This window comes from Cupressus sempervirens, chromosome 4, assembly GCF_028749045.1.
Source record: "Cupressus sempervirens isolate cs-2001-9-10 chromosome 4, ASM2874904v1, whole genome shotgun sequence".
NCBI classification, from domain to species: Eukaryota; Viridiplantae; Streptophyta; class Pinopsida; order Cupressales; family Cupressaceae; genus Cupressus; species Cupressus sempervirens.
This window is the reverse complement of record NC_143121.1, coordinates 110,082,188-110,226,366: the sequence shown is the minus strand read 5'-3', so window position 1 is coordinate 110,226,366 and position 144,179 is coordinate 110,082,188. Positions and strand designations below refer to the sequence as shown.

The window sequence follows — 144,179 nt, the reverse complement described above, 5'->3', positions numbered from 1 at the left end:
ATTTCTTCATCTTCAGCTTGTTGTAAGTACCCACTAGAAACCATTCCTTTTGTAAGTGTAGCATAACCAAATCCCCTACTTGGAACTCCTTATGACTCCTCCTTTGATGTACCCTATCTTTATAATATTGATTCATCTTGGTAATGTGTGCATGGACCTCCTCATGTAGGCTCTTGACATGTTCACCAAATTCTTCTACCTTAGCACTTGTCCTCTCCCCTTGCTCCATCTTCCTTAATTCTAGTGTAGTCCTTGGGCTACTTCCATACAAAATTTGGAATGGTTATGTACCAATACTCTTATTTATAAAATTATTGTAAGAAAATTCTACATATGGTAGAATCAAATCCCATCCCTTGGGCTTATCTCCCACTAAACACCTTATCAAATTGCCCAGACTTCTATTTACCACTTCTGTCTGTTCATCAATCTGTAGATGATGTGTAGAAATGTAGAAATGAACTTCAATTCTATCCTCAAATTCTTCCATAAAGTCCTCTAGAAATACCCCACAAATTTAGTATCTCTGTCAGAAACAATACTCTTTGGGAGGCCATGTAGTCTCACCAGCTCTCTGAAAAACAAATCTGCAATATGTATACCATCATGAGTCTTGTGGCATGGTATGAAATGTGCCATCTTGGAGAACCTATCAACTACCACAAACAATTAGTCATTACCCCTTTGTGTCCTCGATAATCCAAGAACAAAATCCATATGTATGTCCTCCCATGGCTTCGATGGAATAGGCAATGGCTGATAGAGTCTAGTATTGTGAATAAATCCTTTTGCTACTTGACATTCTTGACAACTTTGTACAAACTTCTTCACATCTTACGACATTTGAGGCCAAAAATAATATTTTCTAAGAATTGCAATGGTCTTATCTCAACCAAAGTGCCCTACCATCCCCCCATTATGTTTCTCCTTGATCAAAATTTCCCTCATGGAACTCCTTGGAATGCACAATTGACTACCATTGAACAACATACCATCCTAATTAAAATAATCTAGCCACCTGGTTCTTTCTATAGTAATTTACAAGACTTCCATGCTTTAGCAAAATTAGGATCCTCAGGATATAGATTCTCGAGTTCATCAAACCCAACTAGTTCAACTTGCATTACTACCAACAACAATTGTCTCCTACTCAATTCATTTGCAACCCTATTAGACCTTCCACTTCTATGTTTCAACACAAATGTATAGCTTTGCATGAACTATACCCACTTGAAATGTCTCTAGTTCAATTTACCTTGGCTATTTAGGTACTACAATTTCTGTTGATCAGTATACAATACAAATTCTTTTGGCAATAAATAATGCCTCCATTTCTGTAAGGTTTGAGTGATTGCATAGAACACCTGATCATAAACAGAATACTTCTTCTTTGCATCATTCAATTTTTCACTGAAGTATGCAATGGGGTTACCTTCTTGGCTCAATATAACCCTAATAGCACTACCACTAGCATCACAATCTACATAAAAATCTTTACTAAAATTAGGAAGTGCCAACACAGGTTGTTCTGTCACCTTCTTCTTCAACAGTTCAAAACTCCTTGTAGTTGATGTAGTCCACTTGAACTCTTTCCTATTCCCCCTTATTATTTCAGTCAGGGGTGCATATATGTCATTGAAATTCTAAATGAACTTGCTATAAAAACTAACCAGACCATGAAATGATCTCACCTTAGTAGTAGACCTTGGATTAGGCCATTCCAAGATGGCCTTTACCTTCTCTAGACCCATTTTGAGACCTTTAGATGATACAAAAAACCCCAAGTAGACTAACTCTTTTTTTACTAAGCTACATTTCTTCAAATTAATCAACATTTTCTCTTCCCTCAACCTTTTAGGGACACTATGAATGTGCAATAAATGTTCATCCAAAGTCTTTCTAAAAATTAAAATATCATCCAAATAGACAATAATTTTTTTTTCCCAAGAATTTCTTTAGTTTCTCATTCATAAGCTACATGAAGGTTCTTGGCATATTGGTTAGTCCAAAGAGCATGATTAACCACTTATATAGACCATCCTTGGTCTTGAATGTAGTCTTCCACTCATCTCCCTCTCATATCTATATATGGTGATAGCCACTATTGAGATCTATGTTTGTGAATTACTGAGCTCCACTCAAGCAGTCTATAAGATTATCCACTCTTGGCACAGGAAATTGATACTTGATGGTTATTTTGTTTATAGCTTGAGAGTTTATGTACATTCTCCACTCTCCATCCTTCATTGGTGCTAGTACTATAGGTACTACACATGAACTCAGGCTCTCTTGAATTAAACCCTTCCTCAATAGCTCCTAAACTTGTATGTTTAGCTCCTCAATTTCAGTAGGAGTCATCCTATGAGCAGCCTTGTTAGGAAAACTAGCTCTAGGGATTAAATCTATCTGATGACTAATTTGCCTTACTGGTGGCAACCCTTCTGGAACATTATCATAGATGACATCTCCGTACTCACTTAATAGGCCTAAAACTTTAGGTGGAACTTCACTACTACCTTCCTTATCTCTTCTAGGAATAAAATCATAACACATACGCTGATGTTTCGTACCATCCAAAAAATTTATTCAATCAACAAGACATATCCTAGCACTACTGCATACCTTTTCACCTTCCTTTGCCAAGGGCTTCAGTTTGTGGTAAACTCCATGCTTTGTCAAAGAGTATGTATCTGCATGACCATCATGTACAACATGCGTATCAAATTTTCACAATCTTCCCAACAATAAATTGTAGACAACCATTGGAATAATGTCAAAGAGAACTTCATCATGGAAACTTCCAATCTTGAACTTCACCAAATAGTATTCACTAAGTAGGACTTTATGATCATCCCTCACCCAAGAAATCCAATAGGGTTGGGGGTGCTTCTCCCTCTTGAGCTTTAGCTTAGAGACCATCTCCTTAGACACCAAGTTGTCAATGCTGCCATCATCAACAATCACATTACACTTATCCTCGCACTTGCACTTGGTATGAAACAAACTCCTCCTTTGTCCAAGTTCAGTCTCACCACTTAGTAAGACCCTTTCATTTATGAGAACTTCTCCTCTTTTTGCATCCTTTGAATGTGATGACTATGCATCCTCATCCACATGAACAACCCTTGCTTGACCATCATCTCTCCTATTTGTCCTTCCTTATCATTAAGGGAATTCAAATGCATGATGACCTTCTTCATTGAAATGAAAATAGGTATCATGGAATCCTACTCTTCTTGATCCTTTTCCATGTCCTCTGCCTCTTCCTCTCTGATCTCAAAACTTTTGATCATAGGAGTGGTTGAAACCCTTGTTCCTTTGGTTCTTGCTAGTACCCACATCTTCATTCTTGTTCTGGGTCTCATTTTGGCCTCCAAATGACCTACAACCACCCCTTCCTCCTTGACTGTTCCCTCTTTGTCTTCTATCAAACCTTTTGTTTAGCTTCTCTTCAACTCACAGGGAATACTAGTATGCCTCTTCAATGGTAGTCATTCTAACCAGACTTAACTCTTCCTGAATGTTAGGCCATAACTCACTGAGGTAATGGGCAACCTTCTCCTTATTAGCTTCTACATGGCCTGCCCTAATAAGAAGTCAATAAAATTCCTCTATATATTCTTGGATAGATTTTCTAGCCTGCTTTAACCCTTGCATTTTCTTGAACAAAACAAGCTCATAATCAACATGAATGAACTACTTCTTTAGTTTGTCCACCTTGTGATTTTCTCCTTTCCTCTTCTATTCCTTTCTAGATGTATCTCTTGCCACCAGATTTTGGCATGGTTTTCATTTTGGCCTTCACAAACTTAACCGTCTTTGGGTCCTTGATATCCTCATACTCAAAATACTCCTCTAGTTCATTGGTCCAATTGATCAACTCATCTGGGTTTAGAGTTTCTGAAAACATACCCACATCAATTTTAGGTCTTTTTCCAAGCTTAGAAATGGCCCTAAAAAGCCTCTCCTCCACCTAATTTAGGACTTCCTCTTCACCTTCCCCTTCTTGTCCAATATTTTCTTCTTCTTCATTTTCTCCTTCACTTTTGTTACCTGCAACAACATTCAATCCTCTACGGATCTCCTCTTGCAATGCTTGAAATTGTCTCTAGAGGACTCTAACCTCAAGGGTAAAAATTCTAGCCCCTCTACCATGTTCCCTTCATGGAGGCATCTTCTTTCCTCAAATCCACAACCACACAGTCCTAGTGCAAACTGCCTTACAGTAGGCACTTTGTCTACACACTCAAGGAAACCTGCTCTAATACCACTTGATGGAGACACAATCCAAAGACTAGAATTAACACATAAGAAAAGGGAAATATTATTATCAATGAAAAATGCGCTATGGGCTTCCAATAGTATGATTCTAGAGAAAGAAATCCTCCACACAGTACCTTCTCTCTAACTCCACGGAGAACTGCCTTTACAATGCCAAAAAGTGTTCTTAAATAAGACCCAAATGGTTTAGGGTTAGGAATACATTCTAGAATATGCTAGTTGGTATCAATTGGAAAAATAGAAGATTCTAGAACTCATGTTAGAAGTTGGTGTAAAATTAGATGAATCTAGAAATGGTAGCCCAACTTTTGGGAGACATAACTTTTGAACTAAGACTCTGATTAACGAATCGTTTACATTTCTAGAAATCTCTCAAAGTGCTCTATAGCCCTATGGACCAGCTTCACTTGTCCCCCATTTTTCAGCCCTATACGAGGTTGTTTAGTGCCCCAAATCTGACTTTGAAGTGCTCTTAGGAGGTTTCCAAGAAAATTAAAACTGTAATAACTTTCTAACTGCAAAGCCTTGTGACCTAATTCTTTTTTTGGAGCACTTGTCATTAGAATTATAATCATCCCTCCAACTTACACCCTCTAACTCATCATAATTTTGGCTTAATTACAAAATAACTCTTTTTATGTATTTACACGTATCCCAAGGAGCTTAAAAACTCTAATCCAAAAAATTAATAGTGGAATTATGAGAGTTAGAATCTTTATTTGATCCAAATGGGTATCTAGAAATAAAAACACATTAAGTAGAAACTATCTCTAAGCATATTTTTGGGTGATATAGAATTGCCCTTACACCACTAGATGCTCCTACATCGCATGGTGACATGGTGCTGATGATGTGACAAAGCAGGTAGCCAATAAGATGATGTCATGTGGTGTCTAGATGGCAAGGGTGAGATCACAAAGCAATAGTCAACCAATTAGGACATGACACGTTTCAACATGGTCAAACTAGGTTTGACTTGGATGAAAAAATAGAGAGAAATTCAAAAAATTGCATAAAATTTATTTTTTCAATTCTTCTCTGAAAATCACATGTAGGGTCAAGATTTAAATAAAATTTGAATTTATAATATAGTTCAAACTTTAGAAATTGTCAATTTTTTGCAAATATGTTGTATGAAGCCCAGTAGGAGTTGATTTTTCAAATCAATATTCTGGAAGTTACCAATAAGCAAATATAGGCATATTATACATCGCTAGAACCAGGAGAAGATAATCTTTCCAATTATGGAGTTCATTTTTGTATAGGAGGTCACTAGTTTGAATTATAGGAAGAAATGTGGAATTTGGTCCTTCTCGGTGAAATTGGCCAAAATTGAAAATATAGTCACAGGCCTAGCAAAAACACATGGTAAAATATCTATTGGGTTAATTTTGAAAATATTATGCCATTCTAGGATAATTTGGCTCCAATTTTTAGTTATGATGGATATTTTTTTTCCTAGTTGGGCTGAATTTTGGGATTAAAGTTTGAGTCATGATTGAAGCATTAGATAAGTTGTGAAATGAAAGGGAAAATAAAAATATCTCTAGGTTAGGATTGAATCCATTCATCCTATATATGTAATTTCTCTCTTTCATTTTGGGGGTCGGTTGGAAAATATTGGAAAGGTTCCTTGGAATTGAAAACTAAAGTAGAATTCGCTTTGCAATTGATGAAATCTAAATGAAAAGATCTGGGATATACTAGTTCCAGACCATGAAGCTTTGATTTGCTTGTGATACTACCTTCCCATCCCATTAGTTTCTCATTTCAACCATTTTCTCTCTTGTATGATAGCATATGTTTATTGTATAGTCTGGTTTATTAGGTACTTTGTGAGTAAGTTTCATTTTAGATCTTGTCTCCTTTATAAGTGATTTGCAATGTTTTATGATCTTTTAACAAAGAGTCTAGGTCATAGTTGTAGTCCCTTAAGGCTATATGTTGTTTCATTGTTGCTTATAATTCAATGAGTTATGTAAATGCTTCATGGAAACCAACAGGGTTATAGGTTTATTGAGGAGGATATCAAATAAGAATGAGCTTTAAATTGAACATTAATATATAATTTACAAGGTAAATGGATAGATCAAGAATCTTGGCATTGGATGTGTTATAGATGTCCAAAAATGCATGAGAGAGATTTTTGAATTGCCCAATGGATGAGGCACTAATCAGCTATAGGATCATTAGCTTGTTTTTTATACTTGGTTTTCATCCACTTTCCCCACCCACATAAAATCAAATAAAATTCAAATCATCTTTACATTTTATGTTGAAGAGGTAGAACATAATTCCCTCATTCAGCTTATGAAATTCATTATCTTGCACTTAGCTATTACAAATCTATATTATTGCATGAGTCATTAGGAGACATAAGGGTTTTATCTATTGATGATAGGTTCATATTATATGTTTAATTGCACTGGTACCATATAAGTGAATGTGTGGTTCACCCACCTAAGTTTTGCAGAGCCTAAAGTAGAAGAAGGGTCTAGCCTTATAGTTTGCCCAATCTTTGAAAGGATGTGTTAAGGATGGGAGTTAGCTGCCCCTAGATATGTCTTGTTCTTATGAGGTAATTTGAAACCCATATTGTTTCAAAACACCAACAAAATGGCTACTCTGCTAGGAAGTTACATACAAAAGGATCCAAAATCTCTAGCATGAAATAGATTGGATATAACATATTTATAGCAAGATTCATTTCTTACTTCCTTTATGAAGTTTCATGTTCTTCGGTATCCTTATTCGTTGACAGCAGTAGTTTGACTGAATCCAATAAATTGTAGTATCAAAGTCAATCAATATTTTGATAAGTTGCTATCAAAATTTAGAGTCAATGTCAAGTTCTTTCACTTTTTTAAGATTATGAAATTCCCAAGTGTTTTATGAAGTTCTCAAATACCTATTCTAAATTCTAGACTAGCTTGTTATGTTTTGCAAGTTTGGTAAATCTTTTCTCACTAAGTGAATGGTGACTCGAAGTCATATCTCTATACTAGTGAATTGTGAATGTGAAGATATATTGTATGGAAACAATAGTTGGAATACAAATTTGAGGAATGTATCTCAAGTTCTTCACAATGGGCGAAAGAGTTAGGAGAGATGCAGTGCAAAAGTTACTAAATCCAAACAAGATCTAAATCTGCTGTTATTTGCAGCATTCAAGTAGTTTTAGGCATTAGCATTGAAAAGTATTTTCCACTTTCATGTGACTTCATTTCAATGAAAGTAATCTTTACAAAAGTTTCTCCATCAAGTGGTAATTTCAACACTAAATAGGAGGTTAGTTTCAATTATCTCAGCATACTTTATGGAAAGTAGATTTAGCAAAAAGTGTTCTTTACATTTTGAAGTATGTTATAAGTTTTGAATTGGTAGAAAGAATTCTAGGTCCACTACAATTAATGAATTCTAAAATTATTTATGGTGAATGAGTTTTAAGTTTGAAGAATATCAAGTTTCTTTTCATCAAGTATGCAACCGATTAGTGAGAATTATAGATCTATTTCTACCAAGAGATATATGCCATTAGTTTTTGATGGCATTCATGGTTTTCCAAACCCTATGCCATATAATCTCAGAAAGTATTTGCCTAAGTTTGTTATGGAGTCACAACGTAATAATAGAATGGACACAACAAAAAAGGGAAAACTTTATTAACTATGAAAATATGTGAATACACTTAGTACAAAGAAAATAGATTCCCAAACATGCCCTATGGGCTTACAATAGTATAAATTTGGAGTTAATTTCTTCTTCCAATACCCTCTCTCAAACTCCACTCCAAACTACCTTTTACAATGCCAAAAATGTTCTTAAATAGACCCCAAAGGGTTAAGGATTAGGAATAAATTATAGAAAGTGCTAGTTGGCATCACCGCCAAAATGGAAGGCTCCAGAAGTTGCTTTAGAAGACAGTGCAAAATTAGAAGAATCCAGAAACGGTAGCCGAACTTCTAGGAGGCATAACTTTTGAACCGTAGCTTTGATTGATGAATTATTTACATTTCTAGAAAGCTCTTGGAGTGCTCTATAGCCCTATGGACCAACTTCACTCATCCCCCATTTCTCAGGCCTATATGAGGTCATGTAGTGCCTTGAACTTGACCTTGAAGCATTCTTAGGAGGTCTCCAAAAACCAAAAAACTGTGATAACTTTCAAACAATGTAGCATTTTGTCCTGATTCTTTTTCTAGAATGTTCTAAATTACAATTTCAATTATCCCTCCAATTTACACCTTTTAACTTACCATAATTATGGCTCAATTACAAGGTCCTATTTTTTTGGCATTTACATGCATCCCAAGGTGCTTAAAAACTCTAACCCAAAACACTAATAGTGGAACTGTGAGAGTTGGAACCTTTATTTGTCCCAAATGTGTATCTAGAAATGAAAACACATGAAATAGAAACTATGTCTAGGTTTTTTTTTTTGGGTGACATAGGATTTCCCTTATACCTCTGGATGCTCCTACATCAATTCGGTGGGAACCACGAAAATTCAGCTAGTCATCATGTTCAAGTTATCAGTGGCATAATGGGTGACTATGAAATTGCTCATGAAGAAGTGCATATGAAGTTGTTTGTTCAAACTTTGGAAGGTGATGCTAGGGATTGGTTTTCCTTTCTACTAGCATGTGAAATTGCATCTTGGGATGAATTACTTTCAGCCTTCATCAAGTAGTTCAGGGAAAGAGTAAGCATCTTTGATTATTTTGATAAGTTCTTGAAGATTCAAATCAGGAATGATGAATTAGTTCCTAATTTTAATATCAGATTTGCAAAAAGTTTTAAATGAGATTCCTAAAAGTTATAAACTAGATGATCAAGTGTGTTTTTAGTGGTTTACCTTGATGCATTTGACAAGAATATGAGTTATCTATTGAGAGATAAAGAGTCCTAAACTTTTCATCAGGCATTCAGAATAGCAATAGAGAATGAAAATAACTTAAAGTATGGATTGACTAGGAGTCATTTCTCTATGAATATTTGGCAAAAAGTTGAGGTTCAAAGGAAGAATCAATGTCATAAATAGTGTTTGATTTTGGATCTTGAAGTAGGTACTATTGTTATGGTAAATAATCTTATTGAAATTTCAGAATTAAAAACATGTGTAGATGAAGACTCTTCCTTGCAATTTATAATATTATAGCAGCAGAAGACAAAGTTAGTTCACTTGATGAGTTATATGTACAAGATATAAATTCAATCATTCCTTCTCCTATTGGTGATTTGTATCATGTTGAAAACATAACCAGTCATGAAGATGAAAGGTACTCATCTAAATATGAGGATGAAGTTAGAAGTGATCTTTAAAGTGATGAAAATAAAGTTGCTGATCTGATGTATTATGAAGAAGCATCGTGTGAAGACAATGACAAGAGTTGTTGCTCGATTCAAGAAGAAAATGATAGTACATATTTTTCTTCATGTGAATATGGTGTAAATTGGGAAGAAGAAAGTAATGAAAGAAGTGAATACTCTTATGCTCGTGAAGGTATGAGTTCTTTTTCTAAATCTGAAAGTGAAATTTCATTTCAGAATTGTGCAAATCAGCTAGAGGTTGAAAGTTCTGAAGAAAACTTGTCTACACAATATGAAGACAAAGAGATTATCTTTAAGGATGGCTTACCTAATTGTGTAGATGAATGTTTTGAAGATATATGTAGCTATAACTAGCAATATACAAATGATTCTAAGGCTAATGCATCAGCACCTAAAGATAATTGGTTTGCAAGACATTTGAATCACATTCATGAAGATAATGTAACTAATATTGATCTATTTTCTACATGCTTCATTGATGGAGTAGAGAGTGAGTCTTCATATAGTTCTAATTTTTCTCCACATGCTGAAAGTTTCCATGAAGATGAAATGGGTAGTGATTTTAAAGTGTATACTAATGCTTTATATGATGAAAATATTGAAGATGATCAGCCTATATTTTGCCAAGATGTTCAAAAAGGATCATGACATGGAGTTATAAATCCATTATTTGAAGAAGACATGGAATGTTTAGATTTAGTTGAGGATGATTTAGTGATGATACATTATCCTACTATTGTAAGAGGTCAGCTTGTTTTTCTTTTGAGCATGATAGTGAAAATAATAATGGTGTTGCATCTCATGAGATCGAGAATAAGGTGTTTGATAAAGTTGTTATTGAAGATCAACATGCACCTTGCAATGAGCTCCATGATAAATACTCTAACTTGATGACTAACTCATTTGCTGATTTCAAAAAACCATTTGAAGATTCTAGATTAGTTTTAGATTCTAATATTGACAACATTTGTGAATATAAGTATGATTGCAAATCTGAATATCATCCGGTTATACATAAGGATATATAATTTGAATGTATGTGTGACCTTTTTTTACCAAAGTTGAGTATGAAGTTTTCATATTCAAGATTGATAGCATGCATGATTCATTTGATGAAGAGAGTTTTTATTTTGATTCTGATATGTTTGAGCATGTTGATTAGAACTTTCATAATGAGAAAGTTGTAGAAAGTGAAGCTAGTTTTTATATTCATTATGAAAGTAATGGTGATGATTTTGTTTTGCCAAGTGAGTTGATTCATAATGCTAATATAATTGGTGAGAATGAATTGAATAATATTTCTAGATTAGCTCATGCAAATTAATATGAGAATCAAATTTATGATAGAGGTACAAGTTTTTGTTGAAGTTTGATGGTCCAAGGCCATCGTTTGTACATACTAAGAGTAGTTGTTTCTCACTTTCAATAAAGCTATTCAAGAGAAGTTCTGGGAATGGTTTACTTCTTCCAGAGATTTGAATCCTTTCCATGCCCACAAGGGACATGCATCACCAAATAGAGCCACTGTTGGGACTCAAAATTGAAGCCTCGATTTTGAGTACCATTGAAAAAATAAGGCCTTATAAGCACTTTTTGATGCACATGTACCCAACATTACTTGTGAGGCCTAAGAGGTGTTTAATGTTTCTAAAACCTTGCATTTATTGTGTCTATGTGTTCCATGATGATAAATTTCCATTCCAACCATTTCGTGAAGCCCCATTTTGAGCACTGCCCAAATTTGCATTTCTGCCTAAGTGTCAAACAACAATAGGAGCCTGTGTTTGCAATTGAATAACTCGCACCCAGTAATGTTTCATGACTCACCACTTTGGAAATGTTTAGTGTATATACTATAAAACCTATTTTAAGATTTTAAGTTATTTTGAATTCATTTCACAAGGTTTTGAATCCCTCAAAATTGATCATTTATTGATGTCATGCTAATGTGAATTATTTTGAATTCTGGGAAGCCCTATTTGAATTGTTATAACTTTGACCCAGGTGACCAAAATGCTAAAATTCCTTTTGCATTGAATTTTAGGAGTTTGAGACTTTCTATTTTTCAAGTTTGAGCTTAGGATGAATCTGTTTGATCAATTTTCAAACATGATTCCAAATACAATTTATAAAGTTTTACTAGTGCCAGTAAATGTAGATTTGTTGGAACCCTTGTTCGTGATGTTGTACAGATTGAATGGATTGTACCACTGTGTTCTCCTCTAAAAATACTTTAAGTTTTCAAATTTTCAAGTTTTGACAAACTCATCTACGCACTTTCCTAGGTCCATTCCATTTGCAAAAACTCATTTCTGTCAAGTATTTCCATTTTGCAAATTTGAGTAGCCCACTTTGACCACTTGCCAAATGCACCCACTTATTCCTCGTGAGACCTAATCCTAGATTTATGTTTTCCCTCTTGAAAATGAACTAATAACCCAATTTTCATACCTCCAAGTGTTAGTTTACCCAGTTTTCAAAGTCAAATCTGAATATAACTTGTTGTTTTCTGACATGTTTTCTTGCAGGTAGTTCTTAAAGGTCAACTTTGACAATCAATATCTTTTGGAAAATAATTTCTCATGAGATGATATTCAAAATGGTAAAATTGTGTGAGACAAAGAATCAGTGTGTTTATTTTAGAGCCTAGTCAAATGTTTGGATCAATTTTCAAAGATAGTCAAAGAACCTCCTCGCATTAAATTGACATTTTGCAGATCAATTTTAAAATGATTTTTAATTGATTGATCAGTGGTTGAACTTGGGTCTAATCAGTATGAGGGGTTCAATGTATTAGTTTGGAGTATGAGTTGTTTGAAAATGAATTTTTTTTAGTCAAGCCCACTTTGGGCTCTGACTAATTACACTAGATTGATAAGATGTGAAATTGAAAATATTGTGAGATTGAATGATATTCCAAGACATGCATTATGATCATGAAATGCAATAATTGGCATCAATCAATGGTAAGTGATACTAACCATTAATGAAATTCATGACTTACTCTATTGTGGTGATTATTGACCTATCATATGATGCTTGTAGCAAAATATAAAGGATGACACACCTGGTCATAAAATTGTTGCATCCACCAATATTGCTAAAGCATCTATGATTATTGATGGAATTGTTTATGTGATTGAGCTTGGATTCTCAAATCAAAATTCTATAATCCTTGGGTATGAGTAGAATCATTGCTTGTTTCTCCTATAACAAAAGCAAAGACTTTACATAGAAATAAGTTTTCAGGATCACCTGACACTGCTAAATGTCTATCATGCACTAAAGAAAAACAATGAAGATTCCACTTTGGACACTATCTTACAGTGAAAGATAATTAGGTTGTACATTTACATCCATCAACCTATCTTGATCACAAACCATAATGGGTCATATATAATGAGTATGTTTTGACAAGTAGAAATTTCATTCACATTGTCAATTTTGTCAAGGGAGAGTTGTTAATAAATGTTGTTCCTCACTATTATGAACTTAGCATTTTTCCCAATTAAGAGGTAGAGTGTGTGCTGGAGAGGTTTTATGATAGACATAAAAGGGAGAAAATCTCCACTACATCACCTACATGGAAGAGGAGGGAATTATGTAGCTAGGTATAAAGAAGAAGCCGTGGAATTGGGACTAGGAATTTGGTTTCTCATTTAATTATTAATGGCTGACTTTAAGTTTCTAGATAGAGTACACATGAGTCTGATTCTTTCTAGATAACTATTGATGTGAGGCAACTTTACTTTTGATACTAGATTCCTAGTGCTCAAAAATGGGTCTCTAATTAGATGTATTCAATTTCTCGTACGGACTCACAAATGTTTTTTTTTCCCTCATCTATGCTTCGGATGTTGAGTGAGTGTACCCCAAAAAAAAGTTTTGGAAGCTACCATAAAAAGCACCCACGACAAGGATGAAAGAGGCATCTTAGTAAAAAACACCAATTAGTAAACTGAAGGGGAAGGTCCATGTTGAGTGGGAGCCACTGAAAGAGTTGAAATGGAGAGGCCACATGAGGAAGAGTGGAAGGAAGTAGGGCATGTAAAGAGGAAAGTTGCTCATGTTGGAGAGGTAAAAACCATCAAACAAGAAGAGTAGAGCACATCAAAGTAGAGACATTTTTTAAGAAGGCCATGAGCAAAGTGGGTAGTCAAGAGAGCAAAAGGTGCTTTCATATGCATTTCACCTAGCAATTAGTGGTAGATATCTACTAATTCAAAGCCATAGGGAAGTAGAAAAGGAACTCCCATGCTTTACGAGTATAGTATGAACCAAATTATGCTAGTGATAGGAATGAAAAGAGAAAAGGCCTAGGCTATAATGTGCAAGAAGAATCCATGCCTAAAGGAGAGGCAGTCAAAAGAAAGCCACTCATAGCATGAACGATCCATTAAAGATGTTTGGAAGGAAACTACTTAAAAGTGTATGGAACTGCTGCTACAAGTTCATAATGAATCTATGATGGCAAAGAAAAACATCATCCATGCCCAATCTCTCCATACTATTGAAGAAACATTTGCACACCATCGCATAAGGAGAGTGACCAGTATTAAATTACTTTTGAATTCACATCTATTTTAATTAATAGACTGCCTCTCTAAATGCAGATGTAAAATAAAACTTCATTGAGAGTGGGGTAGTCTTGATTCTGTTGGTAAAGTCGTTAATGGCATATTCCCCTTCTTTTGAATGGTGATTTTTTCTTTCTTTGGTATTTGATATGGAGGTATAACTATAAGACATTTCTTAGGTTGAATGCATCTAAGGGGAATGATATTAAGCTCATGCTTTGAAGTACCAGTGAGGGAGCTACAATCTATGGTAAAGGAAGGGGAGTGATTTTCCTTTTTTTTGTTTAATATGCAAGTCCAACAAAGGTTGATGAGGGAGAACTCCACAAAAGGAGCTGACATGGAGAGTGGAGGTCCAACATATCCATTTGAAAGAAATAAAGCATAGAGTAGGGAGAGAGCTATGAAAATAATTTAATCCCACATTACTTTTGTGGGGAAGTTCTTATGTTTTTAAATACTCCCCACACGACATGCTTAGTGTCTACATGAAAAAGGCTTTTGAAGCCTCAACCCTGCATGGTGGGTCCCAACCGGAGGAAGAAAGAGAAATTTTTGACCAAGTACACTTCCAAAGAGATGCTAACATCATTACCAGATTCTGGTTGTTGCTATGTCACTACTGGAAAATTGAGAGGTTTTTTGGCATGTGACATGGTGACCTACTAGAAAACCTTGAAATCTAGCAAGGAAATTATGGGTCCTTTGTGGTGATGTGATAGAGTCGACGAACTATAATTTGACAAGAGGCATCGTGTGGTGAAGAAAAATCTGATGTGGCGGTCTAGATTTTAGGACGTACATGATGGTGACAGATGGTAGATCCAACAAAAATTGCTATGTCACCAAAGTGAAGTTGCTCGACAATTAACATAGTGACATGGTGACTAAATCAGAAACTAAAAAGTGGCAATGAGCTGGTGGTGAGAAAGACAAATCTAAAAGTGACATGTGGTAGAGGCTTATGACATGGAACACTTCTTGAGGTGTAAACATGGCAAAAAATAACACATGTCACAAGGGCATTATGTCACTGATGTCATGGTAGAATGTTGACTAGGATAGCAACATAATGATTGATGATGTGGCATGGTGACATGGCACCGATGACATGGCAAAGCAGGTAGCTAATGAGATGATGTGACATGGCATCCAAATGGCAAGGGTTAGATGATGAAGCAATAGTCAGCCAATTAGGGCATGACACATGTCAAAATGGTCAAACCAAGTTTGATATAGATGAAGAAATAGAGGGAAATTCAAAAAATTGCATAAAATTTATATTTTTAATTCTTCTATGAAAATCACGTATAGGGTCAAGATTTAAATAAAGTTTGAATTTATAATATAGTTCAAACTTTGTATGAAGCCTAGCAAGAGGTGATTTTTCAAATCAAGATTCTGGAAGTTGCCCATAAGCGAATATAGGAATATTATTTATCATCAGAACTGGGAGAAAACAAACTTTCTAATTATGGAGTTTCTTTTTGCATAGGAAGTCACTAGTTTGAGTTATAGGCAAAAATGTAAAATTTGGGCCTTCTCAGTGAAATTGGATAAAATTGAAAATGTAGTTACAGGCCTGGTAAAAAAATGTGGTAAAAGATCTATTGGCTTAATTTTGAAAATATTATGCCATTCTACTATAATTTAGGTCCAATTTTCAGTTATTATGGATATTTGTTTTTCCAGTTGGGCTGAATTTTGAGTTTGAAGTTGGAGTCATGATTGAAGAATTAGATATTTTATGAAATGAAAGGGAAAATGAAAATATCTCTAGGTTAGGATTGAATTCTTTCATCCTATCTATGTAATTGCTCTCTTTCATTTTGGGGGTTGGTTGGAAAATATTAGAAAGGTTCCTTAAAATTAAAAACTAAAGTGGAATTGGCTTTGGAATTGATGAAATCTAAATGGAAAGATCTAGGATGTACTAGTTTCAGACCATGAAGCTTTGCTTTGGCTATGATACCCCCTTCCCATCCCATTAGTTTCTCATTTCAACCATTTTCTCTCTTGTATGACAAGATATGTTTATTGCACAGTCTGGTTTATTAGGTACTTTGTGAGTAAGTTTCATTTTAGATCTTGTCTCCTTTATAAGTGATTTGCAATGTCTTATGATATTTGAACAAAGAGTCTAGGTCATAGTTGTAGTCCCTTAAGGCTATTGTTGTTTCATCATTGCTTATAATTCAATTAATTATGTAAATTCTTCATGGAAACCAATAGGGTTGTAGTTTTATTGAGGAGGATATCAAATAAGAAAGAGATTTAAATTGAACATTGATATCCAATTTAGAAGGGAAATGGATAGATCAGGAATCATGGCATAGGATATGTGTTATAGATATCCAAAAATACATGAGAGAGATTTGTTAATTTTCCTGATGGATGAGGCACAGATCAGCTATAGGATCATTAGCTTGTTGTTTGTACTTGGTTTTCATCCACTTTTTCCACACACACAAAATCAAATCAAATTCAAATCATCTTTACATTTTATGTTGAAGAGCTAGAACAAAATACCCTCATTGAACTTATGAATTTCATTATCTTTAGCTATTGCACATCTATGTTATTGCATGAGTCATTAGGAGAAATAAGGGTTTCATCTACTAATGATAGGTTCATATTATATATTTAATTTCATTGGTCCCATATAAGTGAATTTTAGGTCCACCCACCTAGGTTTTGTAGAGCTTGAAGTAGAAGAAGGGTCTAGCCTTATAGTTGGCCTGGTGTCTGAAAGGATGTGTTAAGGATGGGAGTTAGCTACCCCTAGATATGTCTTGTTCTCATCAAGGTAATTTGAAACTTATAGTGTTTCAAAACACCAACAATACTATTTGAAAGTTATAGTTGTTTCTCAAGTAGTGTGTCAATCAACACTTTATACATAACTCCATTAGAAAATAAGTAATAATTGCTTACTAAACTTGTGATTTGATAAACCTTGCATTTATGGAAATCTATAAAAAAATCTTAAGAAAACCTTTTCATTTCATCAAATTTTCGTGAAAAAAAATTGTTAGCTACATGTTTGAAGTAAAAAACACACAAGAACAAGCCAAAGCACTTTTTTGGGACGTTTTTAAAGTTGACCATATAGGGTTGATATCAAAAGATATAGTAAGGCTTATAACGGTATTAATTATTTTCATCTAGTATCAGGATGGATGGGAAAAAATTTGGAATAGATTTTAAAATGCTTTGAGGCATTTATGAAATATATATTTTTCAAATTGCCACTTTTTGACACACCATGATCTTGCGCATATATATATATATATATATATATATATATATATATATATATATATATATATATATATATATATATATATATGTTGGGTGATGTGACGCGCTCCCCTGCCCATAGGTGGTTAATTATGTGGTGTTCCATGTTCACTAATAGTCATAGCTTTTGGTGCAATGGCAAATGGGCCTTGCAATTGGTATCAGAGCCTAGTTTTGGCCTGGTCATGGGTTCAAATCTACCCGGTGCCTTCTCGACCCACGTAAGCACATGGTATGCGCGTCAAGGGGGAGATTTTTGGGTGATGCGATGTGCTCCCCTACCCATAGGTGGTTAATTATGTGGTGTTCCATGTTCACTAATAGTCATGGCTTTTGGTGCAACGGCAAATGGGCCCAACAATATATATATATATATATATAAGTGTTAGTAGTTCTTTGAGTTGCCATTTTATTTCAAAGGTCTTTCCTTCATTTTTTCCCATCCATTTATTGAAGTCTTTCCCTTGTCGCTCTGCGTATTCACCATCTCTTGAAGTGATTATTTGAAGTCCCTTTTGCCCCTGATTGATATCTCTTCCCTTGATCCACTTTGAACGACTTCGAACTGAGGTTCAAAGTAATTCAAAGTAGTTCAACCAAAGGTTTTGTACTAATGGTTTTTTTGGTAGGTGATATGCATCAACTTGGAAGAGTTTTCTTTTGAAGTAGTTCAAATTTGTTCAATAGTGGAGGTGTTTTTGCAATATTAAATCCTAGTGTACGATGTGTCATCATCCCATAAGGAAATTGATGGTCATGTCAAAGAATAATGAATAAAAGGACATTTATATTCCCAATGTAGAAAGTCATCATTATGGGGAAAGTTGGAAATCTTCGGCCAGAAAAGAGATTGGATGTCATATTAAAACTAATTATTACCAATACATCTAAAAAGGAAATCATTAAATGGAAATTTTATGTAATAGGGCTTTTGAACGTGTGAACATTAACAAGGACTAATGTGTCATTAATGCCTTATAACGAACTTGTATTTTTACACATAAGTATTTTTCCCTTAAAACTTGCTTGGCTTCCTTTTTCTATTTTTCATGCGAAGAGCTGAAAGTGTGGAGAAGAAGCTATTGATGGAGATAGAGAAAATCATTGATTTTTTAGCAAAATACAAGTGAGAACTTAGAAATTCTTATTTTGTTCTACAAATCTCTATATTTTCTACCATTATCTATTCAAAGCCTTATTGTTTGATTAAGAATGAGGTTTGTATTGCATTTCTTTGATGATGTCTCAAATTTAGAATGTAGAAAGCCAGTCATTTGTGATATGAATTTATAGGAAAATTTTCTTGAATATGCTAATGAGGTGAATGGGTGTATGGAAGTCCTAACCAGTGGGTTAATTGAGACTACTACTTTTCCTTCAACCTTTGTGAGTCTTTAACTTCTTCAAGTTTGTATTGATCACTATGATGCTAGAAGCAAGAGCATTGTAAGTAAAAATGGCAACATGATACTCTTAATTTCAAGAGACACTATTTTCTCTATACTGCATTTTCTAGAGATTACCTTTCTTACACTTTCCCCTGTTCAAGCCTAGGCTAAATATTATGAGACCCCAAACCAATTTCACAATACCCTCGCTAGGAAATGGACTGAAACCATGTATGGAAAAGGTTCTAGGCTACCCAAGGTCATCACAAAAGATCACCTTAAACCTAATATCCATGACCTTGTGGTGTTATTGCATAGAGTCAAAGGTTCAAATGATGTGTTTCTTTTTGAAGAATGGATGTATAGGTACATAGAAATCATCTTGAAGGGTGAATAATGGATAGATTGGGTAGAGATTATTGCTAGTTCACTGAGGGCTCAACTCAAACGTGCTAAGGAATCCTAGGAAGATTTTTATATGGCTTCCTATTTAACTTACTGCATTGCCTATACTTGCGACCTTACCCCTCTTGCTCATGGAGTATGGAGTGACAAAATAATAGTTTTTTAGTATTGCCCTATGCTACAAAAAGATAGAGTCTTGGAAGATTTTAGGAAATTTCATGATGTGTTAATGGAGAATGTTTTTGTTTCTCTAAATAATATGTCGATGCCTAGGTTTTCTCCTAAAGCCCAAAGGTTAGTTTAGCAATATGGAAGCCACTTCATATAGTTTCCTAGGTTCACATACTTGAGGATAGGTGGATTCAAAGAAGAACCTAGAAAGTTTCCACAGTATGCTTTGGTCTATTTTTTTTTTGGTTGAGATATGCAAGAAACTTTTCTCTATTATAAAGGATAATTTACAATAAGAGGATTGGGAAACAACTTTTCCTATCAAGTTGGGTTCATTGGTTTTTTGAAGTATGACCAATGCTTCCATCATTGGGAGTAATTTTCTTGGGTTCAATTTTGACTTTTACAATAGTAGAAGGAGTTTTGACAGTAAAGGGTATGTAGTCCAGATTCTTGGTCTTGAAGTTCACCTACCCATAACTCCACAGTTGCAAGATCTATGGCAAGATTTTAAGGATGAAGGAGAAATTTTGAGAAAAGATCATTCAAGGCTGACTTTGTAGAAGGTTGAAGTTCAAAAAAAAGGGAGTGGTTGAGGATAGCTTGGACATAATTGAGCCTGGTTTGGAAGAATCTAGTGAATTGAAGTCTCTGGCAGTTGATTGGAATAAGGATGAAGAAGATGATATCAATCTAAGGGCTAGATTTATACTTACCTTCATAGATGACTGGTTAAAGATAAAGAGAAAAGGAATTATCAATGAACCCTCTTTAGGGGTGGTTTCTTTTTTTGAACCATCTCAATCTAACATCCCACTTTCTCATGTTGTAGGTAGTATATTGGCTTAGGATAAACAAAAGAAGATACCCCTCCATTTGCAAACTACAGCTCCAAGGACTAGATCTCAATCTAAGTCTAAAGCCCTAAAGCAACATAGATTTTAGAAGGAGAGAATGTCAACTTAGGGGTGGGATTCAAATGATGGCCTCAATTTCTCAGATGGTGTAGATGGCAATGTTCAGTTCATCGAGGCCCCTAAGGTAGATCATACTAGATTCCTAACTCCCACTAGAGATTCCTAGGTGATGTCCGTGAGCCCTATTATTCCTTCCTGGCTATCTAATACAATAGAAAAGAAAAGGAATTTGCAACCAATTTCCACACTAGTGAAAGACATCGTCACTAAATATGTGGCTAAGGGTTTGAAGGTAAAGAAGTTGAAGATAGATGCTCACCTTACCAAAGACACAATAACAGAAAAAATCACTACTGAAATAGATACCTACAAGTAGAAGGAGTTCAAGGATATTGATGATGAAGGCTTCAAAGTTACCTTTGTTGAGCTAGGGACCATTAATAGGAGCACCAGTAATCACTTCTTTAAATTCTCTGTTGATCATATGTTGACACAATCTGAGAAGGATAGCAAAGAGAAAAATGAACTAAAAGGCATGTTAATGAAAATGGATGCATATATCAATTCATTAATGAACCTTGATTCATTGCCAATTGTTCAAGTTCAATAGCCCTTTGATCCTAATTTGGCAAGAAGTCAACAATTGATGAAGAAAATGCAAAAAGGGAAGATGTTAGCTGATGTCATGAAGGATTGGGTGGACATCATCATAAAAGAAGGTAATAAATTTATTTCAAAATTTGTGAATGTTTATGCTGAGGGGGAATCATTGCTGGGAGAGATCCAAAATTTAGTTCTAGTTTGGGAAATAGAGCTAGGTCGATGTCAAGCAATTTTTTTTCAAGTGGCTAAAGTTGAGAGGTTTAGGGTCCTCAAGTTCATGAATGAAAACCCAAAGAAAAATGTGGATCCCTACATGTTGTTCATTATGGAGAAAAACATGGGTTGGAAGGAGTTGGTTTACAAGGAGACAATTGAAGAAGTGTAGGGCATAGAAAATAAAATTACTGAAATGCACAAAGAACTCCTTAAGGATATGAAGGTAGTTAATCCTATAGGGATCCTATAGTTTGAAGATGAGAACATGGATTTCAAGACACTAATAAAGAGCTTGAATGAAGCCATGGAAAAAATTAGGGATGGTGAATCGCCAAGTACCAATGATTTCAATGCGTTGGCAAGTGTTGAATTAATTTTGTGTCTCAACAAGAACTTGATGCCAAATCAGAGCTTAAAGATAAAGGAATTCAAATGATAGAAGGACGCATGTAGAACCTAGTTGTTGAGCCTAAAGAATCCACACTCTCACACTATGTAGGAGTTTATGAATACTTTTAGGAGCTGGAAGTTGGTACATTAGACCATGGGAGACAAAGGAAAAACTAGCAATGATGCTTGAACTGAACCATTGCTTTCAGTTACTTTTTGGCACTCATTTTAAAACTATTTTCGTGTTTTGTAACTATGTTTTGTTTTAACCAAAATGGTTGGGTTTTGATGGAGGCTTTTTGGATTTGTATGGAAAACTATAAATGTTGGGGCATTGAACTAGTTTAAGGCTAGCAATAGATAGTTAGAAATAGATAACTAGAAACTCTTATAAGTAGACACTTTTATACAATAATCAAAGGATAGTATATGGATATTTTTCTTTTGAATGACTATGTGCATGCAAAAGGTTTAACACACACACACAAATATATATATATATATATATATATATATATATATATATATATATATATATATATATATATATATATATATATATATATATATATATATATAATCTTGAATTTGGCTTGGAAAGTTGGTATTCAAAGTGTTTGAACCACTATTACTTTGTGAACTTTGGTTTATTGGTTTGAGATGTTTGATTGTTGTTCTTACTATAAGTTCATTTCAATTAAGGTGTTATTCATTTTTTGAAGTAGATGTTTTGTGAAAGTATTTTTTGAAGTAGATTTTTTGAAGTAGATGTTTGATAGATGTTTATTTTTGTTGTTTGTATTGATTCTCACCTCATTACCGAAGATTAATTGAGAGATCCTTATGCACTTTCTGGTAAAAGTGCAAAGATAATTTCAAATTCATTGTAAATTTCATAAGGGATTTGTACCTTTAAAATTCAAAGAGAAGATCAAATAACATGAGATTTTCTCAATTGTTGTGGATATTTTGTAATTTTTGAACCTTGGGCATAGAGTGAATTTATTAAATAGTTGAAAGGACAATCTATTCACCAACAAAAAGTTAAATCTAAAATTATCTAAATTATATAGATATAGATATACACATATATACATACAGATATGTATACACACAATACATATGTATAGACACATACATACATATATATAGTACACACACACACACACACACACACACACACACACACACACACACACACACACACACACATATATATATATATATATTTATTTATATATATATAATTATGTATATGTATATGTATATGTATATATATATGTATGTGTATGTCTATATGTGTGTGTGTGTGTGTCTATACACACACACACACACACACACACACACACACACACATTACAAATACATGTAATAGGATAGAGAGTGAAAATCAAATTGTAGATTGGTTCAGAGCTCATTTCACCAATTGAGAATAAGCCTTATTTTAGGGAAGTGAAAAGCAATTTATATATATAATAATTTTCAAAGTCAAGTTTAATTATTTATTTTGAAACATGACATGTATTTTCATATTTGTAATAGATATAGATCAATCTAAACCATTATTATTGTTAAATTATTTTTTCTATTAGAGGTTTACATCAAGTAGTGACTACATGACACCACAAATCTCTAATGATTAAAGTAAGAGAGAAATCTTGTTTTTTTAATGACTATATTACAAAAAATCCAATGAGTAAATGTGAAAATGTTAAAAATGGATATGTTTGGATTTGGGATTTGAAGGAGATAGCTAGGTTGCCTATTTCGAAATTGGTTTCCACAAAGAAAAAGGTAATGGAAACAACTCTCTTTTTTGTATATATTGTATATTCCTATTATTTGGTTCAGATATCATCTTAGTGTTTGAATGGTGAGCTTCCAGTAGAAGTCTTTCTAGTATTATTATTTAAGGAAAACTAAGAGTTTCTATCCCATGTAATTAATGAACCTTACTTTCCTCCCTATTGAATATTCAGCACAAAGCTTAGATTATTTAATGGTGAAGACTCAACTAGATAATTCTATTTTGGTAAAAACTAAGACAATAATAGGTCTGATTACACTTAGTCTATAGTCACTAGGATGATAGTCTTCAACAATAATCTTAGTCTCTTACATGTCTTAAACTGCATAAATTTCTCAAGAATATGATGCCCCTTGTTGAAGATTATTCCCCTTGTTAATCAATCTTCAAGAAGTAATGTCCATCTGCCTGAAGCACACATAGATCACATATAATCATCCTTCCTTTTATATCTTAGTGAAAAACATATATTCCTTGAGAAAAATTTTCTATATAACAATATGTTTCTATCTTTTGTTCATATTCAATAGTTGGTACATTGGTCACATTAGTTATTGCTTTTGTTCATCAGAAATGCTAAAGCCACTCTACTGACAGAGACTTCATAACTTTCACCTTATAGATATACCAGTCTTCTTTCGAGTCTTTATAAGGCTAAAAGTTCATCGTCAACTACAACCAATGGAAATGATATTCTTAGTATTAATTACATCCATAACAACATTTTCTTCAAGTCTCCAACATCATAAATGGAGGCCTTAATTTTTGTCAAAAAATAGGGCACCATCAGGTGGTCTTTTTCCAACTTAATCAAAGCAGTGAGAGTACTAATGGCTTACTCAACTAGTGGATAACTTGTACTAGATACTAATTGAAAAATATGTAACACAACACTGCAAGACACAATTCATTTGTCCTATTTTTTATCATTCAACATCATACCATGTGCATAACCCTTTCCTATTGAACTATAGTGTGATCTGCATTCAAGTTTTCTACAAAAAAATTCCTAAAAATACACTATAAAGTTGTGTTTCACATTCCTTTAATTAAAAAGAATAGGAAGTTGATAAAACTAGTATACAACCAAGGAGTGAACTTTCCATTTTCAAGGAAACTATCAAGCTAAAAGAGTACCCTTTGAGTCTCCTTCTGTTAGTTCCAAAAGCTTCAGGGCAGAAAGAAATCTCATGGGTTGTTAATCAATAGCTAAATATTGAGTTCAAAATATCAATATGAATCTTAGTTCTACCCATTCCTATTTTTATGATGGATTAAACTCAAGATGGGATTCTTGAGTATGGAATGTTGAAAACAAAATTTGCTAATTTTGTTATTTCCACATTTTGACCGAGCTAAGCTTAGTAAACTTGAATATGTAGGTGTAGCATCTAAGTAGAATTTTTCTCAATATTTTACTTATTTTAATGCATGGTACATGGACTTGGTTCCAAGGATCAACAATGGATTCCATCCCTTCTAATCACAATTTTTTGTAGGTTTTCTTGCCTCAGCCTAACATATGTTTTAACCATCTTGCCTTAGCTTCCAGGATGTAGAATAGTAAAAAGTGTAACAATATAGTTATGGAGTGAATGTATTCATATGTATACATATTTATTTGAGATTTCCAACTAATTTATTCCATTTTAGTAGCTGGCCAAACAATGATAGGCAACTTGACCAGGGATAAGCTTGGATATAGATGGAATAACCCCTGAGCTACACTCTCAATTAAGAGAATCTAAAATTAGAGAACCACATATTATATTCTCATTGTAAAGTTGAAATTAGAAGAAAAAAACCATTATGTATTGCCTAGTGCAAAAAATGCATATCAAATCACATATAAAGGTGGCCTTGAGAAATTTAATTAAAAAATACGAAAAAGGAATGGACAAATGAATAGGAATTACTTTTTAAAACATTTGTAATAACGAAATTGCCAAAAGAAGCTTAGCCTAAAATATTCTAAGCAAACATTACATATTCAAAAGAAAAACAAATGAGTAAACTCCAAATTCGCCACAAAAATAGAAGAGTTTGTAGACAACCATATGTCAACATATTTTGATTGGCTTTAGCATCTCAAAGTACCCCAACCATTATGGCAACAAATCTTAGTATCATTGATGGAAACTCAAAATAAGTTTAGAGGCAGTTGGACAGGGAGGTTAGGCCTCTAGGTGGTCAAAGACTCGCTTAAGTCTCTCTATTTCTCCTTGCTATTGGCATTGCATAGGAACTACTCATTATAAATATTCATGCTCTTCCAAGACATAGTCTCAATCAATTGTTTGAGTATATAGTAACTTTTTGTATTAATGGGTGTGGGCTCCAAGTTCATATGTGACAATATACCTCCTAGGGTATGGATCAAAATTTGAGCTTTTGCAGCATAACAGTCATGTTCTGAGCATAAAACTCTAACATGTTACACCCCTCATATTCAAATATTGTGAGAAAATAATTATACCTTAGTGCATAGCTTACCTTTTTGATAATTTACACTTTATCATAGATAAAGGAAGACATGGCCAACTGCCTTTTCTTCTCTCTGGTCCAAACATTGGATGACTGCATAGGATTTCACATTTTTGAGGAAAAACCTCAAAAAAAAAAGATTTCTTGAGAACTCTTTTTCAGAAAGAACATCTAAAAAGAGAGTGATAGAAGTCTTAAATTCCCCCAATAGAAGATAACATTGAGTGGATTCCATGGCCATTATGGTTGTGCATATCAATATCACATTTGGGTGATCTTTACATAACTCTTCTGGATTCCTAAAGAAAGGGAATCAAAGAGGCTAACAAACATCAGAATAGTCTGAGTGTGAAGTTCCAATAAGTGATTGCCCTGCCTGTTAATTCTCTTGGCCAAAAATTGCCCGAATTTCCCAAATCCCACAACATCGATCTTTTGACTAGACAAGTTTGTTTCATCTTAAAATTAGATATGTTTTTTTTACATGTTTTTTTTACCCCTTTTTGTGGTGTAATTAGCATTAGATGTCATTGTAGAGAACCTTCCAAAATTAGAGTAATAGACAAGATTCAATCAAAGATGGATTTTTCATGTGTGTAAGAAAGATATAAAAATTTAGTGCTTTTTAAATTGAGCTCGAGACAAACTCCACCACGAAAGTTTTAAATCCCTCCATAAATTTGGCAATTCGATAAGTGAGAATTATAATTTCTAGATTTGATTGTGTAAAGTGTTTTTTATCATCAACATTTCAAATCATATTACATGATCCATCATTGGGATGCAAGAGAAAAATAAGAACAAAACAAAAATCATTAGGATGCAAGAGAAGACGAAGAGCAAAACAAAATTGTGTTCTTCTTGTTCTCTTACATCTGGATGATGGATCATGTAGTATGATCCAAAACATTGAAGATAAAAAAGCTTTACACAATCAAATCCATAAATTATAATTCTCATTTATATGAATTGTGGAAATCTAATAGATCTAATTAGATAACTTTAGTCTCACCAAAAACTATGGCTAACAAGCACCTTATCAAATGTCCAAGGCCAAGAAGAACTATGTTTTAGGGTTTTTAATTAGATAAAAGCTTGGGCATTTTTCTAGGATTGTTAAAAATAGAGCAAAATCATATCGGTTATAATTCATTTTGAGGAAGAAGTAACTCATTGAAATAAAAAGAAATTAGAAAATCTAGCAGGCAGAAACAAATCTTACCTTCACGTTATGAAAATGTTCGAGTTGATTCTATAGGGTTTGTTGGACACATTCTCCACTGTTAAAAAATACCCGTTTAGAACTTCAAAAATGATCATATTCCTGGAGAAGCAAGGAGGGTGAGAATGGGAATGTTTGTTACCTGTGCATTGTAGAGTAAGTTTATGGAGGAGATTAAGATTGAATTGTACATGCTTCCAATTTCTACTATTTTCAATTGATAGTATTTGAGTATTTCACAAACATATACATTTGTCTTATATTTGTAAATTTTGTATATTTTAAATATCTAAAACTTGTCCATTATGTGTTTGTCTATTAGTTCTTGAGGAAAATAATAAAGAAAAATATAAAATTATACATATATATATATATATATATGAGATAAATTTATATGTTTGAAAAATATTTAAAATAGTATTGGCTGAATTAATTGAAACTATATTTCAAAGAGCCATAATAGCTAAAAATGACGAATAAATAAATAGAAAAGACATATAATTTACTTAGAATTCTATTTATATAGCTTGGATATTATAAACTCCCATTACTCATTTAAGCAGTATTCAAATCCCTCTTTAGATGAGGATTTTATTATCCTTTATTCTTACAAGAAAGCTTGTAAATCTCCTTTATTTATTTCACAATCTCCCTCATCTATTTGCACTCAAATGTAATGCCCATACTTTCTCTCAAGAAACCTTAAATGAATTGATTTTCTTGTGAAATTTAGACTATAATAGTAGGATTTTTTTTTTCTTAACAACTATGTAAGCATCTCAAGGTGGGATTTTATCTACTTCTAAACCTGATTAATGACTAATGGGTTCACAATTATAGATATAAAATTTGTGATAAGCGCACACGCGCGTGCGCGCGCGCACACACACACACACACACACACACATACACATAGTGATTTTCTTTATATTAAAAGCTATTTATTTAAATTATATAAATTTTATATATTGACACTTGTACATTACAATGCTTAAGGAATTTAAATGTCAAAAAAGGAAAAACTAAATTCCTTTATAAATATAAATTTTAGTAGCATTTAATAAAATAACTAGAGGTTGTTCACAAAATATATCTAATGAAATAAAATAAAATTGAATGTCTTTAGCCATTGTCAAGAGACTCAAGCAAGAAGAACCAAAGCATAAAAAAATATTTTAGTGATAGAACATTTATAATTTATTTGAAAAGATCTAGGAAAACTCAACTTAAATTAGAAAAATTCAAGAACTTGAAATATGTATAAAATTGAAAATGAATTGGTGGCATGCCACAACTATTTTTTGTGGATCATAGATGGAAAACTTTAAGATCATGTGTTCTGTGGAATCAGTCATCACATGAAAAGGATAATAATAATAAACATAGTTAATTACATGTCATTAATGTTCAATTAACAAAAAGTATATATTGAGATAATAAAATAATTATGAGTTAATAAATCCTTTTTATATGCAAAGATGAATTTTTAATTTGATTGTATTTAGAGTTTTTATTTTCTTTAAGAGTTCATAGATAAATTTTGAGGAGCTAAGTGCAGACTAGGGCTTTTAAGTTCATTTCTAGTTCAATATCAAAGAGGACATCTGAGGAAGTTCACTAATCATGTTGTATTGATAGGAAAAAAACTTCATCAATGAGGAATAAAAGTTATAAAAAAAATTAAAGAATTTATTAATATGATAAGAATTCATCCATCAATCATTTAGTAATATGTTTTGGTGACTAATAATTTGTGACCACTTGTTTAGTCATTAACTTGATCACTTATTTAGTCGTCTATTTGTGTCTAACCTTGTAATTTTAACTAATGATCAACTTAGTCATTTATTTAGTCAACCATACTTATGAATTACAAACTATTACTAGAAGTTAATCACTTTTAGTCACACAACTAAAATTTTTAGTCTTGTGACTAAAATCTTTAGTCACATAGTCATTTATTTGCCAAAATTCTACTAGTGACCAAAATGGATGATTGAAATTGATAAAATGATTATTAGTAATTGTTGGCAATATGGGTAGTTAAATGTCTAAAGTATTTTCATTTATGGAAACATTTATTTAGTATTTCATTTATGCAATCAGAGTTAGAAAATTGTCTAAGTGTTAGACAGATTGCAGAATTACAGAGATAGATACGACAAGTATAGATGGCTAAGTTTGAGTTAACACATGTAGTTAAGGATTGATAGATGACCACATGATGATGGTGTATCTTAGGGTGCAAACCTCTATGGATGGTATGACACAAATTACAATCAAGGTAGTAGTTTATGTATCTGACATAATAGGATAGAGCATATCAGAGAATTTGATGGTACGAGTAAAGGAATTATTTTGGTGACAAAATCATTACTAAGTCATGATGGGCCAACATCCTAGATGTTTCCCCAAGGTATTTTTTATATTTGGTCAATCATGTAAAAGCATTAAGCTAAAGTAACCAAAGATTTATTAGTTTGCAAGATATAAGTAAAGATCATATCTTTTGTAGATAATGTGTGATCTAGTTGTGATGCAAATGATTGAGAAGAGGCTTAAATGATATGTGAGCCTTATGTAATGTGAAATTGGATACATAATCAGAGAAAGTATAAGATACAACACTAAGATAGTATTGTATGTATACATATTCCTGTGAATAACTTAATTATATATTGCATTTTAGGGAAGTGGGCTCTTCTTGCATACATTTTATTTGATCCACCAACTCTATTGGTGTTTTAAAATGAACTAAAACTACTAGGAAAAAAAATGCTTAATACCAAGATGACAATACACACACAATCTAAAGACTAGCCAATTCTCATTAACAATTGCATGTGCAAGGTATTTGGACCCAACTTCAACAAAACCATAGATGGTTTTCTACTCTTCTGGCTTTGCAAAACCAAGGTGGGTATACCTAGGGATGATTCAAGATTGGGAAAACTGTATGAGGAATAATTTTAGTTTCATTCTGATTCTCATCTCAAATCCTCAAATACATACATAATTCTTGATAATTTGAAAAGCACATCCCATTTAGCAAATATGGCCAAAAATTCTTCTATAGATCTGCAGATGTTCTCAACAATAGTGGCTAACTAAAGCTAAAACATTCCATGCAGACAAGTACAAGCCAACTTTTAAGATCTACAAGAAAGATAAGTAAAATTGATTTAATTTTGTATTTTTGACAACCATTTATGATATATTCCTCTTTCAGTTGGATCAAATTTGATCAGTGCCTAATCCATTAGGGTTCAGAGTCTACAACAAATACTTAGATCTAATTTGTTGCCTTACAAAAATTTTTATCAGCAGTTCTTGTAAGACTTCATCATTCAAAATCGTTTCCACTACTATAGCAACCTTATCACATTCACCAAAGATTTTACTTAATCCATTGAATTAACAGTAGTGATAAACAGATATACAACCTAACTGGATTGCATTCAATTGAACAAGCCTTTACTCATACAACATCAAGATAACCAAGTAGTTAAAAGGAGACAAAGTTTAGAAAGAACTGATATGGGGACAATTTGCAATTCATATTCATTTTCCTTGAAAATTGTATACAATTTACAGTAAACTCAGAATGACCTTCATAAACAAACACATATCATTCTATATTCATGTATTCTCAGAGAAATGACAAAGAAAATACATCACAAACTTGATTTCAAAATATTGGACCAAAGATAGACTAAGCATATCACTTAGAAAAATAGAATTCGGACCCTTTCTCTAGCCCTAGAATCTCACTTATATAGTGTGAGATGCAACAAGCTTCAGGCTAAGAGAACAATGACAGGTGTCCTTTTACAAAATTGGGTATATTACCCCTTTACCAAAGAGATTGGACACCTTAACTCAAAAAGGAACAATCAAAACAATAGAAGATGACAGCTGGAGCATAAAATCTTTAATTTAGTTCTTTTCCCTAACTGTTCCCTATTGGTAATGCTTTGATCTCTATGATTGCTTCCCAAAAAAAAATTTATCTTTTGGTGGTCCATTCACATTCCTTAACTGTGGTTAATTCATCAATAGTTTTCTACCACATGGCATCAATAATTACCCTTCCTTCTATGGTAAACCTATTCATTTCAGTTTCAACCTTGAAAAGGGTATCAACTAGTTCATTGAAAAGACATTCATCAATACCATATTAGAAAATAGATATCACTTGTGGCAAGTCTATAATGCGATCAAAAGAAATATACCATTCATTAAAATCTTTTAGCTTGTCATTAGAATTAGTAATAGAAAGAATTAAAGAATAGAAACCATTTGTTAGCACTTTCAATTTGCTTTGAATTAATGCTAGCTTCCCTGTGAAGGTTTGCAATAAGTCTTTTACTTTATCCATACCCTCCTTCACAGTTTTAACTTTATCAAGGAGATCCAGCTTCTTGGCTAACAAGGGTATAAACCTATCAAAGAATTGCATATATGGCCCCCATTGTTGAAAAATACCCTGAAGCCATCGAACGGCATCCTTACATACCTATTTTGCAGACTATAGACTAATAAATGTATTGTAAGAATCTTGAGATATTCTTTTTAGAATGCTTATTCTATGATTTAATACATTCACCAAGGAATCTTTCTTGGTGTTACTATCATATTGGGAAACTTCTATTTCCACACTAATCACAGGCATTGGCATTGTTACTCCTATAGGTATTTCTTCTGCTTGGGCCTCTGCTTCTACCTTGTGTCTTCTGTCTTCCTCTTACCTCGGTGCATGTTCTATCTCCGCTACTACCTTGAGTTGTTCTTTGAGGGATCTTATCTTTGTTTCTAGAATTTTAATCTTTTCCTCCAACTCTTCTATTCTTTGCTTCTGCATATGGCTCATTTTGAGCTCTTCTTCATAAATTCTTCTAATATCAAGGCATTCATTGCACATTGTAGCTAGCTTATCCTCAATTTCATCAACCTTTTCCTCATTCATGAAAGAAAAATGTTTAACTAGACTTGAAATTTCTTTCCCAGTAGTGCTCTCTAATGTCCACACAATCATATTTCCCTTGTGCAGTCTCTTGTATATCCATCATTTTGGGCTTCTTAGTGTCAGGGGCTATACTCCATACTGCTAGGGTTTTTGTACCTACATTAAAACCTAACCATCTTTTAAAGCCTTCACTACTAGTGGCTTCATAATTGATGGCTTTGTCGTATTTTCTCATTTAATCCAGTACAAAGGCCTTCTCAATATCCCAATGTGGTATTAGAATCATACCACTCCTATGTACGAATTTGCTAGCTTCTACGACAGTCATTGTTTCACTATCAGGATCATAAGCCAATAATTTTTCAACTAATTCCTTATTGTTCTCTGGATCTTCTCCTAGCATGAGACTCAATGTGAGCTCATTTTGTTTGATTTTGTATAGAAAACTTTTAAACTCTGATGATTTAATTAAATCATCATCTTCCATGAACTTTTCAGATTGAATGAGCCTGTCATCCAATCTTGATGCTACAACTTGTAAATCAGTAGAGGCCTTCCCTGCTTCTGTAGCCCATTGGTGAACATAATTTTTCCTAATATCAGAAAAATACTCACTATTCCTAGAAATTACTTGGATGGCTCTGCTTACCACCTTTTCAAGGACATGCATTGTCTTTTGTCTCTTATTTCCTTCTGGCACACAGGCTGAAGTTGGTGGTTTCTCTTCTTCTAACTCAATTTCCAGTTGTGTATCTGGCTTAGGGGATTCATTATTTACAATGGCTTTCTCTCCCTCTGGCTCATGAGGCATTTGTGACATAATGTGGTCAAAATTGTCCACCATCTTTCTCAAATTATTAGGGTATGGAATCTCTGTATAGAAACCCTTAAAATCAGGGTTGGTCCTCTTCAAAGCATTCTCCACTCTCCTTATTTCCTCATATTTCCTTAATAACTCATCTGCCTCCCCTATCGCTACTATGTTGGCAATTAGGTCCTCTACAGGGATTGGCTTGCTTGGAGGCAAAATGAAACCCCTAATGGCCTTGACCTCATTTGCAACGTAACTGTCAGGGTCATACATCCTATAGGGTCCAGTAGCAAATTTGTACTGTCCTAAATACTCACTTAATTCCTCAAATGCATTTTTTCCTATCTCAAAATCTCCTACTTTAAAGGTCCTACAAACAAAGGTAGGCTTATGCAAAGGTGGAGGGATCATTTCTTTATTCATCAATAGGAATTGCCAAAATAATTCAATAATAGCCAATCTAGGGGTTAGATATTTAGGCATTAGATGAGGAGGCTGTGGGCATGCAAATACTCTGATTAAAGTACATTCCTTAAATAAAAAGATACTCCCCTAGTTATGATCCAATTTTCTTTTTTCATCTAAGAAAGAGGGCCTAAGCAGAGTTTTCAAAACATTGGGTGCCCTAAAGAAAGTATGATCTAATTGCCTCATGATAACAGAACTGAACAAATTAAAGAACACAAGGGCATTTGAATAAAAGAAATCCTTATGCCAAATACGAGTCCAAAGTTGCACAGGTAACTCACCAAATTCAGCAGAAGTTTGATCAATGAAATCCCCACTAATGTATCCAATGTTGCTATATAGGATAAGGTGCATCAACAACGAATAATGGTGGAATTTAAATCTTTCATCTCTCCCTTCTTAGCATCACAAATCTACATGTGCATACTATCAATGATGAAGGCCACATAATCATACTCCTTATGATGGAAAGGGTCCTATATATCACATTCCATCAGAAAAAGAGAACCATACACACAATCTTCTGCACCATCACTTCCCAATACTTTGTACAACCCATAAACTATATTTTTGAAATAATTCTTGAACCTACCCAAAGGTAGAAAGTCTCCAACCCTTTTTGGAATTAATCCTGCCTTTTTTACCATGTAAGGAATATGTGGTAGCATAACATTGTTCACGAAATAGATTTTATTTCTCTCAAACTTTCCTTGCAAATCTACAATGTCAATAGGTACATCCATTTGCCACAGTAATTCAAAAGCCTCAACAAAAGAAGTTCTGTCCAATGCACATAATATACTCCCATTATGCCTATTGAAATTCCTAGTTACTGGATTGTAGGAGTTTATCAGGGCCTTTAACAAATCGACATCAATGAATACTTCTAGAAATAGCAATTTTTCCATATTTCTGTTCCAGGGGTTACACACTGCACTAGTAAATTTAGGCTTAAATTTCAATGCAAAAAGGTCAAAATTTTGACAAGAGTAGGTCGATAAGGTGACCAAGCTTGTCGTCAGTCTTTTTTGGTCAATTTTTTGCCACATACATTTTGCGTCAAAATTTTGACTACATAAAGGTTGACTTACCGACATGAATTTCATCGCTTTCCCTAGTCCAAGCTGAAGTGATATTACCTCATTTTCCAGTGGTGCTCATCGAAATTTTGACGTAAACCTTCATAATTGTGCTTTGAAATTGTGACGAATCCAATTTACATTTCTCCTCTGGTGGCATATCACATGATGCCAAAGTGGACCTGTTTTGCATCAAAATTTCAACCAAAATATTATTTTCGTCGAAATTGCGACGAAAGCGCTTTACATTTTTCTATCGGTGCCATACTAGCGACGCCAAAGTGAACCATTTTTGCGTCAAAATTTTGACCAAAATATTGCATTTGTGTCAAAATTGAGACCAAGATATGTAGAAATTTTGACAACTTATCCCATTTATTGTAAAAGCTTTGCTCTCATAGGAGCCTTCTAAACTGCACAAAACTTGATTCTAAAGCATAATTGCTCGGTGCATGAGAGTCAGGGTATCATGCACATTTCTACCTTCAAACCATTGTTTCATTTGTCACATGATTTATTTCATACAAAAAAATGGGAAGGAGGAAGAAATGTGCACGATATCCTGAGTCTCCAATGAGCAACTATGCTTTACAACTCAAATTTTGTGCAGTTTAAAAGGCTCCTATGAGAGCAAAGCCTTTGCAATAATTAGCACAACACGTCTAAATTTGTATTCTTGCAGGGAAGAATAAAATTAGGAAAGAATTATTTATCAGGAATGAAAGCCAATAATTTCATCTATTTTTCAAACAAATAAACAAGACAAAAAAAACTTGCAATCTCAATCACATCATCATAAGAGCGCATAGATAACTATAACTATGTCTAAAAGCAACATAATTTACAAATATCCACAATTCAAATATTATCCTTTGATGTTTTCTTTAATGCAAAGTTTTAAGTCAACTATGTTATCACCTTGGATGTAATAGCAAACTATCATTAGGCTAAAGACTGCAGCAAGATTTACGATTTACAAATGCAAGGAGAGCTACCCAACCAAAGTAGAAAATGACATGAAAAGTTAACAATCTATCACTTAACAATCTAGATAAAATATTTCTAGCAATTGAACTGCACATTATAGAAACAAAAAATTGCCTTAAAATTGACACCTCACCAATTGTTCATTTGCATCCATAATGGCTTCACAAAAGTTGAAAGCTTACGATTTTTCAAGAACACAAAAGGCACTCGTAGTTCAGCTGCATCAATAAAACTAAATTAATTCAATTGCACGGTGAGGGCAAGAGACTGTCAATATTGATTGTGGAGTTGCAGATAGGTAATCGATAAACATAAAAAGGTAGTACAAGATTTTAATAGCAATTGTGACCATCACAATTTTTCTTAGTAGTTTTGGGTCATTAAATTGGATAGAAAATTGATAGTAAAATGTGAAAGAGAACACACATAATGTCACATCAAAATAAGTTTGCATCCTACATATGAATATGCATCAAAACTAAATTTTTACCTCCTCAATCTATCTGTATCAATAAAGAAATAAGATGTTTTTTTAATACAAAATTCTTGAACCCTATTCGACTGTAATCTTTCAAACTTGCAAAATAAAACAAAAGCCATAAGAACTAAAATAAAAGGATTTATTTCTAAAAAACTATCACAGATGCTTTGTATATACCCTAGGACATGATACAAGCTGTTTCACAAGCAACACTAGACATTCCAATTTTTTTCTCGTTTACTAGAGTGATGATAAACTATATGCAAAGTAGAAATAGTGCAGCATAATAGATGATTAGTATCTACAATTTTTAATACTGAAAATTATAAAGAATGTAATACTCACAAGTGTCACTGCCTAAGAGAATGCAACCCAAGTTTATCATGATCTCTGCAGCATTCATTGCATTGGGAATATCCTACTTATTTGCAAACATCAGTAACACTGCAGATCTCATAGTTCATCTTGCAAGAACAAGAAACTTAAATGATAAAAAAAAATTCTACGGATAACTTGAAAATAATTGTTAAAAGAATGAGGCCAATTTTACACATAATAACCAAAGTTTCCACCCTTGAGGAAGACATGAAATCTTCTTGATCCATTTTCCAATTGTGTTTAAACAATCCTAAAAATTCACTTTGATAGTTCTGACTAATTATTGTTGGAAGGATTTTATTTGCTTCATCAAATGAGTGTATATTGTAGTCTTGGCTTCTTATATTTTTCAAGATAGTATCATTACTCTAGTATTGTTTAACATGAAAGGATGATATTGATATGTTGTTTTTCTATAATAGCCAAAACAAGGGGTTGTTAACCTTTACACAAACAAGGGATGAAAGCATAAACATAAGACATCAACAACACAACAAAATAAACCTTTTCCTATGCACTTGGACAAAAGTCTAAGAAACACTATTGTTAGGATTGCAACAAAGTAAACCCCACTACAACCTATTAACAAGGCCCAAGAGAGATTATTTAAGAGTTAGCATTATCAGTAGAATTTTGTTCAAAATAGAAGTGGGAGCAATAACTTCAACAACATAGGCCACAAGGCTAGCAGGCATTGCACCTGAAATACGGTCTAACATCCAAAATTGTGACAAGAATGGAAGCGATAGAAGTCTAGCTCAGACCAATAGCATGAGAAGCATCAATATAATCAAAAAAAGTTTCATCTTCATTAGAAAACAAGTCCTCAAAAAGAAAATCTAAAACAGAATCAGAAGCTCTAATTGCAAATGCTCATTTTCCACGGCCCTCCATCAAGTGATAGCACCTATCCAACACAAAATGGAAATCATTAGGCATGTATCCTATAGAGATGCAATCTCTACAACAAAATAGAAAACCCTCATATTCAATGCTTCACCCATGGCCTCTCATCAACCATGATTGAAGTGGAGAGATCTCTATTTCAACTAGAATACAAACATAGAATAGCCCAAAATTGTACTAGATCCATCCAATTTTAGGAACTAGCAAAGGGAATTTCCAATGGCCTCAGGCAAAAAATCTCACAAAAGTGAAATGAAGATGAGGAAGGAAAACCCAAACATAAATCACATAGGTATAGCTCAATGTCACCAAACATTAGGGACTTCAAAGAATTAGTCACCCAACGGTGTAAATCTTAGAGGCACTAGAGACTCTAAGAATTTATCGACCATACTTCTGCACTGATAAAAGTTCATGTTATCACCACAAAATAGGACAAACTTTGCATAAGACTTGACAACCCAAGCATAGCTCCTTCAACCAAAATTTGACAGACAATTATCTAGAGCATTCAACGGGTCTAGAACCACCAACAAGAGAAAATATCCTAGCACCTAGAAGCCTAGCTTAGCACTACACCAGGAGAGGCAAACACCAACAAAAACCATCCAATGGATCTCTTCTGATGGGGTGTGTTACAAGTATATTAAGTTCCCCTCTTTCTCCAGAGTGCAAAACATCATGAATTTTGAGTTTAGATGTACGTTATGTAATACTACTTTACTCATGTTTAGAGACCCTTATAGTATATTCAGAGATAATTATTATATCTACTCTATAATAAATGGCAGTGTAATAGCATACTAGCATCGGAGTTCTTAACCCACATCAAAAGTGGTTAGTTACACAAGAAGAAGCATCGAACATGGGACATGAGAAACAAATTCAGGTTGATTTGTCCTCTATTATCAGAGGATCATAGGAAGGCACAACAAAAATTCTCAAATATAAATAATAGTCAACTGTCATTTTACTTAGATCCCTATGAAAATGTAGCACTGAAATACAATATGCATTGGAGTTAGGAATTTGGTTGACAACAAAAATCAATTGAATTGAAATAAGAAACTTCACCAAAGAATCAACTAAATATATAATTTTAAGCATATTTTGCTACTAAAAATGTTATGACTTCTTCATTCTTGACCTTAAACTCGTGACATTTTCTAGTTTTATAGGGGGAAACATGATCTCTCCAACTGTTAGTTCTAAATGGCTTCCATCTTGGGTGCATAGAGTCTTTGAACTAGATAGATAAAATACACAACCATGCTGAAGACCATGGAAATAGAGGATAACATGGAAAATACCAAACAACAAGTTTGATGATGATGAAGACTACAGTGAAGGTAGAAGATCCCAGACATCATCAATTAATACCAAATTACCAAATGGAGTATACAAACTTGAAAAGATAAGACACACCTTACAACTAAATGAAACTCTAGAAGCTACCATCAAATGGCATGACATTGAATCATTACCAATAAATGAATACAACATAGAGAAGCTACTAGATATGGTATTTCTATTCATTTTTCAAATGAAAGAGTGCAGTAGGTATGCAACCACGACTAAGGAAAGTGCAATTTCACACCATTTTCCATGTTGATGTTGAGATATAGAACTATGCAATCCAATCTCCCAAGGAATAGACAGCACCACGTATTGCCATCTTTTCCAAAACAAGATTTGTCATAAAGCAATGTTAGAATAGTTACTAAAATGGTCATAAATTATGTTGTTATAGTAAAAGAATACTTTAGAAAAAAAAAACTATACAATACTAAAACATGATATTGTGCTTTAAAAACTAAAAAGGTACCTATAACAAAGAACTTCATTTCGACTTGCTAAAGTTACCTTTCGCAAACCTGTCTCTCCTTTGTCCAACTTCCTCAATTCAAAAGCATTTTTGGGACTACTTCCATATATTCTCTAGAATGGTGATTTATTAGTGCTCCTATTGATAGAATTATTGTATGCAAATTCCACTTGTGGAAAAATCAAATTCCATCCCTTTACTCCCTTTGGTTTATCTCCAATCAAGCATCACAACAAATTCTCCACTCCTATTCACCACTTATGTTTGTCCACTAGTATGTGAATGATGTGCTAATTTGAACTTCGGATTTGTCTTGAACCTCTTCCACAATGTTCTCCAAAAGTATAACGAACTCAGAATCTTGATTTGAAACTATGCTCTTAGGTAGACCATGTAGTCTTGCCACTTCTCTGAAAAACAATTTTGCCACATGAAGAACATCATTAGTCTTCTTGCAAGGAATGAAATGTGTCATCTTTGGAAACCTGTCTACCACCACAAAAATTGAGTCATGCCCTCTTTGAGTCCTTGGTAAGCCAAGAATAGAGTCCATACTAATATCCTCCCATGGCTTCTCTAGTACGAGTAATGGTTGATATAACCCTCTATTTTGCTTGGCTCCCTTTGCCATCTAATATACTGTACAACTCTGTACAAATTTCTTAACATCTTGTTATACTTGTGGCCAATAATATTTCTCACTAACCAAAATGTCTAGCCATCATTTCACTATGCTTCTCCTTGATAAGATTCTCCCTCATAGAACTCCTTGGAATGTACAACTACCTACCTCTGAACGACATATCATCCTGGATTATGAAGTCCAACCATCTGGTTTTGTCTAAAGTAACAAGTTTTGTACAATATTTCCAAGCTTCACCAAAATCAGGATCCATAGGATACAAACTCTTGAGCTCCTTGAACCCTACAATATTTCCAAGCTTCACCAAAATCATGATCCATAGGATACAAACTCTTGGGCTCCTTGAACCCAACTACAATATTTCCAAGCTTCACCAAAATTAGGATCCAAAGGATACAAACTCTTGAGCTCCTTGAACCCAACAACCTCAATTTGCATCTTTGTCAGCAAAATTTGTCTCCTACTAAGAGCATCTGAAACCTTGTTATGGTTCTCACTCCTATATTTTAAAACAAATGTGTAACCATGCAAAAACTCAAACCATTTCAAATGTCTTTGATTCAACTTTCCTTGACTATTCAAATATTGCAAAGCTTGATGATTAATAGGCAATTTTCCACCACCCATAAATATTCTAGAAATTTTAACCCTAAACTTTGAGGCCGACCAACCCTAAGATATTATTATTAATATTTTATTACATAGGAGTTGGCCTCAAACAATTTCAGGAACTCAAAAAGAAATTTTGAACAAAATTCATTTTTGTCAATTTCAAGTCCAGAGACCTTAACTCATTGCTAGTTGCTCTAATTGGTTATTAAGACCCCATATTGCAAATGTCATGAACTACTCTATAGTGTTTCTCTCACACAAGCTCTAGGCACTCGAGGTTTGACCCCTTTTCGGAGCCTCTAAAGCCTTCAAAACTAAGTTCAATATTTCTGTACCTTACTGCCAACACCGAAAATTTTCAATATCTTAAAAAATAGACTTGATCTTGCATTGAGACTTTATGTTAGGATGATATATCCAAAGTGAACATCCATGGAAGAGATTATAACATTCTAAGATCCAATAGCCAACTTACCAAAAATATTAAGCTTCCGGAAATGGCAACTCTACACTGAGATAGCCCTTATCAAAAAGATAGTAAAAATATTTTTGGGTGATGCAAAATTGTCCTTACATCCACAATGTTGTTGCATCAAATACACAAGCTATGGTTGATTATTAGAAAAGAATTTGGAGAACACGATGCAACATCTTATCCAATGACGGAATAGGACCCTCTTCAACTTTGCCTCTAATGAAATTAAAAACGTTGAGACTTCATCAATTTATTGGAAGGGGTGATCCAAAAGTCGGAGTAAATATTGTTGTCCAAATTATCATGGATAACACAACTACATATGGTAGGTAGATTGCTTATGGATAGACATTCCACAATTGTACGAAGTCCTTGTATTGTACATTACTTGAACTAGTTAGAGGACATTGGGAAGATCAAATAGATGAAAAGGGTGGCCAAAAATGCTAAATTGTCACCAAATTCATCTACAACCATACTTGGATCCTCTCTTTGATCAAAATACAAAAATGGAAAGTACCTCTAGGAGTGACACAATTTGCCAGTCATTTCCTCACATCGTAGAGCACTCTTGGCAACATTCCTCATCCTAAGAAAATGTTTGGGTCTAATGCTTGGTTGGAAACCTTTATCTTCAAAAGAGTTGTGGCAGAGAAGATGGCACTATTTTTTATGATGAGTTGAGGAAAAGAAGGTAAGAGTTTATCAAGGTAAGTAACAAGCACAAATATAAACTTGTCCAAGATAATCTATTTGTTGTTTTTTTAGGGATTAATTTTGTCATAATTTTAAATTTTCATTTTTTTAGGTATTGACCTTTGGTAAGGGTTTGTTCTTTGTATAGTGAATGGAGAGGTTGTGCCAATGGGTTTTACTGATGAGGCCGCAAATGGGGCCAAAGACACAATTTCACATTACTACAGTGAAAATTCAAGAAAATACTAAATCCTTTGGCGCATTATTGATCATAGGTGGAGAATATAGATCATAGGTGCACAAACCAATATCACCAACTGATACATGGCTTGGCCTACTACTTGAACCCAAAATTCTACTTCTCTAATTCAATTAGGATTGATGAGGAGGTCATGGCAAAAGTGTTGTTACATGCATTGATAAGATGGCACCTAATCGTGACTTAAAAGACAAGGTTCTTGATGAGCTGGAGCTGAGGTTTGAATTTGCTATATCTTATTATGAATTTAAAAATGTTCATTGCATTTGACCATCTTATTTAAGAATTTAGAATGTTCATTATTCAAGATCTACAAGGATGCAAAAGGGAGACTCTTCTCTTCAAGACAAGCAATTCATAAAGAGATAAACAACCATGTAAAAAATATTGATCAATGCTAGAGGAAAAAATTAGAACCTTAATCATGATTGTTACATTTTTTGACTCAATTCTAAATTTTTGATATATCTAAAAAAAAATTGTAGATTTATAATCAGAGAATTATAGTATTGGCACACCTAATCTTCAAAAGGTAGCCATTTGTGTTTTATCCTAGACATGCAATGTTTTTGGGTGTGAACAGAATTGAAGTTTATTTGATAACATTCACACAAAGAGGAGAAATAGGTTGACCTTGTCTTTGTTCAGTACAAACTTCACCTTTGCAATAGAAAGGTGGAAAGTGTTTCACATGAGGCCATTGACTTGGACACAACTGATCCATATGGTGATTGGACCATCAATGAACAAAATGGTGGCGATGATTTCATCCTTACTAAATAAGATCTTGTAGAATTAGAGAGAGAAGCAGTAGAAGAAATAGAAGCAACAGAGTCGGATGATTCCGATGAAATGGAGGAGGACAAAGACAAGGACTTTGAAATTGAAGAATCAACTATCATTTAGTTACCTCAGCACCTACTAGTTCAAGGCCTGAAAATTTGAAGTCTATTAGGAGAGGAAAGAGGAAGAGTAGTCTTTAGTTTGCTGTTTTTCACATTTGGACTTATAAGTTATCAATATATATAGTTTTATAAACATTTATAAATTTCTGCTGCTTTTATACATTTTTAAGTTCAAAACTATGAGTATGAATGATGAAATTACAAATATTGAGAGTTTGGAGATCAGATGATGTGTAATGTTTCAATTATGGCTCTTACATTCTCTAAATGTGTTAATTTTTTTTTGCTTTTTCAAAACTAGGTTTTTTTTGTTGTTTTTTGCTGAGTCCTTTCCTCAGTTTTTAGTGAGACCAAGTCTGAGTCTAATTTTTCGGGCTGCCAAGTCCGAGGACAGTCCAAGTTTTCCAATTTTGATATGGATTGTGATGATATTTTTGAATACTCATATAAATCATGTTATTTGAATTTGAGTAATTGCCATTGTAATATTTTTTATTGGTGTGGCTATTTTGTTTTTTATACATTATGTGATGCTCTGAGTGGTATTCTACATTTAATTAGTGCTGCAAATACACATATATTTATGATTTTTATATTAATTTTTTTAGACAAAACCAAAGAGCAAACACAACCACCAAAAAATTTAGCAACCACCCACAAACTGAACCTCAAACCCAAACCCAACCACAGTACCTATACCAATACCAAGACCGGTAAATTAGTTTTTTTCATAAATAAAGTGGAAGAATTTCCTTACATTCTAAAAAACCAAGATGAAACTAAAAATCAAAACAATGTTAAAAAATCTTCAAATCTTGCAGTTTCTCTCCTACAACTCTGAAATCTTCAAATCATCTCTCAAAAATGCTCTAACTCCTCCAAATATCCCATGCGAATGTTAAAAGTAAAACAATTGTTCCACGTCCCAGAAATCTCCAAATCCAGCTATAAACTTTACAAATTCGTCTTGGCCACACTCAAAAATTTATATTTTAGAAGATGGAGTCTCTGAGAACCGTTGGCTGCCGGCTGGGCTAGGGTTTTTCCCCTAGCCTGTTCTTGGTGTTTGATCTTTACTATTTTTCTGTTCTGTTTGGATTGTTAGCTGCTCGACATAATTTGCATCGGTGTTTTTGGAGATTTTCTACAGTCAATTTTGGATTGGGGGTTTTATTGTTTACATGGCAGAGCCTGGGATTTCTTCTCCGTTGGTGAGAACAGATGGTTCTTTTCCAACTATGCATGCAATGCAATCTAAATCGTTTTATTCAGGGGAGAGCTCCAAGCTGAAAAAAGTTAATGGTTGTCTTCCGCGTAGCCATGATTGCCCTGTTCTGGTTATTCCTCCAACGGCTGTAATAGAGGACATTGATTATTGGACCAAGCATGCTTTGATATGCAAATTTCTTGGAATTCGGATTTCCCTATCCGCTCTTAAGGCATGGATCTGCCGCTCTTGGCAGGTGGAAGGCGATATGGAGATTATGTTGGCAGGGAATAGTTTTTTTTTTTGTTGTATTCTCTTGCATGTCTGATCGTGATCGTGTTTTTGAAGGAGGCCCTTATTTCTACAACAATGTGGGGTTATTTGTCAAACCTTGGCATTCAGGTTTTAATTCTGCTGAGGATCTCCCTTCACCAGTGCCAGTTTGGGTTCGCTTGCCTCGTCTTCCCTTGGAATTTTGGCGTGAAGACATCCTTCGACAAATTGCTACTTTGTTGGGGAAGCCAGCTGCGATTGCACATCAAACCCTCAATAAAAAGGTTATTTGTTTTGCTAGAATTTGTGTTGAAATTAATTTGAATAACCCATTACCAGATTCTTTGGAAATTTGTCTGGGGGATTCTTCTTGGGTGCAGCAGTTAGATTATGAATCCCTCCCTTTCCGTTGCCGGATTTGTCATGAGTATGGTAATTTACTGCGGTAGTTCCCCCATAACTCGAGTTTCAAAGGACTGAATCAGTCTACAGCTGGAAATGCTGGTGGTTTGGCAGATACTACAGGGAAAGGACAATCTCAAATGGTTAATACTACCAAGGGGATGAATCCACAAGATGCTACAAGTAAGGGTAAGGCTCCAATGCAGGATAAGGATGGATTTACCCCTGTTTGTCCTCGAGCTAAGGGATGTGGTCAAAAGAGGCCTTTAAAAGAAAGATTATCTGATTCAGGTTTTAACCGTTTTGAGGTGCTGGATAGTATGGTTCTAGAGGAGGGTATTCCTCCTCCTATCTCTTCTGATCTAGCTTGCCCAGATGAGAGATCTGTTCCTAATGATTGTTGTGGAGCATCTCAAGTTGTAGTATATCAGAATTGTGAGGTTCTTGTAGCTCCTGTGACAGCGGCTCTGGTGACTCCTGCAGTGTTGGAAGATGACGATGTTGTTTTGGCTGACTTGGTTAAGGATGTGCTACCATCAGGTAAGGGAAAGGGATCTCCTCTCCCCTTGGGGTTGTTGCCTCGACCCTTTAAGCGGGCTTCTTCTTCTCCTCCTCTAAGGAGTGGGCGCAAAACAGACCAAGAGAATATTAAACTCACAGGAGATATATTGATTGAGTCTGGTTCAGTGAAACCTTTGGATTCTCATTTTCCCAAATCTACCCAATGATGATTATTCTCTCATGGAATGTAAGGGGGTTGAATAGCATCCCTAGACAAAAGGCTATTCATAACTTGGTGGTTGATCATAGTCCTGATGTTTTTTGTATCCAAGAGACTAAGCTCTCTGTGGAGTCTATGGTTCAACATGCCTCTAGTATTTGGTCTCGTGGCCAATGCCAGTGTGTTGGGGCAATAGGCAGTGCTGGTGGTTTAGCTATATTTTGGGATCCTCAAAAAATTTCTCCTCTTGGTTGGATGTCTTCTCGCTCAGCTCTCTCTATGGTAGCTTCTGCTCTAGACTCAGGAGAGGTAATCATGGTTACTAATGTGTATGCACCTATTGATCTTGTGGGAAAGGAGGAACTTTGGGAAGATATTCAATATGTTAGAAATTGTCATCCTTATCATCCTTGGGTGTTAGCAGGGGACTTCAATTCAGTTTTAAGTCTGGAAGAGAAGCATGGTGGTTTGGCTAGATTGGGGCCTTCTTTTGCTCTTCTTCGGCAACACATATCTCTTTTGCATGTCTCTGATGTTAAGCCTTCTAATGGCCTCTATACTTGAAATAATCGCAGGACTGGTGTTGCTGCTATCTCAGAATGCCTGGATAGATTTCTTGTTTCTTGCTTCTGGCTTAGTGGCACCCTTACTATCTCTTCAAAAATCCTTGATTGGAGGGGTTCAGATCATTGGCCAATCAAATTTTCCGCTATAGGGGCTTATGTTCCGAAGCATCCTCCTTTTAAGTTCCAGTTGATGTGGCTTCATGACTCCTCTCTTCATGATTTTGTTTTTTGTTGGTGGAAAGATGGTGCCCCTGCATATGGTACTGTAATGTTCTCATTTTCTAAAAGGCTTTAATATGTTAAAAGGAAGCTCAAGATATGGAATAGGGAATGCTTTGGGAATCTTCACTTTATGAAGAGGCTTGCTCAAGAAAATCTTGATGTCATCACAAGGGAGATTAGAGATCGAGGTTTCTCGGAGGATCTTGGCCAGGTTGAATCCCTTGCTTCTAGAGCTCTAGAAGAATGGGAACTTCGAGAGGAAATTTTTTGGAAGCAAAAGGCTCAAGTTGATTGGCTCCAGGAAGGTGATCGAAACACTGCCTTTTTCCATAAAACAATGCAATCTCGCCAAAATCAGAGCACTATCTCTTCTTTGGTTAATTCTCAAGGTATCCAACTGAATTCCTTGCCAGTTTTGTTCCAGGAGGCTATTTCGTACTTCTCTACCCTCTTCTCTGAGGACTCTCCTGCTGATAATGAAGAAAATATTATTTTGTCCTGTATTCCTTCCCTTATCACTCAGGAAATGAATGATTATCTCATGCGTCCTATCTCTTTGGAAGAGCTGGAGGCGGTGGTCTTTGGCATGCCTAAGGGGAAGGCTCCTAGTCCTAATGGTTTTCCAGTTGAATTCTTTCAAGAATTTTGGGACATCATTAATCATGATTTGTTGGAGGTGGTTAAAGAATCCTATGCTAGCAAGCAGATGCTTCGAGCTTTGAACTCTACATTCTTGACTCTTATTCCTAGGAGAGAGGGTGCTAATCAATTGGAGTTTTTTAGACCAATTGCCTTATGTAATGTGGTCTACAAAGTTATTACTGAGCTGATTGCTGAGAGACTGAAAAGGTGGCTTCCCATTATTATCTCAGAAGAACAAGGTGGTTTTGTTGCTGGAAGACAAATTTTGGATGGGGTGGTTATTGCTACTGAGGCTATTCACTCTATGGCTACTTCAAGGGAGAGAGCCATGTTTGTTAAGCTGGATATGGCTAAGGCCTACGATAGAGTTAAATGGAGCTTCCTAAGGAGTATTCTTCTTTCTTTTGGATTTAGCTCTGATTGGGTGAGTTGGATTATGAGTTACGTTACTTCTGCCCCTTTTTCTATTCTTATTAATGGTCAACCTTCACAACTATTTGGTGCTTCTAGAGGCCTCCGCCAGGGTGACCCTCTCTCCCCATATCTATTCATCATCATGGCTGAAGGCTTGGGCAGATTCATTAAGCATCAGGTGTCCCAGAATTCTATTCAAGGCTGGCGGTGGGGTAATGGCTTACCTTCTCTTTCCCATCTTCAATTTTTTGATGATTCTGCTCTTGCCGGTCTTGCTAGGATCAAGGAAGCTGAAGCCTTTCGACATGCTTTGGACGTTTATTTGGCAGCTTTAGGCCAGAAAGTTAATGAGCACAAATCTTTCATTTACTTTTTTAACACTCCTGATTCTATTCAGCACAGGATTGTTGGTATCCTACGGTTTCAGATAGGTTCACTTCCTTTGACTTATCTTGGCATTCCTATTGCTGTTTCCAGGCAGCCACGTCTCTTCTGGCAAAATTTGATTACCAAGCTTCAGGATAAGGTAAATCATTGGACTCATAGATGGCTTTCTACTGCTGCCCGGGTTACTCTTCTTCAAGCTGTTATCCAAGCTCTTCCTACTTATAGAAGCATGGTTCATGCTGCACCTATTTACTTTCTCAAGGAGTTTGATGCTCTTTCTCGACAATTCCTTTGCAGTGGTAATTTGCGTAGTACTAAATGGAACTTGGTTAATTGGGCAACTTTTTGTAGGCCTAAAAAGGAGGGTGGTCTTGGTCTTCGTTCTGCTCTATTGAGTAGACAAGCTTTGGCTGCTAAACTTTATTGGCGATGGTGCTCTGGACAGCATCAACTTTGGGCTCGTATTATCACTCATAAATATTTTCATGGTGCTGATCCTTGCTCTGTTTCTGCACTTCCTCTTGAAGGTCGTGGCTCAATGGTTTGGCATACTTTGAAGACAGGTGCGATGTTGGTGAAGAGGGGTCTGTTCTGGATATGTAAAGGAGGTTCTCAGGCTTTGTTTTGGTCTAATGCTTGGGATGGATCCCCTTCCATTTTATCCATATAGCCTTATCTTCAGCCTCTTTGTGACTCTTTTCTTGCCGCTGGATGGGATAAAGTGGCTCATTACAAGACTCCTTATCAATTGGGACCTGTTGTTGGTTATAGATGGAAGCATTCCTCTGATTGGCCTCCTGGAGGTACATACATGGATCGTCAAGAGCTTTCTCAAATTCTGGCCTCTAGAGAGTGTTCCTCTTTGCTTGGTCCAGATGTATTGGCTTGGGGCGGTACCTTGTCTGGTAAATATCATGTCTCTGCTGGGTATCAGGAGATAACTAGACAATTATTTGGGGATGCTGAGGTCCCTTGGTGGAAGCAAGTCTAGAATAAAGTTTCTTGGTCCAAGTGCAATTTTTTCATGTGGCTAGTGGCTCACAATCGTTGTCTTACCTGGGATAATCTTTGTAAACGTGGATTTCAGGGCCCCTCTTATTGTGTTTTGTGTGGTAATGGAGAGGAGTCTGTCTCCCATCTGTTCTTCCATTGCTCCTATTCTACTCAGATATGGCACCTTTGGTGGAGCGCTTGGGGTTGCTCTTGTCAGCATGCTTCCTCTTTGCCTGAGTTCTGGGCTCGCTTGGGTAGTGCTCCCTCCAAGTCTTCTTCTCTCCATGCTGCTTGGATTGCTGGCCCATCTTTCATGCTTTGGCATATCTGGTTGGAGAGGAATCATCGCATATTCCAAGATGTTCGGCTTGGTGTTTTGCATCTTTGGTGGAAAATATCACATTCTCTCCAGGAAACTATTCTTGTGAAGTGTTAGCTTGATGGGGGTATGGATCCGGTTGATCTTGCTATCTGTAATCGCCTCAATTTTCATCTGCAGGATGGGGTTGCGGCTCATAGGTTTCCTTCTATGTCCAGACAGCTTCACCATCAGAGGAAGGGTCGGGTTAACCGGGATGGGCACTGGACTCCTCCTCCCTGTGGAGTTCTGAAAATTAACACTGATGGTTCTTCTCATGGGAATCCTAGTCCGGCTGGTATTGGCGGAGTGGCTTGTTGTAGTTCTGGGAATGTTAAATTTTTCTTCTCAATTCATAAGGGTGATTATACTAACAATCTCATGGAAGCTCAGGCTATTTTATATGCTGTGGAACAGTGCTGCTTGTGGGGATGGAGTAAGATTATTTGTGAATCTAATTCCCAGGTGGTGGTGAACATGCTTTCTTCGCAAGAGCTTGAGGATGTTAGTTGGCAGCTGGCCACTGTTGTTAAGCAGATTCTTTTCTTCTCTTCCTCTTTTCAGTTCATTAGGTTCAAGTATATTCTACGAGAATGGAATAGACCTGCTGATTGTTTAGCCAAATGGGCTTCTAGTCATGATCCGGGTTGGAATATTAGGGATAGGGGGCAACTGTCCTTTGAGATGGTGCAAGAATTTGATGATCTTGTTGCTCAGGATCGAGCTCCTTGTTGAGCTCTCCTTGTTGTATTCCTTTCTGTCTTAATAAATTTTTACCCCTCTTTTTGCATACAAATTCATCTAAAAACCCCATGCAGACAAAAAAAAGAAACAAAACAAAACAAAAAATTTATGTCTGAAAAATTAACAACTCATAAAAGAATTGGTCAAATGAGGAATCAATTAGTTAGACTCGTGCTATTTGACTATTCTGACAAGTTTATTTATAGTTTTGATGATTTTTCTCAAAAAAAACCATGTCATTATTTGATCATGGTATTTGAAGTTTAAAAGTTGGCAGAACTAGAATTTCAAAATTACTCGTGATTTATTTTGCAGTTTTTGCTTCTACGACTTGTTGTTTAATATTAAACTAACAAAATCAGCTACCACTATCATACTATCATGACAAAGATCATCATCATCATCATTGGCTTTAGATAATGACAGTTTTATTTTATCCAATCCACAAGAATAAAGTTTAAACCAAAGGATCAAAGCAGCCTCATTAAGGAAATGAAAACTCGTGCTGGGAACATGAATCACTTGATGGCAGGTAGCATAATAGCACACCTCAAATATGGATACACCTTGGCCCTGAGACCAAGCAACTCAGCCTCATAGTCCAATTTATTAAGACACGTGAACCATGGCCAAGAAAAGGAATTGTACTGCTTTAAAATACAACACGAACATTTAAATCCAAGTAGGCGTAGTCAATTCTACTACAACATGCAGCTGTGGCATAATACTGACAAGCTTGTTCATGCTATCATCTTTGATAAGATATAGAGCAGCTGAATACAAAAATTGTTTCAAACTCAGCACAATAGTTCTCTTAAACTTGGCAGCCAAGATAGGCATTCTCAGCCAGTAACGAAGAAAATGAAATGAGCCTATAAAAAAACCCATCTTATAATCCCAGGCTTGTTCCAGTCAAATCCAGGCCTGTTTAACAGGACTCCAAACAGGCCCAAAGGTGGATCAGCTTCCAACTGGACCCAAACCCAGGCATGTTTTCTGACAAATCAGCAACATAACTGTCTAAAAATTTGGCTCTCTGCATTGACTTCCTCTATCAAGTATGGTTTCAGAATCACAACTTTGGGATTATGATTTGTTATACCATGCTTCACTAAGGATTATGACAAATTATACCCCATAATCCATTAAAACAATTAAACGAGTCACAGATTAGTAATACAGTATAAAAACACTAAAAAATTCTCTAAGATCAAATCTTGCATTATATAAAACCATAAAACAAAGGTGAAGAGGAATCAACCAAAATGTAGACAGCAAGACATACAAACAATGTCCACACCTCATATGTCACTGCTCCTCCAGAAGCAGCAGGCTGGCGTAGAACCACATTAGATATAGCCCCATGTGCTGAAAGAATGCAGGTTGCACGAGGCCCTTGTTGTGAAAATGACATAATTTTTGTGGCAATGTCCTGCATGTCATCAAGATCTCCTTAAGATTCAAGTCCGGTTCTAAGCTCTCTATCAGATGACGAAAGTATCAAATTTCTCTCTTAAATAGCTTTCATAAGGAATATTTATCAGAGGAACTAAATAATAAGGTTTTAAAAGGACCATGTTTAAAACTAGGCATATGGTTTTCCTATCACCTATACTACAAACACAACAATAGTTCCAAGAAATTACAGATTTACAATAACCTGAAATCTTCAGAATTGATAAAACATCTTTCAGAGAGTTAATCAAATCAACCACATTGAACCCTCTGCAGTCAAAATACTTTTTTGTAACAAATCTAAAATAAGCATCAGTAGTTGCAGCAATAAAAGTGCAAAAACAAATACCTAATCAAAGAATCAAATACATATTTATGAAATTCAATTATACAACTCTATTATAATGGGTATTTATATTCATTTCCACTACATAATTTATAAAATTTATTGCAGACAGAGTCTGTCTTACGTAGATTCTCTCATGGTAAAACAGAGCAAGATACTATAAGCAAAACATGAATTGGATAAAGTATCACAGTCAGAGACAGAAGCACCTATAATTTGGTAGCAATCTCTAAGAAGCGAGAAGGTTCCACTGACTAAATGGGGAAACAAATAATTCAGCTTATGTCAACAGTCTCATACATGTCTTCCTCCTCTAAACATGAGCCTCTATATATTAATCATTTACATCATGAATCATTTCTACGCAAACATCTAATTTACTATTTTTTTTGTGCATATTCCTTTAAATGATAACATGATACATCAGAACAATGGTATTTGCAGGAACTCTATGTTGGATAGGTTTGTCATTGATGTTGCATTAGATAGATGCAAAATTACAATAAACTTGCAGACTATTCCTATTCACTGGTTATCTGGTTATCACAGAGTTACAGGTGTCCATTGGGATTATATATATGTAATTGTTAATGACAGCATACAAGTAGAAATAATTTATTTTCATATACCTTGGTATTGGGAACACCTTGGTGATAAATATTGATTAGTATTTATCAGCCAGCACTTGCAAGTTTCCACTTTCATTGTTGTTTATCATGAGACAGAATATATTTATGTCAATTTGCTGAAGAAAGATGGTTCTGGTTTTTCTACTGTGTCTGTCATCAATGAAAGAAACAATGATAGAAGACTGGTCTGAATCTTGCAAAAACCTTTCTGCTATCCAAAACAAGCGATGGTGATTAATTACTTATTCACAGGAGTCATACATCTTAAGGTTCGTGAAGCGCTACCAAGCTCCCTCCAACTAGAGTAGGACGGGCACTGATTAATAAAGTGGGTGGCCCCTAAACAGCATCTCCTCCCAGCTTAACCCTCCCTCTAGAAGACTATGAGATCACAGCAGTTGTTCTGAAAGAAAACATAATGTGGATGACTGAGAAACAAGGTATTGTTTAATGGATCGTGTGAGGAAATGCTATTTCTTTCATTCAATGGTGACGTGCTGTCCATTTGTAGATGACATCAGGTTAAGCAAATGAATTGGTTGCATAGTTAATGGAATCACAACTAATCTGTAACCATTAAACCAATTTTTATCTTTCCTTCTGTATCGGCATGAATAAATGTTATCAAATATGATATCAATGCAAGGAACATTAAGTTATGAGAGAGTTGTAACTTCTAAATGCTTCAACTGTGGTCAGTTACGAGCGAATGAAACTATATCCTACCATTTTGAACAATAGAAATTAGTATTTGAACAGAGCAAAGGATTATGAAATGGTGTGCAAGAATCACTGGATGGAGACTTCTTGTATAGTATGTAAACTCAATGAGAGAATTGTAAATATGCATTGAGTAACGAATGTTTTGACTGAGATTGTGAAAGCAATATGTGTGCGCCATTGAGAAAGATGAAAATATATTTATAAGGAGTATTAAGTGTTACGATTATATGGATAAATTGAAATGAAAGATTAAAGATTATATACTAAGATTACAAGGCGTACATATTGATTATAAAAGGAATGTTGTTTGGAAACATCTTCTGAGAAAGACATCTATTCTGAGATCTGAAATTCGATACAGTAATAAGGAAGTAATTGATTTCATTTGAAGATGGGATACCGTTTGATCAAGTTCAGGCACAACAGTAACAATGCACCAATTTTGTTCTCTCTTCCAAGTCAGTTCGAAAATTGTGAAGACAAGTTTTCCAGAGATTGCTGATAGAATTGAGAAGTATTTGCACTCAGTTTACAGAGAGGTTTATGCATATCATCTTTATACAAGATATCTATCTGAAGTCAGTTCATGTTCAAAGTGTAATTTCTTGTGTTTCAAATGTTGTAAGAGAATGGGCACTCTAAGAATTTCTGAATTGGCACTTAAATCATTGACATGTGGTTTTGGAAGAGTTGGTGCTCTTATAAGGAATTTTGTGATTCCTTGTGGTTGGTGTCCTAAAAGATTGTAAGCATTAGGACAGTAGACCCTAGCAGCATTTCTCACCGTGGTTTTTCCCATCCTTAGTTTCCACATATCTCTTGTGCGTTGTCTTCATTGAGTGGTTGCATCTCTTTCTGATTTCTGTTTCAATTCCTTCCACTTTTCAAATTAAATTTTGACAGGTCCATTACAAGCTTAAATTGACTATCAGTAGTAGAATTGTGTTATGCACTCTCAAATTAAACCCTGACAATGTCGACATTGAAGTTTAGTTTTAACTTTTGACTGCTGTCTACCTGTCTATGAATCATTCAAAATGTCGTTCTTTCAAATCAAGTTAAAGAGTTTTCCCATTCTTGTCACCTACTATCCTCGAACAAAATATTTCTAGACAACTGATGTCACAACTCTACACCAACTGGCTCAATCATCGTCTATTAGGAGGCCACTTAAATTTTCTTGAAAATCATCTAATGTTTTCAATTCATCAAATGAGATATCAATCGCCATTTTTTTCATAGCAAAAACAAGATTCTAGCTAGTTGTCAAGTTTCTAGTTAAGCTTTTTTACACTCAAAGGAATCCTATGTTACTTATCACATTCTTATACTCCGGAAGGAACCTCCAGCATCTACATTTTTGTGTCGAGGCACCTTTACAGGCATGACCATTGCCCTCCAGTTCCACCTCTATAAATTTACAAGTTATCTCTCTTTCGTCCATAACTAATTATTTCTTCTTATATAGCTCCATATCAAGTAAACAAAATACCTCAAAAATCTTACCATAAAAGTTCATCCATTGTCTCTACACTATTGTTACTCACCTTCACCACTAAATAGCCATTTCAGATAAGTTCTAAGCCTTCATGCAAATTCGCTTGCATAGTTCTATATAAAAGCCCCTTTTTGACTTTATAAACATTTTCAATAGTTTGGTAACTTTAGTTTGTGCCATAGCTAATCAGAATCCATGATACAGGCAATTAATTTTCCTCAGATGTCACCAAATTCAACAAATCTACTTTGTGAGCTCTCTTCATCTTCCAGACTTCAAAGAAAACTTCATTAGATACAATTATACAGAATTACATTCTTGTGTAGATTCTTCCCAAAGGATTTGTTTTGCAGGCTCTTCCTATCGAACATCCAACATATTTTCATCACCTATCTTTCAATAAAAACACCAAAATGAGAAAACCTTCATTAGATACAATTATATCGGAATTACATTCTTGTGTAGATTCTTCCCAAAGGATTTCTTTTCCAGGCTCTTCCTATTGAACATCCAACATATTTTCATCATCTATCTTTCAATAAAAACACCAAAACGAAAAAACACTTGAATACTCCTCCTATAGTATATTTAAATAATTTTGTTCATACAATTTTCCAATATCTTAAATGTTTCTTTTTCTATGAGTTCTAGCATTTGAAAATATTCATTGACAAACAACTTCTCTTGTAAGTTTCCTATTTAGTCTTTGAACAACTTTTTAAAATGAAATATCAAAACATTTCAATATTTTAAAAAGATTCAACCTATTTTTTACTGTTCCCTCCACAAAGTTGGCATTGGCAGAACCATCAATCACCTGTTACAATATCTATTCATCATCCCAATTGTGAATGACGAATTGCTACCGACAAGTATTTGTCAGCCTCCCATAGAGTGAGCAATAATTTTATCAAGGCCAATCTGACTCACCAGATTCATCAACATCAGAACATTGAATGTTCAAGTCCAATTAAACAGCAATATGATTATTTAAAAGACATGCAATCAAACATACACTCAATATATCAATCCGCGTACTACACAAAGCTTTCATTACAGAATTACCATTGCAACAACATCATATGACAAAATAAAATGCCTGAAATGGGTATTTTCATCATTAAGGTAATAATAAATGATGTACTTTTGGAGCCTTTGTTCATTCCTTTAGGTTATTCATGTTTGGAGTTTTGGCTGTAGCTTTTTTGGAGGCTTTCTTCTGGGTTAGTGAGAATGAACCCCCTCCCTGATCACATCTTCTACACTATTGGAAGATAAAGACTCAGAGATATTAAGTGTTTATTATAAACACAACAGTTCAGCACAATAATTAAACAATTCAATATCCAAGGCTGTTGCAGATCTATCAAAGCTGATTGGACAGATTTTGGGTTTGATCAGACCAAATTGGAGGTTAGGGGCTACGGACATTCTTCCAACATTGGAGGTGTGTTACCCAGATCTGGGAGTTTGCAGGTCTGATTTTATTACAGCAATGACTCCCAGTCAATAACTTTTTCTGGGTATGTTTGGCTTTGATATGCAAGGGTTTTTGATGAGCTGGGTTACTACTGTGATATCGAAAAATCCATTATTTTGATCAGCATCTAAATCTGGAAAAATTCTGCTTCTATATTGCATGTTATTTGTATTGTTCCAGAATTTGTATTTGCTGTTATTTGTTATTATTGCCAGCTGAATCGTCATCAAAGCAAACAAACCCCTTCAACACCTTCTGTCTAGTCTGTTTATTATTTCTTCCTTTGGCTCTCCATCATGCATCCTGATGATGGATCACGAAGTGTAATCCAAACATTGATGCTAAAAATATTACACAATTAAATCCAGAAGCAGCTTGTAATAATCTAATGGATTGTAGAAATCTACTGGCTCTTAACATAACTTATAATTAAAAAGAACAACAGGGCAGGCATATTAGATAGCCTTACTAATAAACTCACTGTTTGTCATTATATTAGTTCCACCTCAAATTGTAACCTTTGACATTTGACTAGTTCTCCATTGTGTGCCTCATGAATGAAAATGACAGATCAACATGTGCTTCACTCATTCATCTAAAATCATGTTCTCTAACATCTTCAAAAGACTCCATTTGTTGCAGAATGTCAGCAAATAATCTGACAATGCGTTTGTATCTCTCTAGATGACTTGAGGTCAAATCATTTTCCATGTAACTTCTTGCACTCTATTGTACTTTGCCTTCTTGGAAGAAATAACAAGTATCATCTGCTTCTTACTCAACCATGAAACTGTAACAGAGCTCGCATGAAACATAAACCTAGCTGTAACTATGCTCATCAAGAAGACTTTCCAATCTCAATCTGGATCACTTGTTGATCAAAACTTCTTGTTTTCTATGCATTCCAGTTAAAAGGTTCAGGGTGACACAAACATATCTGAACAACCTGCCAGTTGCCTCCCAATTAAACATTCAGTGAACAAGTTTGTTCTATGTGAGATAATTAAGACTCCCTAGAACCTACCTCTAGAGAGTTTCATAACATCCTACTTAACAAATCTAAAAATATTTATCTCTGGCCCAAGGGGCATCAAAACATGTTAGCAACCAACTACCTGATTTTCATCAGCAGTTACTATGCATATTCTATTTGTGATATAAAACATGACTCGTAATTAGTCATTCCTACAAGCCAGTTTTAATGTGAACTAAGGAAAAAGATGAGCATGGAAGCATGCTCCTCTTGGAGAGAGCACAATAATTAATAATATACAAATTTAGAAACACCCAGTTCAGCAACGTCACTAAATAAAGTTCAAGAACCTCATTAATTATACATAACACCCTTACCTATTAAATACAAGTGTATTGTATCATTATTCTAATATATTTGAAAACCCTACCTTCAAATACCCTTCCTTATTGACTAACCCAAAAACAGCATCATACTTGTCCTCAAGCATGAGAAAGTAAACAAGACGAAGAGGTATATATTACAATAATAGATAAGACGTCTATTATTAGTTAATGGTTATCTTGTAAATATCTTAAGCTTTAGTTTGCTTTCGTTTTTTGCTTTCTCTGGAATAGAATGTTTCTATTCTTTACGATCGTTTCGTAAGGAAACATCGTCTCATTCTTTTGTATAAATTGACCTTTCGGTCTCTGTTATTAACAAGCAAGTATTTACCAATTACCTCGTAATATGGTATCAGAGCCTAGTTCTTGAACTTTTTGAAAAATTTATAATTTCATTCGAAATTATTTGCTCAAATTTTTCGAAATCCAGCTAGGTCTCTTTTCAGAAAATCGTGGGAAGATTTTTTTGTTTTTGCAAAATCTGCAAATTGAGGAAAATCGTGGACGATTTCATCTGCAACTCGCAATTTTCTTTTTCCTACTCGTGTTTTTTGAACTCACGTTTGTGGCAAAGGAACTCACTTTTTTTTTGTGCTAAAAAAAAAAATGACGGGTTTTCTGATTTCGGCTCAGTGAGAGATGGCTTGCGTGTTCAAGTCCACGGTTTGTCAAGGGCAAAAGCAAAACCGAGACCTCTGCCAGTGAAAGACAGGAGCAATAATTTTTTTTTTTTAAAAACGTATAGTTTTTTTTGTAGACGGTTTTTTGCATTCGGCTCTGCAAACTCACACCGTTTTTTGGTGTTTGTTCAGCACACTCTAGCCCCATTCGTCCATGCACATCGATCCTTGAAGAAAAATCTGCCATTTTTTATCAAGAAATCTGAAGTTCTTTCAAGCTTTTTTTAGCTAGGGCCATTTTTTTCGAAACCCTAATTTTTGGGGTCAAAAAAATATTTTGTTTGCAGATTCTTGGTGGGCTTTTCGAGAGCTCAACTGGGTTGTCGTCCGTTTTTTCTAGGTGCCTCAATTTTTGTGCCTCAATTTTCGAGCCAGCGGATCCAAAAAACGACAGCAGATTCTTTCTGGGTTTTTCGAGCTCTCTTCAAGGTCATTCTCTGATTCTTTTGGGTCTTTCGTATTTTTGCCTCGAAGAACGTGCCTTCACAGATTTTCACAATTTTTCATTGAAAAACGTGCCATGGCATCTCTGACAAATATTCTACTCGAACATAATTCCAAATTCAATGGTCACAATTATGGAACTTGGAAGCAGCGCATCATCGCAATCTTCGAATATCGAAACACCGATCAACTTGTTCTGGGTGTTATGCAGCGTCCGACTTCTCCGAGTCCTAATCAAGATACATGGGATCTGAACAATCAAGAGGCAGTAATGCTTCTCAAACTATTCGTAGCTAATGACCAGCTTTCTCATATTCCATCCGGCAAGACAGCTGCCGAAATATGGACACATCTAAAAGGTCTTCATGAGACTTCCGACAAGAGCTGAGCCTTCTTTCTGAAAAACACTCTGTTTTCTATTGTCATGGATGAGCGCACCTTGCTCCAGGCACACCTGAATCGGATTCAGGAAATCCGTGATCAGTTACTTGCCATTGGTCGCAAGATGGAGGAAGAGGATATTGTGGTAATCACTCTTCGGAGTTTATCAAAATCCTATGAGCATTTTATCGAGACTCTCAACATCACATCTACTGGTGTTGATCTAAATTTCACTGATCTCTGCACCCTGCTACTTCAGCAAGATCAGTGGAAACAATAGTTTGGTAGCAGCTTTAGTTCCACCTCCACTGAGCAAGCCTTTGCTGCAAAATCCTTTCAGAAGGATAAGGGCAAATTTCAGCAACCATCTCAGCAGAGGTCTTTTGCTCCAGCATCCAATGGTACCAGAAAGAAGAACATTCAATGCAACTACTGCCACAAGTATGGTCACATGAAGGTTGAATGTTGGAAATGCTTAGCTGCCCAATCTAAGCAATCAGGTTCGCAACCCAAAGCAAACAGTGCAGAGCACACTAAGCAAGCGAAATCTGCCTTTTACGCCTTCATGGCTAAAAGACCCATAGATCATGCGAAGTCATCTGCCTGGTACATTGATTCAGGTGCCTCTCGATATTTCACTCATGCAGAGACTGGTTTACTGACTACCAGCCTTATTCAGATTCTGTTATTTTTGGTGGTGGAGAAGAGTACACAGTTATCGGTAAAGGCAACATTCAGATTCAGTTTGTCGGGAGGAATCTCATATTCCTTGATGTGTACTACGTTCCAAGGATGGAACTAAATCTACTCTTAGTCAGTCAGTTGCTGTGACATTCTCCACACTTGGCAGTCACTTTCAGTTCACATCAGTGCACCATCACTGATCGGGCGACTAAGTCTACTGTTGCAGTTAGTCTTGAGGATCATGGTCTTTTCAGACTTACTGATTCTGGTGATTCTCAGGACTTAGTTATGGCTGCTCGGCGATCTTCCATCAGCACACTTTGGCATCAGCAATATGGGCACTTAAATGTGCATTATCTCTCACAACTTGCTCGGGATGAGCTTGTTCTTGGTTTTCCAGAGATTCAAACTCAACACCTTGGAGTTTGTGACGCATGTCAGGCTGGGAAGCAACATCACACACCTTTCCCCAGTGACGATTCTTGGAGAGCTTCTCAGGTACTTCAGCTTGTTCATGCTAATATCTGTGGCCCTATGGCCACTCCTTCTGTTCTTGGGTACAGGTATTTTTTGTTGTTTGTAGATGATTTCAGTAAAAAAATGTGGGTGTATTTCCTTAAAAAGAAATCCGATGCATTTATTGTATTTCAGAAGTTTAAACCCTTAGTTGAAAAAGAGTCTGGGAAATCTATTATTACTCTTAGATCAGACAATGGGGGGGAATTTTGTTCTAATGTTTTCTCCAGCTTCTTGGATACACATGGCATCCAACGCCAGTTCACCACACCCCACACGCCACAACAGAACAGTGTAGTTGAATGTCGAAACACGACAATCACCGAGATGGCTCATTCCATGCTCGAACACAGACATGTTCCGAAGCGTTTTTGGGCAGAAGCAGTTAACACTGCAGTTTATCTATTGAACCGGTCACCCACAGTGGCAGTCAAAGGTAAAACTCTGAAAGAGGCCTGGTTAGGTCGCAAGCCCAGAATCAGTCACCTGAAGGTTTTTGGCTCTCTTGCTTTTGTTTGGATCCCTGATGCTTCGCGCACCAAGTTGGATGCCAAAAGTCAAAAATTGATGCTTGTTGGATATAGCAGTCTTCACAAAGCCTACCACCTTATTGATGTTCAGACATCTCGTCTCATATACAACCGCGATGTAGTCTTTGATGAGCAGCAAGGACCATTCATGCCTGTTTCTCTTGTTCCTGATCCAACAGACCAGCCTATGCAGGTTCATGATTTGGGAGTTCGGCTTCCATTATGTCCACCTGAAGGGAGGGCTCCAGTAGCTCCTACAGCTCCAGTCATGCCAGTGATACCTATACAGACACCTCCGACTTCTCCTACAGGATCACCTCGTTTTGAAGATGCTTCACTTGAGTTTGATCCAGATTCTTTTGATGAGGATCCTGCTGATCAAGCATCTCCTAGTACTACTGTTGGTCATTCTCCTCTCCGGCCTAAGTGGTGGGCTAAGACACTTGTTGATCTTCATGATGATGAGCTCATTGATGGGAGAACTGGTCGAAAAAAGAGCAAAACTACAGATTCTGTTAACTTTGCTCTTATGGCCAACATTCACAGTGTGTTTGAACCTCAAACATATTTCAAGGCTAAAGGAATTCCAAAGTGGGAACAAGCCATGCAATCTGAACACCAGAGCCTGCTGAAGAACAACACTTGGGTTCTTTCTGATCTTCCCCCAGGGAAGAAACCCATTAGCTGCAAATGGGTCTACAAAATCAAATACAAATCAGATGGTACTTTGGATAAGTACAAAGCTCGTTTAGTGGCAAAGGGCTTTTCTCAGCGTCAGGGCATTGATTATGAGGAGACCTTTGCTCCTACTGCAAAGATGAACACCATCAGATTAGTCCTAGCCATAGCAGCATAGTTTGGCTGGAAGGTCCATCAGATGGACGTAAAGAGTGCTTTCCTGAATGGTGGTCTCCATGAAGAGGTCTACATGACGCAGCCTCCTAGTTTCAAGGTTGTTGGTAAAGACCATTAGGTTCTCAAATTGGTAAAAGCTCTCTATGGTTTGAAGCAGGCCCCTCGGGCATGGTACATCAAGATTGATACGTACCTCAGTGATCAAGGCTTCAAGAGGAGTTCTTCAGACTCAAATCTCTACATCAAGACTACTGACAGTGACATTATCCTTCGCAGCAAAGCGTGTGCTTCGTTATGTAAAGGGCACTTCTAATTATGGACTTCTGTATTCTCCGAGTTCTAATCCTAAACTCAGTGGATTCACAGATTCAGATTGGGCAGGCTCTGTTGATGATAAAAAGTCAACATCTGGATATGTGTTCAGTTTGGGATCCGGTGCAGTCACATGGACCAGCAAGAAGCAGCAGCGAGTTTCTCTCTCTTCTACAGAGGCTGAATACAGAGGGACTATTAAGGCAGGATGTGAAGCTGTTTGGCTTCGTCGGATGCTTGGAGATATGCAGATGTCACCAGCAGGACCGACTACTCTGTTTGTTGATAACAAAGGCGTTATCAAGTTAGCACGAAATCCAGTCTTCCATGAACGAACCAAGCATGTGGATGTTCATTGTCATTACATACGACAGCTGGTTGAAGATGGGACTATAGATCTGTAGTATGTTCCTACCACAGATCAGATTGCAGACATTCTCACCAAGCTTCTTGGTCCTGATAAGTTTGTCAAATTCAGAGGACAGCTTGGTGTGTTAGATAGATTAACCATTAAGGGAGGGTATTACAATAATAGATAAGACGTCTATTATTAGTTAATGGTTATCATGTAAATATCTTAAGCTTTAGTTTGCTTTCATTTTTTGCTTTCTCTGGAATAGAATGTTTCTATTCTTTACGATCGTTTCCTAAGGAAGCATCGTCTCATTCTTTTGTATAAATTGACCTTTCGGTCTCTATTATTAACAAGCAAGTATTTACCAATTACCTCGTAATAGTATAGACATTAAACCAGCACACTGCTCCTGAGAAATACAAAAGCAGAAAGAAATGTCTTCACAATCCACCAAATGATGAATATGAGGTTGAATCTTAATGTGTTTGATTAGGCTGTAATTAGGCTGTACTTCAACACTCTTTATTAATACACAAAAACAAAGTAAGGTTATGGTAAAGAAGTTGAATATCTGTCAAAATTCTAGATAATTGAACCACTTCACATCTGGGACCCCCAACTGTTTTGCATTCAACTTCAATTGAAGATAGAGCTATGATTTGCATAAGCTTACTTTGCTATAGAATTGCTCTTGAACACAAAGAGAAGAAAGACATAGCCAATAGTAGACCATTAAATATCAGCTAATCTTTCCCAATCAGAGTTTATATATCCAATCAAACCAAAAATTGTTGCACTCATAAAGCATGCCAAACTCAAGATTGCTTTTGGCATGCCACAATATTCAATTTGTGACTATCCAATGAAAAAAAAATAGTTTTGACAAAAAAGAGAAAAAAGTGTGGCTAACAGAAAAGCAAAATTCCAATCTAGTGGTTGTAACATATATCAGGTTGCCCATTTATATAGTTACTCATTACTCAGAGATGAATTATCAAAATCTAAAAATTCTTCAGATGTCCATAGTTGAAGGCAATGAATTACAACATGTCATCCCAAAACATTCACAAATGGAATCATGGCATGTTTGATCTCAACCATGAAGATTGGAGGATCAAAATTGCCAAAACTTAACACCTTGGTAATAACATAAAAGGGTTAGATCAAACATTCCAAAAGCCACACACAAATCTGATTGTGTTCATTAAATTGTAGTGTCTATGCTATTTAGAACAAAAGATCATCAGCATATACAATAAAAATCACAATATCACTACCATCACTTTAGGCCTAAAAGGGTTAAAAAACTCCTAAACCAAAATATTTAAACATTTATCAATTTCAATATTCTATGCTTAAGGAGCCTACGCAAACCCATACAAGGACTTAATCAACCAACAAAAAAGATGTTCACAACCATAACCTTAAAATCCTCTAGCTACGCTATACAGACCTCCTCATCTAAGCCCCCATTCGAGAAGACATTTTTGACATCCATAGAAATACACCTTCAACCAAACTAAGCAACTATGGAGAGAAATAACCAAAATTGGAGCATGTTAGTAGATACAAAGTTCTGATCAATTGAGCTATATTCCTTCCTTGCTCTATTTCAATTTTTGTTAAGTAATTGAATGTGGTACCCACTTTGTTCTCCACTTTGGCATTGGAAGTCTCCAAACATTAAGACAATAAAGCTTAGCCTTCGAGAAGTCACATCTCTGGGGAGTCATCACAAACAAACAAGTGTAACTGTTGGCTAACACTAAAAGAAGCCAAAATGGACCCCACTAAGACCATTAGTGAAAGAAACTCCTCAACTTTGTTCAACTTTCTACTTTCACAATTTTATTTCTGTTGCCGACCAATTAATATTTGGAAAAGGATTCTCAATCTATCTAAATATTCGTGGTGTTGAGGAACCCCGTTTTGCTTATTCAACACCAAAGGCAAACAATATTTAAAATGACCAAATCATTGCTACTACAACATGGATCAACCACTGAGCCAAAATGTCCATGTAACTTAAACTTCTTATCGGACTGGTATAATATTAGCAATTTGCAGATTGTAGAGTACTAATTTCTTATTTGAATTTGCAGATTATTATCAGACTGGTTCTTGAATGAATCTGAATTATAATGGCAATGAAATATATATTCAAATCTGAATATTTAATTTTATCTTCAAGTCTGAAATTACCGATCTGTACTTAAGAAAGCATTTATCAAATTCGATGATTTTCTATTGGATATCGGTGGGTATATATAAGTGTGTTATGGGACATGTCATGAGAGGACATGTCCACTCATGACATGTCCTTTCATAAAGAGACACAAGGATTCCTAACAACTCCTCGAAGAGTCCCGATGTTAATTGAGTTTGATTTGCAATAAACAAATGCTATTAGAAAGTGGCCAAGCTGCATAAACTTGAATGGATCATTTTGCTTGATCCAATTATAATTCAATATGAATATGTTTGATCATTACTTGATTGATTCTATGCATGAGATCATCACTCGATCTACACCAAGAGATGAAGAATAATATTATAATCTGTTAATACAGATTTCAGTATACTTAATTTGATATATAGAGTTCCAATTGAATGCAAGGATAATTGCTTTTTTCCAAGGTATATGAAATGATAATTCTAATTAAGCACAAGAACTCTGTATGTGTGCATGTATGTCAGTTCACGCTGAAATACATACATATATGCACATATGTATATAATCAATATAATCAATAATCCTTGTATCTGACCGAAGCTATTATGTATCAACACAAAAATACCAACACATTGACACGAACATACCACATCCTTTCGACCCTTCTACCATGATCCTGTAGTGTTTGATCTTGTATTTCGTTAGGTAAACTTTCTAACTATTTTTGACATCAAATTCCATTTTCAAATTAATATAGAGCATTTAAATAATTGAATGTGTGTACATGTTTATTGGCACCAAAAAAGAATGTTATTCATTTTGCATTCTTATTATTGAATTCCAAAGAAACAAAATTGCTATCTTTGATAATCTTGAAATAGACTTATCTCATGGTAACATATCTTCTCACTTTGCTCACTTGTATTCTTTCCTTAATGTCTTTTCAATTTAACATTTCTTACATGGTATCAGAGCTAAGGTACTAATCCTTGTTTGAGTTTCATGTGTAGAAAGTTGTCAATCATTGGAGCTCACCTTATTTGAAGACTTTTTTTGAACAAAGAGTTTTTTGTAGTTTCTAGCTCATTCCAACATTTTTTGTGTGCAGGATTTATTTATTTTTTTCTTTCCAATAACCCCCTTTGGAAGGCTTACCACCAAAGGGTTATTTTCTTGGAAAATCCTCTTTTCCTCTCTTGTTTTGGAAGGCTTGCCGCCGCAACAAGAGGATCTTAGCACTATTTGTTGCAGGCTTTATTAATCTAATATTCTTATTGCAAGTCTTGCATTTATTTGTAACTTTCATTAAAAACTCTCATTCATAAATATTGATATATTGTTATTTTATTTAACTTTTCTCTTAGAGAAATTTATTTTATCTTATTCCAACTCATCTGAAATAAAATTTATCTCTGTACTATCATTCTTCTAACTTTTTTTTTTAAATTTAGCTCATGCTCGTATCATATCTCTGATTATAAAACTCTGCTCACAGCCAGCTGTTGCTTTTTCTTTAAATCTTGTTTTGCTGCCCTTTGGTCTGTACGACCTTCCATAGGTGGCCAAGATCTTCATCATTGTCGTTCTTGGTACCTCTGTTGTTTTTCATCCTCTTATGCTTTTCATTTTCAGTTTATATCTGCACTTTCTCTGTTTAAACTTTATCTCACCAAACCATTATATCTGTTTGTGATAGCTTTCATCGTCCCTTCACAAATAGAGTCTCCTTTATTGCCAAGCTGTGGTATTTTGTTTTTCCCTCTACTTCACAGCCATGACGCGCAAATTTCTACAAATTGTGTATCAGAAATTTTTCCAAATCAATTATGATTTCATATAATTTCTTGGAGAGACTGTCACATTCAATATTTTTATTCTTTGTTATGTCATTAGCAAGCCATCATTATAGTTTAACTGTGTAATACCTTCCCCCGAGAATCTTTTGTAAATTGTAACGTTTCTGCCAAAAATTTGTAATCAGGACTCCTTCCAGTCGCTTCTTCCATCTTAATTGTTTTTTTAACCATTCATGTTAGTCGCTTTGCAAAGTCACTCATTCTTCTAACCGACCAGACAACCTATTCCATTTTTACTTCAAAAATGTTGGACGCCACAAGCTTTTCTCTTTTCGCTCCCATTCAAAATTGGGTTTGTCTGAATCTATGATAAATAGATATCCTTAATGGTACTGAGATTGCCGCTTTCATTGTGCTATTGTTAGACATTTAACGTTTATCCTCGTAGACCATTCAAAATCGCATTATTTACCTTCTCCCACAATTCGCAGTTCCAAAGCTTGCTGAGAACGCAGTCAATCATTGAATCTCCAATACTGCTGGTTTTCAATTTGTTCTATCGATCATGCTGCCAGGATAGGCATATTCAAATTTTAAAATTTCTTAGTAACTTAACAGGTGTAGTGGATCTGGCTGTCATTGCCCTTGTTGCATCTTGTATTGCTTCCTTATAATTTGCTCAATAATTGTTTAGCCTTATTGAGGAACCTGCTACCAAAAAAAATTCAATAAACAGAACAAAAATGTTAAAAAAATTAATATATCACTCTCACATAGAACCATTCTTCATTATTATTTCTGCAGCTTTTTTAACGTCTCTGCCAGCCGTGTCTATTGCTCCACTATAAATCTGTCGTGTGCTGAAAGTCTGTTAGAGCAGCTGCAACGTCCCTTTCCAAATGAGGCTTATCTTTCTTGGTCAAGAATTCAAAACTCTGGTCCAGAATTCTATCAGTGAAACCATTTTTTTTTCAAAAACATTTCATACTTGAGTTTTATCGCATCCTTTATGCTTGACCCTCTCAAGATATCTCTGATTCTACTTTTTCTTGCCCATATTGATTTTGTCTTCATTGATTATCTGAAAATAGTTAGGATGATGTCTCATTTGATCCTTATTTTGTTGACTAAACTTCAGTTTTAACAGTGCCAGTACTTGCATAACAATTAACGTTGTACTCTATTTGTCTAATATATTTTATTTGAGACTGTAACTAGATACCTTTTTATAATGAAATATAACTATCATGATAATGACACTCTTTTGAGAGTACGTATATAATTATTTGCACCTTGTTGCAGCCTAATATGATAACGTTATGGCTAAATCTCCCTTCTCCATTACTCGTTCGAATATTTTTTTTTATCCTAAAAATATTTCAAGGCTTATTTACTTTTCCTTAAAGTTCTCATTCAAAGTTATTCACTAGCAACACGTGGTCCTCTTGAACTTAAAGTCTTATGAGAAAAAGGCTCTAAATATACGTTCTTTTGACTTAAGAAATAAGCCACGTTAGTTTCTTTAGTTTAAAACAATAAGTTTTTTAAAAATAAAATATAGTTTTTAAATAAAACCTTCAAAATATTAACATTTATAAACACTTGTAAAATCTTTAAAACTATTTTTGATTTTATGTTTTTGAAAAATATTACAGTTTCTTTTCATTAACTTAACATTTAATTTTTATAAAGTTTTTTTTGCAAGGAAGCTTTTCCTGGAATCTAATTGTTTAAAAAAATGTCTACATTAAAATTTCTACCTTATTAAATTCTTCTTTTGTTTCCATTTACTTATTGAATCAAATTATATTTGAGAGGAAATAGCCTTGGTCCCAAATCTATCATGCTTCAATTAGTATTTTGAATTGTTCATGACATTGACTTCTAATATTGAATTTTACTACATTGAGTCGGTTCTATAGTTTTTTTTTAAAGGAGTAAAACACTTGGTGAAGCTTAAAAATTGTGTTAAAAGTATTTGTTCAGATTTTTTAAATAAATAAATAAACTCTTTAAAGATTTGATTAATTTTAACTATAGACTTTTAATTAAGCCTTTCAAAACAATATTTTTTTATATAATTTTATTTTCCTCGTTAAGAAGTATATTTAATCGTATTAAAGTTTTTTTTTCCAAATTTTATTATTACAGGGGGATTTATTTATTTCCTCGAAGTTATTCAATATTATCACTTACACTTTTTGTGTGACTTCATACCATGACATTTTAGGTATATTGATTCGAGTATATATCGGTGCACACATATATGCTCAAATAAATATACACTATGACTATGATGATTAATATAACTATGTAAAAGTACCCATGTTCACCTTCGATCAAGTTTCTAACCTATATACATACATTTATATATTTCTCATTGCTCTTCCAATTTATCTTTACATATTCCCCAAATTATTTGGGATTATGATTATCATACACAATTGACTTCAATTTTTACTATGTTCTATTGATTTGCACATAGTTGCAATTTTATGCTTTTATAGCATCTATTTTTACCCATGTTGGCATTTTATGGCTTACACCACTGATTTATATGTTTATTAGATCTTTTTTGTAAGTTGCATAGGGAGCCAAGTTTTCAAGGTTAACTATAAAGAGACAAGTAATTACATATTATATGTATAGTCCCATTGCCTTCATTAAATACTAGCATGCTCCCAGATCGTGGGCTTTTTCACGCCCATCTCAATAAAGAAATTGCTCTCCTAGTCAATTGTATTGCGTGACTAAAAAAGTATATGCAGTATCACTTGGCCACTATCTCCTTCACTATCAATGACATTTCTTTGATGTTGTTTGTTCAAGGATATTTGTCTTTATTGACTGCCTATAGATATTTTATGAGTCTATTGTAATTATAAAACAGTTATATTCTTAATCACCTTTGGCCTTCCTCAAATCATCGTTTAATAAATTTATTACTATCTTCTTTTATTTCAAGGCCTTTCTTTTCTGCAAATAAAGGTCAGCCTACTTTCTATTCGTCTTATTAATGTTATGCTTTCTCCTTTTGGCATAAGCCAACCAAAACATTTACATGGTATGTCAATCTGAAATGGTCAAAGAAATAGTCAAAGCTTTCAAAGATAGTGAAAGCACCCAAACATTGTCAACATCAGCTTATTTTCAAAAATAAGCACAACCAATTCTCAAGAGGTAATTTATCAAGGTTTCTTGATAGAGAGACAATTCAAATCCCTCTATTACTTCCTTAAAACATACATGTGTTGAATGTTGAATTAAGTAAACTACCATCTCCAATTTTTTGGTGTGCCATACCCCAACAAACAAGACTATATGTTGTTTAGGGGAAAAAGGGAGACACTTTAATAGGACTGTAGATTTCCGCTTTTTTGGTTCACTAAGTCATTCAAACATATACGTGAGGGTAAGAGGGAAATCTCCAAATAGGATTCCTCTTTATAACCAAAACTAGATTAGCTAGGACCCAAAGAAGAAAGGGCGCCAATTCCAATTTTGAATTATAAAGGAAAAAGCAATACCAAGAAATACTGTTTGGCACTTATAGGATAATGTGTATGCAAAATTGAACCAATTGCTTAAATAATGTATACCTAGGTGCTAAGTGTATACAATCAGCCCAATTAAGATATAAATCTAGGGTAAAGATATGAAAGGAAATAAAAAAATGAAAGACTCACCTTGAAATATGTAGTTCATGTATTTTAGCTCTGAAAGTCGCAGATCCAAGCCTATTTCAGAATATCCGACTATGGATTCCCAAATGAAATGACGAAAGTGTTACATCCCAATTTTTGCCTAATTAAAATTGCTCATATAGTCGTTGAGTTTTCATGTGAAGTCAATTGACTGTTAAAATTAGTTATAATCATGTGAAATGGTAAGGTGGTTAACCGTTATGATTTCATGTAACAATGACATGTTAGATAATCATTATGATGTTATTATATTTTTATCTTGAAATATTGGAAAGTTGATTATTCATTCATGGGAAGTGAAATGGTAGTTAGTCATTATAATGTTTTATGATTAATAACTTGTTAAAGTAATTGCGATTGCTTGAGGAATATGATATTATCGTGGAGAATTTCTGCTTGTAGGAGCACGTCAAAGGGCGGGAAGCATTGCCAAGAAAGGAATTGAGCAAGGGACACCACTTCACCTATGCGTCTACAGGTATGAATTCTATCCACCAAGGCTAAGGGGTAAATAGCTAGGCAAGCAAGAGTATACTAGGGACTACCATGAACTACCCGGTCTATAAATATGAATTATTAAAATATCACTAAAAATTCAATTAAAATATGTCACCTTATGAATTTGACACTCTCAAAGCTTCGTGCAATATAGTCATGCCTTAATACTATAGTATCATATTATCTATGTATGCTTGCATATATATATATGCAAGCATGTATGTATGCGTGAATTTGAATAAGACATATGCATACATCCACTTAATATAAGATGTATATGTTAAATATATTGTTATAATATCACACACATATATGTGTGTGTACATACATACAAGCATGGGTTAATATTATTCCTTGGCAATAGTTTACCATTCATCTTGAGCAGCTATATTTCTATCCATCAACCTCATTATTTTGTTTTGGTGGCCACATTAATACTTTTGCCACATTGAATCGATGGTCTTGTATCTAGTAACTCCTTTCCACCTTTGCAATCTTGCTCGTAACTGAGCGTGCAGCCGAGAAAGCTGAGCCCATATACATCAATGTTACCAAAGTGATATCTCCATACCCACATTCAAATATGGGTATGTGCAGAGCTAAACATCGCATACAAAACCATACTCTGCATTTATCCATCCTGGAGTGTAATTACTTACCATTTAAAACTAAAAAGAACTATATACACTTACACATTTCAAATTTTTGAATGCAATATAAGCAAAAATTACAAAGCATATATAATCTTACACCCGATGATGGGTTTACACTAAATTTAGCTATGAAAACCCCAAATCCTGCATACACCCAAAGCTGGGTAACGAATTTCAAACACTGCATCTATTAATTAATCGATATTCAACATTACTCACTGAATATAATATAGATAAGAGAGTAGAGTTAGAGAAAAAGCCCCTTGCCTATTTATATGTAATAAGAAACACAAGAAAATCTGTTTGGAGAGTCCTCTTCTCAAACTCGCAACCCCACACTTCCAAATCCACAAAACTAAACACAGAATTACTAGGGAAACCTTCTTAATAATGGCAACTGAGAAAACCCACAAAACGACAATAGAACCATCAATAAAATGAAAACATGAACCTCTAAAAAGCTGATAAGAAATGACATTCTCCATCATGGTCATCAAAATTCCCATGAAAAATGCAGAGAAACCCACTCAACAGAGCGTCCAAATTTCCTAACTGAAAATTCACAATGGTAGTCTGAGCTCAAGCATCGTGAAGAAGAAAAAAAATCAATGCTCATAACAGTGAGCATAACCATAAAAATCTCATTCCTTAGCTTCTGTGACACTTGGAAACCATATTACCAAATATGACTTGCAACACATTAACTGCATTTGCATTGCCGCCTTTCACCAAAACCCAAAACCTTTGCAAAGTCCTTTGAAGTTAGGCATCGATAGCTTAAGCTTTGCATAAGTGTAGGTTAAGACATAGTTAAGTATCATTCGATAGGTTAGTCTAGGTACTAACCCTTACTAACATAGTATTAGGTACTAACATTAACATTAATATTAATATTAATATTAATGTTGATATTAATATTAATATTAACATTAAGATTAATCCTAATTTAATATTAACATCATTGCTGACCAATAAGTATACTTACATGTATACATATATTTATAACTTGTATCAATATAAATACAAGTACACTAATATACAACAGTTACATATACATATATATATATAAATATATACTCAATATATATATATATATATATAAAATTATTTAATACTAATGCACTTATATTTATATACACATGTATATATTACAACGATGTTATAAATATACATATATATCTAAATATACTTAAAACTAGCAATGAAAAATACATGGTACTGATAATATTTTAAAACCACCTTATACAGAAATCTAAAAATATGAATCAGACAGAAGTAAAACTGAAACCATACTAACATAGATTTTATAAAATTTGATTCCTAAATCCAGATTATTTCAGATAATAAGATTCTTAATATAAAACTGAAAGCATAAAAACATCTGTTTCTGAGAATTAGTTTTTGAATAACCTCTAAATTCTTGAAGAGTTTACATAATAATACTAGAATTACAGTAACTTAACAAGTACCAAACCATCCAAAAAAGTAAACTAATCATAGATTCCAAAGTGTCAGATATAGAACTATCAGGGTCATGACACCCTCCCCCACCAGTTTAGGCTTACTCCTAGAAGCCTGAAAACAAATGAGGATGAGAAGCTTTCATTGCCCCGGTATCTTCCCAGGTTGCAAAGGTATCATCATTATGATCCCATATTACCTTTACCTATTGCACCTTGTGACCACTGAGATTTAGCTCTCTTTGCTGAATGATCTACACTGGTTCCAGCATCAATTGGCCATCCACTACTTGTAATGCATTCCAATTTAGAACATGAGTGATATCAAGAATGTATTTCCTCAAAATAGACACATGAAAGACATCATGGATTCGAGATGGATTGGGAGGCAAAGCAAGTCTTTAGGCAACCGGACCAACATGTTCTAGAATTTCAAATGGTCCCACAAAATGTGGAGATAATTTGGAACCTTTCCCATATCTAATAGGACTTTTTCTAGGTCTGACCCGTAGAAATACTTTGTCCCCAACCACAAACTGACGCTCAATCCTATGCAAATCTGCATACTTTTTCTATCTATCTTGTGTTGTAACAAGGTGTTCCCTGATTCATTTCACTTGCTGTTCCATATTGTGGAGCATTTCAGGACATAGGAGAATTCTATCTTCTAAATTATCCCAACTCAAAGGTGTTCTACAGGGTCATCCATACAAAGCTTGAAAAGGAGACATACCTATAGAGCTGTGATAACCGTTATTATATGCAAATTCAAATAAATGCAAGAATTCTTCCCATTTGTTTTGCCTATCCATGACATAAATCCTGAGCATGTCTTCCAGAATCTGATTTACACACTTAGTTTGCCCATAAGTCTGAGGATGATATGCAGAACTAAAATCTAGTTGCATACCAAGTTCACATTACATAGATTTCCAAAGTGAAGATGTGAAAACTGGGTCCCTATCTAATATGATCTTCTTCAGAATCCCATGCATTCTTACTATCTGTTCCATATAAATACGTGCTACAAATGCTGCATTATATGAAGATCTCACTAGAATAAAATGAGCAACTTTGGTAAGCCTGTCAACTACAACCATGATTGAATCATGTCGCCTAGCTGATAATGGTAATCCCACTATGAAATCAATGGAGATGATATCCCATTTCCATCCAAGCACACTATGAGATTGAAGTAAACCAACAGGATGCTGATGTTCAGCTTTCACCCTTTGACATTCAAGACATCTAGCCACAAAATTGGCAACATCCCTCTTCATACCTGGCCAATAATAATGCTTTCTAAGATCAACATACAATTTCCTAACACCAAGATGTGCTAAGTAGGGCGCTTTATGAGCTTCAGACATAACCAAATTTCACAACACTCCAACTTTAGGAACATAAATATTACCTTTGCAGATCAAGAATCCCTCTGTGTTGATGGAGTAACCCTCAAATCTACCTTCTAACATGCAGCCACTATCTATAACAGTCTTGACATCTAAAAACCAAAGATCAACAATTAGGTTTCGCAATATTTTCTCCTTCAAGTCCACTGTGAGAGTTAAAGAAGAGAGCTCGTGACGTCTTCTACTAAGAGCATCAGCCACCTTATTCTCTTTACCTTGCACATATTTAACTTCAAAATTATATTCACACAAAAATTCCATCCATCTGCATTGCCATGCATTTAGATTTGGTTGCGTGAAAATATATTGAAGACTTCTGTGATTAGTATGCAACTCAAAATACTATCCAAGGAGAAAATGTTGCCATTTGGTCAACATATGCATTATTGTAGCAAGTTCCAAATCATGAGTAGGATAGTTTATCTCATGATCCTTGAGTTTCCTGGATTCATATGCAATCACCCTACCCTCTTGCATTAAAACTGCTCCTAATCCATCTAAAGAAGCATCAGTGCAATCGACAAATTCTTTACAAGGATCAGGTACAACCAATACAGGTGCGCTAGTCAAGCATCCTTTAAGATGTTGAAAATCTTCTTCACACTTATTTGACTAGATAAATTTATTACCTTTGTTTTGAAGAGAAGTGATAGGATGTGCTATTTTTGAGAAATTAGCCACAAACCTTCGGTAATAACTAGCTAAACCCATAAAAATTCTCACTTCAAACACATTTGTAGGTGCTAGCCACTCTACAATAGCTCTAATCTTAGATGGATCCATAGCTATACCATCTCCCATAATAATGTATCCAAGGTAACTAATTTTTAATTTAAAAAAGTCACATTTTTCAGGATTAGCATACAACTTATTCCTTTGGAGACACTCAAAAACTTGTTTCAAATGTTGTTCATGCTCCTCCAAGAAGTTAGAATAAATCAGAATGTCATCCAGAAAGACAACTACAAACTTATTGAGGAAGGTTCTAAACATTCCCTACATCAAACTCATAAATACTGATGGCGCATTTGTTAAACCAAAAGGTACAACAGTGAATTCATAATGCCCATACCTAGTTCGAAATGCTATTTTATGGATATCAACCTCTTGAATTCTAAGCTGATTGTACCCAAATTTAAGATCAATTTTAGAAAATATTTAAGCACCCTTCACTTGATCAAATAAGTCATCAATCCTAGGAAATGGATACCTATTCTTGATAGTAACTTTATTCAATTGTCTGTAATCGATACACAGTCTAAGAGATCCATCTTTCTTCTTAATGAAGATTACAGGTGCACCCCAAGGAGAGACACTTGGTCTAATTAGCCCCTTCTCAAGAAGTTCCTCAAGTTGAACCTTGAGTTCTACCAATTCTTGTGCTATCATGTGGTAAGGAGTTTTAGAAATAGGTTCAGTACCAGGCACAAGATCAATACTAAAATCAATTTCTCTCTTGGGTGGAATACCTAAAATTTCTATTACAAGCATATCTAAAAATTCCTTTAGCAAAGAATGATCTGAATTGGTTTGATTTTCCAAAGGTTCAGAAAAATCATTAACAAAAATAGCAAATAGCTTGCAGCCTTTCCATAAACACCTTTGAAGTTGTTTAGCAGATATAGTTCTAATAGAAAAAGGCCTCTTAATACCAGATATGAATTTACTTGCCCCAAAATCATCATTGCATTCAATAGTCTTTTCGCTGCAATCGATTACAGCATGGTGTTGATCCAACCAGTCCATTCCTAGAATTATATCATAGTTACCTAGAGGAATGACTTTGAGGTTTACTAAAGTGGTAAATGCCTTAAGGTGAATTACACAATCTACTACAACCAGCCCAGATTCTACCTTAGATCCTGAAGCTAACTCAACTTGCCATGCCATCTCAGCCTTTCTCACAGGAATATTACAATGTTTAACCAAATTGGCAGAAATGAAAGAATTAGTGGCACCTAAGTCAAATAAAATGGAAATTTTTGTACCTTGAAAAGTACCTTTAGCCTCGATCATCATGTTCTGATGTTCTGCTTGATTATGATCCACAGTAGCAAAAATACGGTGGTTCCTTCCAGAATCACCAACAGTAGCTTCAGAATCGATGCTCTTGGTTTACCCTGATTATTGCCTTTAAGAGGACAATTCCACTGTAAGTGACCCAACTACCCACAATGCCAACATTCTGCTCCTCTTTTGGTACTCTTATCCTATGAGGAGTTTGCTTGTGGCAGTGCAAAACTCTGTTTCACACTTTGAGAAAGCTTAATGGATTTAGGTAGTTTAGGAACCTTAAACCCCTTATCTGATTTGGTAAACTTATTGAAATTCCTCTTTTGGGATTTACTACCATAGCCACTAGGTGCTGCCTTAGAATCATCCTTAAAGAATTTTTGACTTTTACTGCTGCTAGGAATAGGTGGGTTAATAGCACTCTTGGTTGAAAAAACAGATTTCATTTCAGCAAGCTTAGCCTGATCAACAACTTTCTTAACAGTTTTTGGTTTGAAAATTCTCACTTCCTCACCAATCCTAGGATTTAAACCCTAGATAAAGTGTTGCACTAAAGGTTTATCACCTTCATTCCAACCAGAATACTTCTTAAGCTGAAAGAATTTTCTTTCATACATTTCCACAGTTGAATTCCCTTGAGAAATGTTAAAGAATTCCTCAGATCTGGTTTTCTACCAATATTCAGACATGAACCTTTCTTGAAACCTTTCTATGAACAATTCCCAAGTGACTTGAGAAATATGAAGTCCAAGGTGTTCTAGTTCCATCTCCCACCAAATAGATGCAAAAGACCTTAACTGCATTGTAGTCCAGTGTACTTTCATATTAGTGTGATAATCATGAAAAATAAAACATCTTTTGATGTTTAGAAGCCAAGCTTCAACTTCATTACCAACTTCAATTCCATTAAATATGGACCTTTGAGCTTGGATATGTCCTTCAGCTGAGTCTTGATAACAAAATCTATAACAATGGCCTGATTGGCATTGGGAATCTGCAAATTTTGAACATTTTCTCCCCCACTAGGAATGTTATTCCTAGCTTCAATCCCATCCAACCGTCCAAGAATCTGCTGAAGAATTTCAGCTTGAAATCCCCCTTGCTCTTCATAATGAGGAATTTCATCATCAAGCATAACTTGATGAACTTTACCCCTACCTAGGCCACGACCTCTACCTAGGCCTCTACTATGACCTCTACGTCCACCTCTGCCTCTGATTGCTTTGACATCAGCATTAGGCATACCTCGTCCCTGTGCTCCTTGTGTAATAGGAGGCATACTGGAATTCCTATAAAAGAGATTTAATTATAATCTCATAGGAAGCATAGAAAAAACCCTTAATTAAACCAATCAAGTCCTGAGTGTTTAAACCAGGCTCTGATACCAAATGTAATACCCTAACCATCTCAAACTAAAGAATAACTAAATAACAATAATCCAAACATACAAATTACATTAGAACCCGAACAATTTTTTTTAAAACAATATCCATTACAATTTAATCCTACACAACAAGTTCAGTAATGTACTAATAATCAGCAATGATCATTTCCAAATTATTACATCAGAGTATATAGCATATCTATACTCTTATTAGAAATACAACTTTTAAAATACAATCAACTTAATCCTTGATTCAAAGTATTTAACAATCATTTCTTCTAAGTCCATAACCAACCCTATCTCGAACCTGTAATCAAAAAAAGCAAATCCATAATACACCAAACAGGGCTTAAAACACGAATAAAATCATTAAAACCTCCAGTAATCCTGCACGTTAGATTTTATGACAAAACTATAATCATAATAATCCTTTTAACAAAAATACTAAAAATATTATTTTCTTTCCACATTAAATTATAAAGAAAATACATAATTTCTTCATGCAGATATGTAGAAATAAACTCGTACAGAATATGACAAGGTAATGATCCAGTAGTCCATGGGTGTCAACATAAGAATCTACGTTTAGCCACTCGTAGAACTCAATATGCCAGGTGAAACCATAATATTCGTATCTTATTATATGATTTCCCAACCCATAAAATTTTAAATATTACCAATTGATTAAATAACTATCATAAACTTTCCCATAAGGATCCGGACTAGTGTCAGAGGGCATCCGACAACATAATTTTATCACCACAAGTTACTCGCTTTATGACAACCACCCAATCTAAAGGATCACACTTGCATAATCTAACATACACAAAATTCTAGATATACTAACTGGAAGAAAATCTTAGATTAATTTTCCAATTCCAACTACTACACTTATTTCATTTGCTTCAATATAACAATTGCACCAGCAAATAGAAATATCACTTGAAACCATTTTCAATCTTTCAAAGTACTAAATGAAACCATAATTGTTTCCACACTTTAATTTTACACTACATAACAGCTATATTCAAATTAAATAATAAGAAATCGACTTTACTAAGATTCACCATATTTACATTTCATTTATTAAAAAAAACGTAATAATAAAATGATCCACACATATAATTTCATCAAATTATAAAATTAATCAATTTCTAGCTTGTATATCTATGGTAAAACTAATAGTACAATTCATAAGGATATACTTACACATTGATACTTGTAAATAAATACTTGTACATATATATATGCACAACATTTATACATATACATACACACACTCACTTACATATACCAAAATATATGTAGAACCTTATTAATTTAAAGTCAATTTTGAAATAGATAATAACCTTTTTCCATTGTACATCTAATAACTAGTTGCTACCAGATAATACAATTCTCTCTACTTTAATTAGTAATTGTTTGACAATGTATCAGTATCAAAGTGTTTGTTTTGTTTCAGAATTCTTGTTCCAAAATCAATGAAACATAATTTCCAAATTTCCTAAATCTGACACAGCCTATAAAATAATCTTGTTTGCCTATCGATGATTCAGACTAAACATAAGTTAACAATTGCAATGAATATCTCTATGCTATAATTTAATCTTCACAATAGTAACTCTCATAAAATCATAGTATAACTCAATTGTTTGCTTATAATGAAAACCCTGAATTCGTAAAAATTAATAATGCAATAAACAGGAACCAAAACCCTTTTCGAAATGTTAACCTAGAAATTATATGTATGTATATATATATATATATATATATATATATATATATATATATATATATATATCACACAAAATTTTGAAACCCACAATCACATACAATGTAACAATTATGAGCCTATATCTTTAAGCCTTAAGTACACATTATTATTGACCTAAAAAAAAAACAACCTCTGTTTGAAGTTTATGCCCTCGGTTCACAGTCGTGACTCGTAAAACATTGCAAATTCACAACCGAGATCTAATGTCACCACACTCTCATATTCATGGCCGAGTCACAATAGTAAACAAAATATTAAACATGAAACAAGGTATCCACAGAGCTCGGCTCATATAACAGCCGATACCTTATGCTATCTCACAATCACACACATAAACTACAACCACAACATACACATAAAATCACAATACCTATTTACATCAATGTTACCAAAGCGATATCTTCATACCTACATTTGAATATAGGTATGTGCAGAGCTAAACATCGCATACAAAACCATACTCTACATTTATCCATGCTGGAGTGTAATTACTTACCATTTAAAACTAAAAAGAACTATATACACTTACACATTTCAAATTTTTGAATGCAATATAAGCAGAAATTACAAAGCATATATAATCTTACACCCAATGATGGGTTTACACTAAATTTAGCTATGAAAACCACAAATCCTACATACACCCAGAGTTGGGTAATGAATTTCAAACACTACATCTATTAATTAATTGATATTCAACATTACTCACTGAATATAATATAGATAAGAGAGTAGAGTTAGAGAAAAAGCCCCCTACTTGTTTATACGTGATAAGAAACACAAGAAAATCTGTCTGGAGAGTCCTCTTGTCAAACCCACAACCCCACACTTCCAAATCCACAAAACTAAACACAAAATTACCAGGGAAACCTTCTTAATAATGACAACTGAGAAAACCCATGAAATGATGACAGAACCATCAATAAAATGAAAACATGAACCTCTAAAAAGTTGATAAGAAATGACATTCTCCATCATGGTCATCAAAATCCCCATGAAAAATGCAAAGAAACCCACTCAAAAGAGCGTCCAAATTTCCTAACTGAAAACCCACAATGGTAGTCTGAGCTCAAGCATCATGAAGAAGAAAGAAATTAATGCTCATAACAGTGAGCATAACCATAGAAATCTCATTCCTTAGCTTCTACGACACTTGGCAACCATAGTATCAAATACAACTTGCAACACATTAACTGCATTTGCATTGCTTCCTTTCACCAAAACCCAAAACCTTTGCAAAGTCCTTTGAAGTTAGACATCGATAGCTTAAGCTTTGCATAAGTATAGGTTAAGACATAGTTAAGTATCATTCGATAGGTTGGTCTAGGTACCGACCCTTACTAATATAGTATTAGGTACTAACATTAATATTAATATTAATATTAATATTAATGTTGATATTAATATTAATATTAATATTAAAATTAATCCTAATTTAATATTAACATCGTTGCTGACCAATAAAAAGACTTACATGTATAAATATATTTATAACTTGTATCAATATAAATACAAGTACACTAATATACAATAGTCACATATACATATATATATACTTAATATATATATAATTATTTAGTACTAATGCACTTATATTTATATACACATGTATATATTACAACAATGTTATAAATATACATATATATCTAAATATACTTAAAACTAGCAATGACAAATACATGGTACTGATAATATTTTAAAACCACCTTATACAGAAATGTGAAAATACGAATCAGACGGACGTAAAACTGAAACCATACTAACATAGATTTTATAAAATTTGATTCCTGAATCGAGATTGTTTTAGATAATAAGATTCTAAATATAAAACTAAAAGCATAAAAACATCTATTTCTAAGAATCAAATTTTGAATAACCTCTGAATTCTCGAAGAGTTTACATAATAATACCAAAATTGTAGTAACTTAACAAGTACCAAACCATCCAGAAAAGTAAACTAATCATAGATTCCAAAGTGTCAAATATAGAACTATCAGGGCCATGACAACGAGCTTCATATCTGCTCACACAAATAGAAAATCCTTCAAAATATATAATATGAAACTAATTAGGAGCACTAATATAGAGATTTAAAGTCATCACTCTAACTTGTGAGAAATAAAACATAATTTTTCACTTGACAAATATGAACCAAAATTTCAATTGTAGTAAAAATGAAAATCATCAAACCACTCTTGGAGATTTACAAACTTAAAAAAGAGAACAAACACTTTTGTTCATTCTTGACTCTAAACTTTTACAACAACACTTTAAAACAAAACCTGACTAAATTTGAAGATGAAATCTCTTATTAACAATATAATTTACACTCAACCTTCAAATATACTATTGCAAATGAATAAGACATTACTAGGATGCATGATTTTGAGTAAGAAACTAGAAAGAGCATTAGAAAACTTATTGTTGCAACTTGTCTCATGCACTTCTTCTATTCTATTGAATCTCCTTTCTTCAAATTATCAAGGTTTGTCTATCATACAGATTCAATACATCCCTAGTAGAGTCATCATTTTGTAGGAATTTCAAAATTACATGTTTTAAAAACCCAATGATGATAACATAATACATATAAGGGTAGATAATTATCATCTACAACATATCCATTTAGACACAAGGGCCAACTATAAGGTTATAATCCTTCTTCTTCTCTAAGATCTACAAGACCTAGGTGGTAAACCTTAGATTCTTCATATGGTACTAGAATCTTGAATATAACTAAATCTATAAAGAAGTTAATGGCCATAATCTTCCATGCTTATGCAAACAACATAGAGATGAAATAGCTGAAGACATTATCTATGAACTTGATAAGTTAAGTGAGGGTAACTCTTTTCAACTATTCAACAAAAAGGGAAAAGGATTTTGATTATAATATTTATTTCAACATCACCAAGACATGAACAACAAAACACATCAATCCTATAGCTGATTAGTGCCTTATCTATAGAGAAACTATATAAATCATTGACACATTTCATGTATTAGGGCTTCTAGATCTACCCATTCACCTTGTGAATTAGACATCTACATCATTTCTGACTCTCATACTCAACCTATCCCTTCATGAAATCTGCAACCCTATGATGATAAACTAAGCATTTACATGACTCCTTGAATCACAAGAACAAATATATCAATACATACACCCCAAAAATAGGATGCAACAAGATTCAGACTGAAGACAAAACTTGTTGCTACACTATTATTCATTTCCCTGATGGAAATACATAAAGGATGTATGAAATTGAATCATATAACTATTGAATAGTCTAGAAATATCTATATTCTCATTAACTTTTATTTCTTACATAAGAAGAATGATTAAGAGTGGTAAAAACCCAATTGGGAACTGTTGGAAATAGAGATGGAGTAACTGAGAGGGGAAGGGTGAATCAGTTACCACAAAAATATTTCTATAGATCCTTAGATGTCTTAAAACAATATTGCTGCAGGCACTCGGTAACCATACAAATAAATGCTAAAACTTGATAGATATTTTGTTAACTTATTAAGCATTTAAGGTGATGCATGCATAAAGGAATAATCATGAACACAAGAGACACCAGATTTAACATGGAAACCTAATTTGGGAAAAACCACCATGTAAGTAATTACCAATTTTCACTCTTATGAAGTGAGCCCTATTAGGAGCCAACCCTGTTAAAGGTTACAAAACACACTGTTAGGTGTGACCCTGTTAGAGGATTTAATCACCTTGTTAGAAGTGGCCTTGTCAGAGGTCTTTAAAATAATTCAAATGAACTGTCACCTTGTTAGAGGATTTACAAAATGGCTGTCAAACCAACTCTGTTAAGAGATTTTGAATCACTGTTACAATGATTAGAAAGCAAAAATGAAGTGATCTGAAATATATGCAACTTATCTTTACTGAATACAGATCTCTATTCTACTTTACTGGATCCTCACTGATCAAATACAACTTTGCAGCTTCATGGGGATATCTAATCCTTCCTCAAAATTTTCTTATTTATTCATTCGCATTCTTATGCATTCTTACTCTTACACTTTGAATTCATAACTTGACCGTTCATATATACCTTACAGTTTGTCAAGTCGGCTCAAATTACAAGTTACAACAACTGAAAAACATAAAATCAGTTGGCTGCATAAAACAATTAAACTTAATTTTGTGGAACAATAAAGTCCTTCGTTGTTTGACCCAGCTCGATGACCACTACTCTAGAATGGTTTCCTCAGTGTTAGCCAAGTGAAGCTCGGTAAACACTGCAAACTTTGCAATTTCCTTCAGAGACCGAGTTAACTCAGTGAATACTGACCTTTCTTCATTTATCGAGTGAGCTCAGTAAAAACTAACTTTCCTTTGCTTACCAAGTGAGCTCGGTAAAAGCTAACTTTTTTTCACTTACTGAGTGACCTGGGTAAAAGCTAACTTTTCTTCATTTACCAAGTGATCTCAATAAAAGCTAACTTTTCTTCATTTATCGAGTGAGCTCGGTAAAAGCTAACTTTACTTGTAATGTTTAAGAATTCTCGGTAGTCACTATAAAATGCTTTCCTAACTGTCTGAGCTCGGTAGACTCTGTCTGATGGCTGATATGACATTTGTGTAACATCAAAGACAATACACAATTTAACAATTATATCCAAAAATCTCCCTCTTTGGCATTGATGGCAACACAACATGTCATAGCAAAAATGAAATTTGAAAACAAGTCTTTCACTTATATGGCAACACAACATGTTAGTATAACAATTCTCCTTCTAAGATAGAAAACTCTCCCTCTTACAATAATCTCCCTCTATGAAGAAATTGCATAGAAAACTCTTTATATTTTGAGCAAATTTCAGAGAGATGACAGTAAAACTCTCCCTCTTTGACAACACATGCCAAAGACGACTCAACTCAAATGAATTTCAATATACCTTTAGTACTGATTCATATGCAATGTTTCCTGGTTATGCTGCATCAACTGATAGATCTTCAATTTGGTATGAGTTGATGTATCACTAAAACTTTATTTTTAGTGAACTTCAGATAGGGGAGTGACCCCAAGCTTACCTCTTAGATACAGGAATGCATCCTTAGGAAATGGTTTTTTGAATATGTCAGCAATTTGGTCCTTTGTAGGGACATATTCCAATCTAATCTCCTTATCTTGCACCAATTCTCCGACAAAATGATATTTTATTACAATGTGCTTGGTTTTGGAATGCATTACTGGATTTTTAGATATGTTGATTGCACTTGTATTGTCACAAAACATAACAACTAGTTCTTTGATTTCCATCTTCATGCCTTCCAACAATTGTTTAAACCAAACAATGTTAGAACAGTTTACTACTGCAACAACATACTCTGCCTCCACTGTTGATTGAGATGTGCAATTTTTCTTTTTGCTTGTCTAAGAAACCAACCTTTTTCCAAGAAAGAATGCACCTCCACTTGTACTTTTTCTATCATCAAGGTTTCTTGCCCAATCAGCATCAGTAAACACTTTCAAATCCAAACTTCCTCCAAATTTATACCATAACCCATACTCTTCAGTTCCTTTCAAATATCTCATTATTCTTTTGATTGCCATCATGTGATTTTCTCTTGGTTTTACTGAAAATCTTACTACAATACCAACTAGAAGGGCAATATCTGGTCTTATATGAACTACATATTGCAATTTTCCAATCATAGATCTATACAATGTTTGATATACTTCTTTTGATTCATCATCCTTGGTAAGTTTTAATCCAGTACACATAGGAGTCCCAACTGGTTTACAATCTTCCATTCCAAACTTTTTCAATATCTCCTTGATGTACTTTGATTGAGTGATGTAGATACCATTTTTATTCTGTTGAATTTGAAGACCAACAAAGAATTTGATCTCACCAAACATAGACATTTCAAATTCCTGGTTCATTTATTCTGAGAATTCTTTGCACAGATCATCATTCCCTATGAAAATAGTATCATCTACAAATATTTCTGCCAAGACAATCTTATTATCTGATCCTTCTTTAATATACAAGCTACTATTATCATTAGTTCTTTGAAAACCAATCTGAATAAGATAGTTATGCAATCTTTCATACCATGCTCTAGGGTCTTGTTTCAGACCATACAATGCCTTTTGTAATTTGTAGACCATGTTCCTTTTATCTGGATTAACAAAACCTTCAGGTTGTTCAATGTAAACCTCTTCATCCAGTATACCATTAAAGAATGCTGACTTGACATCCATCTGATAAACTTTGAATCCTTTGTGAGCAGCATATGCTAGTAGGGTTCTAACTCCTTCCAATCTTGCAATAGGAGAAAAAGTTTCTCCATAGTCTATTCCTTCTTCTTGAGCATATCCTTTGCATACTAGTCTAGCTTTGTTTCTTGATACCTTACCATCTTCATCCAACTTGTTTCTGAATACCCACTTAGTTCCAATCACATTTTTGTCTTTAGGTTTGGGTATAAGAGTCCATGTCTTGTTTTTCTCTATTTGATCTATTTCTTCATTCATAGCTTCAATCCAACTATCATTTTCCAATGCATCTTTGATATTTTTAGGTTCAAAATCAGCAAGTAAACAAGTACCTTTCAGGTTATTTCTTGTCATGGTTCCTTCAAATTTATCTCCAATGATTTGATCTGCTAAATGATGTCTCCTGACATACTTAGCTAATATAGGTTCCTTGCTTTTTGAATGGATTTCATTATTATCTTTTTGCATTTCAACTTCAGGCTCTGTCTATTCTGGCTCGGTAGATATTTTCTCGATAGATGTTTGCTCGGTAGATACTTACTCGGTAGACACTTGCTCGGTAGATGTTTGCTCGATAGATACTTGCTCGGTAGAAACTTGCTCGATAGACACTAAATTAAACTTGGTTTGCTGTGGCTTGGTTTGAACTTCTTGGAACTCGGTTACAGATGATTCGGGAGTAGAAGTTTCCTAATTGTCTGATGTAACTGGTACTGTATCAGGTTCACTGAAGACAAATATTTTATAATCTTTTGGTTCCCTCTTGCTTTCTTCTTCAGTCCTTTCTATAAACTCATCAACTTTCACATGTGCACTTTCTATGACTTTGTGAGTAGACAAGTTCAAACATCTATATGCCTTACTTTTGCATAAGTATCCAAAGAATATACCTTTATCACCTTTTACATCAAATTTTCCTTTTCTAGATTCTTTCAAAATGTAACATTTACTTCCAAATACTTTAAGGTAACTTACATTAGGTTTATAGCCATACCATAACTCATAGGGGGTTTTGAATGAGTCTTTCTTTAGCTAAACTTGGTTCAAGGTATAGGCTGCAGTGCTGATAGCTTCCTTCCAGTATTTGATAGCAATATTCTTTTCAATCATCAAATTTCTTGCACAATCCATGATGGATCTATTTCTTCTTTCAGCTATTCCATTTTGTTGGGGTGTTCCAGGGGCTGATACATATCTTTTGATTCCTCTCTCTATGCAAAAGTTGTTGAATTCATGTGAGATGAATTCTCCACCTCTATCTAACCTCAAGCATTTTAATCTTTTCCTTGTTTCCTTTTCTACTTTGACCAAATACCATTTGAACTTTTCAAATGCTTCTGATTTATTTCTTAGATACATGACTGTCATCATTCTTGAATAATCATCAACAAAATGAATGAAGAAGTTTTCTCCAGTATAGCTTTCAATTCCAATGGGTCCACATAAATCAGTATGCACAATTTCTAATATATCTTTAGATTGATAGTTTTTACTTTTAAAACTAGTCTTTCCCATCTTTCCAATTTGACAATTTTTGCATAAACTGACCTTAGGTTTCTTTATGTTGGGAATGCCTCTTACTTTCCTAAATTTTCTTATCTTTACCAGATTATCAAAGTTTACATGACACAACCTTTTATGCCATAACCAACTTTCTTCAATTTGAGCAATGAAACATGAACATATAAGTTCCTTGGTTAGAGAGATTCTTCCTCTTCCTTTTATACAACAAGGTTCATTGTTACCAAATCTTACACTACCACCATCATACTCTTCAAAGTATTAAAACTTAGTTTTGTCGCCAGTCATGTGATGAGAACAACCACTATCTATAATCCATGTATCATTTTTGCTCATATGAGAAATGAGTGCCATTTCCTCATCATTATCAGATTCATCTTTCACAACAATGTAAACAATCTCATCTTCTTCTTCATCATTAGAGTCATTAGAATGTTTAGCCATAAAACATGTTTTCTTACCTTTGTCTTTGAATGATTTGAAATCTTTCTTGCCATTCCATTTGTGATCTTTCTTCTCACCTTTATTCTACTTGTTTGGACACCTAGCAGCAATATGACCAACTTCTTCACATGAAAAATAGATTAGAGGTACTTTACCTTTGTATTTTCCTTTGCCTCTAGAATACTTCCTTGCTAAAAGGGCTTCAATTACTTCAAGATCACTATCTGAACTTTCGTCTAATTCATCTTCAATTTCTGACTAAGATTTCTTTTTGCCTTTCTCCTTGAGTGAAATTTTGGCTTCAAATGCTGATTCAATGTTCTTGGAAGCTGGAACATAGTTATCAAAGTTGTCTAGTTCAAATGTAGTCAATCTTCCAACTATAGCCTCTAGATTTATCTTATGATTTTCTTCACATCTTCTTTCCTGAATTGCAGAAACTTTGATTGCATAAATGGGAAGTAGAGTTCTGAGAACTTTACTTATAACTGTCTCTTCACTAATATCTCCTCCAGAAGCTTTGATTGCACTGACACATGCTTTAACTCTTTCAACATATTTTGCAATGTTTTCATCCTCTCTCATCCTCATTTGATCAAATTGTCCTCTTAGACTTTCTGCTTTGGCTCTTCTAACATTATCATCTCCTCCATAGATTTATTTTAGCTTTTCCCACATTTCAAAAGTAGATTTTTAGTCCTTGATATCATCAAATTCTTCATAACTCAGAGAAGATGCTATATCTATCATCATAATGTTGTGAGTCTTCTTTTTAGCAATATCATTGATAGATAGTGTACCAGTTGGTTCTGCATATTTTTTATCAAGGTACTTCAGTTCTGTATCACCAATGGATGCAAGGTGAAGTCTCACTGGTCCTTGCCATGCTGAGAAGTTATTTCTGTTAAGTATTGGGATTTCCCTTTTGTAATACATCTTGATCTTTGGCTTAGATCCTTGAAATCTTATCCTTTAAGCACCAAAAGCTCTGATACCAATTGTTGGAAATAGAGATGGAGTAACTGAGAGGGGAGGGGTGAATCAGTTACCACAAAAATATTTCTATAGATTCTTAGTGGTCTTAAAACAATATTGCTACAAGCACTCAGTAACCATACAAATAAATGCTAAAACTTGATAGATATTTTGTTAACTTATTAAGCATTTAAGGTGATGCATGCATAAAGGAATAATCATGAACACAAGAGACACCAGATTTAATGTGGAAACCCAATTTGGGAAAAACCACCATGTAACTAGTTACCAATTTTTACTCTTCTGAAGTGAGCCCTGTTAGGAGCCAACCCTATCAAAGGTTACAAAACACACTGTTAGGTGTGACCCTATTAGAGGATTTAATCACCTTGTTAGAAGTGGCCTTGTCAGAGGTCTTTAAAACAATTCAAATGAACTGTCACCTTGTTAGAGGATTTACAAAATGGCTGTCAAACCAACTCTGTTAAGAGATTTTGAATCAATGCTACAATGATTAGAAAGCAACAATGAAGTGATCTGAAATATATGCAACTTATCTTTGCTAAATACAGATCTCTATTCTACTTTACTAGATCCTCACTAATCAAATACAACTTTGCAGCTTCATGGGGATATCTAATCCTTCCTCAACATTTTCTTATTTATTCATTCGCACTCTTATGCATTCTTACTCTTACACTTTGAATTCATAACTTGACCTTTCATATATACCTTACAGTTTGTCAAGTCGGCTCAATTACAAGTTACAACAACTAAAAAACATAAAATCAGTCGGCTGCATAAAACAGTTAAACTTAATTCTGTGGAACAATAAAATCCTTCGCTGCCCGACCCAGATCAGTGACCACTGCTCTAGAATGGTTTCTCTAGTGTTAGCCAAGTGAAGCTTAGTAAACACTGCAAACTTTGCAATTTCCTTTGGAGACCAAGTTAACTCAATGAATATTGACCTTTCTTCGTTTACCAAGTGAGCTCAGTAAAAACTAACTTTCCTTTGCTTATCGAGTGAGCTTAGTAAAAACTAACTTTTCTTTGCTTACTGAGTGAGCTTGATAAAAGATAACTTTTCTTCATTTATCGAGTGATCTTGGTAAAGGCTAACTTTTCTTCGTTTATCGAGTGAGCTCGATAAAAGCTAACTTTACTTGTAATGTTCAAGAATTCTCGGTAGTCACTATAAAATGCTTTGCTAACCATCTGAGCTCGATAGACTCTCTCTGATGGCTGATATGACATTTGTGTAACATCAAAGACAATACACAATTTAACAATTGTATCCAATAGAAACTTGCTCAGAGAACTTGGGAATTAACCCTAAAGAAAGAGAAGAGAAGAGAATATAAAGATAGGAAGAATTCTTGGATCAGATCAGATCAGATGCTACCATTTGTCCACTTAAAATTCTTTCACTTGTTGATGCAAAACCTCTCTGTGTAACAAAAAATTAGATGTTTTCCTTGTTGCTAAAGAAAACTTTGAAAATATCTCCAAACTAATAGAAACATTTTACTGATTAAGATGCCAGATCTAATATTAGAACAACTGTAAAAAGCATCCACTAAAATACTTCTAGAGGCAAAATGAAATCCTCAAAAAAACTTCCATCCAAATCTAGAGACAAAAAAACTTCATGTCTTCTCTTCTAATTGAATTTGATGCTTCATCATGAAAATTTCTTATTCTATAGAGAATGCCCTAAAAAACACAAAATTGCTTATATCTCTTACCACTAAGTACCTATGCATTTTCTGACTGTGTATCTAGAAAGCACATCTACTGGTTCCAATAATTTATTTCCCTCTACATTTTCAATAAAAATGCCCCTTAGGCATGCATTTGAAATTCTAGGACCAAAACATGAACAAAGCATTCAATATTGAAAAGATTAAAAGAGTATATAGTTTAGACTATATAATATCATTCAATTATTTAAATTTTTCAAATTTTGAGATTGCACATTCAAATTTTGAAACAAAAAGAAAATTATCATTTCATCTTTTTACCCCTTTGTTGAATCTAGGTCAAAATCTAGTTGACCATCATGTAGGTGGTAAAAGTACAAAGTTGTGTCACCTTTTAGGCTAACTTATAAGAATTACTGAATATGAGTATTTCTATCTAAAAACTTATTTATTTTAAACATATGACCTAGATAAATTCATTCTAACTAAGTTATGTATGGTCTCACACTTTTCCAACTATCTATTAAATGCATGTTTTATACAAGGTTGTATCCAATTACTAAAGAAATAAAATTATTTTAGAAAAGTGGCATTTCAGTAACTCTAACTACTTTTAATGATATTTTTTAATAATATATAAACACCACTTTATAGTGCTTTGAGTCAATAATACTCTCACATAGAGTTTATAGTGTTTTAACTAGAGATAGTATATTGTAATAAAAATATTCTACAACTGCATATTTTAACACTTGAAAATTTGTTAGTTTTGAGAAAGAAAAAATACAAGATCATATCAAAAAAATCTAAAACTAATGCAGGAGCATCTTGGATTTATTTGGTGACTAATTTGGAGTTCATAAGACGAGGCTCATTAGTTTCTTTGGAGAGTGTTTGGACTGGTACTCGATCAAAGAAGATCGTGGAGCTTGGCATGGTCTTTGGTTGCTCGGCATGGTCTAATAATTTGGTGTCTATTTCAGGTTATATAACTAATTTCTCACAATGAGTTAAAGGATGAAACTTTTAGAAATTGAAGAGGGTCTATACTTCTACCTATGGTTCAAAACTCAAGTTTTAATTCATTCTGAGATAAGAGATATTGCAATTTTTCTAAGACATCAATATTGGGAATTAATTATTGTAGGAGGCCGACTTTGGCATTTAATTTATTTATTTGCATTTAATTTTTGTTATGGGCTGAATTGTGGCTTAGATTGGTATAATTAGGGGTTTTCGGGAAGTCTTTAGTCATTATTCATTCACTCAAAAGAGGAGTGGGTGTGGGAAGTAGCTGAAGGGTGAGTTTTCTTGAGTCTATGAATAGAGCGCCGAATGTGAGGCAGTTTATAGTAGGATTGTGATGAAGTTGTGAATGTGTGGATAGAGTGCCAAATGTGAGGCAATTTACACTTGGATGAAGTTGGAGTAGAGCTAGTAGTTGCAACTTGGAAAATAAGGAGATTTCTTAGTGGGCTTGCGAGCACAAGTTGAGATCTTCCTTGGGGGTTTCTACCAGTGTGGATCTGGAATAGCTAGGGATTGATTTGGATCTTGAGGGATCTTGTAGAACTATTACTTGCTTTGTATTTAGCCATAATCGAGAAGTCCTTACAGCCTAGCACATTTCATGTAATCAATTATATATTTATGAATCAAGAATTGTAATTTGGTATTAGATCTTGCATTATTTCTCCTTGTTCTTCTATTTTTTCTATGTGGTTGTATTGCACTATGTCAGGTGGTATTAGAGCGAAGGTTATTTTTGAGTGTGTAGACAAATTCTCAAAGCTAAGGCAATTTACACTAGGACCTTGGGAGGACATGCAAATTGATTTGTGGATGCAAAAATGGAAGTTTGATCTTGTTGAGGCATGATCGTAGAGAGTTTTTGGATTATGAGATCCATGCTCCTAGACTTGTGATGTGATTCCTGATTGTTCATGCAAGGTGGTAGGTTGTGATCTAACTTGCAAAAAATTTAAGGTTGTCACAAGGACCATGGGAAGGATTTTTTGCAAAGGGTTTTTGAAGATCCTGGGAGATGGCTCTAAGATGATTGGACCGTGAGATGCTTACAAATCTCTATGATGTGGTGGAGAGGAGGTTTAATGTGCTGGAGAGGAGGTTTTCTGAGATGACTACTCAATTTGAAGCTAGCTTGGCTGATCATGTTAAGGAAGGTGTAAGGAAGGAATTCTATAGCTATTTTTGGAGTTAGAGTCTACCGATTCAAAAGAGATTCGTTTGACCAATTAAGATACTTTTTTGTGAGAGAATATGGCATAACAAGGTCTAGGTGGAAGAGTTTGGTTTTGTTGATCAGTTTATGGAGTCTAATATAGAACCTGCAGAATAGCTAGAAGTTATTACTAAACATATTCCTAACCTTGTTGATGCTAGGATAGAGGTTGGTTTTCATGATTAGTTGGTTGAGTCTGAAATGGAAATTGTAGAGTGCTCAGTCATGGATGATCTGGTTGTTGTTGGTGGTGAGTTGTATATTGCAGAGCATCTTGTTGTGAGCAATGAAATTTCTAGTGTTGAGAGTTTGGCATGTGTTGATGGAGATCGTCATGTTTCTACTAATGTGGATTTTGTGGCTGATATGGAGATTTTTGCTGCTGGTGTAGATTCACTAGTTGTTGTTGTGGATGAGTATTTGATATTGAAGCTTTATGTTCAGTTTGTTCTTGGGAGTGAGCATGCTGATTGGATGGTTGAGATTCTAGTGTTTGATAGAATGATGTAGATGTGGATGATGTGCAAATTTATTTTCTTCTCTCTATTGAAGTGGAAGCCTTTGGTGAAGATGAAGATGGTTGTTTCTCTTTCTTTGGGCATCAAAGTGTGGGACACACTTTTCTATTTACCTAGGGAGTCTGATGTAGTAACATCTTGGATTTACTTGGTGACTACTTTGGAGTTCATGGGAGGAGGCTCAGTAGTTTCTTTGGAGGTTGTTTGGATTGGTACTCAGTCAAAGAATGCCTTGGAGGTTGGCATGGTCTAGAAGCTCGGCATGGTCTTGGGAGCTCGACATGGTCTTGGGAGCTCGACATGGTCTATGGAGCTTGGAATGGTCTTGGGAGCTTGACATGGTCTATGGAACTTGGCATGGTCTAGGGAGCTCGACATGGTCTATGTAGCTCAGCATGTTCTTGGGAGCTCGACATGGTCTAGGTTGCTCGTCATGGTCTATGGAGCTTGGCATGGTCTTTGGTTGCTCGGTATGGTCTAAGAATTTGGTGTTTGTTTCAGGCTATATAACTGATTTTAAAAAATGATTTAAAGGATGAAACTTTTAGATATTGAAGAGGATCTAGACTTCTACCTACGGTTCAAAGCAAAAGTTCTAATTTATTCAAAGCTAGGAGATATCATAATTTTTCTAAGACATCAATTTTGGGAATTAATTGTTGTAGGAGGTTGACTTTGGTATTTAATTTATGTATTTGCATTTAATTTATGTTATGGGCTGACTTGTTGCTTATATTGGTATAAGTAGGGGTTTTTGGGAAGTCTTTATTTATTATTTATTCACTCAGAAGAGGATTGTGTGTGGGAAGTAGTTGAAGGGAAAGTTTTCCTGAGTCTATGAACAGAGCACCGAATGTGAGGTAGTTTATAGTAGGATTGTGATGAAGTTGTGAATGTGTGGATAGAGTGCCAAATGTGAGGCAATTTACACTTGGATGAAGTTGAAGCAAAGCTAGTAGCTATGGCTTGGAATAAAATGAGATTGCTTGTTGGGCTTGCGAGCACAAGTTGAGATCTTCCTTGGAGGTTTCTACCAGAGTGTGGATCTAGACTAGCTAGCGATTGATTTGGAACTTTAGGGATCTTTTAGAACTATTACTTTCTTTGTATTTGGCCATAATTAGGAAGGCCTTATAGCCTGACATTGCATGTAATCAGTTATATATTTATGAATCAAGAATTGTAATTGGTATCAAATCTTGCATTATTTCTCTGTGTTCTTGTGTTTTTGCTACATGGTCTTATCGCACTAGATCAAAAACTTATATGAAGATCTAGAGGAGGGAGTCCTTTTCTAGAATGTATAATTTTTCTCCTAATTAGAATAGATTTGTTTTGAACAATGTGGCGGGAGATGAAAACTATCAATTTTGAGTGAGTTGAGATTTCAATCCTTATAAAAGAGAAAATATAGGTCTAAATCTAATTTTTATTTTTGATTGTTCTAGATATATATGTTATATATAACATAGTCAATGATAAAAGTGAAATAAGTTTATTTCCATATAGTTTTCTAGTGGGAAGTAGATCCCTAATTTTCAGCATTTTTCAGCAACTAAAAAATTATCTATAAAGATTAGGAAAATATATTGATTGTTATTCCAAATAATTATTGAAAATTAAAATCCTAAGCTTCACCCATTTATACACATTTCATTAGTTTACTTCATTTCCAAATTTTATGTCATTGATGGTGAACAATTATACTTTTGTTAGCCTTTTCCTTTACAAAAGGGTGACACAGGTTTGTGTTTTTACCTAGGTTCCATTCATCAGACTTTGATTGGCTAGATTTGCCACCTCACCACTACCTTGTTAGCAAGATCTGTCACATGTAATGATTTGGCAAGTTTAGGAGCTTAATCCTTGACTCCAACTTAACCTCAGTGACTAGGAAACTAACCATGCTTTGTACTATCACACCTTCATCTCCTTAACTATGGTTAACCTATGTGACCAAGTAAAAGAAGCATTTTTGCATTTTTGGACTATCTTTTTGGTCCTAACATTTAGTGCAATGATGTTACGACTGGTGGTTAACTTACCATTCCCCTTTGTCACACAATTAGCTACTAACCACATAGTTAACCTTGAAAAGCCAAACCTAATTTCCACATATCACATGGTGATGTGACTCTTCCTCTTGTCTGATTTGAGTCTTGGTTCAAAATTTTCATATGGTTACAATGTCAGCTATTTGATAGAGGGCCCCATGGATGGGAACCTTGCACTTCAAAATTACTTGTGTCTTTATGAGACTTATTAAGAGTGTGGTGATGTATTTAAAGACTTGAAAACATGTCTATAAAATTAATGTAGGAAAATTTATTTTAATGTTCTTTTCTTTTGTCATAGTTTCTTCCACCATGCACTCCATTTTTAATTTACATGTACTTCTCCAAGTAGAAATAAAGGATTTGTGTGCTTGCTCCTCCTCATGCTATTGTCCTTTCTCCTCTTTCGTTCACCATGTTATGGTTTCCATGCATACTCCCTCTCACCTCTATAACTCAAATCCCATTTATGTATTCCCAGTCCACATAAGGAGATTAATCCACACTCATCTTCTAGCTTAATCATAGGTGGATAAGGGAGAAAACAAAATGTCTCTTAGCTACTAATTTTTTGCACAGTTAGGAAACTTTGATTCACTATTTTCCACATGTCTCTTGATGTTCAGGATATGATTGGAGATCCAAGCTACAAAATTGGAGCATGTGAGAGAATGGAAGGTGCGAAAGTGTTAAATAATCCACAACTTGTGCAAGATTTCCATGATCCACAATGGAAAAAGTAATCAACTAAAATGAAACCATAACTAAGAATATCCACTTTGGTCTATTAGAAAATAGGTTTCTCTAAATCAAAGTGCATGGAATGTCTTTAAAAAAGGATTATTTTGGATTTGCACTTCAAAACATGTGCTCCTAATTTCAATAGCATGCCAAGTAATGGTACCTTTTGGTAAGTCTCCTCTAGATTATGGAGATCAATTTGCTCATACTTTGTGCTCTTATGAGAGAAATGTGATCATTAGCTCATTTGTTCTCTTGAAGGTTGTCCCAATAATGAGCCTTGAAATGAACAAAATTAATTTTATGAGAAAACTCTTCTATGGGTCATCCTCATCTCCAATATAAATCCCTTCTTCTACAGATTTATTCCTATTGCCTTCTTGCTACTAGTAAAAAGATCTTTCCATAAGGTTTGAGTTATGAATCTTTTAATTTTTGGTGTTGCTCATAGATAACTACTATCTTTCCTTTACACTATAATCAAGATTGAAGGAGTTCTAGAAAAAGCTATAAATACTATCCAATGGTTGATCTCTAATTGTTCCAAAAACACATTCCTTGCAATGGCAATATAACATTGCACATGTTGTCATCAATATCCTAAGGATAAATCCTTTAAGCAATATTTAAAAAAAAATCAAACTCATTCAACCTTATCAAAACACCATCATTCCCCATACACCAATTTGAGGGAAAAATTGATCATCATTATAACCTATCCTTAAAACTTTTGAAATGTCACAATGTTTATCAAGCTACTAAATTTAGTTGAATCCCAAAGTGGATTTGGCTAAGAACAATTTCAAACTAAAATACCTAATGTGTCAAAATTTCCTAGTGAACCTATCATACTAATTAAACTAAAAATCAGCTGTTGAAACATCATTTTTAAACTTGATTTTCAGCCTTTTACAAATTGCCAATTTTGTACAATGGGGTCCTTTGACTAGACTAAAAATTGACTGAAATAGATAAATGAGCTTTGAAAGCTAACATGCTAATTCTTTGTACTACATTTTTTTACCATGTCAAATATCATGTCATGATGACACTTGGGTCAAAAGATATTGACCATCAGAGTTTCTCTCATGAAATTGCTTGCAAGCAAATATTTCAAAAAATAATAAAATGTCTCTAGTTTAGGCTTCAAAAATAGGTCAAACTAACACTTGGGAGAACACAAATGGGGAAATTAGTTTACTATCATGAGAAGAGTATGAATCTATAATTTGTTCTCAGGAAAAATAATATGGTACAACTAGAAAATACTGAAATTGGATTATTCAAAATTTTAGAAATAGGAACACTATCATACATTGATTTTAGCAAATAGGACTTGGACAAATGTGCATATAGATTTGTTAAGATTTGAAAACTAGCACATGTAAAAAAATTTTAGAGAATAACACAATGATCTGGTCCATTTGATTAACACAATCATACATTTCGATTTATGACATCCCAAATAGGTCTACGAATTAATTTTCACTTTAAGACACTAGTAAGACTTCACAAATTGCATTTTGAATTGTGTTTGCAAATTGATCAAATCCATTCATCATAAGCTCAAATCTTAAACATATCATTTATATGTCCCATAAAATACAATGAAAAATACATTTTCTAACTGTAGTCAACTAGGTCAAAGTTATAACTAGTCATAAACGGCCTCCTAGAATTCTAAGCAATTTGTATCAACATGACAATAATAAACAACTAACTTTGAGCAATTCAATTTAACCTAGTCAAAAAAAATCAAAATAACTTTAAATATGGAAAATAGGTTATCTAATATGCATAACAAACACTCCCAAAGTGGCAAGCTATTAAACTTAATTTGGTTCTAGATATTCAATTTCAAACTAGATTTCCCGTCATTGTTTGACAATTAAGCAAAACTACAGATTTGAACAATGCTCAAAATGAAACTTCACAAAATGACTCTAAATGGGAATTTTTCATTACAAGAAATATCAATATGTTGAATTCAAGGTGTTAGAAGCATTAAACACTTGATATGCCTCACAAGGATAGTCAACTACACATGAATTAAATGTTCTTATAGGGGTTCAAATTGAATCAAATGTTTTGAATGGTACTCAAATCAGGGATGCAATTTTGAGTCCCATCACCATCCTCGCTAGGATTTTTCCTCAAATAAATGGTTTCCCTAGTTAAAAATTATGGTGTTATTATGTATGATTATCTTCTAATTATTATTTCTCTTGTTCATTACATGTTTCATATTTAATAATGTTAATAAATATTGTTTTGGTTGGATATCCAATTCACCTCCCCCAGTCTTAGAACTATCTTGGTAGAATTTAATTTCTAACATACGAATGGTGAAAAAATGTGGACTCGTCTATAAATAGAAATAATTTACTTAGGATTTCAAATTATATGATAGATTATTTTTAAAATTAAGGGTGTTGAGACTAGGTTCACATGTGGGAGGATGCACATGTTGAAGAAAAAAACAAATTATTATAGAAGAGGTATACAAGGAAATAGGTGAGATATTTATCAAATTTTTTTAAAAAGGAAAATAGGTTTTAAGGGACCTAAAACCTTTTCAAATATGGGGAGTCAATAATAAACTTGCATAAATGACCGATACAAATGCCTATGTTAATGCTAATGTATCCTATATTGGATGAAAATTAGCACATTTTGTGATATTTACCAAGAGAAGGCTTGAATCTAAATCATTTGATATTACCAATTATGTTAATGGGTCATGAATTTCTATGTAGGATCATTAAAGCCTTGATACTTCATTTTTAAGGTTATTGAATTCCTTTTGAATATATGATAATTTCAACTAGGTTTACTAGATCCCTCAAATGATATATGTGACATAAAAACCCATTTGATAGGTATAGACCTCTATGTTCTATTTTTTATTTAATTTTAAAATTATATTCTAGAGAATCAATAGTATATTCTACATAAATGAAATTTGTGTGATTATTGGTTAGTCCTTTTAAGATAGAATGATATACATGGATGGATGTGAAAACATATATTTTGTATGTTTTCAATTAAGAATAAAAATGGGTTTGTATAGGGGACTCAAAAAACTAAAAATTAATACATCACATAAATCAGTTAATCCCAAAAATCAAATAGGGCATAATAGAATTCGCATACCTAGAACAAAAATCAACAAAAAAAAGAGCACAAACATGGGTCTTTTATGTTTTGTCAAGGAAAAAAAGTATAATAGTTGCGAGTGGCTATCTTAGAAGTTTTTTAGTGTCTACATGGTAATTTGGCAAGCTAATATATATATAATACTTCAAAATATGGATATAATTATAATCTAGTTGTATTTAATTGCTAAGTTTTATTCCTTTAATTTTCTACTTTTTTCTTGTTATTTAATGTTATGATAGAAAATTGTCATTGGATAATATATTGTAGAAATTGGCCTTCTAGGATGAAAATTGATTGCTATATTATTCGGCAAAGAATAATAAAATTTAAAATAAAATAAAATAAAATGAATGTATAAATTTGGCCTTCCAATATGAAGAGCTTTCTAAATAAGAAACTAGGGATTTGAAAGGATATAGAATGTTTTAAAAATTATTAACAATATCAAAATAAAATCTAGATAAATAGATAAAGAAAGAGACAACCTAACAAAAAGATAAATGCATTATGATACATTCTCGTAAGAATCTAAAATATGAAACTACAAACCCAATAGCATGGCTTGAGGACATAAAACCTTATTAAATTAAAACAATTTGTTCATACATTAAAAAAATCAAGTAAGATTCTTCTTCTATAAAATAAAACCTTATCAAAAGAAATGCATTAATCATATCACAATAAAGAACAAGGTGAAGCTTCCATGACTAAAGAATTGAGGAAATAGTGGATTTAGTATTATGAACAAAAATATTGATTATGGAGAGGTGTTTCAAGAATAATAAAATGAACTTCCAACACATAAGTGAAATAGATTTTTAAACTCTAACTATTACACAAAAGTGATGAGGTTTTTAACCTAGAAAATTATTAATAAAATTATTAGGTGACATTGTGGAATCATCAATAATGATATAATTAAACTATTTTTAGGAGAAGGACTTACAAAAGTTTAATTAAAAAAGTGGAGGCCAAGTTCCCAAAATATCTATAATGAAAAGGGATGCCCTCACATTTAATCAACTAAGAGATAAATGTGAGATAAGATAATAAATCATTTATAAAAATGATTTCCCGATTTAAATCATTTAAAAAATCACTATCTCCTAAAATAAAATCATATAAACTATGAGAAAAAATAGAAGAAGTCATTTCCAATTTCTGCATAAGCATATCCACTCTACAATTTTATGATACTTGTTGCATCATGTAATGCCCTACACAGAGATCTTTGGAACAAGGATAAATAAAAGATTATATATATATATATATATATATGTGTGTGTGTGTGTGTGTGTGTGTGTGTGTGTGTGTGTGTGTGTACATATATATATGTATATCTATATATATATATATATACATATATGTATATATATATGTATATATATATACATATATATATATATATGTACATATATATGTACATATATATATATATGTACATATATATGTACATATATATATATATATATGTACATATATATATATGTACATATATATATATATATATGTATGTATATATATATGTATGTATATATATGTATGTATATATATATGTATGTATATACATATACATATATATATGTATATGTATATGTATATATATATACATACATATACATGTATATATATATATATACATACATATATATATATACATACATATATATATATACATATATACATGTATATACATATATATACATGTATATACATATATATACATGTATATATTTATATGTATATATATATATACATGTATATATATGTATATACATGTATATATATGTATATACATGTATATATATGTATATATATATATACATGTATATATAAGCATGGAATTAAAAAAAATCAACATAGCCAACCAATCCAGACAACCAACAAATCTTCAAGTGACACAAAAACCAAAAAATAACAATGGTACCAATGTCATAATCACATTCAAATCGAAATGACCTCAAATTTGAAAAGTCAAAAACTAGAGTTCAAGAAATTCATAGAGGGTATCCTAGTCACCTATCAAAATATTTTGGTCTAGGCCAAAAGTGCTCATGAGCTGCCCAAGAAAGTTTTCTCACAAACCCATGTGACACTTTTTACTATAGCCATGTGATATTACTCACTATAGGCAGGCAATAATATAACCATGTGACACTTGTCCAATTTTGTATGATATTTATCATAACTACGAGGTGACACTTTGAAGGACCACATGATAGAGTTTTCTATAATCATGTAATGCTCTTCTAGTAAAATACAATAGAGCTTGCAATCATCATGCAATACTTTCTAGTTTTCTATGAAATATCTCCCTAAGATGTAGGATACTTTATAAATATCATCCAAAGTTGAAACAAGGCCACCTAGGAATGCAACATTCTAAAAAAAAATCAAAGGAAAAGAAAAGAGTTAGATCCTCCAAACTATGGAGTATCAAATCCAAAAAATGGATGTTTGGACACTTGAACACAAGAATAACATGACACTAAACAACATGAAGAAGAAACCAACTAACTATCTAATTTGTAACAACATATGAAGGGACATGCAATAAAAAACATCACAATGTACATACATGGTTCATAACCCAACATCTTATGAAGAAAACATAAACAACTAAACTCATGCTAGGTTCCTCCCAACAATAATAGCATCATGATACCTTAAGGGCCCTAGCCAACCCCCAAGTGTAACATCCCAAAGTACCAATTAGATGGTCAAAGCTACCTTATAAGGGTGTAGTAACATGCTAATCTAACAAGCATACATACTTCAACTAATAGTGAGTCACATCATCTAACCATATGCTTAAATAACATAATAGAGGAATAAATCAATGAAACAACATCATCGAAACATGATATTCAAGAATAAAAATTAAAATAGAAATTACAAGAAAATATACTTCAAAAACTTGAATATACCAAGTGAAACATCAAGCATCGATCTTAGCTAGACAACTGTCCATGTCCAATAATTGTGCTAGATAGTAAAGAGGACTGCAACCAAGAACATGGAACACTACAAGTATAAAAGGTCCTAGTCAACTATGTAGGGACTCAATGGGGGATAAGTCACTTGGCATCATGTAGCCCAATATTAATATAATGTGGAATTAAACTCCCATAGGAAGTGAATCACACTACATCATCTAGTCAACTTTGGGTGTACCATATGCTTAAACAACATAATAAAGGAATATTGGAAATTTAAGAGGAGTAATTGAGAGGGGAGGGGTGAATTAGTTACTAATAAAATAAATCTTAGATCCTTTAGATGTTAGTACAAAAAAATAATATGAAAACTTAATACTGTCGATGCTTGGTGAACACACATAAAGTGTTGTAACTCAAAAGTTACTAATTATGCAAATCATAGATGTTATCTATGATTACCACTACTTTAACTTAGTTTCAAGTATACAAAATAAGATAGCATGAAAACATTTAACACTAGGATTTAATATGGAAACTTAATTTGGGAAAAACCACCAATTGCAACTAGTTATTATCTTGACTCTTTTGAAGTGAGCCTTGTTAGGAGCCAACCTTTTTAAAGGTTACAAAATACACTATTAGGTGTGACCATATTAAAGGATTTAATCACTATGTTAGGAGTGGCCTTGTTAGAGGTCTTGAGATAATTCAATAGATCTACCACCTTGTTAAAGGATTTGAAAATAGATATTAAGCTAACTTTGTTAGGAGATTTAGATCATTGCTACAATGGTTAGAGAGTAGCAATGAGATGATGTAATTTGAATGCAACTAAATTGCTGATTACAGGTCTCTATTATGGCTTATACTTGATCCTTCTTGATTGAATATAACTTTTTTGCTCCACAAGGATATTTTTCTTATCCTTCAAATTTCCTTCCTTTCTTCATTATTAAATCTTCAAATATATTCATCACATCTTCATACTTGCACACTTTGAAATTGTCAACTTGACCTTATACATATATCTTTCATATTGTCAAGTTAGCTCAAATGCAACTGAGAATAATTAATATTCATCACCTCAATCTGCTAGAACAAATCAACAAATAAATTATGGTTAATATGTCAAAATAAGAAAATCCTTCATTGGCTGATCTAGCTCGGTAGAGACTAACTCAGAAGTGATTTCCTGTGTTAACCAATAGAAGCTTGGTTAACACTACAAACTTACAAAGATCCTTTGGAAAATAATTGGGCTTGGTTAACACTAGTTCCATCCAACTTTTCTTTATTAACCAATTGAGCTCAGTTAACACTCATCTTTTGCATACTTTCCTTTGATGCTTGAGTGAACTTGGTAGACACTGCCTTCTAAACTGGACAACCATAGGAGTGCTTGATGAACATGGAAAATTATACTCACTAGCTCAGCAAGCTCAACATATACTGACTGATAATTATATGACATTTATATAACATCAAATACAATACAAAATTATTCAATTGTTCCCAAAAATCTCCCTCTTTGGTATTAATGGAAACACAACATGTGATAAAATAATTAAATTTTAGATTTGTTCTTGAGAACTCCCTCTATCAGTATGAACTCTTCCTTTCACTAGATTTTTCCTCTATCTGCAACAACTTTTGACAAGTTAATTTCAAGAACTTTCTCCATCTTTTAGAAAAAAATCTACTTCTTTGCAATCACAAAAATTTCTATGAGATATGATGGTAAACTTATCCCTCTTTCACAACACATGCCAAAAACAATGACTCTATTAATATCAATGTACCTTAAGGAATGATTCATTTGCAATATTCCCTTTTTAATTTTGCACCAATTGATTGATCTTCAACTTAACCCTTGTTGATGCATCACTAAACTTTATTTAGTGAGATATAGATAGGGGAATGACCCCTAGCTTACCTCTTGTAATACCCCAAAATTGGCTCATTGCCATGACAACCAATTTTGGTCTGTTTGATCAACCGTAAAGTCTTATTTGACAAAGCAATTCTAATTGTGATAATCTCTACTTGATCTAAGTGTCAAATGTAGAAAATCATTAATCTATATTATTCACTTACTTTAATTAATTCCTAAATATTCATTGAATTGGATAAATTAACCTTTTAATTGAATTAATTTAATTATAAGTCCTAGTATTTTAATTAAATTAAATTCACCTCTCTTAGCTAATATACACGAGGAATTAAATATTCTTATTCTAACTATTGAATTTAATTATTCAATTTAGAATACTCAATCATGAGGTTATATTTAATTTCTTTAAATCAAATATCTTCTCCAATATTCTCTCTCCAACTCAGAAATGGAAACTCTTAGTTGATTGAAACTAGAAAAGGAAAGAAATTAGTTGATTCCTTATTCTAGTCGAAAGAAATAAGTTAACTTCCTTTTCATAAGGAAACATTGCATTATAACTGAATCTCATTTTTAATCCCTACCATTCAACTCAATTAATCTTGACCATTGATAGATTTTGGGAATTCTATTTAAGAGACTTCCAATCCCTCATTACAGAGGTTGAAAAATTGAATTGCATCGAATCTCTATCGAATTGCACACTCACTTGTTCCATGTTATCATAGTTTTCCATTGCTTAGCATCAATATCATCTAGTTTAATACAATGCATAAATATAGATTAAACACTTTTTATTATTCCTAGATTAAATTGAATTTCTCACTTAGATTAATTGCACGATCATATAGTTGCATGAAATCCTTCATACTAAAAGGTTTCATTGTCTGCTTCTCAATCTGAGAGCAAATAGACAAAATCCTTCTAGTTAGAAGGTAATAGGTTGTTCTATTGGATTTCTTGGATGAATAATACAATGTTTGTTCTAGAACAATCTTGTAGGTAAGGACCATGTTGAAGTGTATGTGAGGATCAAAGGTCCCCAATTTTGCATATACATTTTTGGTACCCACCATAGGGCTAACAAAATAAATTTTTCTAGACTCATATACTTTTATTTATGATACTTGAATGATTTTCCCATACTTGTACATATAGATTTCAAGATTTTCATGTGAAAAATCTCATTTTTGTGTAAAGATTTGATGATTTTTCTTGTTTCAATGCATTTTATTGCATAAAAAGGTGCCCCATTGCATGATTTCTCGCACCTCATTTTCACATGTAGACCTATGCAAGATTTCATATGAAATCTTGCAACAACATATACAAAATGTAGAATCTTTAGAATTTGTTTCATCATTGAATTTGATTAATGTGTTTTCTTTGAAGCACTTTCTTTCAACTTTCCAATTTTTCTACAGCATAATCATTGTTTGTAGGATGATTGATGAAGATACTTTGTAGCTAAACATATCAAACATGAACTGACAGTGTGTTTGTAGGATGTTGTCAAAGATACAAATGTGAAAGATCAATTTTAAAATGACATAAAATGTTGTGTCTTTTTCCTACTTTCCACACTAGTATAATTAGGGCTTGTGAACTTTGTAACGTTCAAGATAGGGGAATAGGGGAGCATTCTCTTTACCACTTGGAGGTCATGACCAAGGGTGAGTTAGAAACCTAGAAGCCTTTGAAAGACAACATTTGAGGGAGGCAAGCAAGTTAATGGCTCTCCCAAATGAAGTCTTTAATGAAGAGATGATGATTTCCTTTTAGGGGATCAAAGTCTTGGAATAGGCCAAGCTAGGATCAATTAAGCTAACTCAGTGATTAACAATGTCTTATGTGTTTGGGCAAGGAAATAAGGTAGAGGATTAGTAAATTAGAAACTTGGACCCTTAGATCCAAACCACATATCCAAATCAACCCTTAGAGGGCCTATTGGAGTGATCCAACCTTTGGGAATGACCCAAGTGAGCACACTCCTCTCACCAGAGATTCCAACTCACTAAGATAAAGAATCTTTGTAGAGAAAAATACTCCAAAGTCATGTTAATTTCCTCTTCTTCACTACTAATATTGAATATGAAGAAGAGGTCTATTTGTTGCACTGGCCAGTGCCAACCCTAGTCTTGCTAGTCAAGTGTGTGCACTTTTAGATGCTAGTGTGGGTTGTTGGTCTCAACACTTCTTGTAGAGCCACTAGGGATTAATACAAACAAAAACCAAGTAAAAGCTTTTAGTTTGTTGCTACCTGGTTTACCTCTGAAAGGAGGCATAATCTTTATGCAAGGAGGGCAAAAAATCTCTCCTATAGAACTCACCATAGGCATGCTACTGGGTGTTGGAAGGTGGTATACATGCTTGAACCATACCACAAGGGTGTTAATTCAACATATATTTTATTGATCCCTTTGAATACATGAAAAACATGGGTGCCGTCTAGTGGTCTGACAGGGCTATGTGAGGTACATGAATGCACATAAGTTGTGGGACAAAGGTTTTACCTTCCTTACCATTTTTTCTTTAAGGATAAAGCATGTTTGTTATTGAGTCTTAAACATGCCAAAACTTATCTAAATAAACTAAAGGTCAAGACTCCCTAATCCTTTCAAGTTACTTTGTCCTTGGTTGGATTGTATTTGACTACTAATTGGTTCCTGTGTCTCTTTGAAAACACTTGTCTTGTTTAAACACCAACTATTATTGACCTCTTGAAAATCAACCCTGCTATTTGTCTAAACTCTAGCAAAATTGTCCAACAATCTATCCAAAATATTTTGAAAATTTCAAAATCTCTTCAAAATCTAGTTTCAGTTGTCAGTGTAGTCTCCATTTTCATGCATAGTTTTCAAAACTTTAAGAAAATACCTTTTGAGTCATAATTTCTTTACACAGTCCTATCTAGATTCTTGTGCAAGCATGTGTGAGTCTTTGCACAAGATCTTACAAATGATCTTATTGTCAACATCCTATTTTTCTTGCCAGTATTAGCACTTCTTCACATGGCCTAGTCTATGTCCTCACATGAGTTTAAATTCCTATTTCAAATATTTGTCTAGTTCTTTACACTTTCTCACAAAGTTCTTAGAGATTCTTTATGTGGAATCTTGAGTCAAACCTATCCAAACTAGTCTATCAGAACTATCCATGCTCTAATCCTACTCAATGAAGAGAAAGAAAAATACTTTCATAAACTTGCCAAAGAAGGAGCTAAGCTACCCCATCATGCCTAAAGAGGAAACTGAGACTTCCAAACTCCAAAAACAACTAAAAATCATGCAAGATCAACTAGCCCAAATGATGTGTGATAAAGACACACTCACAAAAACATACAACTTAGAGGCTCTTTGTTTTTTCCCATTTGGAAAGAGTGTAGTCATGCCTCCTTTTCCAAAAGGAGTAGAGCTACCTAAGTATGAAAAATACTTTAGAATTGCTAATCTACAAGATCATTTGCGAGAAATTTGGACCTTGTCTATGAAATTTATGTATAGTTAGTATCTCATGCATTTCTTCCCAAGAAGTATAGATGGTCAGGCTATGAAGTGGTTTTCACACTTGCCTCCTGGTATCAAAATGTTTGAGGAAATTGCCAACTTATTTGTGTAGCAGTATTCTCACAACATTCAACACACTGTTAACATCTAAGATTTGTGTAATCTTAAGTAGAGGGTTGGGGAACCTTTCCTCACATTCCTTCAAAGATGGAAGCAACTTTATACTAAATATTCACACAAGACTCCTGAAATAGAAATGCTCGACATCTTCACTAATAATCTCCTGCCCAATTTTGGGTATAGAGTCCAACTTCAAGGTCCATGCACCTTCAAGGACATGGTCAGACAAGCTATCTACATAGAGGAATTCATGGTCAAGAAGGGTTAACTTACCCTTCAAAATGACACAAAAAAAGGATCCACCTCTACCAAGGACAAATGCAAGTACGTCAACAAGAACTAAGAAATTGTACATGGTGAGGTTGTTGAAAACCTCACTCTTAAACCTACTTAGGCAACCTTAAATCTCACAGATAGTCTCAACATAGCCAAGAATTTTGAGAAACCTCATCTTAACAACAAAACATCTAGAGATAAACCAAGGAACTGATAGGCTACATGCCCTAAATGATAATATACACCTCTTGGCAAACCTTTGGATGTGGTCTATAAGATCTTGCAACAAAAGAGCCTTATTTCACCATTCGACAACTCTTGTCCTTATGATCTACAACCATGCCCACCATGGTAGAATTAAACTACATTCTATGAATACCACCAAAATAAGGGACACAAAACTAGCAACTACATAAACTTTGCTTCACAAAGTCTAGGACATGATTGATGATGGTGACATTATGGCAGATGGACATAACAAGAACTTAAATCACAAGGTTTTCAAGGATCCCTTTCCATCTTACAAAAAGAAGAGAGCTCAAAACCAAAACCTAACAACAAGTTGAACTATACATACTCTAATGACAACAATGTGATCAACATGGTTGATCTTGTGGATTTTGAGTATTGTGACATTATTACTATCAAGGGCAAGCAAGAGAACAATAATCCCAAGGCACCATTTGTCTTGAGGGGCCCTACTTCCCAAATAGCTAACAATGAATCTTTGCAATACTATTCCAACATTTTTACATAGTCTCATGCCAAGTTGGTACTCAAAGGCCCTATGCCTTGTACTCCTAATCTTGAACAGTGCAAAGATAAAACCTTTGCTGGTCCATCTAGCAGAGCTGCAAAACTTGCAACAAATTCAATAGCCACTAGCTATAGTGTTCTTGATCAATTAAAATGAACTAATTCTCAAATCATAATCTTTGAGCTACTTAGAATCTCACCTACCCATAGGCAGATTCTCCAAGATCTTGATCTTCAATGATTTCAATCTATGGTAGGTCATCTAACCTCGTCTTACTATATCTCCTTCTCTAAGGAGGATGATAATTTATTAAGTCACCCACACAATTAACCTCTACACATTGACATCATGATACATGAGACACGTGTCTGCCAGGTACTCATTGATAATGGAACTAGGTTGAACATTGTCTCTACAACTTTTCTTAGACAATTAGACTATCAAGAGGAGTCTATTGATCCTTGTCACAAGATCACTATTAAAGCATATGATGAGGTCGAGCAAGTCTCTAGGTCTTTCAGTGTTGCCCCTTCTTGTTGGTCCTATATAAAAGAATGTCACTTGTTAGGTCCTTGATATGCCCTTGGCTTATAATATTTTGCTAGGAAGATCATGGATACTTAAGATGCGTGTTGTACCATCCACTTATCATAAATGTCTCAAATTTCCATTTCATAGCTCTAAAATTACTATCCATGCAAGTACTAGCTATACCTGAAATAAGTTAAAAGTTGCTAAAAACTTTGTAGCTACTAATAGAGAATCATTCGATCATCATGATGACAAGCTAAAGAAAATTGAAAATTCACTCCAACTAAAAGAAATTGGAATGGGTGAATATCACATAAAACTGGTGCTATCATTGACATCTCTTCTTGATTCTCCTTGTCATTATGGGAAACCATCTAAAGAAAAGAAGCCATTTGTGTTGGCACCTCAAACCAAGTACAATGGTGCTTTTTTCAAAGCTATAGTCCCCTTAGAGGACAAAAGTTAAAACATAGCCATTGTTCCATGGCTTTACAAAGAGGAGACTTTGGTTGACCTCATAAAGTAGGCTCGTGAGATCACTCCTAAGAAATATGACCCTAGTCTTAGACTCATGAAATACTTTGGCTATCAAGGAATGGGTCCTATTGGATGCAACAATAATGGTCTTATTGATCCTATTAAAGCAATAGCTCAAAGAAATAAAGATACATCTGGTCTACGCTTTAAGAAGGTTCCCTCCGATTTAGGGATTAACAAATTCATACTAGAACCTAAGAGTTCATCCAAAAATGAGTCATAGACTGAGTCTGATGTCCAAGAAGATAATATTGATGATGAGGATCCTTATCCTTATCCTATTCCTCATGATCTTGCTAAATTCTTTTCTAAGCCTGATGATTGTGCCATGTGTCAGCACTATGGATGGTACTAGTTATTCTTCTAAGGACAATATTGATCCACACCATGCCCATTCAAAATAGGGAGAGTCTATTTAGGAACTACACATTGAGTACCTATGCAAAAATCCAAATGATGAGGAGAGTGTTTCCTTATCACTATTGGGGAATTCTATAGTTTGTCACCATGTAGTAGTAATTCTAAGGAATATGAATTTGACTCCCTTTCAGAAGCAACGACAGATAAAGATATAGATCAAGTTCATGTCTATGAAAACCAACTCAAAGTAGGTGAAACATCTAGGGTTAGGTCAGATAGGTCTAATCCAACTAGTATCCTTGAGTCTTTGATTGATGATATTAGTACTCAAAGGCATTTGAACATACTTGTGGACAATGCCACTCTAGGTCTCAAATTGCTAGTCGAAGCATTTAATGATTATACCATGAATACAATCAATCCCACCATTACTATTTACCTCACATATCCCAAGCTTATAGACTAGAATTACAATACATCTAGTGAAGTCCCTACATTCCAGAATGATTATGCTCTTGCTTGCCACTTAAACATTATCAAACTAGTAACATCTTCCACTAATGAACAAAGTGTCAACATGATTGAAGCTAATAGCAAATATCTTAGTCATACTATCAAGAAGAAGGAAAATAGAAGGTCTAATGGTGAAAATCACATTGTGGCAGTGTCAAAACCTACAAAAGTAAAAATAAATGACATATCCAAGGGTAAAAACCTCTCTGAGGTGCCTACAAATGAGATAATTGATGCACTTCCTAGTCATTTTTAGGAAAGATCATTAGTGTTGATAGAGACAAAAAAACACATAACTTTGGTACAAGAGAACATCCTCACATGGTACATCTGGCATAGTCATTATCTTTAGAAGAAAAAGAGGAATTCATTGCCTTCTTCTAAGAGAAGAAGATAAAGTTTGTGTAGACATATTCTAACATACCAGGATTAGATCTTGATCTTATTATGCATCACTTTTCTATTGCACTAGGCATTAAACCAAATAAACAAAAACTATGGAAAATGCATCCTCATGTTGCATTACTCAACAAACATGAATTAGAGAAACTTCTAAAAGATGGTTTCATCGACACTATTGATTATGCTGAATGGATATGAAACATTGTTCTAGTATCCAAGCATAAAAAATCTATCAAATTTTGTATTGACTTCCATGATCTCAATTTGTCATGTCCTAAGGATGATTTTCCATTACTTAACATTGATATGATAGTGGACATGATGGAAAGATATGAGATGTACTCACTCATGCATGGATTTTCTAGTTATAATCAGATCAAATTGCACTAGAAGATTAGGAAAATATTGTGTATACTTGTGCATGGGGGACCTTCTATTAGAACTTAATGCCATTTGGCTTGAAAAATGTTGGTGCTACATATCAAAGAGCAGTCACTATAATTTTTCATGACATGATGCATAACACCATGGAAGACTATGTGGATGATACCTTGGTCAAGAGCAAAAAATACAATACTCACCTTTAGGATTTGGGACCTATTCTAGAATGCATGGGAAAATTTAGTCTAAGGTTTAATCCAAAGAAATGTGCATTTGGTATCACATCAAGAAAGCTACTAGGATACATTGTGTTTGAAAAAGGAATCAAGGTGGTGTTGGTGTTTGAAAACGTTACCCATTTCTAATTACCCTAATGAGAAAAGGATACATCTAGGGGCAGCTAACTCCCATTATCAACACACCCATTCAGACACCAGGCCAACTGTAAGGCATGACGTTTCTTCTTCTTCAGGCTCTGCAAAACCTAGGTGAGTGAACCTATAGATTCCTTCTATGGTACTAGTTATCAAAGCATACACTGAATCTAATACAAAGCAGATATAAACCCTCATTTCTCCTAATAACTTATGAAATAACATATATCTACAGTAGCTAGATGCAAAAAAATGAAATTCATAAGTTGAGTGAGGGCATTCTATTTATAGCTCTTCAACATGAAAGGGAAATTCATTTGATTAAAGATGTTGATTCAAAAAAACCTCAAATATGAAACAGTATAACCAGTGATCCTATAATTGATCAGTGCCTAATCCATTGGGAAATTCCATGAATTCAAAACATACATCTGTGACATCAAGACATATCTCATATACCCAGACATTAGATCTATCCAACCACCTTGTGATTCAGACATCAGTGTTCATTCAGGTCTAATTCTCACAAAATATCCTTCTCAAACAACCAGTAACCTTGTTTAAACATATCGAGCATTTACTTAGCCCTTTGGTCCAACAACAAAATACTTCAAACATACAACCTGAAAGGGATGCAAATGGGTCTCAAATCTTTGTTCCAAAACCACATAAGACTTATAGATTGCTGAGATAGGAGACAAGAACTGGAACAAAACTAGTGAAATTGTTGCTCATATGTATTCATTTCCTTGAAACTATACATTTAGATGCGTAAAATTAAAACATGAAACAACCTAATATCTCAGAACTATCTATATTATCTCTACAATGCTATTCACATGAGAGTTCTACTGAAGAAAAATGGTGTCACAGTCATGGAAACATGTCAAAATACTGGAACCAATGGTCTCACAATGCAAAAACTAGAATCCCTAATGGTATCACAACAATGAACTTTTTCTTCCTAGAAACTGGAACCCCTAAATGATAGAAAGAAAGAATGATATAGAAGAGAAAGAATTCTCGGATCTGTTCTAAAGACGACAAGTGTCCACTTGAAATTCAATCTTGTGCAACTGAAAACTTCTTTTTTCTTTCATCCCATCTGATCTGATTTTGTCTCATCATTATCTGCAACTGATTTGCAAAATATCTCTACTTAATGATGGAAGCTTTTTTGAATCGTCAAAATATATGACTGGCCCATGAAAATGCCAGTGAAAATGAGTTTTTATTGAGTAAATCTAAACAAATTAAACCCTAACTACATTTCCATTGCCTTCTACTAATATTTAGGTCATTATCTTGACAAAAAATCAAAACTGGACTTCCTGGTCTGAAATAGTTGCAATTTAGGTACCTGATATAAAACCTCGTGTAGCTCAAATTGATTGATACCTGTGCAAAAATTGACTCTAGAATTAGAAAGTTCATCTTCCCTCGATTTCGGTGATATATAACATCACCTATCTGGCCTCTTGGAAACCTCTTGAAAGTCTGTTTGAAAAATAGTCCGCTGCTATGTGGTTTGAAACATATTTTGCAAAAAAATTTAAACTTTTATAAAGTTTAAACTATATGAAGTTTTCAGACTAAAAATATGCACGTTCAAACCTACATGAGGGAGAAAATTAAAAATTAAAAATTTTCCCAAATTTCCACCAATTCTATCCGGGTCAAACCTGCTGACCAGCCTGTGACACATGTCAACATGAGATTTGACCATCCATTCATTGTGTCAATGACACATGTCACCTTCTTGCTAACTCGCCATGTTAACTCATGAGCAACTTCCCCTTTGTGAGCTAGCGAGAACCCTCAAATTTGCCACATGGCACGATCCGGCGCACCTCAAGATTTGCTCGCCACATCATCCTGGGCCATCCAGTCGACTGCCACATGTTGCTCTCTGATTCACTGATGACACGAACATGGAACCCATGCAACATTTGGACTCTTGCCGGATTTTCAAAGTCTTACCAAATTTTCAAAAAATTTCGGCAACCTCACTATGTCACTAGCCAGACTTTTTGAAATTTTTTGGTTAGCGAAGTAGCGAGGTGCCATATTTTCAGTTTTTCGACAACCTCCACTTGCTAATGTCATCCCTTGCTTTGTGTGCTCATGTTCAACATTTGTATTTTCTTTGGCCGACGTCATCAGTGGACCCCACTACATGCTCACTGGCTTTCAGAGGCCTTCCACTTCAATTAATTTTATATGAGGCGTGCTTTACTATTTAAAAACCTAAGAGTTCTTCCCCATGGCAAATGTGGGATATCAATTTTCATGGAGGCATCTTTGACCTGTATGTTAACCCTTTAATATATCAATGGCTTCTTTGGTAGCGTGGAATTCCAATGCATGAACTTGGACCTCCCCTGTCATTTGAAGGTGTGCAATGCTCCTTCAAGTATGAGTGTCCTGCTTGTAACTTGCATGAGGCTCTTTCAACCAACATTTCTTCCTTACTACAAAGGAACTCTTTCCTCACTTTGGCGCAAGGTTTACAGCTGCCCTTCTCACGTGAGCTTTTCTTTACAACCTGGGCAAAATCTTGTGTTACTAACCGGTATTCCCCTGCCATTATTGCGGTGGGACTCTTTTTCTACTGAACAAGGAAATCTTTGAATTGCCCTTGCTATAGAATGTCTCTTCTGTCCTTGGAAACGTGGGTTTTACCTCCTCTGTTGCAAGACTTCTGACGCGTTTGTGTTGTGGGTAGCTTTTTGAAAAAAATTGACCTTCATTATGTTGCCTCACACCCTCCAAACGTGAGAATTTCCTTTTACTGGTTGATGCTCTTTTTATGCGTTGAGTGCGTGCTTTGCAAATGGTGGACATTTTTCTATGCTAAATCGTGGGTCTTTTTGGTTATGTTCTTATTTTTAAATGTTGGTAGATTTGGTTTTCAATTTGTGGGCAGCTTCATTTGTCTTTTACTATGGCATCAAGCTCCCCATGGTGTCCTCCCTGTGGCTTCACCCACATGAGTGGGCATCTTGTGCTTAGATGGCGTGGTTTTTTGTTCTTTGTTGTTACCACATTATGTGGAGACCCCTGCCTCCAAACGGCTCCTCACCACAGGACACCCCACTCTAGTGTGGGCTAGCTTTTATGCTCATGGAGATCCATCTAAGATTTCCCCAGCACAGGCAGATAGAAGATATACCAAAGGAAGTCCCTCGAATTCAGTTGCATCAATACTGCATAGAATCGGCCCCACACTATCAATAAAGTTAGAGCCATTGACTATTTCACTCTGCTCAACATTGGAGTCACAGTTAGGCATTCTTGTTAGGTCTCTAGATCACCACAGAAAATTTGCATCTCAACTTTGTGTGCCTCATTCCTTTGTATTAAAATGAGTGCGTACAAGAGGATCCATGCATTCATTGAAAGTCTTCTAGTAAATTTTGGCATTTGACTTTAAATAAGTTCAACAAAAAAATTCTTGTAATACTAGATCATGGAAGGCTGCTCAAACGGCCAGTTGTAAATAATGAGCATCATCTTTCCTTTTCTCATAGCTTATCATGTCCACTCAATACAATTTTAATCCGCAAGTATTACTTTGCATTCTAAGGAAATTAGTCGGGCCCAAAATGGGTCTGGCTAAAAATAATTGACTTGCGAAACTGATCCATTAACCATCTAGAACTTATTAGAATCAAGTTCGATCACTGAACTAATTGTTAAAAACTTATTTTATCATTTTTTTTTGTCAAATTTGCGCCAGGAAGTCTATTTACTGGCCTTAAAAACTGACTTGAACCTTTGACCGGGCTCTGAAAACTGACACACTAACTCTCTATTCCACATGCTTTTACCCCGTCGAATCTCGTCTCATGAAGAATTCCTAGTTGAAAGATATTCTTTGTTAAAGTTGCATTTTCAAAATTACCTGCAAGTAAACAAGTCAGAAAACAACAAACTAGGTTCAGATTTGGCTTTGAAAACTGGGCAAACGGACACTTGAGGTTCTGAAAATAGGGAGACTAATACTTTTCCATGAAGACAGTATGATTCCACAATTTTGACTCATGAAAAATAACTAGGCACAAATGACAGACGTTCAAAGTAGGCTACTCAAAATTTTGCAACTAGGAACACTGATAGAAAACGTTTTTTGCAAATGAAATTGACTTGGAAAAGTGTGAAGACAGATTCATCAAGACTTAAAAACTAACACACTTAAAGTATTTTCGAAGGACAACACAGTGGTACAATCCATTTGATCTCACCAATCATGAATTAAGAATTATAACACCACGAATAGGGGTCCTGACAAATCTGCAAATGCTGACACCAATAAAAAGATACAAATTGCGTTTGGAATCACATTTGAAAACTGATCAAACGGATTCTTCAAGACTTAAAAATTGAAACATAGGAGGTCTCTGACATCTACAATGCAACACAAAAGGAATTTTAGGACTTTGGTCAACTGGTCAAAAGTTATAACACGTCAAAGAGGGCTTTCCAGAATTAGGTGCAAAGCGTGAAAGCATGAAAAATTTAAACTACCAACTTTGAGAGATTCAAAACCTAGTCAAACGGACTCGAAACGAATCAAAATATGAAACATAGGTTCTTGGATATAGACAGCATATAATCTCAAAATGGAAAGTCATGACACATTTTTGGGCGCGAGATATTCACTGGAAAACACAGCCTCCTGTCGCTGTTTGACACTAGGTCAGAATTGCAAATTTGACATTTGCTTAAAACAAGACTTCACGAGATGACTCAGAAAGATGATTTAACTTCTTGGAACACTTAGACAGGCTAGATATAGGGTGTTAGAAACATTAAACACCTTTTAGGCTTCAGACCAGCAGTCGGGTACATAGGCACCAAAAAGCTTTCATAGGGCTTAATTTCTCAACAGTGCTCAAAATCAAGGCTGCAATTTTGAGCACCAACAGTGGCTCTATTTGGGGATGCATGTCCCTTGTAGGCATGGAAAGGATTTAGATCTCTAGAGGAAGCAGACCATTCCCAAAAACTTCAAAACTCTTCTCGAACAGCTTATTGGAAGCAAGGAAACAACTACTTCTACTATTTACAAACGATGACCCCGGGCCACCGAACTTCAACAAAATTGTTTAACTTTGTCATAAACATGATTCTCATCTAAACTTTCATGAGGTAAACTGAAATTTCTTCTCCTATCAGTTTCACCAATCATATTATCATTATATAACAAATCACTTGGCAAAACAAAATCATCACTCTTACTTTCATAATGCATATAAAGACTTACTTCCTCCTCAACCATTTGCTCATTATGAAAGTTTTGATTAGCATGCTTAAACATATCAGACTGAAACTGAAAACCCTGTTCATTTAATGGCTCATGCATGCTATCATTTTCGAATATGAAGGCTTCATATTCAACTTGGGGAAAAGGATCACACATACCTTGAAAATGTGTTTCCTTATGCATAACTGGATGATATTCAAATGAACATTCTGACTTGTACTCACATATATCATCAATGTTAGAATCTAAAGCTAATCCACAACCTTCAAATGGTTCTTCACAATCAGTGAACAGATTAGTCTTTACATCAGAGAGTTCATCATAAAAATCATAGCAAGGTATAGGTAGATTTTCAATAACCGTCTCATCAAACATCTTGTTATCATAATCATACGCAACATCATGATCATATTCACTATCATATTTGGAAGAAGAACAATCTGACCTCTTACAACAGTGAGACAAAGTATCAACATTAAACTTATTCTCTTCTAAATTTGAAACTTCCATTTGTTCTTCAAAAAGAGGATTGATAACTCCATGCAAAGCGCCTTTGTAGACATTAGGACAAGTAATGTGCTGATCAACATCAAAGTCCTCACCATATAATGGACTAGTGAAAACTTTAAAATCATTTCTAACATCACTGTCATGAACACTTTCAACATATGAAGAAGAAAAATCAGAATCATCACCCGAAGACACACCATTAAATCCATCAATGAAGCATGTAGAATACAAATCAAAGTTACTTTCATTGTCTCCATATAGTTGATTCAAATGTCTTGCAAGAAAATCATCATTTATCTTACCAATAGGTGCTAATGGATTAATCTCAGGATCAATCACGTACTGATCATCACTACACTTATCCTCAAGACACTCTTCTACACAATTAGGTAATACGTCTCTATGGATAACCTCTTTGTCTTCATATTGTGTAGACACATTTTCTTCATAACTTTCAATCTCAAACCGATTTACACAATTCTGAAATGGAAACTCACTTTCAGATTTAGAAATAGTATTCTTACCTTTACTAGCAAGAGAACACTCACTTCCATCATTGCTCTCTTCCTCCCAATCAGCATTTGATTCACATGAAGATGGACACACACTAGCACTATCCTCTTCTTGACTTGAGTAATAACTCTCATGCTCAGCTTCATATGACACCTCTTGATAATATATTGGATCAGCAACTTCATTATCACTTGAAAGAATACTCTCAACTTTATCATACTCACATTGATATGATTGTCTTTCAACTTTAGATTTAATAACATTATCAACATGATGCAATCTCTCAATGAGATAATTCATTTCTTGCCTATCCTGTTGGTCAAGAGAATGCATCTCTACCGCTGAAATATTATCAACATATGAGCTTAGTTCTTCTGACTGTGACTGAGATACATATGATTTACATTCTTTATATTGTGTCATCTCTCCATGGCATGTCGGGTCAGCAATTTCACCTCAATCACTTGATATATCACTTCTAGTTTCTTCCTCCTCATATTGAGATGAATATCCTTCAACTTCAAAGTTTACAACATTCTCAACCAAAGGCATATTATCAATAGGAGGAGAAACAACTAAATTTATTTCTTGTGTGTACAATTCATCAAGTGAACTATCTTTATGTTCTAATGTTGTAATACCACAACCATGTGCATTTAATTCAGCAATAATGGAACCATTTCTTCTTTGCAACAGAGAGATTTCATGTTCACGTGTTTTTATTTTTGAATCTTCAACAAAACTATTTATAACAGCAGGAGTACTTATTCGCTGATCTGAAATCAAACACTCCTTATGACATTTATTTTTTCTTTGCACCTCATCTTGTCGGCAAACATTTCTAGAGAAGTGACTCTGGGTTAAGCCATATTTTATATTATTCTCAATCTTTATTGCTATCATGAATGCCTGATGCAAAGTTCTAGATTCCTTATCTCTCAACAGATAGTTCATCTTTTTATCAAATGCACCAAGATAAACCACTAAACACATTTGATCATCCGACTTGTAACTTTCAGGAATTTCATTTAAAACCTTTGCAAATCTGATATTAAATTCAGGAACTAACTCACCATTCCTGATTTCAATTTTCAAAAACTTATCAAAATATTCAGAGATGCTTACTCTTTCCCTGAATTGCATCATGAAGGCTGACATTAATTCATCACAGGATGAAATTTAACATGCTGGTAGGAACGAAAACTAGTCCCTAGCATCATCCTCTAAAGTTTGAACAAACAATTTCATCTGAATGTCTTCATGAGCAATTTCAAAATCACCAACCAAGTCACTAAACAGCTGAACATGATGACTGGATGAATTTTCATGGTTTCCACCAAACTTAGGCAAATACTATCTGAGGTTACAAGGCACAGTATTCGGGAAACCATGGATACCATTAAAATTCAATGGCACATACCTCCTGGTAGAAACAGATCTAAAACTTTCACTAACAGGATGCATACTAGGTGAGATGAAACTCGACATTCTTCAAACTCAAGACTCATTCATCATTAGACACTTTCAAAAATTATTAACTACAGCAGATCTGGAGTTCTTTCTACCAATTCAAAACTTCAAACATACTTTGACATATAAAACACTTTTGCTGAATCTACTTTCCACAAAGCATGTTGAATCTGTACTGAACCAATCTCCTATTTAATGCTATAAACCATTTGATGGAGAGACTTTTGAAATCTTACTATCATGTAAATGAGAACACATGAAAGTGGAAAATACCTCTCAATATGGATGCCTACAACTACTTCAATGCTGCAAATAACAGCAGATTCAAATCTTAACCAGATTTATTAACACTTGCACTACATCTCATTTGATTATTTTACCCAATGTCAAGAACTTGAAATGAATTCTTCAAATATGCCTTCCCATTGTTGTTTCCTTCAGAATACCTTCACATTTTGAAGCACTAGTACAGAGATTTTACTTTGAGTCACCACTCACTTACTGAGAAAAGATTAACCAACTTGCAAAACAAAACAAGATGGTCCAAAACTTACAACTGGTATTTGCAAATTGTATTCAACAACAAGGGAATTTCACATTCTTGACAAACTAAAAGAACATGAAATTAACTCTAAATTTTGACAGCAACTTATCAAAACTTCAAGGGACTTTGATATGGAAAATTATTCAATTCAATTAAACTTCTACTGTCAATGAGTAAGAACATTGGGGGACATGAGTCTTCAGGAAAGAAATGGAAAACACTTCATAACCTTGCTATTTATACCAGAGATTCCAGTAGTTCCAACAATGAATTTTTTCATAGATTCCCCAGCAGAGTTTCCATTTTGTTTGTGTTTGAAAATGTTACCCATTTCCAATTACCTTGATGAGAAAAAGATGCATCTAGGGGCAGCTAACTCCCATTGTCAACACATCCATTCAGACACCAGGCCAATTGTAAGGCATGACCCTTCTTCTTCTTCAGGCTCTGCAAAACCTAGGCAGGTGAACCTATAGATTCCTTATATGGTACCACTTATCAAAGCATACAATGAATCTAATACAAAGTAGATAGAAACCCTTATTTCTCCTAATAACTTATGAAATAAGATATATCTGCAGTAGCTAGATGAAAAACAATGAAATTCATAAGCTGAGTGAGGGCATTCTGTTTATAGCTCTTCAACATGAAAGAGAAATTCATTTGATTAAAGATGTTGATTCAACAAAACCTCAAATTTGCAACAGTATAACCAGTGATCCTATAACTGATCAGTGCCTAATCCATTGGGCAATTCCATGAATTCAACACATACATTTGTGACATCAGGACGTATCTCATATACCCAGACATCAGATCTATCCAACCACCTTGTGATTCAGACATCAATGTTCATTCAGGTCTCATTCTCACAAAATATCCTTCTCAAACAACCAGTAACCTTGTTTAAACATATCGAGCATTTACTTGGCCCTTTGGTCCAATAGAAAAATACATCAAACATACAACCTGAAAGGGATGCAAATGGGTCTCAAATCTTTGTTCCAAAACCACATAAGACTTACAAATTGATGCGACAGGAGACAAGAACCAGAACAAAAAAAAATTGTTGCTCATATGTATTCATTTCCTTGAAACTATACATTTATATGCATAAAATTAAAACATGAAACAACCTAATATCTCAAAACTATCTATATTATCTCTATAATGGTGTTCACATGAGAGTTCTGCTGAAGAAAAATGGTGTCACAGTCATGGAAACATGTCAAAATACTGGAACCAATGGTCTCATAGTGCAAAAACTGGAATCCCTAATGGTATCACAGCAATGAAATTTTTCTTCCCAGAAACTGGAACCCCTAAATGATAGAAAGAAAGAATGATATAGAAGAGAAAGAATTCTCGGATCTGTTATGAAGATGACAAGTGTCCACTTGAACTGAAATTTTCTTTTTTCTTTCATCCCATCCGATCTAATTTTGTCTCATCATTATCTGCAACTGATTTGCAAAATATCTCTGCTTAATGATGAAAGCTTTTTTGAATCATCAAAATATCTGATTGCCCCATGAAAATGCCAGTGAAAATGAGTTTTTACTAAGTAAATCCAAACAAATTTGACCCTAACTACATTTCCATTGCCTTCTACTAATATTCAGGTCATTATCTTGACAAAAAATCAAAACTGGACTTCTTGGTCTGAAATAGTTGCAATTTAGGTACCTGATATAAAACCTCTTGTAGCTCAAACTGACTAATACCTGTGCAAAAACTGACTCCAGAATCAGAAAGTTCATCTTCTCCCAATTCCAACGATATATAAAATCACCTATCTGGCCTCTTGGAAACCTCTTGAAAGTCTGTTTGAAAAATAGTTCGCTGCTATGTGGTTTGAACCATATTTTGCAAAAAATTTAAAACTTTTATAAAGTTTAAACTATATGGAGTTTTCAGACTAAAAATATGCACATTCAGACCTACATGAGGGAGAAAATTAAAAATTAAAATTTTTCCCAAATTTTCACCAATTCTATCCGGGTCAAACCTGCTGACTAGCTTGTGACACATGTTAACACGAGATTCGTCCATCTGGTCATTGTGTCAGTGACACGTGTCACCTTCTCGCTAACTCACTAGTTAACTCATGAGCAACTTCCCCTTGGTGAGATAGCGAGAACCCTCAAATCTGCCACATGGCATGATCTGACGCACCTCAATATTTTCTAGCCACATCATCTTGGGCCATCTAGTTGATTGCCACATGGCACTCTCTGATTCACTGATGACACTAACATGGAACCCATGCAACATTTGGACACTTTCTAGATTTTTTGAATTTTTCGGCAACCTCCCTATGTTGCTAGCCAAACTTTTTGAAATTTTCCAGCTAGTGAAGTAGCGAGGTGCCAAATTTTTAGTTTTTTGGCAACCTCCACTTGCTGACGTCATCCCTTGCTTTGTGTGCTCACATTCAAAATTTTTATTTTCTCTGGCCGACATCATCAGCAGACCCCACTACATGCTCACTAGCTTTCAGAGGCCTTCCACTTCAATTCATTTTATATGAGGCATGCTTTACTATTTAAAAACCTAAGAGTTCTTCCCCATGGCAAATGTGGGATATCAATTTTCATGGAGGCATCTTTGACTTGCGTGTTAACCCTTTAATATATAAATGGCTTCTTTGATAGTGTGGAATTCCAATGCATGAACTTGGACCTCCCCTGTCATTTGAAGGTGTGTAATGCTCCTTCAAGTATGAGTCTCATGCTTCTAACTTGCGTGAAGCTCTTTCAACCGGCATTTCTTCCTTACTACAAAGGAACTGTTTCCTCACTTTGGCGCTCAATTTACTGCTGCCCTGCTCACGTGAGCTTTTCTTTACAGCCTGGGTGAAATCCTGTGTTACTAACTAGTATTCCCCTGCCATTATTGCCATGGGACTCTTTTGCTACTGAACAAGGAAATCTTTGAACTGCTCCTGCTGTAGAATGTCTCTTCTGTCGTTGGCAACATGGGTTTTACCTCCTCTGCTGCAAGACTTCTGACGCATTTGTGTTGTGGGTAGCTTTTTGAAAAATGTTGACCTTCATTATGTTGCCTCACGCCCTCCAAACGTGGGCATTTCCTTTTACTGGCTGATGCTCTTTTTATGCATTGAGTGCGAGCTTTGCAAATGGTGGACATTTTTCTATGCTAAATCATGGGTCTATTTGGGTATGTTCTTATTTTTAAATGTTGGCAAATTTGGTTTTCAATTTGTGGGTAGCTTCATTTTTCTTTTACTATGGCATCAAGCTCCCCATGGTGTCCTCCCTGCGGCTTCACCCACGTAAGTGGGCATCTTGTGCTTAGATGGCGTGGCTTTTTGTTCTTTGCTGTTACCACATTATGTGGAGACCCCTGCCTCCAAACGACTCCTCACCACAGGATACCCCACTCTAGTGTGGGCTGGATTTTATGCTCATGGAGATCCATCTAAGATTGCCCTAGCACAGGAAAATAGAAGATATACCAAAGGAAGTCCCTCGAATTTAGTTGCATTAGTACTGCACAGAATCGGCCCCACACTATCAATAAAGTTAGAGCCATTGACTACTTCACTCTGCTCAACATTGGAGTCACAGTTAGCCATTCTTGTTAGGGTTCTAGATCGGCATAGAAAATTTGCATCTCAACTTTGTGTGCCTCATTCCTCTGTATTAAAATGAGTGCGTACAAGAGGATCCATGCTTTCATTCAAAGTCTTCTAGTAAATTTTGGCATTTGACTTTAAATAAGTTCAATAGAAAAATCCTTGTAATACTAGATCATGGAAGGCTACTCAAACAACCAGTTGTAAATCATGAGCATCATCTTTCCTTTTCTCATAGCTTATCATGTCCACTCAATACAATTTTAATCCGCAAGTATTACTTTGCATTCTGAGGAAATTAGTCGGGCCCAAAATGGGTCTGGCTAAAAATAATTGACTTGCAAAACTAATCCATTAACCATCTGGAACTTATCAAAATCAAGTTTGATCACTGAACTAATCATTAAAAACTCATTTTATCATTTTTTTTTGTCAAATTTTCAGCAGGAAGTTTGTTTACTAGCCTTAAAAACTGACTCAAACCTCTAACCGGGCTCTAAAAATTGACACACTAACTCTCTATTCTAGATGCTTTTACCCTGTCGAATCTCATCTCATGATGAATTCCCAGTTGAAAGATATTCTTCGTTAAAGTTGCCTTTTCAAAATTACCTACAAGTAAACAAGTCAGAAAACAACAAACTGGGTTTGGATTTGGCTTTGAAAACTGGGCAAACAGACACTTGAGGTTCGAAAAATAGGGAGACTAATACTTTTCCATGAGGACAGTATGATTCCACAATTTTGACTAGTGAAAAATAACTGGGCGCAAATGGTGGACGTTCAAAGTAGGCTACTCAGAATTTTGCCACTAGGAACATTGACAGAAAATATTTTTTGCAAATGAAATTGACTTGGAAAAGTGTGAAGAGGGATTCATCAAGACTTAAAAACTAACACACTTAAAGTATTTTCAGAGGAAAACACAATGTTACAATCCATTCGATCTCACCAATCAAAAATTAAGAATTATAACACCACGAACAGGGGTCCTAACAAATCTGTAAATGTTGACACCAGTAAAAAGATACAAATTGCATTTGGAATCACATTTGAAAACTGATCAAATGGATTCATCAAGACTGAAAAATTGAAACATAGGAGTTCTCTTACATCTACAATGCAACGCAAAAGGAATTTTACCACTTTGGTCAACTGGTCAAAAGTTATAAAACGTCAAATAGGGCTTTCCAGAATTAGGCGCAAAGCATGAAAGCATGACAAATTTAAACTACCAACTTTGAGGGATTCAAAACCTAGTCAAACGAACTCGAAATGACTCAAAATCTAAAACATAGGTTCTTGGGTATGGACACCATATAATCTAAAAATGGAAAGTCATGACACATTTCTAGGTGCGAGATATTCATTGGAAAACATAGCCTCCTGTCGCTATTTGACACTAGGGCAGAATTGCAAATTTGACAATTGCCTAAAAACTAGACTTCACGAGACGACTCAGAAAGATGATTTAACTTCATGGAACACTTAGACAGGCGGGATATAGGGTGTCAAAAACATTAAACACCTTTTAGGATTTAGACCGGTAGTCTGGTACATAGGCACCAAAAAGCTTTCATAGGGCTTAATTTCTCAACAGTGCTCAAAATCAATGTTGCAATTTTGAGCACCAACAGGTGGATCCAAAGAAAGTTCAAGAAATTATGGATATTCCTCCATCCCATAATATTAGTTAGATGAGAGGCTTACAAGGTAGATTTTAATCTATTTGTAGATTCATCTCACATCTAGTAGATAGATCACAACCTTTCACCAAGACTCTACAAAAAGGTGTGAATATAACTAGAGTCAGGATTGCGAGCAAAGCTTGACAAAAATAAAACAATATTTTTCTAATCCACCAATCTTAATGCCTCCTATTTATGAGAATCCACTAATTTTGTACATCTTTGCCACAAAAACTTCTTTGGGTATCCTACTCACTCAAGAAGACAATGATAACAAGGAAAAGGCTATTTCACTATCTAAGTAATACAATAATCTCTTATGAGATGAATTATAGTATCATCAAGAAAGTTTGCTTGGCAGTTATTTTTGGTGCCCAAAAGTTGAGGCACTACATGCTTGCTCACACTACATGATTGGTGACTAAAATTGATCCACTAAATTACTTACTTAGTAAGGTACCTCTAGTAGGCAGATTAGCTAAGTTGGTCATGATTCTAAGCAAGTTTGACATTCAATATGTTTAATGAAAAGCTATCAAGGGATAAGAAATTGTGGATCAGCTAGTAGATACACCTATCCATAGTTTTATTTTGATGAACATGAATTTTCCTAATGAATCAATTTTGACACTCACACCTGAAATGTGAGTGATGTTCTTTGATAGTTCCTTCACACAACAGGGGCATGGTGTTGGGTTACTCTTCATAACACCATAGAGTTATTCACTCCCCAAGGCATATAAGATTTGGTTTCCTTTTACAAACAAAATTACAAAATATGAGGCTCTAATTAATGGCATGAAGATTGTGGCTAAATGGATAGTGGATGAGTTGAACATCTTTGTGGACTCTCCACTCATAGTCAACTAGGTTAATGATGTGTATCAAACAAAGGATGAGAAAATAATCCTTTAAAAACACATGGTTGAGGATATGAAGAAATCATACTTTTCTTATATAACTTTTAACAAATTCATTAAGAAAACAACAAAGTGGTTGATGCCATGTCTACTCTAGCTTCTTTGCTACAAATGCTAGAGAATGATATTCAACATGAGTTCCTAGTGGAAATGTTACTCTACCCTGGCTATGATACCCCTAAATCTAGGATGATCTATTCTTTTGTAGGAAAAGACTCATCCCTCTACCAAAACATCTACTCCTATCTATGTGACCAAACTATTCCAGATGGTTTAACCCAAAATGAAAAATGTCACCTTATTTGTAATGCTTCATAGCATGTCATTATTGCTAATGACTTATTTAGGAGAGGTCTTGATGGAACACTCCTTAGGTGTCTAGAATTCAAAGAGTCCAAATGCACATTAATTGAAATTCACTAGGGCATTTGCAAGTATCACTCAAATGGCTTGACCCTAGCCCATAAACTTATTAGAGCTAGTTACTACTGGTTGAATATGGAGCAAGGGGAAATCAAGTACACCAAGTTCTACAAATAGTGCTAGCTCCATTAGAATACGATTCATGCTCTAGCTAGAGAGTTGATTCCATCTACCACACTATGGCCATTTCAACAATGGGCCTTTGATCTTGTGGGTCAGATTTGCCCATATTCTTTTGATGGACAATAGAAAATGGGAAAACTATAGCTTTGTTTATCACAAACTACATCATATGTAGGTATGGTGTACCATCCTCCATTATTATTGACAATTAAGGGTAGTTTTAAAAAAATACCTTAAGGAGTTGTGCAAAATGTTTAGGATTACACAACACTAGTCTTCTATCTATTACCCCTAGGGTAATAGCCAAGTAGAGGCATCCAACAAGATGATCCTCAAGATCTTGCATCACACAATCAGTAAGTCTAGCAATGACTAGAACCTTTAGATTAATCCAACTTTATGGGAATGTAGAACAAGTATTAGAACTCCAATGGGTAAACACCCTTTTCTTTGGTCTATGGAGAAGATGATATGCTACCAATTAAGGTTGAGATTCCTACTATGAGAATCTCTATGAAGGGCCTCATTACTGATGATGACTACAGAATATCTCAGCTTCAAGAGCTAGTATTATTAGATGAACTTCAACAAGTGGCACGTGATCATCTTCGAGCTTATCAATAGTGTATGTCCAAAAGCTATAATAAGAAAGTTAAGCCATGTGACTTCCAACTGGGTGATCTCATCCTAAGAGAGAACCCTAAGAATCAAAAACATCGGGTCCAAAAAGGGAAGTTTGAGCCAAACTAGCTTGGTCCTTACATAGTCACTATAGTATTTGGATCTAGTGCTTACCAAATTTCTACATCTGAGGGAGAGGTGCTCAAGGAGCACATCAATACTCTCCACCTAAAGTGGTTCTATAGCTGATCTAATCTCAAAAGGTCTTTTCCTATACTTAAATGTCCTAAAAAAATCTAAAAATTTGCAAAAATTCCTAAAAAAAGTCATTACCGTGGTTAAAACCTAGCAATAGGTGCCTTGGTAATACCAAAAATAAATAAAATACAAAAATACAAAAAAATTGAGAAAAAAAAAGTGTCATAGGAAAAAACCTAGAAATAGGCATCATGGTAGCAAAAAGAAATTAAAAAAGTAGAAAAATAGGATATTTTCCATGAAGGTGAAAACCTAATAAATAGGTGCCTCTTGTTCCCAATGTTACATCTTGTGGCACATCTTATGGCTTCATGTATAGTTTCTTTCTTGCTTTGCTTTGCTACTTTTTGCTCATGTATCTATGGATTGACTCTTGTCAAAACTTTTGGGCACCACCCTATAGTGTCATAGAATCTCTTTCATGCTAGTCACCAGTTGTTCCAACTATGTTTGCCTACTATTGCTAGTGTCTCTCCTTTTTGAGATTCTTCTCATAGAATCTCCTTCATGATAGTCACCAATTATTCCAACTGCATCTGCATACTATTGCTAGTGTCACTCCTTTTCAAGATTCTTCTCATAGAATCCCTTTCACTACAATCACCAATTATTCCAATTGCATCTACCTACTATCACTAGTGGCACTCCTTTTCAAGATTCTCCTTAGAGAATCTCCTTGAAAAAGGTCACCATTTGTTCTAACTACATCCGCCTATTGTTGCTAGTGTCATTCATTTTTGAGATTCTACTCATAGAATCTCTTTCATAATAGTCACCAATTATTCTAACTATGTATACCTATTATCACTAGCGTCACTCTTTTTTGAGATTCACCTCATAGAATCTCTTTCATGATAGTCACCAGTTGTCCTAACTATGTTTGCCTATTGTCCCTCACATCATAGCTAAGATTCCCCTCATGGAAGATCTCTCTTGCATCAGTCACTAGTCATCCTGACTGTCTCTATCTACTATTTCTTAGTTCTACCAAGGTTCTTCTTACTAAAGATTCCTCTTTAGCTATTCTAACTATATATGTCTACTATTGTCACCCTACTGAAGAGATTTCTTTCAAATACGTTCTTAACATTGACACTTTACATCAATCCTACAACATAGAAAATGAACACAAAAAGAATCTATTTGAGATATGCTGATCTTTTCTTTGTTTGTTTTTCTTTTTCTTTATCATGTCTCTTTAAGTGACTCGATGATGTCTCTTTTGACTAGTGAAGCAAGGACTGGGGGCATGATATTTTATTTGTTATCTATTTGAAGTTTAGTTCTAATGATTTGAAGCATCCATATAAAGAGGGGTCTCCACTATAAGAGCCTCGATCTTGTGTTAGATGGTCATGTGTACCTCAAATCCTTTTATATGGACTCTTCATTGAGGTTGGTTCTTTTCCTTGCTTGTTAGAGTGAACATATGGGTCACTACAAGTATATCTAACACATTTGTGTTTTATGTTATGAAAGCAAGGGTCATTGCATCTAGAAAACTTATTGATTACTTAGCATAAGAATTATCTCTCATGTATCTCGATGCAAGAAAAATATAGGTCATCCTAGCATTTATGCTTTGATTCTTATGTTAACTTGCTACATTAAAAGGGACAAATGTTTTGGTCATTTTGGCTTCTTGCACCTTGAATACTTACATTTAATCCTGACAAAACTAGAATAGATGTCCTATTCATATTCCCAAGATTGCAATGTTAGTGAGAATTGTATGATGTTTGGGATTTCCTGCATGCTTAGTGACAAAAAATTGAAGAGGCTTTGTTACTAGACCTAGGATTACATCTTGCATAGGGATGCATTATATACATGCATTATTTGATGGTTAATTCACTTCCATATTTTAATGAGGGATTGTTAGTCTTTTCAAAGTATCAGGTTTCTTCATAGCTACACAAGCATTTAGTTCTTTGTTTCATCCTCTCACTCCTCAATTGAATGCCTATCACTATTAACAAAAACATGGAACACTACATGAGATGTCAGCTCAATCACAATTGCATTTTATAAATCATTTCATAATCGATCTCATCTACACTATATTAATACATCAAATCAAATTTGCATTCATATATCACATCTAAATCTTATAATCATTGCATAAAATATCTCATGTACATCAAGTTAAAAGATAGATAATGACAATGACAATGATAGTTGAATCAAAATCTTGTATATCTATATCAGTCTCAAAGAATACATTAGTACAAAAAATGAATGCTACTCGAGTGATATCAATAAAAAATGATACAAGATGGTGCTAGCACACCAATCAATACATAGCCAAATCAAAAACTCTGAGATAGATCAATCTAACTCTCTCTAGCTTTGTCACCTCCTAAAGGAGGAGGGGGCAGAGGAACCTCTGTCCTGGCAAGTAGTCATGCACCTCCTGACTCTTGAGAATATTGTGAGAATTGGGAAACCTGCTAAGCCTCATCTAGCACAACTATGGAGTAGGCTACAAAATAGTAGGCTAGTCATGCTAAATGTAACCATACCTCATCCCACAACTACTTTTCCCTCCTCTCAATTGTCTCTAGCTACTCTCACAACCAACAAATCTCATGATACTGCTTAGCTATATGGGTGTCTCACACAACTATATAGATTTGTAGCTCTCCTAACTACTGAGAGGCCAATCATATTCACTCTCTAGCTCTCCTCAAGTCATCTTGAGACTTTGCAACTAGTTGATCTTGTATCTCCTCCTTAGGTTCCTTAGCTTGCTACTTAGCTAGTTGCTACTCCTCCATATGGGGTCTCTACCATCGACTTTGATCTATCCAACTACTACCTACACTTAGATCACTCCCCAACAATAGAGGGGGAATCTATACATATTTGACTCAGTGTCTAAACTATTATGGTCCCTACTCTAGTGCCTATGGTGGTCCTTATGGTGGTTGTGGTGGTAGTACCTACTAGGCTACCTATGGTCCACAAGCTACCATCCCTACTAGATCTATAAATCATGGGAAGGAATGGCTAGAAAAATATGCTTGATAGGAAGGCATCATCCCAACATCTGCTAATACTAGTAGGTGATCTCATTATGTTGCAACCAAGTTGTACACATCAATCATCGATTTCCCTAGATCCAACCTTGGCAACCATCCATGACTCAAATCTCTAGTCAACTATGTATACGAGTAGTACTTTTGTGATATATCCTATGGCTATGCATACTAACACTACACATGGGTAAGAGGGAACTACATTATGATCTATGAAAAGTGACCTATCAGTGGTGATGCAAACATATGACTTAACTCTTGAGCTACATAATCCCAATCCCCAGTCTCTCTCCAAGGCCACCATACAACGGATACTAGGTCATCAACACATGTCCTCCATTACTTAGTCTTCTCCAAAGCTATCTATGTAAGTTGGCCCCTTTATCTGTAGATATACGACTCTCTAGGCTATCACTCATCCTAAAAAGTGGGCCTTCTAGCTAGCAAGTGCTTCCATGCCTAGATCTATAAAATATATACACCATTAGCCATACTCGTTCGCTCATGGTATACAATCCCATACATCTTGTGGAACATGTATGCAAGCATGCACTAACCCCACCAAAATCTCTCTAGAGCATCCAACATCCTTTGGAGAACCTAACAACAACCACACTCTAGTCCATGCTACCCTCTATCTAGTACCAAGAAACAACTGATAAATATTGCCAAAATTGAAGCTAATCTATGTGTGGGGCCATAAGTGTGGACAAGCTTGTCCCATGTGATGACCTGGCCCATGATCATATCCTATTGAAGATTCCCTATAGTGCCTCTATACCTACTCTTGGTACTATGTCATACACTACCCTCAACCTGTGGAAGGGTATGCATAGGATATTGTATATATTCTTAAGAGTCATAATCATCTCTCCTTGGGGTAGGTGGAAGGTGTTCAAATTTGAATGGAAATGCTCCACCAATGTAGTCAGTAAGTTATGATTCACTAGGACTACTACGATTCGACATAGATGACATAGCCTAAGTCTATCTATATGAGCCATGTTGGCATCATTGAGAGTCCACAATAGAGCTCTATATCATGGGTAGTAAGACCTAAATTTGACATAATTCAAAATAACCTGCACACATGACCAAAAACAACCAGCAAAAGACTAATTCTCTCTTAAAAAGTAAGATGAAACATCAAATATTTGAACTTAAACATTACAAAGGACACCATTTTTTTGCATGAGCATGCATTTGCTCACACAAGATTTCACATCTTCATGTGAGGAAAGATATCTTCATGTGAGGAAAGATATCTTCATGCAAGAAGCGACAAAGCACTAAGCAAAATGTGCCCAATATTCTGTGCATCTTGCATGAAAGGTGGGTATCTTCTAAGCAAGAAACCTCACTAGGGCATGCAAAGAACATCAGACTGGTGGATCCTTATGTAAGGAAAGATCAGGCCCACATGAAGAACAAGATCCTTGCACGAGGACCGATAGAGAAAAACTAAAAACACCCTAAAAAGGTGCAAAAATACATCAAAATATGTGTAAAATTAAATGCAAGGCAAGTTTATTGATTACTCACTAGAGATCCATAGTCTGTCAGTTGACTATGTCATTGGGAGTGCTCAAAATGATGAGAAAACATGGGGACGCCATTTTCACCTCATAGCTCTCTTATTCACTAAAGAAAAAAGTGAAAATGATTTGAAAATGACCCTTTGGGGCCTTATATGGAGTTTGACCTAGTTTTTTCAAGTTTCATAATTTGTATGAAAATTACCCCCTGACTAACTTGACTACTCTAAATCCATTTTAAGGATCAAATTCAAAATTTGACACACTTAAACAACCCAAAATTGCATTTTAAATTTTTAGGACCATCACAATCGAATGCTTTAGGAATCCAATTCTCTATAATACTTTGTGAATCTTGGAATCTTTTCAACTCAAAATTAGTTCAAACTGCATCACATATTTGGAAAAAGTCAACTATGGTCAAATCTAGTCAACTTTTGGTCAAACTTGGTCTTCTAGATTTCAAAATCACTCCAAATTTTCTTCTGATTGTTCTAACCTCTTCTATATTATTTTCACTCTATGATTTCTTCTATATCTCTCACTATACTACTCTATATCATATTTCTGGTGAGTCATTTCAATTTCAGTCCTGAGGGTATAGGATGATTACATCATTCAATCTAAATTTCAACTCAATATAAATCTTCATCACTTGGGACATCTTGTTCCCATCTTATGTCCTCATGACTAGGGCCATCTCATCACTCGAGGCATCCTATTCCCCTTTATCTATCATCTTTATCATCTATCCTATCTTTTTGTCAGCTAGTCACACTAAATAGAAATCTTTATCAGAGTTTGATGGATAGGTATCCTGACAGTCTAAACCCTAAAACCTAAGGATCAAGCCTTATTTTGGGATGATTCTATGACTCATGATTAGATCTTGTTATCCTTTATGGCTAGGTATCTAGGTGTTCTATCTAGATTCCTTAAGGTTAAGCTTCATTCTAGTGATAATCTTTAAAAGCTTATTAAATCTAGGTATCTAGGTTTTCTATCTGGATCCCTTAAGGTTAAGCTCTATTCTAGAGATAATCTTTAAAAACTTATCAATTGGTTTCTACATCATCAAATTGCAAAATCAATCTCATTTATTGATCTGTGCATCATGTTTTCTAATTTTCTTTCAATTGAATGTGTGGCTTGCACATTCATTCAAAGAGGGGCAAAATGTAATACCCCAAAATTGGCTCATTACCATGACAACCAATTCTGATATATTTTATCAACCCTAAAGTCCTATTTTACTTGGAAATTTTGATTCTAATAATCTCTACTCAACCTAAGTGTCAAATGCAGAAACTCATAAATTTATATTAATCACTTACTTTACTTAATTCTTTAATATTCATTGAATTGGCTAAATTAACCTTTTAATTGAATTAATTTAATTAAATTCACCTCTCTTAGCTAATATGAGGAATTAAATGTATTTGATTTAATTAAATATTCTTAACCTAATTGTTGGATGTAATTATTCAGTTTAGAATACTCAATTATGAGGTCATATGTAGTTTCTTTAAATCAAATATCTTCTCCAATATTCTTTCTTTAGTTCAGAAATGGAAACTCTTAGTTGATTGAAATTAGAAAAGGAAAGAAATTAGTTGATTTCTTATTCCAATCAAAAGAAATTAGTTAACTTTCCATTATAATTGAATCTCATTTTTAATCGTAACTATTCATCTCAATTAATGTTGACCATTGATGGATTTTTGGAATTCTATTTAAGAGACTTCTAATCCCTCATTATAGAGGTTGAAAATTTGAATTTCATAGAATCTCTATCAAATTGAATACTCACTTCTTCTATGTTATCATAGTTTTTCATTTCTTCGCATCAATATCATTTAGTTTAATAGAATGTATACATATAGATTAAACACTTTTTCTTATTCCTAGATTAAATTGAATTTCTCACTTAGATTAATTGCACGATCACATAATTGCATGAAATCCTTTGTACTAAAAGGTTTGGTTGTTTGCTTCTCAATTTGAGAGCAAATAGGAAAAATCCTTCCAGTTAGAAGGCAACAAGTCATTCTGTCTAATTTTTTGGATGAAAATAGAATGTTTATTTTGGAATGATCTTGTAGGTAAGAACCATGTTGAAGTGTATGTCAGGATTAGATGCCCCCAATTTTTCATATAAACCTCTTAGATACAAAAGCAGCTTTAGGTAATGTCTTGGCGAATATGTTTACAATCTCTTCTTTAGTATTTATGTATTCCAATCTAACTTCCTTATCTTGTACTAATTCTCTTAAGAAGTGATATTTTATAGAAATGTGCTTTGTTTTAGTATGCATCACTAGATTCTTTGATATATTGATTGCATTGGTGTTATCACAATATATGACTATTGGATTCTTGATCTCTATCTTCATTCCTTCCAACAATTATTTGAACCAAATAATGTTAGAACAATTAACTATTTCTGCCACATATTTTACCTCTTCTTTTGATTGAGGGTGCAATTTTGTTTCTTGCTTGCCCAAAACACTAGTCTTTTACCAAGAAAGAATGCTCCACCACTAGTGCTTTTCCTATCATCAAGACTTCCTGCCGAATCAGCCTCAGTAAACACTTTCAAGTCCAAATTGTTTCCAAGTTTATAGCATAAGCTATGGTCTTTATTAGCTTTCAAATATATCATGATTCTCTTGATTGTCATCATGTGATTTTCTCTAGGATTTGTTGAGAATCTTGCCACTATTCAAACTACTAGAGCAATATCAGGCCTTTTATGTACTACATGCTACAATTTTCCAATTATTGATCTATATGTGGTCTAATCTATTTCTTCTGAATCATCATTCTTGGAAAGCTTATGTCTAGTAGACATAGGGGTTCCAACTGGTCTTGAATCTTCCATTCAAACTTATATAGTATCTCCTTGATATACAATGATTGAGTGATATAGATACCATTTTTGTTCTATTGTATCTGCAACCCAACAAAGAATTTTATCTTACCAAATATGGACATCTCAAATTCTTTATTCATTTCTTCTGAAAATGCTTTGTACAATTCATCATTTCCTATAAATAGAGTATGATCAACAAATATTTATGCCAACACAATCTTCTTATCTAGTCCTTTCTTGATATACAAACTACTATTATTATTTATTCTTTGAAAGCCAATATGTACCAAGCAATTATAAAGTCTTTCATACCAAGCTCTGGGAGCTTTCTTGAGACTATATAATGCTTTGTGCAACTTGCAAACCATGTCTCTTTTGCTAGGATCTAGAAAATATTCTAACTATTCAATTTCCAAAGCATCTTTAACATTTCTAGGTTCAAATTCAGCAAGTAAACATGTATCTTTTAGTTTTTTTCTTCTCATTATTCCATCTGATTTGTCTCTAATGATCTGATCAGGTCCATGATGCCTTCTGACATATCTTGATAACATAGAATTTTTGGGCTTTGAGTGAGTTCCAGTATCTTCATCATGGATTTTAGTTTCAATCTCAAGTTCTTTTATCTATGACTCAGGTCTATCAGACTTAGTTTGAACTAGCTTGATAGCCTCTAACTATGACTCAAGTCACTCTAGATTGAGACTTGGGTTGCATTGCCTACAACTTGGCAATTTTTGAATATTTTGGAGGCTTGTGACATGAAGTTTCCTTTATTTTAGATAGATTTGGTAGGGTATTAGGTTCAAAGTAAACAAATCATCTATAATCCTCTAGCTCCTTGTTACTTTCTTCTTCACTCTTTTCTTTAAATTCAACCATTCTAACATTTGTAATTTCTATTATTTCATGATTAGAAAAGTTCAAACATTTGTATTCTTTTATTTTGTAGGAGTATCCTATAAATATTCCTTCATCACCTTTTATATCAAATTTTCCATTTCTAGACTCTTTCAAAATATAACATTTGCAGCAAAATACTTTCAAGTAACTTATATTATTCTTGTAGCCGTACCATAGTTGATAACAAATTTTTTTTGAATGTTTCTTTAATTGTACTCTATTCAAGGTATTAACTGTAGTGCTAATAGCTTCCTTCTAGTATTTGAGAGCAACACTATTTTCAATGATTAAGGCTCTTGCAAAATCCATGATAGATTTTTCTCTTCTTTCAACTATACCATTTTATTGTGGTGTACTAAGAGTTGATACTTGTCTTTTAATTTCTCTTTCAATAAAGAGATTATTAAATTCATTGGAGATGAATTCATCACCTCTATCTTATCTTAAACATTCAACCTCTTTACTTTTGTTTTTGTACTCTTGCCAGATAACACTTGAAATTTTGAAAGGCTTTTGATTTTTTTGTTAGATACATTACAATCATCATTTTAGAATAGTATTCAACAAAAGGAATGAAAAAAAATTCTCCACTATAGCTCTCTATTCCAATAGGTTCACATAATTTTGTATGAACAATTTGTAAAACTTCTTCTAACTAATAGTTTTTTCTTTTGAAACTAGTTTTTTCCATCTTACCAATTTGACAATTCTTGCATAAACCCATAATAAGCTTCTTCAAACTAGGAATACCTCTTACTCTTGTGTGTTTTCTTATTTTAACAAGATTATCAAAGTTTACATGAAATAGCCCTTTTTCTCATAGCTAGATGTCTTTTGCTTGAGCAATAAAGCATGAACAATCACTGAGATCAAGATAAAATAAATTACCTTTTGTTTTCTTGCTAGATGGAACTAGATTTCCTTTTCCATCCAGTAGTTTGGCCTATCCATTCATAAATTCTACCTTGAATCCAATGTTATTCAATTATGCTAAACTTAGTAGATTATTCTTTAGTCCTTTAACCCAATAAGAATTGTCACATACCTTTTAAGTTACAAGGTTCATTGTTTCCAAATCTCACACTACCTCCATCATAATATTCCATGTGCTTAAATTTTGTCTTATCTCCAATCATATGATGAGAATAGCCATTGACAATAATCCATTTATCATTTTTTTCTAACATGAGAGATAAGTTCCATTTTGTCTCCTTCATCACTAGATTCATCTTTTTCAACAATGTATAGCATGTCATCTTCACTATTATCAAAATCTTTAGCTATAAAATAGGATTTCTTGCCTTTGTCCTTATAGTTAAAGTGTATCTCTTGGAATCCTTCATGTCTTTGTGCTTGTTTCTTTTATTTTCATTTTTTATTTCCCTTTTTGGACACCTTGCAGCAATGTGACCAATTTCTTCACAAGAAAAGTAGATCAAAGGAACTTTACCTTTGTACTTTCCTCTGCCTTCGGAATACTTCCTTGCAAGTAGGGTTTCAACAACTTTAAGATCATTGTCTAAACTTTCTTCTTTTTCTTCTTCTACACTTCTTGACTAACTAGACTTTGATTTCTTAGCCTTTTCTTTTAGTGAGAGTTTAGCTTTAAAAGAAGACTCAATAACTTTTGAACTAGAAACATAGTTATCAAAGCTATCTAACTCAAAAGTTGTTAATCTTCCAATTAGAGCATCAAAGGATATTTTATTATTTGGATCAATCTCATTTCTTGAATAGTAGATACTCTAACTGCATAAATAGGAAGAATATTTCTAAGTACCTTTCTTACAACAATTTTCTCTTCAATGTTTCCTCCAAATGCTTTGATTACACTTACACTTTCTTTGATTATTTCCATGTATTTTGTAATGTTCTCACCTTCTTTCATTTTCATTTTATCAAAATGACCTCTAAGACTGATGGAGAGCCCTCTGTATTTATCTTCAAGGAATATTAGTTCAACTCAAGGGATTCACAATGGGCTGGTACACCCTCAAGGAACCAAGAACATCTCAAAGATTACAACAAAGAACCCTAACATTATACACCAATAAAAATAACATCTTCAATCACACAATCAGATTGCTATGTCTGATTGCATTGTTCATACCTTTAGTTCTAAATATCTTCTTGAAAAAAAATTTGGAGAAATTGTTCCAAATTAGTAATTATAAAACATACCCAAAGCTGAGACCAATCCAATAAGAAAATTATAAATTATGTACTTTGAACCAAGACCCATATTTTCTGTCATAAATCAGGAGCCAAACCATTAACCCTTCCTAGGGAATCAAATAAATTTCTCAAAATAAATTTAAATAATACCAAAACAATTCTGTAGTATCCATTTCTAAGTCTAGTTTCCAAATATAAACTTATTTTCTTTTCTCATTCATAAATCATTGTATAATATCAAATATTTTTCTGCAACACCATTGAAGGCATTTAAAAACTAGTTTTCACTCAAATCTTCATAACTTTCTCAAATCTAAATGAAAATGATTCAAAATAGTTGGAAATGAAAGGTAGTTCACATATATTTCCAATGAATATCATTAGAGATCTTGAATCTCCAAAATATTTCTGCACCACATGCTGCAACATGACTATATTCAGCGAATCTCAAATCTGCAAACATCCACTTTCACCAAAATACCCATAACTTATTCATTTCTTCATAAAATTGAACCAAACCAAAAGCATGAGAAGAATGATTCATCATAATATATTTCCATTACTATATTACATGGTTTCTAAGCTGTACATGGCCGTACAAGGTCTGGAAACTACTCTAAAACTAAAAAAACCAATCAAAACCACAACAATAAAAGGCACAAAAAATGTATCAAAGTATTTTCTCTTTTCCAAATTGATTTGGTTCGACCATAAAATAGTTTTTATATCCATTTTATAGTTATAAAACTTCCTAACTACCCCCAAGACCAACCATATACCTTTTTACATCATTTTTCTATTATTAGCAACTTTCTCAATGTTGCATTTTACAACTTTTTACGCAACTTTTACATTTTTGACAAAAATGGCTTCGTAGCCTTTAGAACTTGACCCAAAGACAATATAAATGACTCAAATTTATTTAATATCACAAATAATGAATCTTAACTTTCTCATGTTCTTGTATTTAATGTGCTCCTGTGCAAGAGCACATTAAATACAAGAACATGAGAAAGTTAAGATTCATTATTTGTAATGTTAAATACATTTGAGTCATTTATATTGTATTTGGTTCAAGTTGTAAAAGATACGAAGCCATTTTTGTCAAAAATGTAAAAGTTGGGTAAAAAGTTGTAAAATGCAACATTGAGAAAGTTGCTAATAATAGAAAAATGATGTAAACAAGTATATGGTTGGTCTTGGGGGTAGTTAGGAAGGTTTATAACTATAAATTAATATAAAATCTATTGTATGGTTGAACCAAATCAATTTGGAGATGAGGAAATACTTTGATACATTTTTGGTGCATTTTATTGTTGTGGTTTTGATTGGTTTTTTTAGTTTTAGAATAGTTTCCAGGCCTTGTACTACCATGTACAGCCTGAAAACCATGTAATATAGTAATGGAAATATATTATGATGAATCCTTCTTCTCATGCTTTTTTTTTTGTTCAATTTTATGAAGAAATGAATAAGTTATGGGTATTTTGGTGAAAGTGGATGTTTGCAGATTTGAGATTCACTGAATATAGTCATGTTGCAGCATGTGGTGCGGACATATTTTTGAGACTCAAGATCTCTAATGATATTGATTGGAAATATATGCAAACTACCTTTCATTTCCAACTATTTTTAATCATTTTCATTTAGATTTGGGAATGTTATGAAGATTTGAGTGAAAAATGGTTTTTAAATGCCTTCAATGGTGTTGCAGAAAAAGATTTGATATTATAAAATGATTTATGAATGAGAAAAGAAAATAACATATATATTTGAAAACTAGACTTAGAAATGGATACTACAAAATTGGTTTGGTATTATTTAAATTTATTTTAAGAAAGTTATTTGATTCCCTAGGAAGGGTTAATGGTTTGGCTCCTGATTTATGACAGAAAATATGGGTCTTGGTTCAGAGTACATAATTTATAATCTGCTTATTGGATTGGTCTTAGCTTTGGGTATGTTTTATAATTACTAATTTGGAACAATTTATCCAAAGGGTTTTTCAAGAAGATATTTAGAACTGAAGTTATGAACAATGCAATCAAACATAGCAATCTAGTTGTGTGAGTGAAGATGTTGTTTTTATTGGTGTATAATGTCAGGGTTCTTTTTTGTAATCTTTGAGATGTTCTTGGTTCCTTGAGGGTGTAACAGCCTATTGTGAATCCCTTGAGTTGAGCTAAGATTCCTTGAAGATAAACACAAAGGGCTCTACATCAGATTGGCATTAGAGCTTGAAGATCTTGAGTGTGTGGGTAGAGCGCCGAGGGAGGCAATCCACACCAGACCTTGAAGAATTGGTATTTGTTTTGTTGATGGGTTTTGGTTGTAGGTGCTTATCCATCTTGCTACATATGAAGGTTGGGATGTATGGGTAGACAAGAGAAGGTCTATCATAACCATTCTCCAATGGAGATAAAGCTGGGTAGAAGGTGCATGGTACAAAGAAGGTGAGACATCTTCTAGGATCTACTATTGGGTAAGATGAATGGTCAAGGGCCAATGATTGGTCTAGTTGATTGCCAAGAGACTAGCAAGAGAGGGAAAGAGGAGGACTCCTAGGTGAGGCATAGGGGACAGTTTGAAGTAGAAATGGTAAAGATGGATCTCTTACTGATAAGGCACTGCGGAAGTTGCAGCCATTAATGCTCCACTAATAGGAGTATTTGAGAAGATAATTTTGAGGACAGTCATGTGTCCTTAAGGAAAAAGATGATGGTAATAAAGGCATTAAGAGGAAAATTAAAATTAAGGTGAAGGTGAAGATTTTTGTCATTATTGTTATTTTTTTTTGTAGGTTATGGCACACCATTCCAAGAGACTTGAAAACTTTTCAAGTTTGGGAGTATGGTGCAAGAGCACATTAAATACAAGAACTTGAGAAAGTTAAGATTCATTATTTGTGATATTAAATAAATTTGAGTCATTTATATTGTTTTTGGCTCAAGTTGTAAAGGCTATGAAGCCATTTTTGTCAAAAATGTAAAAGTTGCATAAAAAGTTGTAAAATGCAACATTGAGAAAGTTGCTAATAATAGAAAAATGATGTAAAAAGGTATATGGTTAGTCTTGGGGGTAGTTAGGAAAGTTTATAACTGTCAAATGGATATAAAAACCATTGTATGGTCGAACCAAATCAATTTGGAGAAGAGGAAATACTTTGATACATTTTTGGTGCATTTTATTGTTGTGGTTTTGATTGGTTTTTTTAGTTTTAGAGTAGTTTCTAGGCCTTGTACGGCCATGTAAAGCCTAGAAACCATGTAATATAGTAATGGAAATATATTATGATGAATCCTTCTTCTCATGCTTTTGGTTTGGTTCAATTTTATGAAGAAATGAATAAGTTATGGGTATTTTGGTGAAAGTGGATGTTTGCAGATCTGAGATTCGCTGAATATAGTCATGTTGCAGTGTGTGGTACAGACATATTTTGGAGACTCAGGATCTCTAATGATATTAATTGGAAATATATGTGAACTACCTTTCATTTACAATTGGTTTGAATCATTTTCATTTATATTTGGGAAAGTTATGAAGATTTGAGTGAAAACTGGTTTTTAAATGCCTTCAGTGGTGTTGTAGAAAAAGATTTGATATTATAAAATGATTTATGAATGAGAAAATAAAATAACTTATATATTTTGAAACTAGACTTAGAAATGGATACTGTAGAACTAGTTTGGTATTATTTAAGATTATTTTGAGAAAGTTATTTAATTCCCTAGGAAGGGTTAATTGTTTGGCTCCTGATTTATGATAGAAAACATGGGTTTTGGTTCAAACTACATAATTTATAATATTCTTGTCGGATTGGTCTCAGATTTGGGTATGTTTTAGAATTACTAATTTGAAAAAATATCTCCAAAGGGTTTTTTGAAAAGATATCTAGAACTAAAGTTATGAACAATGCAATCAGACATAGCAATCTGATTATGTGAGTGAAGATGTTGTTTTTATTGGTGTATAATGTCAGGGTTCTTTGTTGTAATCTTTGAGATGTTCTTGGTTCCTTGAGGGTGTACCAGCCTATTGTGAATCCCTTGAGTTGAACTAAGATTCCTTGAAGATAAATACAGAGGGCTCTGCATCAAAGACTTCCAAGTTTGGCTCTTCTTATATTGTCATCTCCTCCATATATGTCTTTTAGTTTGATCCACATCTCATGAGCTATCTTTCAGTCTTTGACATCATCAAATTTAGCATAATTAAGCACAGATGCAATATATATCATCATGATTTTATGATTCTTCTTTTCAACAATATCTTCAACTAATAATGTTCTAGTGGGAGTCTTGTATTCAGTATCAAGATATTTGCACCTTGAATCACTGATGGTAGAAAAGAGTAACCTTATATAAGTGCTTTCCATGCTAAAAAATTGTCTTTGTTGAGCTTGGGAATCTCTCCTCTATAAAACATCTTAATATTTAGCTTAGGTCATTGAAACCTTCTCTTCAAACATCAAAAGCTTTGATATGAGTTGTTGGAAATATATGAGGAGTAGCTAAGATGGGAAGGGTGAATTAGTTACTACAAAAATAAATCCCAAATCTCTTAGATGTCAGTACAAAAATACAATCTGAAAACTAAATAATGTTGGTGCTCCATATGCACACATAAAATATTGTAACTTGGTAATTACTAATCATGTAAATTTTTGATATTATTTGCGATTACCATTACCTAAACTTAGTTGCAAACACATGAAAGAAGATAGCATGAACACATTTAACACTAGGATTTAACATGGAAACCCAATTTTGAAGAAAACACCAATTGCAACTGGTTAGTATTTTCACTCTGCTAAAGTGAGCCTTGTTAGGAGCCAACCCTATTAAGGGTTACAAAACACATTGTTAGGTGTGGCCCTTTTAAAGAATTTAATCACCATGTTAAGAGTGGCCCTATTAGAGGCCTTGATATAATTCAATAGAATTGCCACCTTGTTAGAGGATTTGTAAATAGTTCTTAAGTCAACTTTGTTAGGAGATTTAGATCACTACTGCAATGGTTATATAGTAACAATGAGATGACCTAATTTGAATGTAATTGAATTGGTAATTATAGATCTCTGTTATGGCTCATACTTGATCCATCCTGATCAAATATAGCTTTTCTACTCCATAAGGATATTTTCTTATCCTTCAATTTTTTTTCGTTTATTCATCATTAAATCTTCAAATATATTCATCACATCTTCATACTTTCACACTTTCAAATTCTCAACTTGACCATATACATATATCTTTCATATTATCAAGTCTATTCAAATAAAACATAGAATAATTAGTATTCATCACCTTAGTTTGCTAGAACCAATAGATAAATTAGTTAAGCTTAATATGCCAAAATAAGAAAATTATTGAATATTTGACCCAAATTGGTAGACACTAACTTAGAAGAGATTTCCTATGTTAACCAATAGAAGCTAGGTTAACACTACAAACTTGCAAAGATCCTCTGGCAACTAAGTGAGATTAGTTAACATTGGTTCAATTCAACTTTTCTTCATTAACCAAGTGAGCTCGATTAAAACTCATCTTCTACATACTTTCCTTTGGCACCTAAGTGAAGTTGGTAGGCACTACCTTCTAAACAAGGAAAGCATAGGAATGCTTGGAAGACATAGAAAACTATCCTTATTGCTCGAGTGAGCTGAAAATATATTGATTGATAAGTATATGAAATTGTGTACCATCAAGGATGATACATAATTAATCAATTATATCTAACAATAAATGCATTGATGAAACTAACATCATCTAAATGTGATATTCAAGAATTCCAAATCAAACAAAAGTCACAAGGAAACATACTTCAAAAACCTAAATATACCAAGTGAAACATCAAGCATTAGTCTCAACTAGAAATAGACTATCTTTGTACACTAGTTCCTAGTAGTGGTATAGGTAGCTATGCCTCCTAACCAAATGGAACCCATAGGACCACTCCTTAATTCTAATAGAGATAATGATCCAACAAAAGACTCACACAAGACAATCATCCATGGCTAACAATCTCACTAGATAGTAAAGAGGACTACAACCAAGATCATGAAATAGTGCATGTACAATAGGTCCTGGTCACACACTCTAGTCAATCAACTATGTAGGGACTCAATGGATGATAAGTCACTTGGAATTATGTAGCCTAATCTTAATATCATGTGGAATCAAACTCGCACAGGAAGCACATCACACCCTATCCTCTAGGCAAATTTGGGTGCTCACATTTTAAGTGTCCTTGGATCAACTTTGGGTGCTCAAATTTTTATTATCTTAGATTTATTACACCATGATTTATTTAGTTATCACTTGTTTGGAAACTTCTTCATACCATATAGGGAAATAGTCACCAAGGTTGTGAGAGAAGCCCCTCCATGGTCTTACCTTACATACCCATGCAAATCACACAATGAGTACCTATAGCCAATGCATATTCCCAACCCAATCCCAATGAACATAAATCCACTGATAAAAACTATGAGATCTACTCTCATAACCACCCAACATAGGCACATGAATGTCCTTGTGTTTGGCTACACCAATGACATGAAGATCATAAAAATAATGGTTGGATGAGAACATAAGAAAAATAACACTCAACCAAATACAAGCTTGAGAGTACAGACATGGAACTCATCCCAATGCAACATAAAAGTGTAGAAGTGATTATATTAACATCCTATAGATAACTCAAATCCATGGCCAACATCATTCCAAGAAAACTTGATATATAGTATATTGTTAACCTATATACTATATTGGTAGCAAGTGTTAATATCCTATACTATAGTCTCACTGATTATATCAGTAGCAATTGAAACAATTGGTTAACACTACTAGAAGTATGGTAAGCTTAGTAGCACTTGTGGATTTTGGTAGCAATGAAA

General features: G+C 34.2%; 1 pseudogene; it reads right to left on the bottom strand.

Moving 5' to 3' along the window:
- Positions 1-25,598: 25,598 nt before the first annotated feature.
- Positions 25,599-65,510, bottom strand: LOC149560175 (arogenate dehydrogenase 2, chloroplastic-like; annotated as a pseudogene).
- Positions 65,511-144,179: the final 78,669 nt, after the last annotated feature.